This window comes from Pholis gunnellus, assembly GCF_910591455.1.
Source record: "Pholis gunnellus genome assembly, chromosome: 9".
In the NCBI taxonomy this organism is placed as follows: Eukaryota; Metazoa; Chordata; class Actinopteri; order Perciformes; family Pholidae; genus Pholis; species Pholis gunnellus.
Genome location: NC_136535.1, coordinates 8,186,886 through 8,328,038, shown reverse-complemented (window position 1 = coordinate 8,328,038; position 141,153 = coordinate 8,186,886). Strand labels below are relative to the sequence as shown.

The 141,153-nt window shown below is 43.1% G+C and overlaps 13 protein-coding genes across 15 annotated transcripts in view; 10 read left to right on the top strand and 3 right to left on the bottom strand.

Moving 5' to 3' along the window:
• The window catches only part of nek3 (NIMA related kinase 3), a 5,298-nt gene extending 4,650 nt beyond the window's left edge, over window positions 1–648 (top strand). The window contains exon 13 of the mRNA XM_079166869.1: window positions 128–648. Coding sequence (XP_079022995.1) covers window positions 128–194 — 67 coding nt within the window. The 3' untranslated portion in view covers window positions 195–648. The remainder of the gene's footprint in view (window positions 1–127) is intronic.
• Window positions 649–10,606: 9,958 nt separating this feature from the next.
• lpar6a (lysophosphatidic acid receptor 6a) lies at window positions 10,607–13,113 on the bottom strand. The gene has a single exon (XM_079166794.1). It carries the CDS (start codon window positions 12,315–12,317, stop codon window positions 11,220–11,222), a length of 1,098 nt encoding a protein of 365 aa, XP_079022920.1. The 5' UTR covers window positions 12,318–13,113; the 3' UTR covers window positions 10,607–11,219.
• Window positions 13,114–19,423: 6,310 nt separating this feature from the next.
• rcbtb2 (regulator of chromosome condensation (RCC1) and BTB (POZ) domain containing protein 2) lies at window positions 19,424–34,188 on the bottom strand. The gene is made up of 12 exons (XM_079165596.1): window positions 34,008–34,188; window positions 32,863–32,997; window positions 31,743–31,893; window positions 31,257–31,423; window positions 31,000–31,158; window positions 30,439–30,546; window positions 30,207–30,349; window positions 29,694–29,884; window positions 29,085–29,211; window positions 21,220–21,359; window positions 20,993–21,123; window positions 19,424–20,848 (listed from the first exon to the last, which is right to left on the bottom strand). Exons 2-12 carry the CDS (start codon window positions 32,986–32,988, stop codon window positions 20,708–20,710), a joined length of 1,584 nt encoding a protein of 527 aa, XP_079021722.1. The 5' UTR covers window positions 32,989–32,997; window positions 34,008–34,188; the 3' UTR covers window positions 19,424–20,707.
• A 2,802-nt stretch (window positions 34,189–36,990) lies between these two features.
• Window positions 36,991–77,599, top strand: fndc3a (fibronectin type III domain containing 3A). Its single transcript, XM_079165957.1, has 26 exons — window positions 36,991–37,412; window positions 40,252–40,395; window positions 51,046–51,121; window positions 60,741–60,817; window positions 60,915–61,161; window positions 61,331–61,645; window positions 62,462–62,520; window positions 63,626–63,792; window positions 63,909–63,968; window positions 64,059–64,197; window positions 64,923–64,976; window positions 65,085–65,209; window positions 65,408–65,582; window positions 66,200–66,286; window positions 68,280–68,418; window positions 68,976–69,044; window positions 69,167–69,285; window positions 70,343–70,448; window positions 70,668–70,843; window positions 70,975–71,088; window positions 71,249–71,398; window positions 72,515–72,873; window positions 73,461–73,673; window positions 73,998–74,164; window positions 75,261–75,385; window positions 76,475–77,599. The coding sequence occupies exons 2-26, from the start codon at window positions 40,285–40,287 to the stop codon at window positions 76,796–76,798; spliced, it is 3,753 nt and encodes a 1,250-aa protein (XP_079022083.1). The 5' UTR covers window positions 36,991–37,412; window positions 40,252–40,284; the 3' UTR covers window positions 76,799–77,599.
• A 4,549-nt stretch (window positions 77,600–82,148) lies between these two features.
• mlnr (motilin receptor) lies at window positions 82,149–84,781 on the top strand (the record flags this gene model as incomplete). Its single annotated transcript, XM_079166771.1, has 2 exons — window positions 82,149–82,926; window positions 84,474–84,781. 2 exons carry the CDS (start codon window positions 82,149–82,151, stop codon window positions 84,779–84,781), a joined length of 1,086 nt encoding a protein of 361 aa, XP_079022897.1.
• Window positions 84,782–90,356: 5,575 nt separating this feature from the next.
• LOC306701454 (capZ-interacting protein) lies at window positions 90,357–105,145 on the top strand. Of its 3 annotated transcripts, none has more exons than XM_079166764.1 (6): window positions 90,357–90,501; window positions 100,684–100,767; window positions 100,912–100,980; window positions 101,510–101,578; window positions 102,238–102,453; window positions 103,064–105,145. In XM_079166764.1, the coding sequence occupies exons 1-6, from the start codon at window positions 90,496–90,498 to the stop codon at window positions 103,502–103,504; spliced, it is 885 nt and encodes a 294-aa protein (XP_079022890.1). In that variant the 5' UTR covers window positions 90,357–90,495; the 3' UTR covers window positions 103,505–105,145. The 3 variants fall into 3 exon arrangements, with proteins under 3 accessions (XP_079022890.1, XP_079022892.1, XP_079022891.1); XM_079166766.1 differs by lacking the exon at window positions 90,357–90,501 and adding an exon at window positions 97,112–97,849; XM_079166765.1 differs by lacking the exon at window positions 90,357–90,501 and adding an exon at window positions 97,920–98,034.
• A 490-nt stretch (window positions 105,146–105,635) lies between these two features.
• On the top strand, window positions 105,636–108,997 carry c15h3orf52 (chromosome 15 C3orf52 homolog). The gene is made up of 7 exons (XM_079166830.1): window positions 105,636–105,959; window positions 106,237–106,314; window positions 106,556–106,618; window positions 106,808–106,919; window positions 107,203–107,363; window positions 108,097–108,167; window positions 108,291–108,997. The coding sequence occupies exons 1-7, from the start codon at window positions 105,894–105,896 to the stop codon at window positions 108,484–108,486; spliced, it is 747 nt and encodes a 248-aa protein (XP_079022956.1). The 5' UTR covers window positions 105,636–105,893; the 3' UTR covers window positions 108,487–108,997.
• Window positions 108,998–112,418: 3,421 nt separating this feature from the next.
• guca1c (guanylate cyclase activator 1C) lies at window positions 112,419–114,838 on the top strand (the record flags this gene model as incomplete). Its single annotated transcript, XM_079165945.1, has 4 exons — window positions 112,419–112,610; window positions 113,122–113,271; window positions 113,754–113,841; window positions 114,001–114,838. The coding sequence occupies 4 exons, from the start codon at window positions 112,419–112,421 to the stop codon at window positions 114,135–114,137; spliced, it is 567 nt and encodes a 188-aa protein (XP_079022071.1). The 3' UTR covers window positions 114,138–114,838.
• Window positions 114,839–115,877: 1,039 nt separating this feature from the next.
• On the top strand, window positions 115,878–116,605 carry thrsp (thyroid hormone responsive). Its single transcript, XM_079166625.1, has one exon. It carries the CDS (start codon window positions 115,936–115,938, stop codon window positions 116,353–116,355), a length of 420 nt encoding a protein of 139 aa, XP_079022751.1. The 5' UTR covers window positions 115,878–115,935; the 3' UTR covers window positions 116,356–116,605.
• Window positions 116,606–116,657: 52 nt separating this feature from the next.
• Window positions 116,658–118,239, bottom strand: ndufc2 (NADH:ubiquinone oxidoreductase subunit C2). The gene is made up of 3 exons (XM_079166626.1): window positions 118,011–118,239; window positions 117,388–117,531; window positions 116,658–116,849 (listed from the first exon to the last, which is right to left on the bottom strand). Exons 1-3 carry the CDS (start codon window positions 118,147–118,149, stop codon window positions 116,800–116,802), a joined length of 333 nt encoding a protein of 110 aa, XP_079022752.1. The 5' UTR covers window positions 118,150–118,239; the 3' UTR covers window positions 116,658–116,799.
• Window positions 118,240–118,974: 735 nt separating this feature from the next.
• Window positions 118,975–122,872, top strand: rab30 (RAB30, member RAS oncogene family). Its single transcript, XM_079166508.1, has 5 exons — window positions 118,975–119,103; window positions 120,301–120,399; window positions 120,490–120,573; window positions 120,736–120,919; window positions 121,240–122,872. Exons 2-5 carry the CDS (start codon window positions 120,307–120,309, stop codon window positions 121,488–121,490), a joined length of 612 nt encoding a protein of 203 aa, XP_079022634.1. The 5' UTR covers window positions 118,975–119,103; window positions 120,301–120,306; the 3' UTR covers window positions 121,491–122,872.
• A 759-nt stretch (window positions 122,873–123,631) lies between these two features.
• prcp (prolylcarboxypeptidase (angiotensinase C)) lies at window positions 123,632–133,710 on the top strand. The gene is made up of 9 exons (XM_079166750.1): window positions 123,632–123,968; window positions 126,707–126,847; window positions 126,938–127,039; window positions 127,188–127,369; window positions 127,484–127,641; window positions 129,496–129,668; window positions 131,533–131,700; window positions 131,826–132,013; window positions 132,722–133,710. Exons 1-9 carry the CDS (start codon window positions 123,786–123,788, stop codon window positions 132,933–132,935), a joined length of 1,509 nt encoding a protein of 502 aa, XP_079022876.1. The 5' UTR covers window positions 123,632–123,785; the 3' UTR covers window positions 132,936–133,710.
• A 3,269-nt stretch (window positions 133,711–136,979) lies between these two features.
• On the top strand, window positions 136,980–138,210 carry fam181b (family with sequence similarity 181 member B; the record flags this gene model as incomplete). The annotated part of the gene is given in 5 exon segments (XM_079166655.1): window positions 136,980–137,011; window positions 137,013–137,083; window positions 137,086–137,168; window positions 137,172–137,174; window positions 137,176–138,210. Coding segments are annotated over 5 exon segments (1,224 nt in total).
• Between the last annotated feature and the right edge of the window lie 2,943 nt (window positions 138,211–141,153).

Sequence of the window (141,153 nt, the reverse complement as noted above, 5' to 3'; positions counted from 1 at the left end):
ATACATTACTCGCAATGACATTCACATTAAGTATGAATGTACAAAGAGAGGTTTGTATGAATCTCTGTTAACTGTTGAATGTACAATTTTTTTGTATGACCTCTAATATGTTCTTCTCGCTTCACAGAGACTTTGAGGAAGAATCTCCATGTGACTGGATGGATGAAGCTGAGAAAATGTTTTCAGAACACTAAAGCCTCATTTGTGCTGAGCCGACACAATCGCACGGTGTTTACATTCACTAAAGGCGCCAAATCATTTCACATCATGCACATGAGACCAGGTCTTGATCCGATAAATGAGGACCAAGTTTTATAGCATCTTTACATCCAAGTTTACAAAAAGCCAGTGAAGCTCAGACAGTAACGGTGAGACCGTAGTTTCTGCATATTGAACGTTCCAAGCTCTGCACTGATCTGTGTGAACCTGATCGCACTGCTGCAACAAAGCACTACAGTTTGAGTTGAACTTGTCGTAAAAACCTTTTTTTACATTAAAGATGTTTGAGATGTGTGTGTGTGTGTGTGTCTGCCTCCCATTTGATTTTGCACATCGAGCGCGTACTGGTCGAGTTACCAATGATAACATTCCCAGTAGATTGAGGCCGTCTGGAGGCTAATGTTTGCCTTTGTTTGAGAAGCAGGAAATCTTACTCCGAGCAGCTGGGTCTCCACGGGGTCACACCATTTTGAGCCCGCCCACACCTTCTGATGTCCATATCCCATGCAATGTGATAAGGACATGAAACATGACCAGTGACTGGTATTCTTTGTCTTTTACTCCTTGGCGAGACAATACAGGACTGTCTCAGAAAATTAGAATATTGTGATAAAGTTCTTTATTTTGTGTAATGCAATTAAAAGAACAAAAATGTCATGCATTCTGGATTCATTACAAATCAACTGAAATATTGCAAGCCTTTTATTCTTTTAATATTGCTGATTATGGCTTACAGCTTAAGAAAACTCAAATATCCTATCTCTAAATATTAGAATATCATGAAAAAGTATACTAGTAGGGTATTCAACTAATCACTTGAATCGTCTAATTAACTCGAAACACCTGCAAGGGTTTCCTGAGCCTTGAAAAACACTCAGCTTGGTTCAGTAAACTAAATCACACGTATGGGGATTATCACAATATTCTAATTTTCTGAGACAGTCCTGTAACAACCCCATACAATGGTGCAGACGCTGAGAGGTGACTGCTGGTCTATTTATGTACCACTAGGTGGAGTTGAAATCACTGATGTGAACCGTTTGTAGTGGGTGGGAGCGAGAAACGTCCTGCTTCTGGTTCAGATATAATGAAACCTTTGTTGAAATCCTTTTTAATATTAAGAATCAGATATAGTCAGATAAATGTGGGAGTGCTCATGTTGCTTGTATCTGCATTAAAGGGACTTCAGTTCTTAGTTATTGGAAGCATAAAGATATTTAATAAAAGGGAACAAGTAGAGCCTGTTCCTGTCTTTGTTTTGCCAAATTAGAAGCTCAATAATACGGAGTCGAAGCGGATAAGAGAGCTTAACCGCATGTTGGTAAAAACCCAAAACGAGCCTCGCCCATGACGGTTTGGGCTCAACAGGATACAGATACTACAGACATTTGAGTCAACGAAACCATAACGGTGCTGATTCACCATCAACAGTCGCACCAGGGATGGATTATCCCGCTGGCAAAATTGAGGCTGAGGCCTCCCATTGGCTGACAGGAGGACTCCGCGATACACATAATCTGCCCACGATGTGTTTTATTGAGGAAGCTCGGGGCCGCAGCTCGCCCCTTATCTTGAAGACACACTGAATCCCCCTCCAGGCCTCACACCCCAGCCCCCTGCTCTTTTTTATTTTTTATTCTGACTTTATTTCCCCTTGTACCTCCAAAGATGTCCATGTTTAGCAAGGATACAGATACAGTGGTGTACAACACCGCCATACTGTGTGTCCTGCAGATAGGAGGGTCTCCCATCAGTGTCCACCACAAACCGGCGTCTTCGTAGTTCAGCCCTCTAATGCAAACTGAGTCTGAGCTCCAATGGTGTAATAAGGATTGTGTTATTAAAGGCGGTTTATTGAACCTCAGTACTTTTTTAGACTGACATCTGGACTAGGCTTAAGTATTTAAAAGTGTCAGGTATTATAAATTGCTTCAAATGCTCTTATGTTTAGTTATTTATTCTTTGATCAGATAGTTTCTGATCAAAACAGGAACCTTTTCGATCTTTAAATTGTATTTTACTAAGCAGAAATATATCTTTATTAGACACTAATGCGTTGATCAATTTGGCATATTGTGTTGAATTACAAAACAAAGTTTAAACACGTTTATGTTCCTCAAAGGTTTTCAGTTACAAACTGTACTAATTACTTTATTATAGTATCATAATACTTTAGGCCTGAGAATAAATAACTTTTCTTTCTATGTGCTATATTTCAATTTCCTTATTGATTCTTCACTTTTTTTCCTCCCGTCTGTGTTATTCAGATTATTTAGATTTACATAATGCTCAGTCACAGCGTCTGCTGCGGGCCTTTTTTGTTTTTCTTTCTTTCTTTCTTTTTCTTTTTTGGACACCATTTTCATGCACAAAGTCATTAATAACAGCATCTCACACTATATTGCTGTTATATAATGATAATTAACATAATAAAACACCATCAAATCTCAGAAATGAACCCCTCTAACAAAGCCTCAACAAAAAAGAACCGTTATAACCAAAGATAGAATGTATTGCAGGACTATTGCATGTGAATTGTGCAGGTGTTCATGTTATTAAGTCCACCCTCTTCAATTATTGGGTATGGGGTGCTGCATGGAAGAAAAAAAAGGTCGTGACTGAAACATTTTCTGAGGTTGCACTTGGAGCCAAACAAGCTGTTGAACATGGGCTTCCTCTCGCAGGAAGGATGTGAAGTCGTGTCTGTTGTATCTCAATGGCTATAAACGGGTCAAAAAAGGAATTTCTCTTTGAATGAATTGCTCCTCTGTGCAGCACTCCTACACCGAGTGTTAACGGCAGGGCTGGGAGGTCAAAGTCCAATGAGTTTGATGATACAACTCACTGCACTGACAAGTGAACAACACCATCGTTTCACTTCTTCGGTGAGAAAACCTCTGCGAACTCGCCGCGGTGTTTTGGCTTTTGGGAGAAGTACACGCAAAACCCACAATGCCCTTGGTTTGTGAACATCGAGCGTCAGCTGAGCAGCTCACGAGTGAAAAAAAATCAGTGGAACTGAGGGCCCTGATAGCGCTTCCTCTCTCCCTCGGTCTGTTCAGCTTACCTTGAAGTGTTACTTTAAAACCGGCAACATCCTGTATTACAGTTTGTACTCCGATTGAATCTCTGGGCCCTGCTCAGACATCTAATCTGAAATGCTTCATTGATTTTCTTCCCGCCACATCCTGGTGACCCGATAGCGTACAATCAAGTAGCTTCCCCTCTTCTCAAATGATGCACAGGAGACCTTTCATTTCGCTTGTCTGCACATCTCCTCCTGTCATCGCATACGATGAAATATTGACGCTTGTTGTCTGCAATAATCTCTGTTCCCCTTCTGTCACGGTTCTGTTTTTGTGTCCTGCTTTCTGAACCCCCCCCCCCCCACACACACACACACACACAGTTTCACACAGGAAGAGTGCTGCAGATGCAAGATGACCCAGTGATCTCTGTCTGGCTACCGATGCTTAGAAAGGCATTTTCTACCAGATTCCTTTCTTATTTACAGCAAAATGAGGGAACATTTTGTCAGTATATTTGTATTTAGATGTTCAGCTACATTAGTTTCTGTACTGTATTTGAGTTTTTATTAGACACTTACAGACTCAGCGGTATCAACCTCCCCAGTGAGGGGAAACAATGAAACCTGCTACCGTGACTCACCCAGTAAGGAGAAGTGCTGTTTATTCTTCGCGGGGAGCAGCTCTTCCTGTTAATAACAAAGCACTTAGGCGCTGCAGTTGGAGGTCTCTTTGCAACTATAAATATGGGAGCTGTCATTGTTATGATTATTTCAAGCCCTCTGCAGTGACCCGCCATTGTCTCCTGCCAGCGTTTGCATGCTTCTGTATCAGACAATAGACGAGCAAGGGCTTTGCCGTGGAGCTCCACAATTCATCGGCCGCTCTGAGTAAAGAGGTCAGGAACAGTTAAATTTGGATCCCATGTGATGTGAGGTGGGACGGTGCGGGCTCCCCGCGGGTTATCGGGCCATTTGCAGTTTGAGGGGAGTTTGAGAGGCTGCTATTGTTTGTGTGCTCACACACGCCTTGGTGACTCCTGACGGGCTGGTCCGACTTCAGGCAGGGTCACAGGCTCTGCTGGCCTGTCCCTTTGCCATCCTTCCTTCGAGCCAATAATAGATCGATAGCAGTCTTTAAAAGACTTCAAATGTATCACAACTTTCTTCCCCCTTTTGTAGCTCCCACAGGCTGTTACTGTGTGACGTTGGCAGCAGCAAATCTTCATCACTTATCGTCTCGAGCTGAAAAGTTCCAGCCTACGAAGCACGGCCTAATCTTTTCTCTCTTTTTTTTCATGCCAGCGTAGAAATTGAATTTGAGCGCTTGCTCCCTTATCACTTCACCGATCTACACACTGACCTTAAGATGAATCTCATGTCACACACTGTCCGACCACATCTTGCATCATTTCCAGTGAAACTTCTCACATCCGCCTCTTTATTTCTGTTTATAGCCTGTGAGTACACACTCTGCATTTTGGTTTTGAAATTAGTCGGATTTGGCTGCACGCATTTGATGCACAACACTTTCACAGAGAGGCCTACAGCGTAGCTTTGCTCCTCCGTTTGAAAAAGAATAGCAGCAAAGTATTTGTCAAAATAAGCCAGCATGTTTGTCCATCAATGAGGTCGACACAGATTCATTCAAACTCCAAACAGCTTTGTATGCAACGCATGACAAAGAATGTTGCAGTGGTTCAGGCCCCGGCATGAATCAAATACTTCAGTATCGGTTCTGTGTAAAAGCACAGCATTTATCTCACTGATCTAAAACAGTGCAAACCCCACTGCACAAGTTCAAGCAGGAAAAAGTGACGAGTTGCGCGGTTAACGTCTTGATCAGTCACTGTGCCACTTGGACTTTCCAAATGCACATGACACTGTTTATATCACTGGAAAAGTTTCACACTTGCGATGAGAGTACATGGAGTGTACTGTGAAGGGAAACAATGTTTCAGACTTTCTCATGTGTTTTGTGGGGGGAGCCATCGGCTTCAACTAATTTCCGTGCGGCATGGAAAACATTTCACAGACTCTTGTGTCATCCATCCATCAACTCAGAACGTTAAAAATCATCTCACACTCCAGAGGATGGCTAGCAAAACACTTCATAGCAATAAAGCCTACCTGTGTTTTTTTTGCTAAATGCTCCCTTAATGGGGTGTAAATGGAAAACAAAGGAAACCAATATCAATATGTGATGATTAAATGACACATGCCGCTCTAGCTTGATGCTACCTCTGTGCAATTATCTTGGTCTTTAAGCATGTCGTCTCTAAGTTTGACCAGGAACCAGCGTGTCACAGCCGTGGCCTGTGCTGCTGCTTGTTTCCCTGTATCCTGTGTGTGGGCGTGGTCCTCCCGCCTCTCCTTCCTCCTCTGCTTATCATACTCACCTGTCTGCAATCAGCTATAATCAGCCCCCATTACCTCGACTATTGTTGCAGCTGCGCTCAGGCTTAGTACATTTAGTTGCACTTGCATTCGTGTACCTGTCCTAATTCTGGTGTGTTGCTGGTGCGTGCCTACTGTCTAACCTCATGCAACCTTAGCCTGCCCACATCACTCAACCTCAAAACTTCCACCACCTCTGTGTCAGTGCAGCGCATTTCGGTCCACCCTTGTCACGCCATAACCCAGCAATCTTCTTTCATGGGAGATAAATCCCAAATTTAAATAACGGTGCAAACCATAGAGCTGTGGCTTCCAGACAACAGCGGGTTTGAGAACACGAGGACGTCGCCTCATTGGGGGAATTAAAGAGTGATTTTCTGTGGTTAAAGGAGACAGAATTCTGCTGAGGAGGAGATGGGAAAGTATTGTGTGGTCTGTGGAAATTCCTCATGGGGAACATGCTGACCTCAAGGCTGACCTGTAAGCGTCAGCTTTTATGTGTGGTTGTGCTGCGGGGTGTGCTACGGTCATTTGTTTTTGAGCCTGCACTGTAGCATTAGCGGGGCGTGGGTTTCACTAATCCTGCCATGTGCTCAGTGGAGCCCCATGTGTAAAGCTTGATAGGTGGACTCCAGGCTTCATTACGTTCATTACATTTTCAGGCTTCATCACAAGTTGTGCTGATCGGCTCCTAACGTGGTGACTGTACAGTTGAGTTCAAACCTGAGGTATTTCTTTCACAATGTCAATAGTACGGTGAACATGCAGATAAGGTTTCAGCATTTCTCAGAGCTGAACAGAAAAGGCAGCAGCTAATAACAAGATAGTAACTTTTTCAAACATGTGACAGTGTGGCCTTTTAAATGAGTCCAAAACCATATAAACCTGTTAATGTGATACACTGAACTCTGAATCATAGATACGTTTTCACGCTGTTTGACAATATCGTTTTAAATGCAATTGAAGTTTCCTTGAATGCATTAATGTGATGTTACATGTATCACATTTTTACATTGTCTCAAAGCAAGTTTTACAACATTCGAGTGAGTTTTCTTGTACTGCGCTGTGACACGGGGGCATGTATGGGACATGTGGCTGCTGTTGGGTTTGACCCGGTGACCCTTTACCTTCTCTCATGAGGCTGTCAGTGGAACCAGTGGGCTGTCCTCTCTGGTTAGAAGCTGTGGCTGCTGGGGAGGATTAATGTGTCCACATTGGATGGCCAGACATTGTTCAAATCCACAGGAGTTCCCAGAGGAAGGACTCCCAGTTAAGGAGAGCCCAACCTGTCCCATCAAGCAGAACACACCTAATCATGACGGGTTTTTTTTTTCTTCTCTCCAACAGACTGTAATACTGTGTCCAGTCAGGCTGAAACACTCAGACCAAGACAAAAGGCAGAATATTATGTGTGCAGTTGGATCTTTAGATATCAGGGGTAGAGACAACCTTGTGATTCCAGGAAAATTAGAAATAAGTGCTACAGCCTGTGTCAGTGGGAATTTTCCCATCTGGACTCATGGGAAGGATTTCTTCAGAACTGTTAACACGTATTCCCATAAAGTCACAGATCAAGCTGGGACATGTAGGGAGAGTCACGTGGTATTATCTCGTAAGGCTAATGACAAAATCGGCCCTTTATTTGTTATCTCATCTTCTGTCAGATCTTTGCTTCTATACTGGTGTCACACATATGGCACAAACAGGCTCCTAATTCTTGCCTGAAGGTAAAGACTCATCCGGTCGATGGCTGGAAGAACAATGACGGGCTTTGTGCACATACACCCTTTGTGTGAAAAAGCAGTTCAAATGCCCACATTTCATTTCCTGTCTGCGTTGCTGAAATGCATATAGAGGCAAGCATTGGCTTTCCTGTTCGCTGCACTTTTTTTTTTGTCAACACCACGGCACCCAGATGAAGGGAGTGTTTCATCAACAGTCTGTCTGCTTTTTCTGATTCATTCCTAAGATGTTACGCGTCCAACCGCTGATCTGGTCAAACAACTCCTCCAGGGATTGATAAAGCCTGTTTATGGTCCGAGGCGACAGGGAGTTAAGGAGGATTACATATGGGACTGGTTGGTGCAGTTATTTAGCCTACCTCCCTCCTTGCGGACACTGAGCCCATTCCACCGCTGGTTATTAGCTCAGTGCTGCCTCAGATTTCAGAATGAGTGAGGCTGTTGTGCTAGCACAAGCACAACAACCCTTTTCTTTTTCTTTTTTTTTGTCAAACCACATCCTGATAAATGGGTATTTAATGCAATGTTCTGTCTCCCTCATTGTGTGTTTTTATTGCCTTCTTCTTTCCCATAAAGCAATCTGCCCCCCCCCTCACGCCCCAGAGGGTGACAAACTTTTTACAGTGCAATAATAATACCTGTTTACCCAAAAACCCACGTGGGACTGTAAATACCAGAGATGTGGAATGTGATTCCAATGTAATTGTGGGAAAATGTTGCACATCTCTAAATGGGCACTTGGCCGTATCAGGCTAATCACAGCTATTTCCTCTTAAATTCATCCTGTGAGCCATGCACCGGGAACACGGTGGATTAACCCTTTGTGGAGACCCATTCAGTGGGACAGGCGCTGCCCTTGTCATGTGATCCGGAGCTGTGGAGTGAATCTGAGGACGTAGACCTCACCCCGATCCCACGGCAGACCGAGAGAGGTCCCCGTTAATGCCCCAGCGGAGATGACTCCTGACACGAGTGCTCAACACACCAAGAGGATCTTCGCTCAGTTGGGACTGACAGAACTTCAAAGAAGCCATTAAGAGGTTCATTGGAGAGAACATGCCGGGTTCACCAACAGGGGGAAGAGAGAGACCTGGATGGAGGGAGACACTGACTGTGATGACCCTGCAGAAGACAAACGTTGTTTTTGTTTTCTATCAGTTACTAAAAACAAATCACTTTATCTATATAATGGACTCTTAAAGGCTGAACAATGCGAAAATCCTATTAAGTACACAATACCATTGTATGTCAACCCTTCTCTGTTAGAAGAATACATGTTTTATAGTTTATTTGCATCACTCGCACAATAACATTTCCCAGATCTGCGTGAGAAGAACGCTTGGATGCGCGCTCCCGTCTTAGAAATGACCAGAGCAACGCGGAACAGAGTGTACGTGATGACACGCAGTGTGGCGTCTGTGTTTTCTCTCCCTGCAGCCCGCTGTGAAGGAGAGGTCAGGCTGATTAGATAACTGTTGTGTATGCAGGGCAGCCTGCTGGGCTCATGTGAGGGGGGGGGGGGGGGGGGGGGGGGGGGGGGGGGGGGGGGTCCGATCCCTGATACAGAGAGCTTACACAACCACAAGACTGCAGGGTATACACAACTTCATGTCCTTGGCGTTTTAAGCAAAACTGTGAAGGGGGAACAATTAGGAAACGTCTAGCAGTTACATCAGTCAGCGTTTATGAGGAAGAGGCTGGTGTCTTTTCTGAGTAAATGCGGCTATAGTCAGTAAGAACTGTATGGACTTCCATTTAGTTTCGAAAACCATGGTATTTACAAATCTCAACTGCAGTTGTACTGCAATTTCCACTGGTTGTTCCTCTATCTCTGCCCTGACCTTTGGCCCAGATGACAACAGCCATGAACACCTTTGTGTTCAGATAACGGTCGTGTGTGCTTACTACCCATGGCCTGACTCATCCACGCAGAGTGATGAAACCAAAGCGTCCTCTTGAAATGAACACGCTCGAGTTCAAGATGCCCGGTGTAAGCACGTGGCCGAGTCGCGGCTACTCGCACGAAGATGGCCTCCAGTGCAGATGGAGCGCGAACCGCCTCCGAGTCAAATTGTGCTTGTTTGTTTTCATAACGGCCCGGGTCTTTGACCCCCGTCCTTGAGTCGCTCACATGGCTCCAGAACCAGAGTTATAGGTGGGGTGTGAATAAAGGGCCGCTGCCTGGCCTTCAGGCTATGTCAACAAAGCTAAAGTACCATGTTGCTTTCTTGCTCTTCACTCTCACACTGTGTTGACTCCTCACTGACGCCATATCACCACAAACAGGACAAATATCTCACACGTTCGTTTTTTTCTATCAAACTGCAAATAGAAATCTATTTCATTTAAATGTGACTTTTTTCATGAGGCTGTCAGCAACTATTTCTTTTAAACTATGCCGCATGACTGTTTGAATTTTAATTCCCTGTTGATAAAAAGACCAGCCTCTTCAGGGACGACAGTAAAAACAGCATGTCCTTGTGGAGGAGGAAAACAAAATGTCTCAGGAAGATAAAATGGAATTCCTATCGAGGTTAAGTTAAACATAAAAGAGACTGCACTGCTTTCACTCCTATCTAGTACCAAACCGATCCGCTCACTATGTTTAAGCAGACAACAGAATGGCACACAAGTCAATGCTGTTTTAGACCTGGTGGTTCTTACACCACACTCTCATACAAATGTGTTTAATGTTTGCCCGAAAATGTGAATAGTCTGCTTTTATTAGTTGCCATTAATAAAGACTTCCTCTCCTTCACCACTGATTACCACACAGGAAGCTGCCCCCCCCCCCCCCCCAGTGGGAGTCAGACTCACTTGCTCCATCCAACTTTCTACTTCCACTTATTTTCCAGCTCATTTGCATTCGGCACAAACATCAAAGAACCCGTTTGCTGTTGTGTGCTACATGCTACAATCCAGGGGCGCCCCAGTGGCAATGCCTCATAACTGGTAACTAGTGTGCACTAGGGCCCGTCATATTAGTGTGCACTGAGGCCCCTAACTACCGTACGCCACTGCTACAATCTTCACCTGACTTGTGCAAACGGTCATGAGGTTTAATGTTGTAAACAAACAGGTATTGTACCAACATGTCATTTTGGTCCATTATAGGTCCAAGTTCAACATTTAAAATCATTCCTATTCCAGCATCGAAAGATAGCATCTTCTTCATTCAAATGACAAAAAGGTTTCAGGGGCAATTGTTTGTTTTAAACAGTACATGACTTTTATTCATTACTGTGGCATGAGTGCAGTATGTGAAATTCTGTGTCAGTGCATTTAATGGTCAATAAAGACATAGGCGATAATGAAATGGTGCAAGAACAAAAAAGGCACTTCTTTGAATTATTTGTAATTCACAATTAAAAAAAAAAAAAGAAGCCCTGTACAATCAATATCTTGATATAACTTTGTGTTAATTTAATAGATGCTAATCTAAAGTTAGCACCACAACTTACCACAGAAATGTACAAATATACAGGCACGAGTAGCATTCAACATCAACATCATAACTGTCCTGCTGTTCAGGGATCACGTTCCCCTCAAGATCACATGCAGAGTAATTGTGCTTAACACAATTACAAAATACTCCATAGGAAAGGGAAATGAATGAGTAGTCATAAGCAATCCACAGATGCATGTAGCAATAATACTGCAGAGCCGAGGCTCTCAATGACAAGTCCAAACGTTTGCCCTGAGATGAAGATAATACCTCTTTTGGCAGGTGTTGCATAAAGCACTCCAAAAAACAAACAACCGTCCCATTATCTCAAGGAGGTTCATTTTTCACAAGGAAAGATGGATTATTCATGTTGTGTGTTGGAACCCCGCCATCACACTGACGACTCATTGTGGAAGACTTTAGCTTTCAGGTTCCTCAGGCTGCACTGCAGGTTGGAGCTTGTTGTTTCTGACTGCAGCGCCTCGGAGAACTTGACGTCATACGAACGGCTCACCTGAGACTTCCTCTTTATGGAGTTCTGGATGGTCTCCGAGGTGAAATAGTACACAATGGGATCAAAGCAGCAGTTGGACACAGCAATGCAGAGGGCTATCGGGTAGATCGTTCGCACCACCGACTCCACAAGGCAGCCTTTTAAAGTTTTAGTGCGGACCAAAGCGTAGAAAACCAAGTTCACATTGTAGGGGATGAAGCAGAAGCAAAAAATGAAGAGGTGCACAATTATCATGCGCAGGATCTTTGTTTTGTTCAGCTTCCCCCCACGATTGATAGTCTGGGGCTGGCGCAGAGTCTGCAGCACCATGATGGAGCAACACACGTTGAGTAGGAGCGGGATGAGAAAGCCCACTGTCTCTATGAATATCACCACCTTGGACAGGTGTGCTTTCCACTGCTTGGAGGAGAAGTTCTCGAAGCAGTAAGTGGCGTTAGTCTTGTTGTTTTCGCGTGAGGTGGCCTCCAGCATGAACCCTGTGGGGAGACTCCCGGAGAGCACCAACACCCACACGGCGACGCACACTATCTTGGCGTTGCGCTTGGTCCGGAGAGCCCTCGAGCGAAAAGGGTACACAATGGCTAGGAAGCGATCCACGCTGATGCAGGTGAGAAAGAGCATGCTGCCATACATGTTGGTGTAGAAGAGCGAGTTGGAGACCTTGCAGAGCGTGTTCCCGAAAGGCCAGTTCCCGTTGATGAAGTAGAAGATCCTCAGAGGCAGCGTGAAGACAAACAGCAGGTCAGACACGACCAGGTTCATCATGTAGGTCGTGGTCTCGTTCCGCAGCTTCAGGGAGCAGGTGAATATGTAAATGGACACAACATTGGTGATCAGTCCCACCACAAACACGATGCTGAAGACGGTGCTGTACAGCGGGTACTTGAACCCATCGTTCTTCTCACAGGTAGAGCTGTTTGCTAAGATGTTTTCAGCCTGGGTGAAGTTGTCGGGAGGGAGGGTGCTGTTGTACATTCTGAGAGACAAAGAGTGGCCGGACGAGGGGTGTCTGTTATGTAATCGCTATATAATGAAAGGGCTGCCCTGCACAATGAATTCACCATGAATGGAGAGTAAAGCAGGATACATTAAAAGACACTCTGTCATCTGATAATTCAGGCCATTGGTACAAAGGTTTCTTTCCAACACGACTGCCCCATGTTAGAGAGGACTGCTGCACATGGTCTGGATGTAGCTATCATGGGGGTTACCTCATATTGAAAAGACCCCCTTCCAGAGGACAGAGAGACTCAGGCAGGAGTGTCCTCCCCTCCCCCTGTCCTGTCTCCCGAGCGGGCTGCAGCCCACAAGTTGCAGACTGAGCTTCACTTACTCAGATGGATCAGTCACACAAAATGCGTCTCCTTTTCACTCAAGACGTCCTCAATAAGCACGAGCCGCTGAGTCCACAAAAGAAATGATGGTAAATCCACATTCAGGCCGCACAGAGCGAGATGTCCACATGGCAAAATCCTTTCTCTTTGTCAAAACTCAGTCCTGGGGGTTTTTTTGTGTCCTTTTCAGTTCCAAAGCAGCAAAGTTGTTGATAGCTTTCCACCTCTCTCACAAGGTCCTCACCACGAACCACCAGGCTCATTCAGAGGAGCTCTGGAGATTTGAGTGTGTCACAATGTAGAGTGTCTCACCGGTTCCCTCCTCTTTCTTCCTCTTTCTCTTGCTACCTGTCCCTCAGTAGGTCTACTTCTCCTTCCCCCGTATGTCTCTCTCACACTGACAGCCCCCAAAGCTCTTGCTCAGCACGCATCACACTCAGGCAGAGCTCTTCTTCTCCTTTGTGCCGGTATCACAGGCAGTTTTTGTACTTTGGAAGGGGGAGCAGCTGTGGTGAGCCCTCCCTCTGCCTCCCAACTAACTCCTCCTACTCCTTTGTCTGCTCTACAGTTGGGAGTAGGAATCAACCACCCCGCATGGTGAGGGAATTCATTGAAAGTTTACAACACATGCTCGTCATTTGCTGGAATACTGTCACTATAAACACATGTTGATACATCAATATATGTAAATTAAATAAATAGTTATAGAAATGTTTTTAACTATTCTTCCTTGAGCAGTGAGAGAGCAAAAGTTTAAAAAAAATTCAATATTAAATGTAATACCACCAATATTGAGCTTATTATTAAGCAATATTCTGTATCAAATAGAGTTTAAAAGTGTGCCTTTATAAGGCCAAGAAATGTTTAGACATTAAAGCAGAACAAGTGCTTCGAGCTGCATTGGAGTTGAAACATAACGTCACCATAATCATATAAAAAGACACAGCTCTGACTCTAAGCTGTGGTGTAATGAGTGACAATAAAAGGCCTCTTAATGTATTTATTCATGTTGATGTTCTTGTGTTTTTGTGACTTCTTAAACCCCGTACAAGCATCTGTGGTGGAATGTACATAAGTAAATTTACTCAAATACTACTTTATACTTCTCTACTTTTTCTTATACTTTATTACATTTATTTAGCATCTCTAATTACTAGTTACTTTGAAGACTACGTTATTATATCACCTATATTATTAAATTATTGCAATGATATGTCAATTAAAATGAGCTCCATCTCAACTAGCTGCATCATAAAATGCTGCTGACATATTTATGCATGAGTATTAAAAGTCCAATAATATGATAATATGATACTGTAGTAATAGAAAACTGCCAGGAGCCATTGTTTTGCATAACAAGTACATTTACTTCTGACGCTTTAAGTACATTTTACTGCTATTAACGTAACATCCTGAATGCAGGACTTGTAATAGAGTATTTCTATGTTGAGGTGTTGCTTCTTCTACTTAAATAAAGACTCTGAATACTTCTCCCACCACTGTAAAGCATGAGAGAAATGTAACAAAACAATAGAGACAATTTAATTCCTGGATTGCTGATTGATTTGTTTTTCCTCATAAGTTAAATAAAGACAGGAGGTCAAAAGTGCCTGAGAAGTTCACTAAAACCCTGTAATTGCAGGGGGTGAAGGCCTCCACAGGTCTGATGGGCGGAGCACCAGAATTGAACTGTCTCCTTGTTGCTTTCGACAGCCTGTGTGGGCAGCAGCTCTGCTAAAGAAGCACTGTTTTATTCTGCAAGGGACCTAGAAACAGAACAGAAAGCGTTCTCTATTCAGTGGTTTTTCAGCCGCCCATGTCGGCCCATGCCCACAGCTTTCTCTTCACATGCGTTGCGAAAAAAAAAGCATTCAAGTTGTCCTTTAGTAGAAACTCCCCACTTGGCAGGCAGTAAATACATTGAGGCCTTTGTTGCGAGTGAAGTAGCTTAGCAGGGAGGAATGTGAAGTTTATCAATAATTAGTCTCAGACAACTTGAAAGTGCTCTCAGCTTTGTGATAGGCAGCGCGGTGAGTGAATACTGTAAACTGTTTGAGTGTGTTTCTGGTGGGTGACTGTAACTGTGTTAAATGGGATGTATATTACCTACTGGGGGTTTTCCCGTCAGTAAACGAATGCGTGTCCTGCAGCTAAAACAAGTGCATCTCTAATAAATTCTGAGTAAAACCATGCAGACATGGGGGAACTTATCCAGCGGATTGTTATTGATGACAATAATATTTCCCCACTTGGAACTGATTCCAGTGATACAAACATATGTGCTCTAGTTGAGCAACATGACACTAATTCCACAGTAGTTCATTTTGACTTCACAGAGTTACCAATAATAGCCCAACAAATGAAGGGAAATCTTGCAGAGAATCAAAGAGACGGTGGGTGTTTTATGGCCACTGTGCCTCCCTTTGTCACTCCACCGCAAAATAAACACCATCAAGGCTAGAATGAAATGTTCAAGAAAAATAGAAAAACCTGTACTATTGTCTTTCGCTCGCAAAATAGTTCCATCCAGCACATAAAAACAAGCTCTTCACATGCGAGTGTGCGGTCGCTAAACAAAAACATGTGCCTGAAATCCCTTGACTGGTACATTTCTCACAATGCCAGGAAACTGTCTGGCACCTCCAAGGCCAAGACTGAAGGCTTTTAAAATAGAAAAGAAAAAAGGCACGAGTAAGACAGCAGGTGACAGAATAACTGTTGTGTAAAGATGATCAGAGACGGTCTTCAAACATCACAAATACTGTTAAAAGAATGCAACAAGAATGTGACTTCACACTAGAGGTTTGTTACTCAACATAGAATGAACCTTAATATTATACTTCTGAATCGATACACTCTTGAAACCCACGTTTTGAAACCTGTTTTAGAGACAGACTACACTTAGCTCACTGGTTTCTACTGAACAGGAGACCAATAGCTGGTTAAACGTGTCGTAGACCAGAACTGTAAGAAAAACATGTATTGTTTATGCTGCTGGTGTTAGTGAGGTTCAGAGGCGCTGGTAGGTGGATGTTGTTACCTCTGGACAGAGCCAGGCTAGCTGTTTCTCTCCGTTTCCAGTCTGTGCGCTAAGCTAAGCTAAGCTAAGCTAAGCTAAGCTAACTGGGTCGAAGCGGTAGCTTTACGGACGTGTGTAAGAGTAGAGTTAATCTTCTCATCGAACTCTCAGCTAGAAAGGGAATGACAGCACTTCCCAAAATGTTGAATTATTCATTCAAACAGGAATCAGTTACTTCACTTCACTTTAATGGCCACGCAACTGGAATTTGTTTTTGGCACAGCATGGAGAAAAAAAACACACCCAGTGTACCCTGTCAGTAAATAGTAATAACAATATTACTATTAGCCAAATAATATGAGGTTGTGTATCACAATATAAAATGTCATTACATTTGATGAAACATGAGGACTTGTTTTGGACTCTAAACCCCAAATAGGTTGGATTTGGGGCTCAACTTTGGGATTTAGGAGATTTAAGACTTGACACTCCCACGTGACTTTCAAAACAATGATTTAATCCCACCTCTTGGAGAAGATCTAAAATAACACACCCTGCAATGCGAAAAATGAGCAACCCAAATGAAAACTGCTGAACAAATGTCTCACTTGGCGAAAAAGACATTCTGGACCACGGACAGCTTCACTGCGACTCAAAGGGCTTTTGGGCTCATTCCCTCACGTTCACCTTGGAAACAGAGGCCGCACAAAAGTTGTGCTGGCGTTAACTAATGAACAAATGAAACGGACACAAACCAACAGAACTTGCAGTCCATACACCGCTGAGGCCAAGGAAGTGTTTCAGGACTGCCACATCTAGAATCATCATCAGGAATAAAAAATAAAAATGTGTTTTCACCAAAGATACGGAAAGCTTTAATGTCCAGAGAAGGCACAAAAGGGAAGATATGTTCCATCAGTGACGCTGTAACACCCTTCTTCGGATTTGAACACATTGAATAAAGCTTTTCATGATAGTGAGAATTCTAACTTTATCATCTTTATCAGTTACACCTACGATCACATTTTTTTGTCTTGACATTTGAAATATAAACACACAGAAGAAAAGTGTGTGCTGCTGGTGCTCTCCCACGCCGTCTTATCAAACTCAAGCTTTCGACCGTTTTGTAAAACAAATACTTCACCCTCCCCCACTGAAACCACTGACTGCATATACAGTAGTATAAAAGGCATTTTTACCACATGTCTTATCATCTTATCATCTTGGTGTCAACTTGTCTTCACAACTTTTATTTTTACTCAACAGTCGCTGTAGCGCCAAAGCCCCGACAACGACACCATCAACAGCACTAAACTAACTCATTTCAGGCTTTCAGGCTATATTTACAAGTCTATGAGTAGGTAAAGTGGTTTAGAAATCAGTAACTAGTGAGTTTGCATGCTGCGTAGCTTATTGTAAAGCATGACCTACAATATTTGTGCCTTAGATTCATTATGTAATGTTGCATGTAAGTAAATGGCATGTACCTTAGACAAAAAGTCTTTGAAGCTCTGCTTCACTTAAAACCAACATGAACGGGGTCGTGCGGTCTCCTGGCACCGCTGGCCCGAACACCATGTTTGGAATCTAAAGACCTCGGCTGTTGTTTCCATTTTCTGGATGAAGCTCGGCGTATTCGAGCAATTCTTCACCGGAAATAGCCATGCAGATGGTTTCATTCTCCTGCTATATGTACATGTTTTACTACATGATGTCATCCCGAGAGAGCGGACTGCGAGACCACTGATGTTAATGTTGTCTCGAGGGTAAAACAAGCCGTACTGCAGGCTTGAGTAGCAATGCAGAGAGGTATTTAGGAGGGGAAGACAAGCCAGTTGATGTTCGACTACAGATTTCACGGAAACTGTAGCAAGAGACTCAAAAAAAGAAACTGACACACTATTACAGCCAGAAACTAGATGCGGTGTTATCACGAGCAGTGAGTAGAGGAGCCAACCACACAGCAGACCCGAGCTGGCCCTGAGCGAGAGCAAAGTTACCAACATGTATGACCCAAAAGAGGTGCAACTCTCTTCTATCAAACCTACAACTTCCTGTCAACACAGAGGAGGATGCTTGACGTTGAGCCCGGACTGAACTAAGCAGAAGTTCTAGGTGATTCTTTATCTCTAATTATAGAAAATGTAGTTAGTGGTAAGCTTACTCATTGCAGTACAATTTTGAGGTAGTTAAGTACAGCCATTTTTTTGGTCACATCATACTTTTACTTCTACATTACAGAGGGAAATATTTTTTTCTCAACTACATTTTGTCTGGTGGCTTTCAGGTCTTTGCAGATTATTAAGACTTTACGTACATTATGTATGACCATTTTATAAAATATTACAAAATTAACTCTCGACCGGGAACATTTAAATGCTTCTTACACATCAATTCATGTGGCTCTGAATAGTTACATTTTGAATGCAGTCAAAGTCATTTTTCAATCAAGTAAGAGATCAGAACTACTTCTTATATGTTTTTTAGGAAAAACCAAAGTGCTTTATTGGGATCAAATTAATCCATAATTAATCGCATTTCTGTCACAGTGTCGGGGACGTTTGTTTGTGGCAGAGTGCCAGTTACCGTTGGCAGCTGAGAGCAGTTCCTCATTCTCTTGTAAAACCGTTTAGCTTACGTGTCAGCTACGTTGAGTCATTATCTGTGACAATGTACATGTGTTTAGTCTGAGGCGTTATCCATGTAACAACATATTAACTTGACTGACAGCCTAATTCTGCACTCTATACTGTTAAAACGCCCCTTTCCCTAAGAGACGTTATCCTCAAAGCCATGTGCACATCAAACTAACGTCATTTGTTTTGGGAGTAGCCATTAGCTGGAACTGAATCATCGTCCGTGAGCTGCTGATCTGGCTTTCATCACGATACTTCCAGACATGCTGTCTGTTAGGGCACAGCACACTAGGAAGCTTATAATGTTTTGTCGAGACCGTAAAAAATCAAAATTATTTGCCAGATTCTGAGAAAAAAATATATTCTAAAACTCCCAAATTCAATATGTACTACATATTGAATTGAATATTAGATTGCCACATCTTGTAAGGTGTCCCTGTGCTTCTGACCACGCCCTGAATCTTTCTGGCAGGTGTTTGAAATACTGGAAGAAGTCTGACTGGTTGATGAGACACAGGAGCTTCCTCTCGCAGGAACACTTCAGTAGTCACATCTCAATGTGCGAACAGTTTGTCGGATTCAGATTGTGCTACACATGCTCAAATCATTGTCACCGCTTCCTCTATGCCCGACGTAACGCTAGCAATTATGCAAGGTGTGCGTGGAGTAGGACATATTTTTTTAAACAGCTTGTGTTGCAAGCCTCATGCATTGCACTCACCGGACATTACTTAAGAGTTCAGGCAACTGCATTATGCAGATAAGAGATTAATTGATTTCCTTGGTAGAAGCATTTGGTAGCAGAGTGATGCAGGTGTGAAAACCTCAAACATGTACCTTTGGGCACTCCGCAGGCTTTGTAGCACAAACATGCAGCAGTATGAACAGATCTTCAAGTGAAACGCACTGCCCCCCGATGGCTTAGAGCTGCTACTGGTTACAGGGTTCTCCCAGTAATGCCGTTTGTAGCTAAAGAAACACATGTGGGCTAAATATTTACTTATTATACAGTATTTCACCACAGACAGACAACCAGTTACAGCAATAACGCATACATCAAAGTTCATAGTTACTCAATTTAATATATTTCAAATTACAAATGTTACCCTTTGTGTCGCTGTCAGCAGATTACATCATTTTCCATATTTAAATGAGAACACAGGCATTTGTTTTTAGTAATTATCAAAATGTTCCACAAAAACAAAATACAATAATTGGCTTGTTAAAAGTAGGAGTGTTTTGTTACATTTCTAGTTAGAATTATCTGGTGAATTATCTGGTGAATTATCTGGTGACTACATTTAAAGACCTTGTGGTCTTATATTTAACAGTCAGTTGGCGATTCCACCAAGCCGGCACTATTTAGTTCCCACAAGGTGCTACCGGGGGACTGACACACAGCAAGACTTGTAAAAAGATCCAGAATGTTGCTGCCAACATACAAACAATGATAAGAAAATTTAAAAAAAAACTCATTAAAACAACAAAACTTTTGTAAACATAGCAAATTGCAAATGAAACACAACTGTAAAATCAGCTGCACCTGCAGTGTGACATTGCCCACAGGCTACACAGTCGGTGTAACCGATTGCACCTTTCTATAGTCTGCTGACGGTGGCCAACTGTCGACAGCAAAACAGTGCAAATGTTAGTCGACATCAATCAATAACCGTAAGCTTGGATGGCAAAAGTTGAACACTTACAATATAAAACAAAATGGCAAAATTAATTTATGCAAGAGAACAGATGGTATCATTGACCAGATACAGGCTACAGCTGTTTAGAAAAAAAAAAAAAAAAAAGGGTCACAAGTTCTCAAAAAGAAGAACCGCTTGTGTTTTTCCTCATTAAATACTTCTCAATCCAGAATGTTGAAAAGCAGCACAACTTGAAGGGTCAATTCATGGCTACAGTGCGATATGCGCATCAATAATTTGTCCGAACACCTCAAACGCCAAACCCTTGTATTGCAATGAGTAGCGAGCAGCGTTTCCAGGCATTGTGTCTGAGCTGGCTGTGATGAGGTCGCCCTATCCGTCTGTTGATCAAACCAATCAGACATCTCCAGCTAGTAGCCCAGCCTATTGTCAGTGACACAAAGACCACTCGGCTCGTGACTGAGTGAGTGGGGACACCCAATATTTACGCCCCCGAGCAGCAACTGTGTTTGGGGTAGTTTTAGGGCAGCAACACACGGACGCATCAGTTAAGAGGGCGAAACCTAAAATCCATAATGCATCTCCAGTGTTAACGTCCCCAGCGACATTGAAGTGCTCATCAGCCCGGTGTTTACTTTGGTCTAGGGTCGACTCTCAGGGCCTCAGTGAACCGAGACCGCGTCGCGTCGAGTCCGTCGCTACGGGGGGGGCCCTCTAGTCAGTTCTTGAAGGCCCCGTAGCGACTGGCTTTGCTAATGAAGTTCTTGAGCAGGTCGTGGTCCATGTCCGCAAAGGCCTGGGTCTGCGTGACAGCCGTTAGGTGGTTGACGCAAAACTTGAAGCAGAACTCCTCCAGGTCCTAAAAAATGAAGAGGGCTGTCTGGTCAGTGCTGAGGAGTATAACTGACTAGCTACTTGAGAAGGCCCCCACCCACCCCCGCCCCCCACCCACCCCGCCCCGCCACCACGGTGTTTGACTGTGTGCCAGGGGCTATGAGCTTACCCGCGCCTCATACTTGACAGCGGCAGAGAGCAGAGTGATGGCGTTCTCTTCAGAAATGCCTCTCTTGATCGTTTCCTGGCACAGCCTCTTCAGCCGGGTCTCTCGGTAGTACGTGGCCAAGTCCAGCAAGCCTGCAGACGGGAGAGCAACACACAGGTGAGCGCGGTTAGGGACTTCTGCACAGACCTTTTAGTGTGTAAAGGACTGTGGTCCTTGTGCGGGCATACCAATAGCATCCTCTGGTGGCAGGTTGATGGTGTCCGTGTAGAGGTACTCCAGAAAGGCTCGGTACACCAGGTATGAGAACTGGTGGATTTCTATGGCATCCTCATCGGTTTCATTCAGCAGCGCACGGAAATGCTCACACCTGGAGAGGGAAGAAAAGGATCGGACTACTCCGGTGACATAAAAGATACCACACCAGGGATTTAGAGAGTAATGTGTTTTGTAATGAACGTGTGCTTAACAGCAGTTTGAATGACTGCCGCATGAATCACTATCACGCAGTAGAAATTCAAAAAACAATATCCTACTTTTCCCAGAACGCAAACCACGGTTTACACTAACCTGTTGCCAAAGTTAGAGCGTCATTGTGAGCTAACGCAGTGCAGTCTGCACTTGCAGCAAATTGCATTACCACCCAATGAAAATGAAATTTGCTGGAAAAAAAATAATGAGATTGGAGCTTTGCTGCGATCAGTCACACGACTCAAGCAAGAACGTCCTAGTTAACGTTCATACTGTATGGAAATAAATGGACTGACTATATGAATGAACTGCATATAAAGAAGAAACAATACCTGCAAAGATCCGAAACGCTACAGCCTCATTTTGGAAACATTCAGTAGGAACGTGAAGTATACGTGATTAGTAGATAAGGAAATAAAAGTGAATATTTCTCTATTTCGATTCGTGTTTGTAATCATCAGAGTTCGCGATTTGTCTGAATTTTATGTAAATCGTGTTTCCTCTTCCATACCATCATATCTGAATCGCACCACTACCCCAAGAGTTTAAAATAAGTATGTATAGGTAATATCCTGCAAATGTTACTGTAACATTGTCATGTTCGAGTAAAAAGGAAATATATTCATATATTCCGGTAATCTAACTTAAAATTCACTCTTAATGCATACTTCCTGCAGCAAAGCTGAGGCACTTTGGCAACAACTACAGCCCACAGTATTTTTCCTTCTAGCACTCTGCATTATAAATACTGATTACCATTTTCCCTTATTGCTAATCTCTACTGGCTGGAAATCTCTCCCCCCCCCCATCATCATCATTTCATCTCAGGACGCAGTTGAATAAACAACTGAATCTTCATTCTCGAAGTGCATCTCAAAAACGTGTCATTTGCACGTGATCTCGCTCGGTTTAGCGTGCAGCTGTGTGTGAGCGTGTGCACGAGGGGCGACGTCGCAGACAGTCTGGCTCCTTCCTACTGACGGTGCAAAAGAGCAAGTGACTGGAACGCAGAGGCTTTGTGTCCAAGTGTGGTTATAAAAAGACAAGCAGGAAACAATAGGTCCCGTGACATTGACAAGAAAGACGAGGAAACACTGTCTAACAGAGTTTAAACACAGGCAACGCAGCATTCACGCGGTATATGTTGAAGCCATTATCATAGGAAGGCCGGTGTGTTTGCTATCATGATGGCTGCACGATTAACAAATGATTTCTTTCTCTTGATTTTGGTTTCCGTAATTAACAAGCACATAATTCTCAACAACAAAGTGTATTTCTGTTCCTCTGAAAATCTCACTGTGGTGTACCAAGCACCTCTTTCACTCATGACCAAACACAACCTCCAAATGTGAAAAATAGACTCATGTGACCAATATGAAAGTCAGGACGGAGAAGCACGACGCTCTGGTGAGTAAGAAAGCAAAAATCAAGCAAAGAAGAAACGGAGTACAGTGGCCCAACATCAGAGAGGAAAACCTGGAGACAAAGGATGATTACGTGCATCCAAAAGTCATTCTTAATTTGTGAAAATAAGAACCACAACTAGAAAATGCATTTCCTGCTGAAAATGCGTTGGAATGCTGAAAGCTGAAATTAATTGCGAAAACATTGCTGAAAATAGATATCCAATGAAAAAAAAATTGCAAAAAGCTTAATAATTCAAAAGATTTAAAGATTACAAATGTGAAAAGTTCTATCAGCCCACTCCTGAAAGAGCTGAACATTTTGATAGTCGAACGGTTTCTGTAGCTTAAAAAAGGGAAAAGTCCTCTCAAAATCTCTAAGACCTGAATGACTGTATGAGAGAGAGTCACAGAAAACAGAGAGAGAGAGAGATAGACTGAGTGAATGAGTGTGAGAGAGTGAGAAAAAGACAGGCAGACAGACAGTTAGATGGACTGAGTGAGTGTGAGAGAGACAGGCAGGCAGGCAGACAGACAGATGGACTGAGTGAGTGGGAGAGAGAGACAGACAGACAGACAGAAAGGAGGTCTAACAATCCCTCCAAGTCGTGTGCATAGAGAGACAGACAGAGAGAGAGTGAGACACAGACAGACGGAGGGAGAGAGCGACAGACTGAGAGAGATAACCAGACAGAGAGAGACAGACAGACACTCTGATTTCTCTGGCAATCATTCTCATTTGGAGATTGTCCTATGTTTTAACATTTACAGCTAAAGTAACTATTGTCCTGCTCTGCCAGGTCTTTCCTCGTCTCGCCCACTTGTGTCATGGTGTGTGTACATCTCACTGGAATCAGGAGACTTGTCAGAATACCCATATTTGATTGGCTGAGCAGCATCACGCATATCTCCAAGTCGTGTGTGCGTGTGTGTCTGTGCCTCTGTATGTTTATAAACATCACTAATGAGCTCATAGAAACACCTGTGTGCTTGGGTGCACTGGTTGGTGATTGCAGCACCTGTGTGAGAGATTAGAGTGAACAGCGATTTTCAACAAAACTACCTGTCGAACACATTCCCTTTATACCAAAACCATGAGACTAATCAATAAAATATGGATACCGTGAGAAAGATAAGACTCTGCCGAACGCACTGATGTGTTATTTATGTTTGTGGTGTTAAAAATGTGAGCTCCAGCGCAATATACAAAACTGGTACCGTCTGCTTTCTTTGAGAAATGAGTGGTCAGATTTAACATTGAGCTCTATGGAGCAGAAAGTTGGTTTTTCCTCTCAATTAAGTGATTTTCTGCAAATGTGTAAATCTGTGGAATCCACAGTCACTTGTGTACGACAACGACACGATTAGCTACTTCAAGATCATTCAAATATATATGAAGAGTGAAAATTGTGGAGGCAAAGGCAAAAGACATTCCAACAATTAAGCCCGCAGGATTACAGTCAGTGTGCTTTGGCACAAAGGCAGTTCCACAAAGCCACAGTGAATTAATTGTTTGGAGCTGGTTGACATGAATTTGTGATAAGAATTATTTGATAAAAGACATATAATAATATGATAAAACATTATAGTAAGTCAGGCAGTGATTTTAATGTATTTATAATGACTAGATGAACTGAGTCAGTACAGTACTGTAGTCTACCTGATCCATTAGCCAGTGTGTATCATTACAGTAAAAAACAGCATCTTCTACAATGTTTATAATGATGATATGAATCATATTTATGATGATATGAATTAGTTTTATTAGTTTTTTGTTTCAGTGAGGGAGTGTTCAAGGCAGAACCGATAGCAGTTTAGCTAGCTTAAAAGAACTTATTTTAAGCTAGCTAAACGTTATCTTAGCTAGCTCAAAACATTAGCTTTAGCTAAACGTCTCGACGCTAAAACACAAAAAAACCACTCAAAGTGTTTAAATCTCACGTTTTCCATAGTGTCAGTTGTGTTTCTTCCTTCAGTCTCTGTGAGTCTGTAGTTGTTGATGTACCAAATCGTCTGTAGATGCGAAACTTTGCAACAAATCGTCAGGAGAAAGTTGAGAAAACACTGTTCTTGACCATCTGAGGCGTTGTTTATGTTTAAATTATCATCTTATATTAATGATGCACTGAGATGTAACCTAGCAATGATGGAATCTTTCACGTCCATTTTGTTTTCAGTCACATCTATATATAATTAATTGTTTGGAGCTGGTTGACATGAATTTGTGATAAGAATTATTTGATAAAAGACATATAATAATATGATAAAACATTATAGTAAGTCAGGCAGTGATTTTAATGTATTTATAATGACTAGATGAACTGAGTCAGTACAGTACTGTAGTCTACCTGATCCATTAGCCAGTGTGTATCATTACAGTAAAAAACAGCATCTTCTACAATGTTTATAATGATGATATTGTAAACACTGCTATATATTTGTAAACACTGCTATGTATTCGTAAACACATTTAGTGAAGCTTAAACCATATGCTATGTGCAGTAATCATAATATGTCTCTAAGTGTAAGTCACAGAGTGAGGCTGCAGTGATTCTCACCCACGCAGAGGCCCATCGTTAACTGACCAATAACAGAAACCAGGTACTCCCGGTCTTGCCACTGCTTGGTACAAAATAACAGTTTCAACAAAGAAGCAGTTAAGCGACCTTGGCCTCAGAACGCACTCTCAAACACACACACACACACACTGATCTGACTCATCGCTGGAGCGGCTATCCGGGTGCCGGTAGGGACGGACGTCCTGTACACCAATGAGGCTCTCAGAAAGTTTAAACCAAGAGCCGCCTCCAACAATAGTCAACCAATCACAAAAATGCCCTTAAGGACTATATAGTTTTGTGCCCCCCGTTGGGGAGCGCCTTTTTCTTTGCTGTCACAGATAGTTTTGATTTAGGTCCGAGCTCGTATTGATCTGCTGCGTCAGAATACTCCTGTTAAGAATAAATACTTTGTTTGATTTTAAGTCTATTGAGTTCAGTCTAGTCTGTGTCCTCTTTCACTAACAAATTTGGTAGCAGAGGTCGATGGTTTTGTAAATTTCGTGAGTAGATTAGTGAGACGACAACAGACTCCGGACTTCAGCTGAATCTCCAGACCGGAGGAGGCGCTGCCCTGCCCGCCGTCGAGCCATTCTTCTCACCTTACGGACCTGATCAAACAGCGCTGTACTCAATAAAAGGTAAGCAGGTGAGGAGAAGCGCAACAAACTTTTGAAGGATTTGAAAGTTGAAGAATTATTTGAAGTATTTGAAAATATTCTCCATAGAAACCCATTAAAAAAAAAAGTTGCAAAAAGCTTAATAATTCAAAAAGTTTAAAGATTAGAAATATGAAAAGTCATATCACTCCTCTCCTGAAAGAGCTGAACATTTTAACCTTTTGGGCCCTAAGCCTTTTTTAAGGCCTTTTCTCGAAAATTGTAACCCATACAAAAGAGACTACAATTCTGTAACTAGAAGGTCTATTTTAAAAATGTTTAAATATTGTGTATATGTTACTGGTTAATAGTAGCTGAACACAGCAAACAGGGAAAATTCCCAAGTTCGTCTGAAGAAAAAGCACTACTAAATTAATTGCAAAAACATTGTTGAAAATAGATATCTAATTCAAAAAAAATTGCAAAAAGCTTAATAATTCAAAAAGTTTAAAGATTACAAATTGCTGAAAATACAGACATGGGTGACTACCTGTCTGAAAAATGTTGTAGCCTGAAAGCATTTAAACTGCACTGCTGAAAACCCTTCTAGTTGAAATGTTTAACTATGGTGTCTGTAGCTGAAAGTATGAGAAAGAAGAAGGCTTTGAAAGTTGAAGAAGTTTAAGAGGATTTGAAGATTTTCTCCATAGATATCCAATTAAAAAAAGGTTGCAAAAAGCTGAATAATTCAAAGTTTAAAGCTTACAAATATGAAAAGTCACATCACTCCTCTCCTGAAAGAGCTGAACATTTTAATATTTGAATGGTTTCTGTGGCTTAAAAAATGTCAGCAGTAGCGATATTTGTTGTAGTAGTAGTAGAAGTTGTAGTTCTAGTAGAAGTATTATAAGTCGTAGAAGTATTAGCAGCATTAGAATAAGTGTGTGTGGGGGGGGTCCTCTAAAAGTATCCAAGACCTGAATGACTGAATGAGAGACACAGAGAGACAGAGAGAGAGAAGTGTATGTGCGCGTGAGTCTGTGTTTATCAACATTGCTGATTACCTTAATCACGAACACCTGTGTGCCAGCAGCCTGTTCATGGAGAACAGACAGGCAGACAGACAGTTAGATGGACTGAGTGAATGTGAGAGAGAGACAGACAGGCAGACAGACAGATGACTGAGTGAGTGTGAGAGAGAGACAGACAGACAGACAGTTAGATGGACTGAGTGAGTGTGAGAGAGAGACAGGCAGGCAGACAGACGGTTAGATGGACTGAGTGAGTGTGAGAGAGAGACAGGCAGGCAGACAGGCAGTTAGATGGACTCAGTGAGTGTGAGAGAGAGACAGGCAGGCAGACAGACAGTAATATGGACTGAGTGAGTGTGAGAGAGACAGACAGGCAGATGGACTGAGTGAGTGGGAGAAAGAGACAGACAGACAGGCAGACAGATAGGAGGTCTAACAATCCCTCCATGTCAGACAGACAGAGAGACAGTGAGACACAGACAGACGGAGGGAGAGAGTGACAGACAGAGATAACCAGACAGAGAGAGACAGACAGACACTCTGATCTCTCTGGCAATCATTCTCATTTGGAGATTGTCCTATGTTTTAACATTTACAGCTAAAGTAACTATTGTCCTGCTCTGCCAGGTCTTTCCTCGTCTCGCCCACTTGTGTCATGGTGTGTGTACATCTCACTGGAATCAGGAAACTTGTCAGAATACCCATATTTGATTGGCTGAGCAGCATCACGCATATCTCCAAGTCATGTGTGCGTGTGTGTCTCAGTGCCTCTGTATGTTTATAAACATCACTAACGAGCTCATAGAAACACCTGTGTGCTTGGGTGCACTGGTTGGTGATTGCAGCACCTGTGTGAGAGATTAGAGTGAACAGCGATTTTCAACAAAACTACCTGTCGAACATATGCCCCTTATACCAAAACCATGAGACTAATCAATAAAATATGGATACCGTGAGAAAGATAAGACTCTGCCGAACGCAATGATGTGTTTTTTATGTTTGTGGTCCTAAAAATGTGAGCTCCAGCGCAATATACAAAACTGGTACCGTCTGCTTTCTTTGAGAAATGAGTGGTCAGATTTAACATTGAGCTCTATGGAGCAGAACGTTGGTTTTTCCTCTCAATTAAGTGATTTTCTGCAAATGTGTAAATCTGTGGGATTCCACAGTCACTTGTGTACGACAACGACACGATTAGCTACTTCAAGATCATTAAAATATATATGAAGAGTGAAAATTGTGGAGGCAGAGGCAAAAGACAAATATTTTTTTCACAAGAATCTGGAGCTGCTCTTCACTCTAGCGGTGACATCATGCACTCTAAGCTGCGCAATACACACCCATTATAAAGGCAGAAAAGGACTGAAAAAATCATAAAAGTTAGAATGGGACAGTTCAAAAAGTATAAAAGATATCAAAAAGATTATAACATACAATAATAGCTAAATATTTTCTCAGTATTTTAAAGTTGAAATGGTGTCTGCAGCTCAAAGTATGAGGAAGAAGAAGGATTTGAAAGTTGAAGAATTATTTGAAATATTTGAAAATATTCTCCATAGAAATCCATTCAAAAAAAAGTTGCAAAAAGCTTAATAATTCAAAAAGTTTAAAGATTAGAAATATGAAAAGTCATAGCACCCCTCTGCTGAAAGAGCTGAACATTTTGGTAGTTGAACAGTTTCTGTAGCTTAAAAAATGAAGGAGCAGAAGCGTTTAAAAAAAACGGGGACGGAAGAAATAGTGGAATAAAGAAACAGGATAACAATAGTTGGAATGCTTGACAGCATTCCAACAATAAGAAGATATTGTGAAGTCTAAACTGAATTGTACACCTTACCAGACACAGATTAAATGGGAACTGTGTTGATTTGCTTTGCTGGACTTCTAAATGTATTTTTAAAAAGGAGGCAATGTTGCACTAAAAAAATATTATTAAAAAAGCAAAACAATTATATGAAGTTGCAAAAACTAAAAAGGTGCGAAAATAAGTTCACATTTTCACTTTGGACTTTGTGGGTCCTTGCTTTCTGTACCTGATTTTCAGCAGCGCTTTGTGAACATGGATACACTTCCCGTCAACCAAGAACTTGAGGTCGGAAATCTCTGGGCTGTCAAACTCCCTCTTCAGAGACTGGGCAACGGTCAGGTAGTCATCGCCATCTGGCAAAAAAACAATAAAAAGAAAAGTGAGTTCTTACTTTAGGAACGAGTAAATAGCTAAATGTTTCATGAGCCTATAGATACGACTCTCTCTGGCACACTTGCTCGAACAGGTGGCGGACAGAAACAGAAGATTTCAGTGGCTTTGTTAGTTGAGCAGATTTTTCATTGCCATTACAAAATGCAGTGTGAACAAAAAAAAGAAAGCTCTCAGAGTGAAATGTTCCTGCTCCTCAGTTTGAGCTGAGTTCAAAAGAAATCAGTCGGTAAACACATGTCTGTTTGATGCGCACAGGAAACAGACTTTCCTGTTTATTTCTTAAACCACTTCCAGGAATTTGTACCTATGAATTTGTACCTTTGAGTTCTTACCATTTGCCCACAGTATCGGGGGGGCAAATGGGACAATGTCAATTATTGAGGATGTTATAGGGAATCTTGGGCTCCGTTAAAAAACACCTATTTCCCCGTAACACTCTTACCTACTGAGAGGAGGTGCCACGTGACCGCTGGTGTGGCGAAGCAGGCGAACACGTCGTCCGTGCTGCTGAAGTGGGTGAGGTGGGGGCTGGCCACGGCCTGACCTCGACACTGACCCCACATCAGAACCTGCCCGCTCTGCGTCTTGGCAGCTGACGTGTGGCTGGTGTGACATGCAGCCACCTCCACCATTCTGGTGGCAATAAAAAACTGAATGTCAAACCTTAAAATACGACTAATGTACAGCCATGCAGGTTGTATGTGGAAACATGTCTCATAAAAGAGGCAAAGGAGGCATTCTATCCTAGGCAAATAGATTTCTACAATGGGCGCTACTTCTCCAATACTTCTCTAGAGTCAGACATCATGTCTTTTTTTTTACTCTATAATGTTAAACTATATGTGTCTTTGAGGCATTTAGCGGCTAAATCTCCGAGGATCTTGTCACGGGGCCCCTCAGTGACCTGTTGTTGTGACAGGGAGGTGTTAGTGCTAATTTTGGACAAGGTACTAACCTCTCCTTGTCAGTGTTTATTAGGGTGGGGAGAGCTTGGTTACTCTTGTTGCCTGTTCCCAACTGCCCATAGGAGTTGGCTCCCCAGGCGTAGACCATCCCTTCGTCTGTGAGTGCCAACGTGTGCGCATATCCACAGGCAACCTGTGCACGCAAGGGATTAAGCTGAATGTTAAGAGATGAATCATCAAAAACAGCAGATTTACGAGCTGCATCTCACCCTCGGCTCTTACCTGCACGACGTTGACACCTTGCAGAGCAGCGATCCTGCATGGGGTCTGCTGGTTCCCATTGTTGCCCAAACCAAGCTGTCCATTGCAATTGTAGCCCCAACCATAGATCTACACACACACACACACACACACACACACACAGGGGACACATTTAGACGACGCACACAGCTACATCGAGGCATTGGTTGTTTTCTGTATGTTTAGAGCTAATTGTTTTCTGCTTCTATTAGCTTTTACCTGCATATATTTTAAGTATTGTAAAAGTCTGACAGCTCACTTGCATTTTATCTAAATTTTGCTCTTTTAGGGCATACATTCTGAGCTGAACACGGTCTTCTTGGTGGACAAAAACATAACTTCTAATGAATCTGTATGTTTCTAAAAAAAAGTATATACATAAGAACATAAAATGATTAGCCATGCCGTCCTGTGTTCAGGTGTGTTCCACGTTTGCATTAGCCAACCCCCTTCAAAATAACAGGGAATATGCCAACCAATCAATCGACCTGCTGCTGGCTCTGACTCGCTTGCTGTTCATGCAGAGCGACGTAACCCCGTTACCTCTCCGTTGTCCAGTACAGCCATAGAGCAGAGCTGACCACAGGCTATGTTCACCACCACTTTGTTCTGCAGGCAGCTGCTAACCCGCCGCGGTGTCGGCTGGTTGGCCGTAGACCCTGAACCTACTTGGCCCGAGTTGTTGTAACCCCATGCGAACACCTGAAGGCAGAGAGAAACGCTCACCGTCACACCGAGGCACGCACAGATGATGAAGCAGAGAAGAAACTCGCGAGAGGACACAACCGGTGACAGGTTACCTCTCCATCAGTCGTGAGGGCAATAGTGTGGTGGGAGCCACAGGCCACCATCGTCACTCTCTTGCTGAGGAGGTTGGTGGACACCAGGGCAGGGGTCAGTCCGTGGTTGGTGGTGCCATTGCCCAGCTGGCTGTAGCCGTTATGGCCCCAAGCAAACACCTCTCCGTCTACAGAGCAGCAGGAAAACTTTCACTCATGTTGTCCCGATGGTTCATATTTAATCATTAGATGAGAAGCAGTCGACTTCACACGATTCAAAGACAGCAGGATAGAAAGTATTCAGGTTATTAGACTCTAATAATAAGCTAATATATTTAGCACCGTTGTGTTCTAATTGGGGGATTTTTGATAGTGTACTGGCAGCATTGACATAAAACCAGATTCTAGACATTTGCATGCATCGTCTTGTTGTTTGTGATGTCATACCCGTGCATCCTGAAGATACGTCCCCTCAGGGACAAACACAGGTTTTCTGGACTGGATTACCTGCAGTAGTGATAGCCACATGTGGTCCCGTTCCATAGCTTAGGGACACAATCTTCTTTCCACACAAGACATCAATCCGGCGCGGCTCTATTGTGCTTTGAAGGTCTCCGAGGCCTAAACAGCCGCTGCAGTTGGTGCCCAGAGCAAAGACCTGCAAAGACCAAAACGTCACTGATGAAATGGTACCAGTATAAATAAAACGACACATCCTGTTGTTTACTGATATATATATACGGACACCACAGCAAACACAAAATATTTGCTGATACTGGGAAGATGCTGAATAACATCAAAACTTTGTATTATATTTATGATTTGTAGTTAGGGAAGAGTTAAAAGTGTGACAAGTCATTTCACAGTAAATTAAATGTTCAAATCTTGAACATTTCACTTGAATTCTTAAATATGCAACTGGCCAGCAACTAATTATATTTTCACTATTGCTAATCCGTGTATTATGTTTTTGATCAATCGCCTCAGAAGTCTACAAAATGTCAGAAAGTTTGAAATGCAGAGATTTTGACTTTGTGTCAAGTGACTAACTAATTAATTAATTAATGGACTAATCATTTCAGTGCTATTCACACAGATAAAACTACACCTGCAAACAAAATGTAATCTTTTGTGAGATTCTGTTTTCAGAAATACTTCAGCATCTGCGTTCCCAGAGTGTTTGTATGCTATATAAAAAATAATATAAACTTAAGAACTAACTGAAATGTACCTCGCCATTTTAAGAAAACCCACCAAAATATAACGTTTTTATTCCGCCTCCAGTTACTGCTCCGAAAACACAATCTGCTTGGGCCACAGGGACAAACAAATGAGCACGGGTGGCAAGACGGGACACGGCCTTTACCTTTCCACAGGATAAAAATGGAGCTTGCTCGGGTATTAGGCCTGTAAGGCTAAAGATAGCCCCATTCTATCTGCTTATCTCTGTACCTGGAACTGCAAGCTGTATCAACCACAGAGAGCGAGGCCTGCAACACTTTTCATGTCCACTTCTAAAATCGGCAATATTCAAATCAATACTAGGAGAGGAGATTAGGTCTATCAGTAACACATCTTCACGTAAACAGGAGGATTACAGCACGCTGGCTTAAAGCCAAAGTGTTACCTCATCATTAACTGTGACATAGAGGGCTTCATTTGCAGCACTGCCAAAGACACAAGCCTGCCGAATAAGCCGTAGCTCCTCAGGAGGAAGGAGCGCAAACACGGGCCACTTCCCCACGTCCAGCATACTGCTCAGCTGTGAGGTGAAGAGAAAACACAGTTAGACAAATGTGAATACGAGGCATCCAGGGATTTTGATTACATCTTCAATGCACACACATTCCGAGTGCTGTTTTTTTTTTTTTTATATTGTACAGTTGTCAAAACTAGACTGTTTAATAAATATGCCAAACTGTGACTACTGTGTAAACTATGAATTAAGTATTGTCTGAAGGAAAAGCTGAGAGGAGGTTTTCCATGTCTCAAAAGTGCCCAACACAGACAGCAAGTGGGCACTCAGTCCAAGTTTGTAGACAGATTAAAGCATGTATGCCTGTTAACCGAGGTAACCTCATTAACAGTGTGTTTACGCTCGGGAGTGAAGTCCAGGTTTTGCCACCAGATCTACAGCCTAATGCAATACTTTCCAGTACAAAGGAAACCAAGTCAGATGTGAAGGATGCACTCTGCTTTTGAATTTACATCATCGATGTTCTCAGGGTGGTATGTATGCGATATGCGTATGTAATGGAGCTTATTTATCATCTTGACTCCAGGATTAATACATGCTCATAATAAAAAGACGGTGAATAACTTAACGGTAATATGATGGAGTAATTCTAAGCTGAATCACATGGGCCAAGTGCGCACAATTCCACTCTTTATAATAATTGAGAAACTTCAAAGTGAGCATTGTATATCTACGTCTCTCAATGATCAATAGCATAAAGTTGGACATGGCATGAACCCAGACCTCGTGAACACCACCCCTCCCAAAATGCAGTAAGCCTACACACGGCTTTTAGGAGATGTCCAACCACTTAAGATTAAGATACGCCAAAGAGGATGCACACAAACAACGCTGAAGTAACGGGGCATGTCTTCTTGCATCCTGGGTTTTCCAACTTAGAAAACCCATAAAAAAGTTGCTAATGTGCATCTAGCATTAGTGGTTACCCTGACTATCAAACTGCCCAACACAAAACTATGAAGCTAATTATCGTAAGGAGCGATGTTGCTACTGGGAACAGCTGACGTGAAGCTTACCTTGCTGTTGTCCTAGCTAGTGTTTCTCCCGCGGTGTCGTTTTCTAATCACTGAGCAGCGAAACATTGACAAGCTGTCCGACAACATACTGGCCAATCAAGTTGCAGGTGGAGTCATCTCGGCGGTCTGTTATGGATCTATCCTCACATCAGTTGTCACCTCGTTATAGTTTAGCTCTGATCGCTGCACCGCCGACTGACAAAAACACACCGCTGTACTTCCTGTAGTAAAATGGTGCGTTCACTGGAAGTCGGAGATGGGAGTTTCTGACGTTTGTTATGGGCAAAACATATCATAACCATCTATTGGATGAAAAAAGTGCGAAGCAAATATAACAAATGTCTTTTCTAATTAAAGCTCCAATACTTTATCAGTTTCATTTGAAAATCAAAAACGGGTGAAAACGAGGTATTCAATCCATAAAACAAAAATCAAAAAGTGCAAGTAAATAAAGTTATTGTATTATAATTTGTATTGTATTGGAGCAAATGGAAACCTTTTTAACCATGATTAAATAAAGATTTGATTTAGGGGATGAATAAATTAGAGACATTTTGTGTGGCTTTTATTTGTATAGACTTACCTTGATTTTAACATTATACAATACAAACCCTTACTAAACTATACTTTATTTAATTTGGAAAATGATCATCATTTAAACAATATTCACACTGTCCTCAGAGGCACCTGATGCAAATGGGTTCTTTCATTCACACTTTGACTATTTATCTTAATGTATCTGTGTAACTTCCCCCATGTGCATCCTCTTTTGCCTACTAAAGTCACTTTGCTTTGAATTAGTTTTACACAGAATGAGGATTTTTTTTAAATGATGTGGTTGTCTCGAAATCAGCTTAGTGAAAACAAACATGTCCAAATATGACACCTCTCCATGCAGGGCTGATGCTCATTACACAACAAATACAATGGACCGATGGATTAAAAATGGGACAGAAAGTGTAAAAGTTAACTTGAGGGTGGTGCCAGAGGAAAGGTCATGTCGTAACCCAAAAAGAGTTCAGTCTCTGTATGGTGGCCTTTATGGGACATCTTGGTCTCAGCTCTTTTGTCAGACTTGGCTCGACTTTCATCATTCTGAGCTGTACTTGGGCCAAGCTGTGCTCAGAATGTAATGCTTATGGCAGCATGGCAGTATGAATACATATACATTTAGCATGCAACATGTTAGCATGTGTGACATGTTAGCGTGCGTTAAACAACCCACCTCCAACACCCTGATCTCAATTCCATTTCTGTGATATACGTTTGTCACAGTGATGGCAAACATGCAGATGTTTTAGATCACAAATCAGATCTAAACACTTATGATCCAATTAGGCTAGACTTTTAGACTATTATCCCCCTGTATTCTTTCGTTACCAACAATCATAACCAATCGATGCATAGGAGATTCATTATTGTGCATTAAATAATAATTACATTTTAGTTATTGTAGTATTTTCACAACACACCTCTTCCTTCAGTGACATAGCATTTCAGTAACTCTATGGGCTGCAAAATGACTGCAAATGATCATAAGCCTCCTGTCTTAAATACTGTGTTAAAGAGGGAATTTAACAATATGAATATATGGGCTTAAAAAAATATGCAGAACTTAGCAGAATGTGGAACAATGTGTGTAGTGTGACTGAGTTATGACATTGAAATGATATCTGAGTCAAATGGTTTTTTTTCTGTATCCATTGTTCTTCACAGAAACAAAATACAGTATAGAGATATTTATGTTTAATGTTGTCATCGAGATAATTACTAGTCCACCTCTTATTTGACGATATAGAAACGGTACAAAACAATATAAAAACAAACAAACATGCTTTACTAGTTAATTGAAATGTAAAACTAACAATACATCACTTAAACTGTATGTAATATACTGCAACCAGCAGGTGGAGCCATGGATAGCATATCAATTCATGACTTATTGCACTTGTTTATGCCAAAGCTTTACAGACTAATGTCACGTGCTGGTATTTTATTTGAAGATAAATTCATAGCCATGTGTCGTGAGTATAAGTGTCTTATAAATGAACTGTGAGGTAATATTTCAAATAGTACTTCCATTTCCACGTGCACCTTTAGACACATAGTCTATATTACAGATAGTGTTTGCACATGTTTGTTTATTGGGTAAAATAAAAACACTTTATTGAAATATTTCATTTTGATGCCACTCACTTTACATTATACAGCTCCTTAATATGTTGTTTGGCTGTACCAAAGGTTGTGGTTTAACAATTGTTCTGCATATCTAAGTTGGAGTTGCATACCATGGAATGTAAAGGGCTGCACTCAACCAAGACATACTATGTGAAATTTACTTAAAAGTACGTACTGTGATACTGAGTTGTGATTGATTGATTGTGATGTTTCCTGTCAAACCTCAGTGTCAACTTCCTGGGACTTTGCGTCAATCGGGAGGTATAGTCATGGACATTTAAGCATCCATATGCAACCACAATTTATATCTTTCATATATAATGTCACACATGGGAGACATTATGACTTAATATAAGATAGATTGATGGATGGATAGATAGATCATCAAATATTGTTTCGTAATTAATGAAAAAAAATGCACAAAACATATTTCAAATTCATTTCTTTCCAGTTTACTTATTGGTACTTAAAGTGAATATATTTTCTGTGCAAGGAAACATGGTACAAAGATCACATTAACAGTGTAATGTGTTTCTGACTCGTTTGTTTCATGTTTATCTGCGAATGACTTGGTCAACAAACCGATCACGGACACGTCAACCTTTAGTTCCTCCATTAAAACCCTGAAAACGTAGACAGACAGATGACGTTTATTAATTAACTGTACGGTGTACTGACCACAACCACGACACAGGCTAAATTAAAACAGCGTGACAATATTATAAATGTTTCTCTTCGCTATCTTGGAATTCGTCATGAGTTGCTGTACCACACGCATGCGCACACAGAGCCCCGTAAGCGATGGTGAAATTCCTGACTTTTGTGCGAGGAGCAGGGTTGGATGGAAAGTTACCTCGATAAAACTGTCAACCAGGCTGACACTACCTATGCTTAGCACCATCACCGGTGCTCGCTAGTAACTTCGCGTTGTTTTAGGTGCAGTCGATGCGAGCGGCCGTCGTTGAAATTACGAGAAAAAGCAACATCTTCATCTTGCTAACTGTTAGCTTGGTAGCATTAGGTAGCTCACGCTAGCATGTCACATCTCGCCTTGTCTTGTGTTCATCTAGGTAGCTAGCGAGGTATCCGTCTCAGGTGTTGCAGAGAGGAGCTGATCATCGGAGCTCGCTGACGTGAAACATTTCCGGAAGAGCTGCAGAGGAATCATCGCTGTGCATCGGCGTGTCTGTGAAGACTGCTGCTGCTGCTGCTGTGCCGACTGACAGAGTGAGTAACTAGCTAGCTGACAATAACCAACATATGTTTCAGTCTATGGTGCATTTTATTCGAGGGACTCCAAGTAAAACTCTACGGTTATCGTTCGTGAATTAGCTAACTTCCGTGTTATGTTGCAGTTAGATAACGAGCAGCTAACGTTGTGACATAACGTTAAGCACACACACACCTGTAGCTAGAGTAAACACTTGTCTTGGCTGCGAGGTAGCTAACCTAACGGTGGGTAATTACACGTCAGCCATTGCAACAACAAAAGAAGAAGGAACATTACCTCTGAACATTGACTTTAATGTTACCAGTGCGACATGTTAAACATACTAGTTGATACAGCGTTACGTTGTAAGGAGGCAGAGATATAGGTTGAGCTTAGTGGGTCAAATACACGAGCAGCTGTTACACCATGTGAAGCTGTCCGCCATAGAGAAACATTTCTCCAGGTGTTTAAAGGTAAACCGAAGAGTTAGATAATTGGTTCAAACCTGAGTCAGTTTTAGTCGTTATTAGAAACTGATGTTATGCCACTTTTTCTACTTGACAACAAGGAATTAACATAAGTGCTGGCTGGACACACTGTGCTATTATTCTACCCATTCGGGGTGTTTTCCCCACCTCACCAAAACTGTAACTGAAAAACAGCTGTTGTGTCCTGGTTGACTCCTCCATTAGCCACAGTCAAATAGGATCTACAGTCAACAACAGATGTTGCCACAATTTCGATGCATAAGTAATGTTTATTGTGCTGGGATAGGAAAAGGCTGTTGCATATGCTTTAGTGAAAGGCAACCGCAATGGACCTTTAACACCAGTGTCGGCTGGTGTTTTTTTTTTTTTAATAGGAGGCTGTGGTGACCACCTGATTATTTATCAACTTTTATAGCCGCGTCTTATCCTAGAGAAGGGACAAGAGCAACGATTGGAAAGTACCTCCACTGTGTGTTGTTGGCACAGGTAACAAGGCGCCCATTCAGCCTCCACAGGTAACTCTTAATACTAAGAGTTACCTGATATCACCCACCCACCCTTATGAGATGATGCCATTTCTGGGTTAATTAACCCTCAAATCATATTTTCCAACGCGAGTATAAAGTGCCAATTTGGAGTTTCATGAAGTGTGTGAACTGTGTGTGATCAGGGATTCCCCTTTGTTGCTTCTTCTGTCACTAACCCCCTCGCTAGCTGTTGTGTGAGCGGTCTTGGCAAAAATGGTTTTCGACTTGCGCATGAATCAATGTGTTGGAGAGTAATGTGCCAAGTGATTGACTCAGAGGGCCTCGTGATATCACATGTCGGGCCTCCGCTGCTAGCAACGGTTCCCTCAAACCCATTATATTGACCATCACCGGGTGAATGGACTTTGTTGTTTAAGCTTAAGGATGGGAGGGGCTAAAGCTAACAGATAAGCCAGATCACCGGGAGGTTTAAGGGGCGCATGCGCTAGACCTTAATTAGGTTCAAGGACACATGTTACACTTCTCTCGTGCTGTTCTGTTGTTGTTTTTGAAAGAATTGCTGAGAGACAGAGTTCGTGTATTTGTTTTTCACAAGTGATCAGTTGGCGTGGCCCTTCTTTAGTCTCATGTCCTTGCAGTGTATTTAAAGGCTCTGTAGCTTCCCGAGGTCCTCTCACAGGGTTTGACTTGACATGAGCTTACGTTTTATCCCTCTTTGTTGATGTGCATTTGTTATATGCCTCCAGGGTAAGCTTTTGAATATTTGTGGTTGTTTATGTGAAGGATGTGAGCACACATTGGACCGCAGTATGTATTTATATGGCCTGAGAAACAATGTATTTTTTCAATAGAAGGGGTCAGCATGTTTCCATATGCAACAATGTCTTTAAAATAACAATTAAGTGGATCTAACTTTCTTAGAAAGGGAGACCTTTCCTGTAGATGTCAGGAAACCGGTGCAAATCAATAAACACTTTTTTAATTTCGCTGTGATTTAGTGTTGTTAGAACAGAAACTTAGTTTGCATCACATTAAGGAAAATTGAGAGACACAATTTCCATGTAAGTGGAGCATGCAGCAGAGGCAAGTACCAAATAGGATTAATAGACAACGTTGACTCCGAGTCATAAGGAAATGCATCTGATCAACCCTGTCTTTGGTTTGCAATTGCTTTAGTTTGGATGGAATATCTTTTTACAGTCAGCTGAACGGGGCTGCTGTGCCAAAATGCTGCCGGTGCGTGACTGGCAGTGGAGAACGGTGGATGTGCTTTGAAGTGAATTATCACGTGCTCCAAATTCTCACTCGCGGTTCAGCGAATCACAACGTCTTTATGGAGAACAGTGCATTTAGAGGTTATTTGTGTCCCATTGCCCAACAATTATTTACAAATAATATTTACTGTGTCTTTTTTTTATATTGTATATTGTCACTCTTTCATATTTTTTGCAATGTAAATAAAAACAGATTGTAACATCTTATCACTTTGTTGTAATCGGTACAAATATCCATCCTTTCATCCATCCATAAATGATCCTTCATTTTCATAACCTGCTTAAATCTTAAAGCCAGTAATAGCAAGCATGTTTCTGTTTTTAGTTGTATTATTAAACTTGTGAAACATAAATAAATCGCACTTCAGAATAAGCTTAGTTAATCATAATTTTAAGACGCGTATAGCGGTTCACAATTGTTGTGTAGTTCACGTTAAAGGCATTCACATCCCAACATTATACAGATAGGTGAGGAGGAGAGAGAAGCCACATCCTGTGGTCATTCTGGGTAATGTAGTTCTCAGCACTGGCCTAATGACGATGACACCACATCTCTTGGTGGTAGACTTTTGAGCATTTTCACTGATTGCATTGTCTTTGTTGCAGGAGTTCCTCTTCACTGGTGTGAATGAAGGAGACATGGCAGACCACACCTCACCTCTGGAGTCCGGCCAGCTTCTCAGCCCTGATCTCCCAATGCTGGCCTCACCACCGCCCCCAGCCATGGTCAATGGGGAGGGCCCCCAGCAGGTACACTCATGTCTCCCTGCTATTAGTCTCAGTCGCTGCATCATCAGTCTTTAAGCAATCTGCCTTGTAATTCCAGTTGAAGGGATTTGTTAGAAGCAGAGCCTCTGGCTTGTTTTCTCTATTGTTGGCCTTTTTATTGAACTGTTTTGTGTTCCTACGATATAAAAGAAAAAAAGCCATAATAGCTTGTGCTAGTTTTATGTGTGTTTGTCAGAGATATTTGAACAATTCAATGCATTACACTGGGCTGCTTTGCAAAACCATGAATATCGATGCATTACAATGCACTACATTCACGAACATAATCGGTGAAATTGGGAAATTTTAGCAGACCTGTGCACTTGAGCACGTTAACACTAGAGGCAGTGACCAGCGCAGCAGGGAAACTCTAAAGTGCTATTTGGCCTGATATGTAGTGCAGCGGAGGCTGGAGCCAGGGTTGTGTGTGGGTCAGGGGATAATGAATCCAAAGTCGCCTGCATGGAGAGTCGGTTAATATAATCACAGCAGAAAAATCAGATGCCGCTGTGTAAATTGGTTTAATTTGAATTAATTTGTTTATATTTAGCCTCAACTTATTCCAGCAATATTTTCAAAAATACTCTTTTGACTGTATCGGGCTGCTGCGAACTCCATCTGAACTATTGTTTCCGTCCAACTCACTTTGACAACGGCATACAACATGCACCTCGTGTGAAACCCGCATCTGTTTTTCCCAGATGCTAAACAAAACATGCACATTTGGGTAAGTATTGAAACGAGTACTGAAACAGCCCAAACGGACCCGCTGTCCTCTCTCAGCAGCATATTTCACAGGCAACAGGTGCTTGTTAGCCAGGAACCACAACTCTCTCGGTTTTGATGGCAGCCTCGTCTGTATGCAGGAAATGGGCTGATCGCCTCTCGTCAGTATCAGAGTGAGATTGAGTGGCCCTGACAAGCCCGGGCTATTTCCCTGTCATTTTTGACGGTCATCTGTTCAATTTGTTTTAGTTTCCATGACTTCTTTCTGGAGATGGGTGGTACCCAACAGTTCCATCTTTTCCGTCATTTCCTCAGGCTTATGCAGTTTGTCTAGATAAGACTCGCTAATATTAGCTCTGCCCCATAAACAGGCCTTTCCAGCCGCCTCGTCTTTTTCCTCATTGGAAAAAAATCCCCCTCGCCTGAATCTGGCTTTGTTCGCGCAGAGATCAGATTGAGCGGGTCGGGTTGTGATGGTGTTGTTCTCATGGAATTCAGTTACCTCACCACCTCCCGCAAAGGTTACCCGATTACCTGTGCTCATCCTCCGTCTGTGTTTACAGTCTTTCATTTTATTTTTCCGAGATAGAGGAAAACAGTTCCTACCTGGCTCACATCATTACCACCCTGTTGCCCGGACCAATTTGAGACGCTGCATGTTCATGATGGCTGAAATGTGCTACGAGGAGGAATAACAAGTATCAGATAACACAGAGCGGCTTCTGTGTCTGTCGAACGACAGCACGATGACTTTGTTTATGCACCAGAGGTATTAGTGTATACCTCTCTGACATATCAATACCCAGATACATGATATACAATCAGATGCTGAGACCATTCATTGATTTTATGTTTTTTTTGACCCCCAATATTATTAATGACAAAATAGCAATCTATAGCAAAGAATAATTTATTCCAAGTAGAGAGGACCCTGTGTCAAAACATGCCTCCTGCTGCACCAACGACAGCGAACAACGGGCAGCAATACGAGGCCAACGCTTTCGGGCAGCACCCGTTATGTCTGTACTTTTCGCTGAAATGCTGCCAGAGCTGGATATTATGGGCTGCGCTTCCATGGCCAGCGTCGTCCATCTGTAAGCCAGCATTTTCAGCACAGCTATACGGGTGCATGTCCTTGCACATATATTCCCTTATTACCTCCGTTTTTACCCTTTGACCGTGAGGAGCTGGCTGTGGGTGTGCAGTTGGCTAATGCTAGCATGGTTAGCTTGCCTTAGATGGACTTTCCCCTGCAGTTAACGCGTGTACCAATATATATTTTGAAAGTATTTTAATGGTCGTTTCATTTTTTTGGCATGGTTGTGAGAGTTTTTAGTACCTTGTGAAAGCTCATATGGCAGATAAGGCGATCACGTGACCCATTTTAGGGTGTCGTGACTACTGGGGATTATTATTATTATTATTCGATATCGGGCTTTTTAAGGAGCGCTGTTTGCGCCTCACTGCGAAATAAGACGGCGCTCATGTGTGTTGTGTGCGTGTCTGAGGAGGTGTGTAAATATCCTGACAGCTGCAGAGCGAGGCGCAGGAACCACTGGAGGGGTCTGGGGGCCCTGACGGAGCGAGGCAGGACGGCGGTGACAGTGAAGAGGATTCACAGCGATGGCTGGCCCCTCCCTCCTCTGACACCTCATTCTTTGTTCTTGGTTTCTTTCTTCCAGCCTCGGCTTCGGTAGTAACGCTCTGTTGGACCAATTATTGTGAGTCAGAGAGAGGAAGCTGTTGTCTTGGGGTCATTACCTGAGATGATTCCTTTTTAGAGATGACTTTGGCTACAGTATGATTCACTGCTTCCATCCATTTAGCCCCCCCCCCCCCCCATGTTGTTCCCGTTCTTGCCGTTTGGTTTGTAGCTATATTGGTAACGGATGAATCAGTCCGTTTCTGTCAATGTTTAAGCCCAGCTAATGGCTTATGTACTTAGCTGTTGTCTGTGCTGATGGCTATGTATATTTTCTTCCATTTTGTTCATTACCCTTTTTCATGAGGCCGTCCATTTAATGCGTTTGTGTTCTTTTGTGCTTGCGTTAATATTCAAAGTCTGTTTGAAGTAGAAATGGGTCATTGGCAGTTATTATCCAAAGTATAGTATCGGGGGGGGGGGGGGGGGGGGTTGTCACTCCTTGGTATGACTTTGTGCTGTGCAAACCCAGGAATCATCCAACATTTCTGAATATAAACTCAAGATTTTTCAGGACTTTATAGGGACAGCGTTGAAAGAAAAGTGTGGAGTAAATGTTTTTCAATTGGTTTGAATTCCCGTTCTATTCTAATGTTTGTCAAACGTAATCATGTCGTTTTGTAAATCTTCTAAAAACATGAGCTGAGATTTAAAATACAAAAAGAAGCTGTTTGCTCTGGTTGTGTGAGAGAGAACACTCGGCATTGAATAGTCACTACAAATTGAACAGGGAGCACACACAGCCGTGAGTGTGTGTGTGTGCGTGCGCGTGCGTGTGCGTGTGCGTGTGTGCGTGTGTGTGGTCTGCTCGTGGCTCCATGCCATGCGTGGGCTAATGTTACTGTGGGATAGTGAGACCTCACCCCCGACTCGGCCGTCTTTAGTGCTGGCCTCGTACTCTGTAGCCACACACAGGAGACGGGGCCTTGGACATGTTGCCTGAGGACTCAAGATGTTGTGACAAAGAACTAAAACACCAAAACAAACGCAGCCCGCTCTGCTTGTCTCCTGGTCCGCCACCGACTGGTCTGTGAAGATGGGGGCGGCCCACTGTTTGTCACCTATTGTGAGGAGGTGGACAGTGCGTGACTCAGTGTTTAGGACACTTTCCTCCCAAGCCAGTGAGAATAACCACAACAGTGTTACTGCACCAATACTGTGCTGCATATTTCATCATGCAAACCAATCGATGCTGATCTGAGCTCCACTCAATAAGCGTTCCAAGTACATGCACAGCATTGATCAAGATACGCACTGTACGCTTAAAGCAAACTCTAGTACAGTACAACTAATTATTTCTGTTCTATGTTGTATATGTTAAGGAAACAGGCATAACATTAGTCAAACAGGAGCAAAACAAGCAGAACGTTTTGTTAGCTTAAAATGGCAAATTATGTCATCGAATAATTAATAATAAAAAGTGACAAAATAAATGAGTAGTGGTGGTAAAGTGATTTTAATTGTACCTTTTTAGCGTAAGAACTGTGTTCACGTGTTTGTAACACCATCAATTGCTTTTTTTTGCACAAAAATGTACACATTTTTATTCTTCATATCAAATTCAAAAATTTGAAATCCAAATCTGGTCATCTGTATTTTACTGCTAACAATCTGGCTACATGGAGCAAGACAAACCTGGGAGGGAAGAACCCGTGGAAAAGAGTGAAACATACATTTATGGAGGAGCACATAAGGCTTTATCATTAAAAATGGCCACACGTGAAACTACCCTAACTTTTCCCCCAGAGCACGTTGACTGAGCAAACAAAGTGACCAAGCTAGAAAGGAGCAAGGAGGCTGACCTGGATCCCAAGGACAGCGCCGACATTAGTGTAAAGTACCTGAACTAGTCCTCTGGGAGGACTGCACTCGGTACAGCTCTTCACACGTCTGGAGCCAGATGAAAGGCTCTCCTGAGGAGAACAAGAGCGCGTGACTGCATGCCTGGAGTCTGCCGAAATTCATGTGAAATTTTGAGAGGGCAGGAGCCAAAAGATAATGTGGTCTGATTGAACAAAAAAAAAAAAAGAATAGTCGAGCTGTAGTGGAGAGCTCAGTGTCAGGACTGTAATAGCCTCTCACCTCCTTGGACCGGAGGGTTCTTTTTCAAGGAGAAGTTAAAGGGAGCAAACAGCACAGTGAAAAACACGCAAAGTCACTGTAGCATCCTTTCTTATTGGACAATGATCCGAACCCTGCAGCCAGATCAATACTGGAGTGGCTTCTGTTATTGATTTTATAATGAATCTCATTTAAAATGAGTTCAGTGATGTTGCGTCAAATTTAGAAAGAAGCAGAGACGTGACAAAGTCCAGACGTACCAAACTAATGAAGACGTGAAAACAATAACATGGCAGGTATTTCTTTTTTTCTTAGTACCAGACATCACATAATCAAACCTCATTTAAACAAATAATACTAAATACTAATCTTCACTTCATGTTAGGCCCATCAGGGTTCACATCCTACATTTGTCCGAGGACCAGAAGCAAATTGTATGCATAATTAGCCTTTTGTTCGTTATTTTCACTTATATACAAAATTGCTGTTATTTTTATTAACCTATATCAGTGTGAACATAACAAAAAAAAAAGTGAAATCCACAGTGATGGTTAGTAAATACTCTCAGCCAGGGAGGCAGTCTGCCCTTAGTCACCATTGATCAGTAGTGGTTGATGACATGGTTTAATACACATAAATATAGACCGACATAGGAATCAATATCGAAAAAATAGTGGAAAAACGATCGCAAATGTAAGGTATAAAACAGAAAGCTGAAAACACCGCGTGGCTCAGGTTTCAGATCATAAAGGTTGTCTATGTGCTTTGATAACATTTCCTCCCATAAATCCATAAAACACAATCTCTCCTCTGCGACTTAACATGGCTAAGAAGATACTACTTATGCTTACAAGGACTTATGCTGCAGATACTTCTTACTCGGACTTGCTGCAGCATGAACACCTCACAGGAAAGATTGTGTCTCCCCTACTTTCCAGTCATGCAACGTTTCCAGGGGATCTTGGAGGGTGGAGGATCATCCGATTGCCTCGACTTATCATTGCGCATGTAAGTGTACGCCATCAGCGGCAGGGAGACCGGAGTTTGGTTCCTGGCTTGTTCCGCCAATGGCAGGATTTTTCCCCCCCGTGTCATTTGGCTCCCGCTTCCTGTCCACCCAGCTGCTAGTTCACATCAGCGCACGGTAAACAATTAAGAGGAACAAATAGTGAGAAACCCGAGCTCTGAGTCACCGACGTCTGAGCAACGTCAGAGCTAACAGCCATGAAAAGCACAGAGCGGCCCTTTTTTTTCCTCCGGGGTAATAAAACACAGCAGTGGCCACCTCGATTGATCCGTACTCTTATTGCGTGAGCGTCATACATACGATCTTTACAACGGTGGGAACGAGATGCATTTCTTTTGGCGAGGGAGGGACATACTGTTCTCTGAATCTGTGGCAGTTTATTTCATTTTCTTTGTCCCTCTTCTTTTAATGCATGGTGTCTTTCACCCAGCGCTCTGTTAAATAGATCATCCCGGTTTGTGAATGTGAGCTGGAAACCATTTCACATCACAGTGCTTAGTCATCTGTGTGAAAAGTAACCTTTTGCAGTATCCAAGCACCTTCTTCTGAGTCTATGCACTTCCAAAATGAAGTCCTCGTACAGATTGTGACGGCGGCCACGCATCCAGTGACGCAGTGGTCCTACAGCAGTGGCGTGGCTCAGGGCAGAATGTATCTGACGGTAGCAGCACTATACTTTCAGCTTTTGTGACTTTATCAGAGCTGAGCCTTGGGAGATTTAAAAAGCTTGGTTTGGGATTAGTGCTGCAACGGATCATAAAACTCACGGTTCGGATCCGCACAAAAGAAAAAACACAGCAAATATAACTTTTAGAGATCACGTCTTATTGCCACCGATACTAATTGCTGCTCATTGCTGATCCATATTGATAGAAACAGATCCCTTTTGTTGTTTGATTATACAGCTGATATGTCCCAAAAAAATCATTGTAGTCGATGTAAACCATAACAAATTCTAAATGTTGTTCTTTTACTTTGTTATAGTAGTTACACCGCTATTACGATCAAAGTCCTTCAGTCCCGATAGCGATACCTGGGCGCTGGGCATCGCCCGGTATAAAGTACTGATCCAGTGTGTGATTAATTAGCTGTGTACGCCTTAATGTGTAAGGAAACATCAAACCTGACTTAAAGATAGCTTTCCTAACTTTATCAAACTAAATATAACCAATAAATACATAGATATGAATGTATTTTATTTATTGAAATAATGGCGTCCAATACCAGGTCGGCCAATTGTCACGATACCTGATCCAGCTATGCAATATGGATATCTGTCATCTGTAGTTCATGTATGGATAAAGGTAACTGATCAGAAGAGGAGCTTGACTAATCTAAACATGTATTAATCTTCTCCCTTTTTCCTCCACTTGCACACATTTGCGCTAAATATGTTGTAGACAAAGCTACACAAAGAGGTTGAGCCTCTGTTGACTGTCTGACATTGATGTAATATTAGCAGTCTAAGCATAAAATAATGAAAATACCTGAAAATACCTCTGTTTTGTAACACCAGCCGTATATACATGTGGGGATGGCAGCACGGAGCAAAAATGGTGCTTGCTGCAACTGGTTGCTTGACTTTGTGTTGCCAAGTTGAGCGCTTATTTTACCTATTCAGTTGCTGAGGATGCGTCTACAGTTCAATAAATAGAATCTCAGTAGAAGGCTCTGTTGTGGTAAATGTCACATTTGACTATAATGTTTATCTGGACAGAAAAGCTGCATGTCTAATTGCACGTTTGGTTTATTTAAACATGTATTTTAAATGTCTAGAAAACAAAAGGGGGCGTGATTATCATGGAGAAATGCATCCTTATTTCATCAGATTCTCAGCATTATGACCATAACAGATCTGTTGAATTCATCAATGCAAAGTCCAGCTCATTATTCCAGTGCTTTCTGAGCAGTCTTCTTCTTCAACATGGAACTGATTATTGCTGCTAGTGGCTATATCATTCTATTTCCTTAAATTCCAGCTTCTTTTTTTTTTCCCGGAGTGAAAAGAAGCGCATGTTTCTCCTGGTGGAGGATGGGCCATAGCCGTACTACCCCGTGCGCAGCAGTATCCCTGACGCAGAGTATCCGCCAACTTGGCACGCGCCGATCAAGTGACGAGCGCTGTCTCTTTAAGGAACGATCCGTTTTAGAATGAACGAGGACAGATGTTACAGAAGCACTGAATACTTTGCGAGCTCCCTTGTTTTATTTGACCGTCGGCGGTGCCGCTTTGTGATCTTTTTGAAGACGGCGGAGGACTCGAGGGTGCAATCGTCGCTGAACGCTGGCGCTCTGAAATTGAACTCCCACCACCTCGTCTCCTCCCACCATCGATCGGAGTATTAAGAGAGGGTGTATGGCATGTCGCTCTGTGAATGGGAGAGAGAGAGAGCCAGGGAGAGTATGAGGGGGAGGGAGAGCAGCGGGGGGAGGGAGTGGGACTGTAGCGTAGTCGTATATGTCAGCCTCAGAGGCTGCGTGGGTCGCTCGGCTCCCTCACGCCATTGTTGTTGTTGTGAAAAAAAAGGCAGAACAAAGGACTCCCCACGCTATGGAACCCCTATACCGGTGTTATGATCACGCCCTGATGGAATGCTATTTAAATGAAGCACATTAAGGAGCACAGCGGGCGGTAACGGAGCTGGCACACAGTCAGTGACAGAGAAGAGAACTGAGGGCATCATTCCTCTCACATTTGGTTCCGTTTCCTCGGGTTCATCCGCCTCCCTTTTCTCCCCCCCCCCCCCCCCCCCCAGAGAGTGGCCACTGCTGATAAGGTTTCAATCCCTCCTCTGAAGGTTTGGAAGCGGACATCGCCGTGGCTTATTTGTTGAGGGGGTTGCTGTGGATACTGGCTGGTAGGGAGGCTGCACCAGGAGCCCAGAGGCAGAGAGTGAACAAGCCGCCCTGCTGCAGAGAGAGCGAGCGAGCGAGCGCCGCTACGGAGCAGATGAGACCGAGCCACGCTAAGCAAACATGAGATTCACGCCACACTTTCTGTGAAGGCTGCATCCAGCGCAAGAGAGACCAAGCCCTCATCCGCCTACATAGCTGCTGCTGCACTCCTCCTCCTCCTCCTCCTCCTCCTCGCCTCTCACCGGCTTCTCCCTGGATTTCGTTGCAGGAGTTGATGGAAGTGGAGGGTGTAAAGGATCAGCCCAGCCAGATGTGTTAGCATCGCAGGTCATGTGATTTCTGATGAAGTGGTGGAGGGTCTGGTTAGACCCTAGAGCATCTTTGTTGTGTTCGTTTTTTTTTTTTTTTTTTTCTTTCTTTGACTGCGTGAATAGCGACGCCTGAATGAGAAAAAGCAATGCGGGCGACAGTAAGTAGCAGTCACATCTTCCAATGCAATGAATGTATCTGTGTTGATTTCAATGTTACTCACACTGCGAGGACTAACATTGGTCAAAGGGGAGGGATCGTCCAGGGAGGGGTGGACCGCACACACACACACCTGACTGTGAAGTGCTTAGACTTTGATTCAATTAACCCCCCCCCCCCCCCCCCCCCCCCCCCATCGCCATCTACACTTGCTGCTGACGCTGCCTGTGTGGGTGTGTGTGAACATACGAGCGTGTGTGTGTGTGTGTGGCAGTCAAAGGGCTCTTTCCGCTCTCCGCCGAGCACATGAATGGGAGCAGTGTCAGAGATGGAGGTGCTGATGGTTTCTGTGCTCGACGAGACCCGTAGCCAGAGCCCTCTGCCAGCCGAGTGTAGATTCTATGACGGCGACTTCCACAAGAGTGAGGTAACTCGCGCCCACACGCAGCGCCGGGCAACTGAAAACCCTTTAACTGCGTTAATTGAGTTAAGAGAATGACGAATCTCTGACCTGTTGGTGAACGGGAGAAAAATATGTTGTTTGTCTTTAGTTGTGTTGATGATTTCAGTTTTATTTGACGTTAGTCGGAAGAAGGCGACGTTGTCGGGGATGTTGGATGGTTTTGAAAAGTTAGTTCCTCGGACACAATGCAGCTGTTTGTCTGAGGCTGATTCTCTGGTGATGACAGAAGCAGCATGACTCAGTGTAGGGGAGCAGTGTGTACCTGACGCTTCCAGTAGTCATGTTGAACTCTACGAATAGGACGGAGATATGAACAGTTTACAGTTTGAGGTTTATAGTTGAGGCTCGAGTTGTTTTTGCCGTACATTACAGCGAGGTACAAGGAGGAGCATTTCAGTTAAAATCATGAATCCTTTGAAATATTAACCCAATCAATATGTTCAGAGATGGAGGATGATTGTTTGTTCTTTGGGGTTGAAATAAGAATCAGCTTCCTAGTTGTTGTTGTTTTTTTTTCTTCTGCTGGCAACATCGGTTGAGTGTTCCTGAGATTTACAGGTGGTTGTTGTTTTTATGTCATATTTACAGAAAGGTCTTGTCGATGATCATAAAAGTGAATGCATTGCATTAACACATACTTTGAAAGTCATCAAGTTAAACATTCAATCGTTTCATCTCATTGATTGACAAAATAAGCAGCCGTTTAATTCTATTGTGTTTTTGAAAGAGACCCAAACCATAATTTAACAATTTAAAATGTTTTTATCATGAATTATGATGAGCTGGTAATGTTTTTGTGCTTTCTTCTCTAGAGGCAAGGGTTGCATGCCAAACTGATACGTTTCTCTTTGTCCCCTTTTAGATTTTGTGGATGACTTTAATGAACTAATAACGAGTCTTCTAATATGCTTTTTGCGACCAAAAATAACCAAAATGCACACTTGATGTGAAATCGAAGCTGTATTCATTATACTGTGCTGCTTATGAGAAGAAATACCTCTCTATGGATGATATTTCTTCAAATCTGGCAGTGAAAACTGGTGAACATGAGCTTGTGTATTGATTGTGTGGTACATTCAACACACACAGTTGTCCAGGTATGGCAGTGATTATTGGTATACACTTTAGTCTCCCATGTATGTTCAGATGAATGAATGCTTTACTGTCATTGTAACAGCGAACACCGTTCAAGACTGTTGTTGAATGTTGCTGCTTTTATTCACACTGGAGGAAGGACTCCCACAAATGTTACACCATCTTGAGTGTAAAGTCGTCCATGTGTGGAAGTTTAACTTGGTCAAATGAAACGTTGCTTGTGTTTCTCCACAGGTAATCCTGGTGCAGGTAAACCCAGGTGAGGCCTTCACTATTCGACGAGAGGATGGTCAATTTCAGTGTATCACAGGTGAGACGGCTGTTCTGTTGTGATGTGGAAACCCTTCCACTGTCATTTTGAATTCAAATGCATGTCTGAAAACCCAGTGGTTGATTTCAAAATATAGATTTGTATCGTGTAATGCATGTGGATATACTATTTGGACCCATGTTCTTTCATGGACCCCTTTTGTGCAGGTAGAAAAAAAAGTAAATAAGTACTATATTATTTAGCCTTGAAGAAACAAAAACAGGTTTATGTAATGACGCATCTATGAGTCCATTTCTAAAGCTCAGCCATGCCTCAACATTTAAATATGGTTTGACTGTTTATTTTTATACAGTTAAGCCGTTAACGTATGGTTCAGATATGTATACATGAAAGATGAATACAATTATTTGATCAAAGTTTCATTCAAGTTATAGCGTCACCTTCTAAAACATGAAGACGCGCAACAATGTGCACGGGCTCATTGCGTTTCACAGCACGACTGCTCCAGCAGAGAGTGCTCAAGTGAGAGCGGACGACGCACTGAGGGCGAGTTTCAGGGCGTTGTGAGCGCAACACAAACGCCTTCTTGGCTACACTCTTCCCGGGGCTGCCTCCCATCAAATGTATGGCTGGTTTAAAAATGCTGAATACGCTGCTTTTACCTTGACATCTATGGAAAAAGGTAGATCACGATAATGTCAATCAAAAAGGTATTCACAAGTACAAAAACTTAAATAACTAATTTTGTTGTTTTCTTTAACTTAAATTAGTTTTGAATCTTTGATGTGGTCACCTGTAAAAATGTGAGATTATGTTTAAAGGTAACGGTTTTCATGAGCACTAACACAGGCTGTTAAAAACCAGAGATGCTTCGCTGTCCATATGTGTTTGGCTTATGAATAAAAACAAGTGATATTTTTCCCGCTGAAATTGCCTCGCCTGTAAGCGAGAGCTTAGAATCTCCGTGCCTGCTTGTGTAGGTAATTGTGTCGAATCAAGAGGCCCCAAAAAAATGAGGTTGGGAAAAGGCTCTTGCTGTTAAGAGCAAATTTCATGTCGGCACTTAAAATCACACTGACAAGTTATAATAGGCGTATAAGTATAATCTGATTAACTGAGCTGGATTTTAGCTTTCGCCTCTTTTATTTCCATGCAGCAATCACCTTCACCCGGAGTCATCCAGCTTTCTTTTTTTTTCAGTGTGCGCAGTGAAAAGGGGGAGGGGCTTGGCCAGGAAGCATTGACGTATCTTTTTTACAGGAATGTCAACAGTCATGTCTCACAGCTCATAGGCTGCTCAATGACATAGTCGCATCTTCTGGTTCCAGCCGATGCGATGGAAAGTATAGCTTGAAAGGGTCTGTTATTTATGTGCATCAATATGTTTTTATGAAATTAGATGTTTTTTAAGGAGACAGAGGATTGACATTACACTTGTTAGGTATGTTGTAACTGACCAAAAATGTGTTAAATAAAACATTCATCCTAATATGATAATTATAGGGCAATACGCACAAAATGCTTCCTGACATCTTCATTCTTTAGTTCAGTACACATGAATGCCCCCCCCCCCCCCATCAGCTTTGCTATCCGAATATAATTTGGCTCTTGATGGTGAAACGAGCTGCGCGCCGACATACTATCATAATGTAGAATAAGCACACGGTGTGATTACAGTGTGTTGGTAGAGGACTTGGGGCTGAAGGCCGTGTTTTGAGTAAGATGTGTTACACATTGGTCCTGATGGCAGTCATTTCCTTCTCCTCGATTGTTTGTGATTGCGCTGGCTTTGTGACAGCGACAATGAAGTCTGGCTCCAACACGTCGCTGACATTGTGAACAGAAGACAGCTGGAGTAGTAGGAGGTGGGGCCGTAATTGTAAATAATTATGATAAAACGGGAGATCTGAAAATGATTAGCTTTGTTTTGTTGTGCTCCGTGGACATCACTCCGTGTATTTCTGTGAGCTCCTGCCACTGTGTTTTTATTTTTATTTTTTCTTGTTAAATGTTCAATTTGATTTGATAAAGACAGATAAAGGATCTCGGTGTAATGAAGGTTTGTGAGTGAATAATTATCGCTGCCCTTTGTGACCGCAGTAGGCAGTCGCTCGACATTTCAGCATAAATATAATGACCCATGTATAGACTTGTGCTTATTATCCCTCTTGTCCGTAGCCTTTGACTATGCCTCGTGACGTACATGAATAACAATGAGACAATAGGCCTCGGGCATCCAGGTTTGGATGACAAAGGAGCAAAAGCAGTGATATGAAGCCATCATACGGTTTCCCAAAGCAGGGGCTCTTCCCTCTACTCCTGTCTGACCGAGCTCCCACACCGGGCCCTCCCATCATGAGCCCAGTAAACCTCCCTAATGGGGAGCGAGCATACATAGTCTCTCCATCAGAGGAGAAACAAAGGGAGAGAGGTGCCACATAGATCAGTGCGACTGCTACTAACTGGCCTGTCACAGGGTGCACTCATCTCTCAGTGACGTGAATAGAGGGATGACTCACCGCTTGCGGTGCAAGGAAGGAGGGAGGAAGAAGAAGAGTGTGTGTGTGTGCGTGCGGGCATGTATGCGTGTACGTGCGCGCGGGGTTGGTCGGTTTGTTGTGTGGTCACAAGAACAGATTATCACTTAAGTGTGTTGTGCATATGCATGCTTTCACCTTTTTACCCTAGTATGTACCGACAGAGACGGTGCGACACGGTTCCGGAGCCAGGAGAATCCGGTTTACACACATTCTTCAGGATTTGCTCCATCCCACACCCAATTTGTGTTTTCAATTATGTATTTTTAGCAGCTAGATGTGTGTAATTGCTTCGTGTTAATGCATGACAGCCTGCTCAATACAAACAGACAAATCTTATAAAATGCAGTGCCTGGAAGGCAGTTCCCTTTTTTTTTTTTGATGCGTGCCTCGGAGGAGGGGCAAGGGAGGCTAATTAGCGTGGCCATCTAGTCTCTTCCTGCTAGCTGTCGTCCTCGCCATACGGAGAGTTCTTTATGTGAGTGGACATGCCCCCCATGACCCCCAGCACTCCACGGGTCGTCTTCTCGTACATCTGAAGGCTGCATCACTGGCACCCAGCAATAGACCACCTGATCAGCTTGGTGACTGACGAGGCAAGTCAGCATCAGGACCACTGGGTTGATTAGATCCACCTCTTTATCTGACTCGGCCTGCCGATGATTCACATCACTGCGGATGATTCCGTCTCTGGTTGATGGCTGAAAGCAGCGTCTAGTTCCTCTCGGCTTATTGAGCCTGATAGAGATGTGCCTTCTCCCACAAAAGCCAAGACGGCCATTCTGGCATTTTGACAGCGAGCTGAAGAGTGTCTGTCTGTCGGTTAGTCTGTGCTTACACCTGGCTCAGTTTGTAGCCATTTTGCTGGTGTCCTCTTGCCTTTTCTCTCTTGTTAGATACCGGTTGGTCAGTCAACCCATCTGCCTACTTGTCCCTTATCTCTGATGCCATAGCTGTGAAACACCTCATCTCATTCCTGATGGTGCTGGTCTATTTTCTATCGGAGGGACTTGAGGCTGTCATGTCCTCTGTGCCTGAAACGGAGCAGCCACGATGTGCACTGTTGAACATTTGACACCGTGTGGTGGTGAGGGGGGTGAGGGTGTATCCATACTGTCAATGCACTGGTGTGGTCTGTCTCGACAGAATTTCCACTGAAATTGACTTTTAGGAAGCTCAACCCTTGCAATAGACGTTTTCCATGATGTGTTCTGTACAGCTTCAAGCATTGACTGTATAGAACAAGTGGACGTAGCCTCTGTTGTTTTGAAGCCTTGAGTTGGCTCACCAAAGACACCATCTTGGTTTTTGAAGTGACGACGGCTGAAGAAGACATGTTTAGGCGACCAAACCGGTTTCAATTAACTTTCATTTTCTGAAAACACACGGACAACGTCCTCGCAGGGACCTGTCAATCACAAGGTAGCCCCGCCCTTAAGCATACTCTGCTTGATGGTCTATTTTACTCTAAATGCACCATCATTTACTAAATGAACATCATGCTGCATTAAAGACTTGAAGCTAGAGATTGAGACCATGAACTCATGTTTACAATGTTTACTGAGGTAATAAATCAAGTGAGAAGTGGAGTCATTTTCTCATAGACTTCTATACAACCAGAGGAGTCGCCCCCTGCTGGTCAGTAGAAAGACTGCTAGTTTAAGGCACCTTCACAATGGCTTCACTTCTCAGCCTGGAGGATGCCGCCTGGCTGCAATACACATGCTCCATCTCCTATCTGTTCAAGATAAGTTAAATTGTTACGATTGAGTGAAAACAGTCCAAGTGGTATCATTAAATTGAATTACTACAGTTGGGGCCTGGTTATGATCGGAAATAAGTAGATTGTAGCTGTCACAGAGCGACGGGGAGACGCGATAATGTTTGAAATGGGTACAACACACATCTTCACACACTCTCTCTAGAACGACATTCGTAGAATTGCACTAGGATGTACAAATGAAAAAGTGCCACCAAAAAAAAATGACATCTCGAAGAGTGAAGTTCACACCCTGCTCTCATCCTCACCTCCACACAGCTGGACAATCACAACAGGAAGTGGATGTGAATGTTGGACTGTAGGTTTCAGAAAGGACACAGCCCACTCTAATCCCAACGTCAGAGAGGTTTGGGCGGTTGCTGTTCGATTGTCCGTCAGAATTCTCAATAGGCATAGTTTAATGACGAGAACAATGTAGACTGTGTTTTACAATAGGTGGGAATTAAGGAGTCAGTGTCCTCAGTAAGACATTTGTCATAAATGACCCCTTACCTGAGACACTCTGTAGCAGAAGGTATTTGCCACGTTGACTTGGGTAAATAATATGTCAGAAGGAGTTACATGAATGAAGCAAAATACACATCATATAAAAACTGCGTGGGCCGTATCCATTCAGATTGTTGTGGGGTGGTTGCATGTTTCCTCACACCCAACACCCTTTTTTAAACAAGGCTCATCACATATGGTTCACATAATTGGACCGCAAACACATTAGCCGCATTAGCACGTTATTTTTATACTCACTACCTCCCCCACCGAACTCCAAGTACGCGTACACAAACATGTGCGTAGAGACGCACACACAGACGAGGTTCATTCACAGCTTCTGCAGTGAGTAGAATGACTGAGCATGTGACTCATTCTCCCTTTTGCTGCGTTGATACGAAGGGAGGGGGGGGGGAGAAGGAGAAGAGGATGATAGAAGATGATGTGTTTGGTCAAAAACAGTAAATCAAGGGTGGGATGTCCAGGAGGAACGGGGCGATTCCTCTGTCCACTCGGCTGTGTTTGTTAAATGATCCACGTCACTGGGCTCGTGAGGTCAGCTTCTCGTCACAGGAGGAGACGGTGGTTTTCAGAGTGGAATCTTCATATCCTGAACGGAGCCAAATCATTCATTATTTAAAAAAAGATCCGGCCCCTGTGGTCATGGCTCATCTCTCTCTGGCTGAGAGCAGCAGCAGTGTGGTGTTTCTGTAACGAGCACAGGCATGAAGGTGACTGATTCCCTCCCCTCCTGTAAACGCCATTCATGCTGGTGGGTTTGTAAGAACCATGCGGATGCCTTTTTTTTTTTAAAATATCAGCAATTCAGACAAAGTTTACCAAATATTCGAATTCATTTGTTCCATTGTCTACTGTACAGCTTCCTCCCTCAGGCTGTGGTTTGCACACAGATCAACACAGAATGCCCTTTTCTTCCCTTTCCCACTTGCTCCTCTCCTCTGTGTGTCTGGGTTGACGGTGGTCTGACGCTAAAGGGCACGTTGTGGAGAAACAGCCCGGCCGAGGATGGAGCGTGTCCATCCCTGGCTTTGTAATCTGCTAATAGAACGGTACGGTTATTGCAAATTACCGCTCGCTTAATTGATGGAAGATCTTTCCTGCCTGCAAAGAATAATGGGCCGTGCCACGCAAAAAGAGAACCATTCGCCACGGTGTCATCACCAAGAACGAAGGTTAGGTCGCAATTAGTTCTTTTTTTTTTGCTTTACTGACGGTTCAATATTTAGCCTCTTTCCCGTGCTTGGCTGTAATTATTAACCTCTGCCAGTTAGTCGGCTTGCCTTCCCTCGCCTATCCTCTCTCCCTTTATTTGTGGATGGAGACAATTTATTAGCTCTAATTAATAATCAAGCCCGCTCCATCTTTATAGGCTTACAGTTCATCATGTTGCCATTGAGAGCTTATTGAGAGCTCCCGTGTGAAACCTCTCTGTCTCTCTACTTGTCTTTTCCGTCGAGCGTGCCCTTCTTGAATTTTCACATCTTTCTGTTAACCCAGCCAGCCTCTATCTCGCTTGTTGTCTCCTTTTTTGTTATTCACCGTATCTAATTGAGGGTTCATTTGCACACCCGATTAAATTCCTGACAGTTTGCTTGGCTTGTTGCCGTTATTTCCAAGTTTCCTCGGCTCCCAGTATGCCGAAGAAGACCGTTGCAGTGTCCCACTTGAATTTGTTTACGATCTCGATCCCTTTTCAGGAAACAGGTGGGTGCTCAAAGTGGCGTTACTGTTTACGTGTGTGTTGCCCTTTGGCAAGTCTCTCCCCTCAGCTTTTTCACCCAACCCGAACAAATGTCTCCCCGTCTCGACTCAGACACGCCACACCAGTCGATAATGTCGGCCCGCCCCGGGAGGCGTGGAGGTGATAGACGGGTTATGCGATGTTGACGGGAGACGATGGCGTTCCCAAAGTGTTGCCCAGCCTCCTGTTTACGCTGCCAGAACGGGCAGCTTGTTTGTGGCTATTCTTGGCTCAGTGGCCGCCTGCTGTTTTGTGTGGAGGAGGACTGATGTTTTTTTTTTTTTCCCCCATGGCCGCTTCCTCTGGAAGGCTGGCACTCCACGGCCACGTCGGCACAACCAATGCTCCAGTTGACTCAGGCGGAGGGAAGGGGGGGGGGGGGGATGAGGATGTGGCCTTTGCTATCTGATATCTGTCAGCACTCGTGCGTCAGCCTGATGTAAAAGAGTGGGTGCCTCCCCCCCTCTCCGCCTCCCTTTGCTCTCCTAGTCGGTACACACGAAGCATCTCGTTCTAAACGGACAGACAATCGCATATTGTATGCTAATGAGATGCATTAGATTTCCTGTTAGTCAGCAATTGCCGTAATCAGTCATCACCGAGGTGCACAGAGGCTCTTGGCGCAAGCAAGAGATCCTTTATTAGTCTTAAAAGTGAGTTGAGTGAACACTGCACACTTTGAACTCCCACTCAAATGATGTGGATCTGAAATCAATGAGGACTGAGCCGGTGTGAATGCCTTCATTCAGGCCGAGCTCTCCCAACGCTCCCTGGATTGTGATTTTTTTTTTTTTGTCCTTGTGTTCTTAGGCAGTGAGTCACTTCCCCACCCATCAGTCTGCTGCTTCAGTGTACTGAAAGGGGCTTCAAAGCCCGTTTGATACCAGTATAAGAGGCTGACCTGCTATCTGTCTTTTCCAATACAGTTTATAATGGGTAGACTAATGTAGTAGACTTTGAATTCTTTCTTTTTTTTCTGCAAACTGAAAGTGATAAATTGTGAGGCATTGGAGCGAAGAGAACAGTTAAAATAATCTTTAAAGATTATTATAATAAGGCTATTTTGTGTTTCTTAGACGATTTTCACATTATTAGAGTTTTGCAGTCTTTATGATAAAGTACTTAAATTAACTCAATTTCTTCTGTTTACTTCAGGTCAGCTCCGTCAACCTTATTCACACTTGACTAATGCCAACCACTGCACTGTGGATCTGGTAGCGTTCATCCACTGTACCATGTATTCCTTATTTGCTCAGTGCTCGGCAGCATTGGAGCATATAAGGAATGAGTGTAGTGTTAAAATCCAACCAGCTGTATTGCCTTGCAAGCATAGCGTGTCTCATTATCGAGCCTCGAGTGCAGCAGTAAACTCTGTACCCGAGTTGTTACGTGTTCAGGTGTAAACTCAGTTGTCAGTTTATTAGGTACACTTCGCTCAAACGAATGCAACCGCCCTACAGTAAGCTGTACGATCATTAGGAGGGGGACGTTTATCCAGCTGCTGAACGGTGCTACGTACCAACAGCACCACAAACTTCCGTCCTTATTCCAACACGCACTTGTTGTTGTTCTCCTCCGAGAGGTGGAGCCTGGACTTCAGCACCTGGGGAGGTGCTACGAGACGTTTTTAATGTGTCATTACAAAGCCAGCCTCTGTGGTCGTGGGCCCAGTATGGCTGCTCATTTAGAAGTAAGTGTCTTCTCTCTGCTCATGGCAGCTTCGTCAAAATGAAGAGACACTCTTCCTCAGGCGGGCTGCTGGGGGGTCAGTATGTGTCGTGGATCCCTTTTTGCTCTCTTGCATGACGTCTGGCGTCGGGGCCCCAGTGTTTACGTCTTAGGTCTGTAAGAAGAGAAATGTGCAAACTTAGCACAGAGGTCCCTCTCTCTCGCTCTCTCTCAGGCTTTCTGCTGAGCTGTCACTTCTCTGAGCTGAGCTAAGCCGCTGCACTGGCCCCTACAACAGAGCCATGCAGGGAACTTTGTTGTTTCTCAGCACTTTTATAAAGTGGCCTTCTTGCATTTGCCAGTATTAAAAATAAAAATGAAAGTCATTGAAAACACAGCTGGTTTAGAAGAGTGAATGGACTGTAGGGATTGTTCCCCTACAGACAAACCTGCCAAGTGTTATATACTAAAGGTGGCAAGCTGGGAGGAGTTATTATGGTTGTCGAGATATACAGAAATATAATATAAAGTCCATTTATTATCTGTGTAGAAGGTTTAAGGCAGTCGCAAGAAACGTACACATTTTGATTATAAAGTCAGAAGGGGGCCGTCTATAAAAACATTAAGAGAGAAGTCAACAAAGATGTATTGATTTATTCTGATTTGACAGTTCTGGTGCTTCCCCAGAGCCACTGAGGCTTCTGGGTACCTCAGTATTTAGAGTAAGCTGCAGTACTCAGCTGATGGTTTGTGAAATACTCAAAAGTGATGGCTTTAACATAAACCTATAGTAACAGTTTGTTATTCAGGCAGCTGCTATGTTGAGCCACATTTTCAACAAAACTCTCAAATGTTGGTGTGAGCTTCAACGTAGCTCTGTTTATGTTAACGCAACACATTTTTGGGCATAAACAAGTTGGTATTAGGGATGCAAGATGATATCTGCAAGTCATCTGTATCGGCAGAGAAAGGCCTGACAATGGAATATTGGCATCAGCCGGAGAAATGGACATTTCCACAGATATGACGGAGACTGAAATGTTACATAAACATACATTTGTTTACATGTAAGTTACCTTAGTTGAAGTAGTTGTGTTATGGCCAGTGATTTAGGGGCGTCATCACGATAACCGTAGACATGATATGTTTATTCCAATACAGGACAGACTTGAAAAAGAAATATGTGAGATTAACGGTATTGAAAATCGGCCAAAATGAGCTGGAAATATTGGATAACAGCAAAAATCCGATATAGTGCATCCCTATTTGTTATGAAGACATTTGTTAGTTGTGCCCAGGCTAGAGCTTGAATGATTCAGGTCAGACTGGGGTCTGCGCACCGCTGCTTTCAACACATCACTCACAGATGAAACAGCTGTTTGCCCTCGGGGAACGTGTTTGATCTCGCTCCTTCCTTCTTCACAGGTCCTGCTCAGGTTCCCATGATGTCTCCAAATGGTTCAGTGCCTCCAATCTATGTGCCTCCTGGATACGTTTCACAGGTATTTATTCTGAACTATTTCCAGCGCAGCGTTGCCGATTGGCATCTGGTCGACCTCGGAGCGGCTTTGATACCGTGTGTGTCTGTCTCCTCTTCAGATCATAGAAGAGAACGGAGTGCGGCGGGTTCTGGTTTTACCTCAGCAACCAGAGTTCCACCCAGGGGGCCACTCCCCTCTCCACCACCCTCCACCTCCGCCCCATGCCCATCTGCCTGCCTTCATCCCACACCCTGCCATGATGCCCCCGCCACCCCACCTGTACACGGGCATGGCGGGCGGCGTGGGCGACATGAGCTCCCAGTACATCTCCCAGTACCATCCAGCCCACATCTACACAGATCAGGGTGAGTTGGAGCGTTATATTAAGATGTTGTTTATTTGGAGTTTTTAACAATCAAGGCCTGAGTCAAACTGTTCAGTCCTTCAGACTCTTTATGCTGCCAGACAAGTCTTTATTGTGTTCCTGTCTGTGTCTTTACAAACTCACGAGTCTTGTCTTTTTTGCCCCTTCAGTCTCTACAGATTCTCACTCCCAACACGGACGCCCGCCGTTTGTTCACAGAGACGACAGAACTAGCAAAACGTACGAGCGTCTGCAGAAGAAACTGAAGGACCGTCAGGGTGGTAGTGGTGGTGGTGGTGGTGGAGGAGGGCAGGTGAAGGACAGCCCTCCCCCTTCGCCACAGAAGACCTGCAGCAGCCCCCCGTCAGTGGACATTCACAACGGCGTCGGAGGGAAGGGGCCGGAGGCGGAGCCCGGGCAGCTCAGCCACGCTGTGGCCGGCCCCGACAAGCAGACGGGCAGGGGCAAAAATGGAGAGTCAGGAGGTGAGGAGGTTAAAGTGTAGAGGTTTGTCCAGGTTCACAATATGACGCAAAGCACTCCCAGCGTTTTTGCGGATGCGAGCAGTGTGTTGTGTTTCGGCGCTGAGAATAGTGCCTCATTAGCCGCTGCAGCTGGTGGCAGTGAGGGATTAGCAACACGGCCAATGTTATTCTTGATTACGTGAACTCTGCTCATTAATCGTGGAGTTTAACACAGCTTTTGACAGTGGAGGGGAAAATAATTTCACCTCATGACCTCATGAAGGTTCAAGAAATGTAGGAACACGAGCAATCTACGACAAAATTGGAATAGGATGTTCAAAATCCTGCTGTTACTTTTGATCATTCCTGGAGAAGGGGGGAGGCTTTTGCATTCTATTAGAGGCGGGCGTACCATTTGTAACTAATTGGCAAGCTAGTTTGTGAACTTGGAAATTAGTATAACTGTGGCAGCAACCCTCTCAGGATTGTATCAATTATTCTAAAGATTTTGCAGAGCTTTGAATTTGAACGACTATCAATAAAGCCTTACATTTCATTTTGATTCATTCTAGATGCACTGAACTGTTCTCAGTGCTGGTTCAGCATGCAACACGTAGTTATATTTACATGCACTACTACACTGTCCAAGAAGCAACACGGACATGACAGAAATGTTACAAATAGCTAAATGGATATTACATTGCCCACAAAACCCAGCAGGAACAACTGCAGGCAGAGATTAAGTCAGTATTACTGGCACCTTATTTATCACATTCCTTCATTTCATAAAGACGGTGCTGTTCTTTAATCCATATTCACTTGTATTTCTCTTCTTAGAGCTGGATGAGGAAGCTCTGGCCCTGCAAGCATTATTGAGCACCATCAGTACCCCAGTGGTTCGTATTCACTCCTGATATCTTCCTTTTATTGTTTTTCTTTATCTCAGCAATACAATTTGGATGATGTTGTGTGACGCTATTAGTGCCGTGTTCACGAGAACCCGTAATGATGCGAATGCATTGCGTCATTAAACACTCTATTAACATCCATGATGGATTCTTGCTGACATCGTGCTAATGGAGTCAGACGTGCTGACTAGCATCCATGTGGGGATTTCTGTTCCCACATGTGCCACCAAACTACGATGCTAGCATCTGCTAAAAGCTCTGAGCTCTTTGCGAAACAGTTACTTGGCTCTCACATCTTCATGGTAGTGTGCTTACAGATGACGATCACGGTTACTTTTTGGCCGAGGGAAATAATCAGATGGAAATACACATGTATGCCAAAGTCCCCTTTGTCTTATTCTCTGAAATAACCAGTGGTATAATGATGCAGGGAAGCAATGAGGATAAATAAAGTTTTAACTACAAATAGGATTTCCTTGACCTCGTATAAGATGGGATTTGTCATACACTGTCGCTAAGGTCTGAACTCTTGGTAAAGGGAGCAAACCAAACCTATAGTAAAGATGATTGATAAGGTTAAGGGAGGATGGCTAAGGGAGGCTTTTGTCTTTGCTGCCAAACTGATTTTTTCTTCAAGGGCTAAGAATCAAACCGTGTGAAGTGAGGGAGTAAGGTGGGCCGAGGGGAGGAGATGGTACAGATGTGACCTGATTGACTTCTTCCACATATGAATCCCCCCCCTGCAGTGTAGCTTAGGCTATTTTTAAGCCGCCTCAGAACAGAATGAAAAATGTTAGGGTTGCACAACATGTCCTGCCAAGTGCTGAAAACCTTTCCCAAAGTGGTATCTGCTCGAATATTTTGATTCCCGTCTCTTTTCCGCGACCAAACAAAGTGATTTTGGTGTTGGTTTTGGAAACTTAAGTGATAACATTTCTTAGAAACTTGATACACAACACACGACCCCTCTTTGGACTCGGGTTTAGGGTAGTACAATTTAGAAAAGTGAGTTTATTTTGCCGTGGTTAGAGGGACAAAAGCTCTCTTTCCATGCCCAGGTTTGGTTTGATGCTTTTAAACCTTCACACGATAGGTATCAGACGTCCAGGCCAGAGGAGCAGTGGTGAGCTGGGTCGCGCCCACCAAGCCAGACAGTGAGAACGGAAGTGTGGAGGACGACCGGAGCCCCCCGGAGCCCCTCAGCTACGAGGTCTCCATCTCATTCAGCGGCAAAGATGGGAAGTACAACAGCATGTACTGGTGAGCGTGAATAGCGAGATGCTACGAGATTCAATACCAACTACTCTAACAACACTTTACATCGACAATTATTTGAAACAACACTAAAGAATGTTTTGTTTTTGTTTTTGACGCAGCGGGGAAGAACTAAGTGCTACTTTAGAAGACCTTCGACCAGCAACAGAGTATCATGTCAGGTAGGCGTAACATACCGCCTGCTTCTGTTTGAGCTACGGTGTTAACGCTCGGCGGAACATGCTGTAACCGCGTTCCTCGTCTTTCCTCAGGGTCCAGGCGATGTGTAACTGTTTACAGGGAAGCCCGTCGGAGGCTGTGAGCTTCACCACTTTAAACTGTGAGCCGGATCTGCCCAACGCTCCCAGGAAGGCCAGTGGGACCAAGAACACACTGGTACTCCAGTGGAAGGTAATCCCCCAGAAACCAACAGTGTTAGGGGCGGGTCCTTCACAATTGGCAGCCGTATCGACGTGACAGAAAGCAAGCAACAGATTAATGAAACATTTAGACCACGATCTCTTGTGTGCACAGTAATAATACCGAGTTGAACATTTTTTTTTCCTGCTAATTGGTAGCCAAAGCGCCTTTAATTGTGTTTTGTGTGTGTGTGATACCTGCCACACATGTACATACAGGGAAAAAGGTAGTTCAGAATCATTCTCCCCTTCTTCAACAGCCATCGCCGAGATCCCCATCAGTGCGTTTACCTTCTGTGGCTTCATTAAAGTTGCTCAATTGCTAGCAGTTAAAGGCAGTGGTTACGCAGATCCACCTCCCAGGTGTGAGCGTAAATGTGTGAGAGTTCAGCGAGGCTCTGCAAAAACAAATCGTGCATGCTCAGCAAACTTCACTGATTTAATTAAAACATAGAAGAGTGCGCACACCTGGATGCACATTATTTGTTATTAGCATGGCTGATAATGGCTTCTTCGTAATTAGCGGCAGTAATGACAAATGTTTAGCACAAGATTTTAAGTGAAGTGCGGTGTGACTCGAGCCATCCAAACGTTTGAGTTTAACTCCGCGTGCTCACATTTAAAGTCAAAGAAATAACTGGGTATTAGTGGTATGTGTGTTTTCTACATGTGTCTGATTGAGATGTAATAATCACTCAATGCATGGTTTGTCTACAGGCTCCATGCGACAACGGCTCCAAAATCCAAAACTACATTCTTCAATGGGATGAGGTAATTGTTTTGTCACGAAGGAAATGTTGATCACTGCACAGCACCCGTGTGTTTTATGTGCAACTAAGATTCCAAGTCACTTCTGATTGAAACTGTTGTTGTCTGAAGGGTAAGGGCACTGGGATCTATGAGCAGTGCTACTACGGCCCTCAGAAGCAGTACAGAGTGACCAAGCTTTCACCAGCTTCAAGATACTCCTTCCGCCTTGCAGCTAAAAATGACATGGGAGTAAGGTAGGCACTCCAGATCACGCTCGATTTTATTTCCTGGATGGCACCCTCCCTGTTGTCCATTTTTATGTTACTGTTTCCTCCATTCACTGTCTCCATCTGTGTGTGCATGTGTGTCTCTCACTCTGTCTCTCCTGTCCCTTTCTCCCATTCTCTCCCATCCTCTGTCTCTCTCTCTCTCTCTCTCTCTGCCCTCCCCAGCGAGTTCAGTGAAGTGGTGGACCTGTTCACCTCATGCAGTGTGCCATTGCCACCCTTCCCTCCAGAGCTGGAGATGGCGGGGGTGACCTGGCTGTGTATGAAGTGGCAGAGGCCCACTAGCTCTCCCAAGGAGGATGACATCTACTATATTTTGGAGATGGAGGAGGAAGGCTCGGTATGTCTCTCAGGCTCTTTTTTTTTTTTTTTTTTTAATAGAAAAATCTGAGATTGAGACGCACAAATGACACGGCAATATCTGCAACTGAATTGTTCCTGTCAAATATTCCACATTCCCCTTCTATGCAGTTGCACGGCCATCGCTTTTTTTAGGGGGCAGTATTGCCAAGTTTATCTCTTTGACTTAAGTCTATCTTCAGACAGCATGAAATATCTGCTATTGACAAAGTACATTTACAGTTTTCACATTCCTAGTCTAGTCTATAAATAACAGACATACTTTTTCCTGGTTGATGTGCATTCTTGTGTAGCTACTTGGTGTGTTCAGGCATTATTCATTTCAACCCAGCCGAAGAGGAAAAATCCAAACACTTGAAAAAGTGTTTGCTCTAAAAAGTTATGTGACATTTCTAGCTAGTTACTGTCACTTCTGTCTGCACCGCCTCAAGCAGCTAGCGGCAGACATAACGCCTGCCAGGGAAACCGTTCCCCTATCCCCTGTAGCCGTTTGTCTCCTGCAGACCGCTTTATTTACCGTGCAACAATGGTTGTCTTGTAAGTCATTGCTCACTTGGTTGTTTTCATTCTTCCCTCTGTCATTCGTCTCTGTCCCAGGGATATGGCTTCCAGCCGAGCTACGACGGCGACGAGCTCTCCTGCACCGTCAGGAATCTCCACAGGAGTACCAAGTACAAGTTCAGGGTAAGGGAGTCCTGTGATGTTTGCAGTCAAAGCCAGTGATTCGCGGGTTGCGTTTGAGCTGCGGTGGTGTGTGTGTGTGTGTGTGTGTGTGTGTGTGTGTGTGGTGGGGACAGGCTTCACGCAGGAGGGTGCTCGAGGCCCACAGTGGCCCTATGACTCATCTGTTTTTTTGCAGGATTTTGCCAGCAGGGGCGGTGGGCAACTGACAGCATAAACAGGAGTGCTCATCACATGCCTGGCCCCGATGAGAAAGCTAGTCGAGCAAAGCGTTTGAGCTAATGTGGCTTCGTGACCTGAGTTTATGGGCCGACAAGTGTCTTTCTCTCCATGTCACTGCGTTGCTCTCTTCTTCTCTCGCCCTCCCTTCATTTCCTCATCTCTCATTCTGACGTCCTCTACTAAATTATTGCTCTCCTGGAGGTTTGATTGTTTACTAAACAGCGTCCGTCACCTGTTACAGAGAGACCATTAGATGCTCCTGATAATAAGATGATTATTTGAACTCGAGTGAATAAAGTGTGCAGAGATGAATAGATAATCTACAGTATATTGAAGGCCTGTGTTATATCTAACTGCATGTGACTTTGGCTTTCAGTCATGGGATCCGTCCCAGGGACATTTGTAAAGGTGTTGAACGTCTTACAATTGGCTTTGTGAAGGCTGTGGAATGTGTGCAATCAGACTCTGTTACAATGAAGGGGCAAAAGCACAACACATCTCATTACATCATCAGTCTGTACTCTTAGAAATGTGAGTCTTAACACTGCCGGGGTTAGCAGTTCAGTCCTCAGTGAGGCCATTCGTGCTAAATACATAATACAGTCATAACACTCTTAAGGCACTTAGAATAAAAGTACTTTAAGGTTTGAACTCTGCCTGTGACGGGCAGCCCTGGCTGACACTGGCATATTCAGAGCACGTTTGGAAGTTGTTCATACTATAGGTTGTGATATGATTATGTAATATTTGTGTTATACATGTCTTAAGGGTTCACTGTGTAGGATCTGGAGGGATCTAATAGCAGAAATAGAATATAGTGTTTCTAACCGCGTTTTCGTTGGGTGTATAATCGGCTCAAACTAAGAATCGTTGTTCTTGTTAGATTACCGTGAGCACTTCATATCTACATAGGGAGCCTGTCCTCCTCACGGGGTCCTCCGTGTTGCACCACCATGTTTCTACAGTAGCTCAGAACAGACAAGCCAAACGCTGGCTCTAGAGAGGCCCGTGAAGGCCACCGTAGTTCTCTGACTCGCTTGGAAAGGTAGTGGTGAGCAGAAGGGCAATTCAGTTGGTTGTAATCTGCAACCTCTCCGCTAGATGGCACTAAATCCTGCACACTGTTTAAAGGATCAGGCTGATAACATCCTATAGTTTGTATAGGATGTTATGAAAAGCAGCCGTGAAAAGCAGCACCACAGAATGCCCCAACATGATACTGACGGAAAGGTATTGTGTTAGCCAAACAGACCACCATTCGCCTCAAATGATAGAAATGTCTATTAGTCACTATCGAGACTCCCTCCCTCCCTCATTTCCTATTATCCAGTTGCGCAGTGTGAGGGGCGGCTGGCTGCTGTGCAGGTTTGTCTTGGTACAGTAAGTGGATGAGCCGCACTCAGCAGGCTCACAGAGATTTCCGTATTATCGCAGATGTGCACTGAAAATGCAAATGGTAGTAAAGCTCATTGCTCCGTTTTTTGATTGCAGTGCTTGTGGTGTCTGGTGTCACTTTTGTTAAGTTTTATGGATAGATTTAAGGAGCCGAATGGCTTTGGATAATCTGGTATTTGTCTGTGGCCATTATCGTTGCAGGCAGGGAGCGTCGTACTGCCTCCATTACACTCCTCTGAGTCTAGTCAGGGCTTGTCATCAGGAAATGTAACGACCTTCATTCACTGCCCTCATCGACCGTCTATGCAAACAGTGGAACAATATTCCAACTGAGGAATAATACGACTCCTCACTGCCTGCTTTCCTGCCATTCCTCCAGGTGGCAGCATACAACTCTGAGGGGAAGAGTAACCCCAGCCAGGTGGTCGAGTTCATCACCAACCCCGACAGACCCAGCAGTCCCTGCAGGCCCGTCATCAGAGGAAAAGTCCTGCCCAACAGCTTCAAGATGGCCTGGGGTGAGTCTCTTTCCTGCCAATTATCTAAACGCATCTGTCTTACATGTAGTTTACAATTCCACTGTTCTCATTGAGCTCTGCCTGACTGTATATGTGAATCTGCTAGAGGCCGGTGACACCCCGAGTAGTCCGTACAGTAGATGACTGACAGTTCTCCCCTTCATTCAGACACCCGCATGAATCCGTCCTACACCTCACTGGACAAACGCATCGCTCGCTGCTACAGCTCCGAAAACATTGTCAAATTTCTCTCCGTTTCCACCAAAATGAGTTTCTGAAGAAATGTTTGAGGCTGAAAGAACCTCAGTGTTTGCAAGTCATCTACATTTACATGTCTTAGTTATAATACTTCATATTTCATTATGAGTTTGGGAAGCTTTAAGAGGCAGTGTGTTCCTCTATTATCTCCCCAAATGTCATAGTTTGTTGATTTGCTTCAGCACACATCTTAATGCAGTTAATTAATTCCAGCTTTCCAGACATAGCATGAGTGAAAACAGACGCTTGCTGGCAAGTGCAGTTTGATAATTTTTTGTTTTTTTCGTTTTGCAATTTAGAGCCCCCGAAAGATAATGGTGGAGCAGAAGTCACAAAGTATGTTGTGGAGCTGTCTGAGGGCTTAAGCGGTAAGTTGCAAGTGCTGATAATACAAAATGTTTAAATTGAAGGGAAACTTGTGTTTTGGACATTAAAAAGCATCAGTTAATTTGCCTAATTAAAGATGATTTGCAATGTGTTTGTGTTGCAGGCTTGTCATGGGAGCTGGTGTACTCGGGGCCTGCCGTGGAGCACGTGTGTGAAGGCTTGAAGCCCGGCTGCTCTTACCAGACGCGAGTTTACTGCATGAGCGAGGGGGGGCAGAGCCCGGTGAGTCATTCAGCATCAGCATCAGCACACGTGCACACACACACACACACACACACACACACACACACACACACACACACACACACACACACACACACACACACACACACACACACACACACACACACACACACACACACACACACACACACACACACACACACACACACACACAGCCGCACACACGGCCTTGTGTTTTGCCACAAGGAGTCTTAAGAGTTTGCTGATCAGTTACAATTTTATTTGCTCGCAGGTAGAAATAAATCCTGCACATGAATTCACCAAGATTATCCTCGAAATTAGAATCTGTGACACAGATTTTATTAGCGACGTATTTTGTTAACTTGACTGAAAAGGATCACTCCTTATACACAAACAATATGTAAACAGACACTCGGCTACTGCGGTCCACAACAACGTAGCTGTACAGTTTAATTTACACTGCTGGGATAGGCGGCCATGAATCTCACCACATCCCTCGGTTGATCTGATACATTTTACATGAATCATTCTAGATGGGCACTCTATTTCTGGTGAGTTTTAATAGGAAATTGTCATTCAGCCAGTGTCCTATGTTGGGAGATTACAAGACAAAGCCCGCTAATCGATTAACCCTCCCTGCATGTGTCAGAGGATGTTTTTCCTTAATTAGTTGAGTTCACAGACGCTCTTCATTAATTTCTTCATCAGCTGTTAGTGCATGCATTTATTCATGACGGGGCTTGTGAAGAACTGTGACTCATGGTGGCGAGATCCTGTCTGTTGGTGCAGCACAATGTGACATAACACTCACATGTTTGCCTTTTGTCACAGCAAAGTTGTGTCTGGGGGAGAAAAAAAATGAAGACCTATTTATTCTCTCGCCAGACAATCCATCTAACTTCATCCGGGGCTCTGCATGCCGGTGTTATTTAAACTCCGCATTAGCATTTCTCTCCGTTCTGGTCTGAAAATGACAATTTGTACCCACTGTGTTTTGATTGTGTTGGAGAGGAAGAGAGGAGTGAATTTGTTATTTGCGCTGGGTCTTAATTGGTGTGTTGTCTTCCCTTGCAAGCTGTCGGAGACCCTGCAGGTCCAGACTCCTGCGGTGCCCCCAGGGCCCTGCCAGCCCCCTCGGCTGGTGGGCAAGCCCAAAGCCAGGGAGGTGCAACTGCGCTGGGGTGAGTCATTCTTCTCCAACTCAGATCTGTGTGGGATGCATTCTAGCTGCTGTTGATGCATTTGTTTGTCGAGCAAACGACCTCAAAGCAGTGCGCTTTGATGATTATTTTGCCGTGTGTGTGTGTGTGTGTGTGTGTGTGTGTTGTATTATTCCTTCTTGGAAAACCCTTTTTTTTTTTTTTAAGTATATTGATTTTATAAACGCACACATTTCCTAGGTCCGCCTCATGTCGACGGAGGCAGCCCGGTGTCCTGCTACAGCGTAGAAGTGAGTGGGCCGCAGTCTGAGGAGAGCAGGGAGGTTCACCAGGGTCCAGAGCTGGACTGCTCTGTGGGAGGCTTAATGCCCGGCAAAACCTACAGCTTCCGGCTCAAGGCAGCGAACAAGGCCGGGGTGAGAAAGACTGTCAGCGCTGATCCATCAATAACAGGGGAATTGTCTTTTTCTGCTACATGCTTTCAACCCTCACTAAATCTGTCGATTACGATCTGTATTAAACTGTTTGTGTCGTTCTGTGTGGATAGTTTGGACCTCTGTCGGAGCGCTGTGAGGTTTCAACCGGCCCCGGGGCCCCTGAGCAGTGCAAGGCTCCTTCCACCACATGCAAATCCCCCAGCTGTGTTGTTGTGAGCTGGGAGGTAAGACTAGCTCCCCTCCCCCCCCCCCCCCCCCCTGAACACGCATGAATCATAATAACTCGTATATATCGGAAAAAAACTCTCATATAGCTGCATTATGATGAAACTGCGTCATCAAGTTAAGTGCTGGGCGCCATTCTCATCGGTGTTTGTCTTCCAGGCTCCGCCTTGCAACGGAGCTCCGGTGACCGAGTTTCGTCTGGAGTGGGGAGCTGCTGAGGGCAGCATGCAGGTGTGCTACAGTGGGCCGGGGCTCAGCCATGAAATGAAGGGGCTGCTGCCTGCAACCAACTACTTCTGCAGGATACAGGTGAGCACTAGTAAACACTGTATTTATTTTATAAAAGTCTTCATCTGTTCCCACTGTAAAAAAAAGACAATCAGAGCTCACTTTAAAAACCCTATTTGAGTGATGTCATTTTTGTAATAATTATTGTGAAGACTTCAGGGGGCTCCCAATAAAATGAAGACTTCACAATAATTGGATTACAACAAGTTATCTTGACTAGAGTTTGATGGATAAGAAAAGAAAAGATCGGTAAAACCGTTCATTGGCCTTCCAGGCTTTTGGTGAATGGTAATAGCCAGGTCAATAGAAGCCATTGTGGCTCAGTGGGGAAAGGTTTTCAGGTTTTGGAGATTCTTTCCTTGAGGTTTTAGTGATTTGGAGAACATTTGTGAACTTTTTGACGTAATGTTCTTCTCACATCAGTGCAAAGGGATGAGTCAGTTTGAATATATTAAGCAACTGCGTAGCAGACGATGATTACTTTTTTAGGATCAGCGGTATTGGTTGGCAGAGGTTTAATTCAGTGTGTCCCTGCCGGTCATGATTGGCTAACTAATGCTTGCTAAGAGCTGAATTATCACAGTTTATAATCTTAAATTACAGTTGGTTCACTTGTTACCTTATCATGATGATCGTGCAGCGAGTTAGACCGTGTCTGTATTCTGCTGTAGCGCTGAATGCATTTTTAGACTGTGGCCAATTGAGCCAGCGTTTTAGCAAAAAACAGAGACAGACTGGCCTTAAAACACCGGCTTTGTCCCTCGGGTGTGGTTCAGGCTGAAATTTCAGACCGTGCTGTACTCTTGCAGCCGCTTTTGTGCTCCAAAAAAGGAAGAAAGTGGAGACACTGGTTACTTATGGCTTATTATTCCCCCTACTGTTGGTCCACAGGACAGGCTGTACTTGTACCCAGACCACCCCTAAATATCACACTCTGGTCCAGCTATATAACCAGACTTAAACCTTATCACTTAATGGTTTTGCTAGAGAATAACAACAATACACTCGTTCGGACTTAGCAGTTCTGTTTACATTGGAATGCCACCTTGTGCTCAATCATGTGCATTACACGTGTCCTTCCTTGTCCCAAGCGAGACTTGACGTTGGCTTCATCAGCTGTCTCTCTTTTGTCTGCAGGCTGTGAATGTGGCCGGCGTGGGGCCCTTCAGCGAGGCGGTGTTGTGCCAGACGCCCTGCTCCGTGCCCGCAGGCGTCAGCAACATCTACGCGCTGAAGGAGTCCGCGCTGCGGAACTACGAGACCCCGGCAGACGACGCAGATGAAGACGAGGAAGATGAGGAGGACGGCGGTTCCCGGCCGCCACCGCCGCCTCTTTACTCCCCATCCACCTGCCTGGGCATTAGCTGGGACCCGCCGTGCGACCACGGCTCTGAGATCACTTCCTACCTGATCGACCTCGGCGAGCGCCAGCCCGTTGTTGTCGGTCCCGTCACCAAACACATCATCCAGCATCTGCAGCCCGACACCAGCTACAGGTCGGTGCTTCCTCATCACACTCACAGCGGTTACAAAATGTTGCTTTACGAATTGATTACACACACACACACACGCACACCACACACTGTTTTGCTTTGTACAAAAGGATACCAAAGGGGACAACCGGCGCAAAATGTGATCAGTTACCTTTGTAAATCCAGGTTATTCTGACAAGGGCTGACAGCTGGTTAGGACAAAAAAATATTTTTACAGGAAACTGAAGTTACGCAGCGTTAAATTAAATTAAATGTCCGCCGTGGATTAGAGTTTTAAGAAAGTCACCCACACGGGTTGTATTTAATACTAGTTTAGCTCCATGAGGTTTATGTTTTAAGCCCACTCAGAGGTGTGACAGTTATGCAGTGCAGTCGGGAGGCATGTTTTTTATTGTTGCAATAAACTAAAGGCTGAGAGTGAAATAAAGCGCTGACTCTCAGCTTTTATTCAGGATGAGTGTTGCCGAAACAACATGAAATGTGAGGCTGAACATCAATATAAAATCCACTTTATGCCACTTTGGCTGTCCCTGCAGTGTTTGTGCTCAGGTCATTTATGTCCTTGACCTCCTCTTTTGCTTCCTCCTCAGGATCCGAATCCAAGCCCTGAACAGCCTGGGAGCCGGCCCCTTTAGTCACACCTTCAAGCTGAAGACGAAGCCCCTGCCCCCACAGCCACCCCGCCTGGAGTGCACCGCCTTCAGCCACCAGACCCTCAGGCTCAAGTGGGGCGACGGCCCAGCCAAAGCCGCCACCTCAGACGCCCTCCAGTACCAGCTGCAGATGGGGGACAAGAGCGGCAGGTCAGTGGCCCATTAGTCAGGACGAGAGGAAGTGACCTGACGAGAGATAACTCGATAAGAGAGGAGGCCGGTGTTTGAGCGAAAGCTTCCGAGGACTGTACCGAGGAGGGGCGGGGCACGTAGAAAGTAATGCTCCAGACAGAGTGTCGTTACAGGGAGACGGGAACTGATGATGTGCAAACGAGACGAGTGACTCCTCAGTCAGGAAATATACAGAGTTATATTTCCTGACTGAGGAGTCACTCGTCTCGTTTGCTTTTTTGTCATGTTTTGCTCATTAAATCCTTTCTCCCTTTCTCTTTCTCCATGTTTCTGTCATTGCAGATTTCTATCCTTGTATAAAGGACCATGCCACACACACAAAGTCCAGAGGCTTAATGAGTCTACCTCTTACACGTTCCGCATCCAGGCCTTTAATGAGGCGGGCGAAGGGCCCTTCTCCAATGTTTACACATTCACCACCCCACGCTCTCCTCCGGCCCCTGTGAAAGGTACAGTGTCTGTCCTTTCTCTCTATCTCCCTCTCTATCTCCCCGGTGTAGATCAGCTCTTATTATCTTAACAAACACTCGCTGCTGACGTACAGACAGCCGGCGTGCTCCGCTTTTAACCTCAGTTGATCCGAGTTTGACTTGCATTTGATTAAGACCCGGCAGCCCGAGATTCACTTGTCGGCTGTCATCACGAGTCGTTTGTCACCGTGCTCCGGTCTCAACCAGCCTTTGCAGAGGCCTCCTTTTGATCCGACACATTGAAGTCAGTAATGAGGACGTGGGTTTTATTCTCAAAGCGGCATCTCTTTTGATTCAAGCAGTCGTATGGTGTTACTCAACAATGTTTGTCTCCCCACACAGTGAAGTGGAGTCTCCCACCATTAACCGTCTGAATTCGGAGTAACCGTCACAACGCCAAAAATCCCTGCCACTGTGTTTTGTCGTGATTGCCGCACCACGGGCTCTTCACTAGTTCAAACCAAACACTTACTGCTGCTGTTTTTGCTTCAAATGCCACCTACCTAAAGAAGAGCATGGCTCATAGTTATTATATGTCACCCTTTATTCTTCAGCTGAGCCAGTGCACATATCAAAAGTGAGTTCTCTTGTATTAAAGCAAAAGGTTTCTGTAGCAGCTGCACTTTGAGGAGAAGCTCTGATTTAAACCGAAAATTCACAGTTTGCCGTTTATTTCGTCTGCTCTTTAGTTTTTTTTGATATTAAGGAATTCAGCTTTAGCAAATGTGGTTTTGTTCTAAATTATAACCCTTTTTAGATTACACTGCATGAGACTATTTTTCCCTGAAGTTGTCTTTCACACATCACAGCGGCAGTAATGTGGCGCTGCCCTTCACATGCACCACGTATACAACTTCAAACTTTACAAGAGCTGTTGTCGGCAGATGGTGTCATTTATGGTGTCGACGTTATGACGCATGAAGTAAAGTACCTCCTATTCCTCGGCATTAGAAATCCTTTGTTGATCAGATGGATCTCTTGTTTTCGAGTGGTAGGTGTTGAGTTTACTGCACACGTCTCCCGTCTTCAGCACTACTTTTTTATCACATCTGCGCTCTCTTCCTCCATCCTCCAGTCCCTAAAGTGGAGCGTCTGGATGACAACTCCTGCGAAGTCGCATGGGAGGCCCTGCTGCCCATGAAGGGGGACCCCATCATTTACACCTTGCAGTGCATGATGGGAAACTCTGAGTTTAAACAGGTACTGATGTTGTCGTGTGAAGGTCTTGTTCTCCCCTCTTTGTATTTGATGTCCTTACCTGCGGCTTTCGTCACAATGGCCTTTTTATCCAGATAAGGATACAGATGGACCCGGGGCCTTAATGTCTTCACCGCGGCTTTGCGGCGGTCGGCATTAGTCACCGCTGGCTTTAAATTGCCCATTATGCAAAGGTCATTGATCCATGAGGTATCCCAGGTGTCCAGCCCCTGCCAGCACATTCATCCCTCTCATTGGCCTGCAGCCATGTTAACCTGGAGTAATGGCCACTGCAGGCTTATGATAATCTCACCACATCATACATGGCGATTGAATCAGGGAGTTTAAATATGTGGCTGCCATCCTGCATGACTTTGTTTCAATCCTTATTGTCAGTCCCGGTGGCCTCGACTCTGAAGGCCATGTATGAGAAATAATGATTCATTTTCTCCAGATGGGAGTTTGATTGAACTAAGCAGACTAGTGTAGTTAGGCTGCTGTATAAGGGACTTATATTTACTTCTGATAGTTTCAATTGGCTTTTTCTTTTTCTTTTTTACTACATTCCTTATTTATAACCAATATAACTAGGAATTTGTTTAATACAATTTGAGGCTTACTGTCTCAATGTAAAAGCAACCAAACAGGTTGTCTGTAGACGTGTGGGTGTGTCAGCTGGGTAAACAGCAAAGGCAGATGGCTTCCCCCTTCATCCACGGCGACAAACAACATAACTCTGAAAAAAAATCAGAAAATAGTCTAAGTGAGGGATGAATAACTGTTTTTTCCCACTATTATGCTCGCCACTTATATAGAGCTGCAAGGCAATCCATTAGGCAGAAGCAGTAAAATGGAAACCATTTTGTCAGCAAATTAAATTCAACAAACCTAATTCCTCCAATATTTGTCACCAGGTTCAGGAGTCCTCAAAGCAGCTTAATCATAGCATTCCCTCAGTGACATATTATCATAAACATCATGAATAAAGATGAGAAAGAGACCGATAATTCATCCATGATGAAATACAATTTAATTTTCTATCTCCGTTTTTGAAATCGCCCTTCTTCTTCTGCTCTTCCCTCCCGTCCGCAGGCCTACAAAGGCTCTGCCACATCTTTCCACGTCCACAACCTGCAGCCCAACAGCGACTACCGTTTCAGGGTGTGCGCCATCAGGCAGTGCCAGGACGCCCCTGAGCTGAGCGGGCCCTACAGCCCCACGGTGACCCTCTCTCCCCAGCGGAACGACGTGGCGGTGGGCGGCGGGGCGGCCACCTCGGGCTCCAGGGCCGGCACGGAGTCCAACCGAGCCAGGCGGAGCTTGACGGACGAGCAGTGCGCGTTCCTCCTCCTCATGGTTTTCGCCGTCATCGCCATCCTCATCGCTTTTGTCATCCAGTACTTTGTCATTAAATAAGCAGTTTGCACCACCCAGCTGCAGGGTTATAGCTTTATTCTTTCCCTCTCTTTATGTTGTTTTGTATTCTCCGTTTTGTACCTTTTTGTTTGTTTGTCTCCCCCCCCCCCCCCCTCCCGCTGTCGACAGAGTAATCGCGTTAGCTGCATCGGGGTGCAGAGGAAGGGTGGGCTGGTGAGTAACCGCTCAATAGCCGTTAGAAATTGAGGATGTAACACCTTATTTGGTACTCTGTGACTCCTCGTCATCCAGTCCCAGCTTTGTGGTATCTGTTGTTCAGTTCACATTTCTGTTTCAGCATCAGCTTCCCGCGCTAAAGAAAGAACAGGGAGATGGTTTATTTTGGGGAGAAGACTCATGTACTTGTTGATTACAGTATATATAGATATATATAGATATATAGATATATATATGTGTATAGAAATAGTCATTATTTATATTTCCTTTTATGTATCCAGTATGAAACCGTTTTTGATAGATGTGTTCCAAAAATAGTGTGTAGGTGAGTCTGTAGCCTATGTGCCGTTTGATCTTGGGACCTGGTGGGCCAGTGTTTGCACAGTGGGGGTGGGGGTCCAGATGTGTATACTGTATGCCACAGAGGTGCACGGCTGGGAGGGCTTCAGGGCTAGATGAAGGGTCTTAACCCCCGGCTGGAGTTTAAGGCTTCTAATGCGAGAAAAAAAAACGGGGAAAGAGAATCTTGTTCACACTATAGAGCGTTCATTTAGCACTTTCCAACCTTTTTGATGTTCAGAATGTTTAAGGATGCAAAAATGACTGGAGAAATGTTAGTATATTTTTGTACAGTGACGACACAAGGACCTGTAAGTTTGAAGGAAAAAAAAAAAGAAGACTCGGTATAAAGTTAGAAAACAAACAAAAACCAAACTCACAGCGAATTCTAATTATTTTTACTATCATATAGTTATACTGCTGCTTTACTCCGAAATATTGTTGTTCAGCACAAAAAATGTATGCTTACATGTCTGTTTTGTTTTGTTTTCCCCCAGTAATTGATTTTTGCACCTTAGTGAAAGAAAACCTCGACTGACTGCGTCTTGGTCTCGTGATGCATTTTATAGAACACACTTTGAGATTGTGCAACCCTACTCGTGTTTTGGGTGTTTTTAAAAGTTGTAGTACCACATAATGTGTCACTGAAACAGCTGATCTTCTCAGCAAAAACAAAAAAGAGGATAAAAAAAAAACAGAAAAAAGTAAGTACCAGTTGTTTCAGAGGCCTTAATTGGAGAGGAAAAAAATCTCGGGAGAATTTTCTTAATTTCTCTTAAGTTTTGATGGTTTTTTTTGTTGCTTTTTTTGTTTTAGTGTAAACTTTAAAATGTGTTTTATTTACTGTTCTTTTTTGCAACATTTATTTGATGTTAGTAAACGTACGTAATCGGGACAGAAATGGAAAGTAGTTCTATGTATTGTGATTTCTTTTTCTTTTTTTTTTCGTCAGGTCATACATGTGTGAAGTATATTTTTTTATAATATTGAAGTAATATAAGTTAATACTCTCCAGAGAAAATAATAAATCCCGAGTACTCATGAATCATGGAACGCAAATGGCAAATACAAAATGTGTTATATCATGTACTTCCTGTGAATCTAAATTTGCCTTTTCTCTGTGTGTTAAGTATTCGTGACAGATTTCTGACGCTGACTTTTCAGTGGTAATCTGGCTGTAGGGTCTAGTGTTGTCTGGTTTGGGGGGGCAGATAACTGCTGTTGCAACCGTCAAAATGAAATACAGGTACCTTGCAAAAAAAACGTCTTGGATAATTACATGATTTGGTCCTTCAGGCATTCTGCAAATGTCTTCTCCTTGTCATTTAAAGAAATCAAATTCCTATTTTTGATAGCGATTGCAACATGTGCCATTTTAACACCTCTCCATCCTGGGCTTCCTGCCTTTGGTTGGGGAGATTAACAAAATGCTACAAAATGAGTAAAATATGCACAAAAATAGAGACCATTTTTATGTAATTTGAATGTTTGCAGTTACCTCATACACCGTACATTCCAAAATGAAAATTTGTTATACTATACATACTACCAGACATATCACTTTAAAATGTTCGTTATGGGAAAATGTATAATCATAGATATGTATCTAAAGTGTATCTGTATAGCCATGATATCTACAAAGGATCCATGCACAATAAAAGATTTATAATTCTTAATCCTGTTTGAATATGTTTGTCTTTGGATTGCTCATCAAATATAACAGCCATGAAAATACTTGTTTTTGATTGGCTGGCAGGTAAAACCCCAAACGTGTTTCTGACCAACACTTTATTAATCAGTCTATATATCGATATCAATCAACAGAAAATAACGGTCAGATATTCTTATAATCCATTAATTGTTAAAGAAATGTATCAACCACAACCACTAAACATCCACTGGTTCCAGCTGTTGCTTTTCTTTGATTTCATGATTGTAAAAGGCATGTTTCTTTAATTTAGACCGTTGCTCGGACATATTAAAATGTTTTGATTTATAGACTTTAATCAAAAAATAATTAGATTATTTGACTATGAAAATACGTGTTACTCGCAGCCATCATTGACAACAGTGCTTGCCTCAGCTGCTGCTTGCTCAGACTCACTAACCTCTGGTGAAACACACACACCGACGAGAAACCAGAAGTAATCGCATCACCTCAGGTGGTAGGTGGTATTATTGCAGCCCCCGCACCATGGTGGGCTTCTGCCTTGTCCTTTTTATTTTTCATGTGCGGCATCATTACAAACCTCACATCTGACCAAGGAACAGAGCTGTCAATCTATTGTCTATATTTTAGTTTAACAGAGGGACGTGTATTACAAAAACCTTTACCAACCACGAATCTGAAGAGCTCCACATTACGGGCAGATTGTGCCAGTACATAGAGTTCAGACTTCAAGTAAACCAAAGGAAGGACCCTGTCAGATGCTGTCATTGTACAAAGATCATCTACATTGCTGGAATACCACCATTGTTGTTTCTGACATGATGATAAAAACAGGTGGTTGCAACAACATCCGCTTAAAGCCAATAGACAAAGCTCCCATCCATTTCTTCTCCTCCTGTCTGTCTCTCAAGACAACAACATCTGCGTCCAAAGCATTCAGGAGAATATGATCGACTACCAACCGAACATCAATATACAGAGGTGCTCTGGCTGTCTGGTCTCAATTTTGTTGTGACAAACCCTGTTAAATGGAAGCTTCTGGAGTAAGCTAGAAGAGTTCCTGTTCACTGCTCAAGCACACCTAAGTGGTGTGAGCAGGAGAGCAATGATTAATGAGGGTGAAAGCGGGCTTACTCGTCTCCGTCGCCAATTCTGTGTGCAACATTGGCTCTCGTTGAGAGGAGGACTGGAAAGCTATTTTTGAAAAGAAAGTGCAAACAAGCCTTCCCTGTCGCGTTGCTTTAACAGGAGTCAACAATGACAGAGGAGGGACATTCCTGCTGCCCCCTCTTGAGGTCCGAGTGGTGCATCCGGCTGTGGACCAGCTCAGTGTAAACACGCAAATACACCTCAATGTCAGTGTGACTCTTGCCACAAAGGTTCATTTAGATTTAATGGATATGGTGGCTCTGAACCAACAGAGCACACCGCTGGCCATCCAGCAGGTCTGCCGGGCTTTGGTGACTGTTTACTTGGACACAACAAGGAAAACCTGTAGATCAGGAACTGAAAAACAAACGTCCGTCCATGTTCATGACCTTTTACTTGCAGCACACTAGTTGGCGGTACTGGCCAGTTGTCATACTGACCCGCAGAGGTTAAAAGACTCCACTCCAAAACTTTAAATCAGACTGAAAACCTCAGAATTTGTGGATTAGTGGGATGTGAAGTCAAGAACACTGTGCACTGACTTGCTGGAGGTCACACTAAATTAAAGCTTGTATTCTAATATTGAAAACCAGAGTGTAAACCGGGACCAGGTGGAAGAACTCACACAACTTTTGACCTTTTAAGTCCCTGGTTACACCTCAAAATACTGACCAAACGTTATGTAAATTCTTAGAACGGCATTCCTCTTAACCAGCATTGTTGAAGTTAAGTTTATTATAACAAGCCTGATGGGTAACGTGAGAGTGAGGAGGAGGAGGAGGAGGAGGAGGAGATGAGCTGGTGGGTGTGTGTGTGGAGTGATGAAGCCAAGCAGACGGACAGTTTGGGCTGGTGTTCAATTAATCAAACACAGAACTTGTTTTTCAGTGACATCTTCCAGACAGCTTGGCAAACACCCTTGAATATCACTGATTTATGCATTAGTTAATACAGTTGTATCCCTTTTTTATATGTTTACTTCTTTTGTATTCATGCTCAGTCCAGATTAGTATGATCCTCAATCTGCATTTATTCTCCCGGAGGAGCAGAGCTGGTAATGTGGGGGGTGGGGGGTTCCCTCAAATCTTATTGCCTCCATCTTATGCCTTTTACCGTCATCTGTCCTGTCGTCATTTGATTAGGAAGATTACTTAGACACACACACGCACACGCACAGCAGACAACCTCCCTGTTGCTCCCCGACTCCTCAGGGTACTGTGGAGGAGGTGCTCCTTTCTTTGTCTTTCACCAGAGCTCGACTGGTTATTGAGCATCAGGGACCTGCTCTGCCACTTCATGAGATTCTCCTGCTGCTGCTGCTGCTGCTGCTCTCCATCGACACACAGCAACACGACAGAGACCAAAAAAAGTTCAAAGGTTTGAAGGATTCAGTTCAGTTTTAAAGGTAAAGTCACCAGCAATGATTTATTTCACACTGGGATGTTTTTTTTCTGCTTTTACGGTTGAATTGAAGAAGTCACACCAGTGATTTTGCCTTTTGACTACACACTGCTTTTACTTTATATTGAGTTGAATTTGTTGCTGTGTTTCACATTTTTTTAAATGTATTTTTCTAGGTATCCATTGATTTCCATTGATTTCTGTGTAGACAATTGAGATGTGTAAAATGAAATTGTGCATTTATCTTTCATTCTTGCGACATGCAAATGCAGGGCAATCATTTCAAATGCCCTTACAACATCACCTTGCAACAATCATGAAAAGAAATAATGCAGACTTTACGTTCACCGTGTGAATTAGCTATGTAAAGTAACAAGTTCCAAGATGCCGCAAACAGATGTTCACAATGTACATAATAGAAACCAACAGCTGCCTGGAATTAAAACGAATACTCTAAAATCTCCACAGCATGTAAGCAGAAATGTGAAGTCGACAGAATGTACAGTATAGAGGGATAGTTATATGTGTACCTGTGACGGTCTAATCTTTCTCTCCTCAGCTACTTGTTGAGTCCTGATTTCACACCTTGCTGTGCCAGCCCTCAGCGAGGAAGGCATGCCCTGGACCAGACCCCAGGTGGACCTTCGTGCTGCTGGAGCAGAGGCCATGGACCAGTACAACATAGACGACCACCACTACGAGGGCTCCCTGTTCCCCACCTCCACCCTCATCCCCGTCACGGTCATCTGCATCCTCATCTTCATCATCGGGGTGACGGGCAACACCATGACCATCCTCATCATCCAGCACTTCAAGGACATGAAGACCACCACCAACCTCTACCTGTCCAGCATGGCGGTGTCTGACCTCATCATCTTCCTCTGTCTGCCCTTTGACCTGTACCGCCTGTGGAAGTACGTGCCCTGGCTGTTCGGGGAGCCGGTGTGCCGCTTCTATCACTACATCTTTGAGGGCTGCACCTACGCCACCATCCTTCACATCACGGCCCTGAGCATCGAGCGCTACCTGGCCATCAGCTTCCCCCTCCGGAGCAAGGTGGTGGTGACCAGGCGCAGGGTCCAGTACATCATCTTCGCCCTGTGGGGTTTCGCCCTGGTGTCCGCAGCTCCCACACTCTTCCTGGTTGGGGTGGAGTACGACAATGACACACACCCAGACTACAATACACGGCAGTGCAAGCACACCAACTACGCCATCAGCTCGGGGCAGCTGCACATCATGCTGTGGGTGTCCACCACCTACTTCTTCTGCCCCATGCTCTGCCTCATCTTCCTCTACGGCTCCATCGGGTGCAAGTTGTGGAAAAGCAAAAACGACCTGCAGGGCGCTTTGGCCCGTGAAAGATCACACAGACAAACAGTCAAGATCCTGGGTGAGTGCAGACAGAGGTGTGTTTCTTTTATGCTTTCTGAAAGCTTTCTCTGCTTTCCATTGCCAGACAATTCAGATTGAGGAGCGACAGCAGATGAAACTCTCTTTGTAGGTAAAAAGCTTGAACCACAAATCCATCTGTTTACAAAATGATTCTGCCGCTCGTTGCTGCTGCCGAGGCAAAAAATGAAACAGGCTGACAGATTACTGTAGAATCTAGGGTTTCTTGTTTTCTGCACTGGCTCTATTGTGTGTGTGTTTGCCATCGCAAATTAAAATGTTGTTTTCATATATATCTAAAGCACTGATTTGTTCGACATTTAAAACCTAAAGCAGTTAAACCTGTCCTATCAAATCCAGCTTTTTTATTTTAATTTTGTCTGAAGCTAATCATGTCCTGCCACTGCGCATGCTGATTGGCTTCACTTGCAGCTCTGGCATATTGCACAGGAAACCCTGTTTTACAGTAAAGGACCGTGGCCAGGCCAATCTGTATTAACCAAATATTCAATCAAGATGCAGCCATTAGGATATTAATGCTGTTCATTAGCTGAGCACACGGTGCACAGAGCTCACATTGTCAGACTTGCTGTCATTTGTAACCACATTTGTTGAATCCCAAATTGGATTGTCATCAGAGCCCTCCATAAATCAACCATAATGGAAATTTACATGCTCCCACAATCCTGGGCTCCTTTTTAAATCTGCCGGTGTCACACATGTAAGGAGTGAGTCGATGATGAAAGACATCATCTGGATAGAACCGTGGCATCTGTTCACTGTGTGAGTAGGTCTTCAATTCATAGATAACTGGTTAATTCACAGATAATTAGGCTCATGTAGAGCCAGATACACTCCTCTTCTAATTACCGAATGGACATTTATTATCCTTGTAGAAATGACTGCCCCCATCGGACAAATTGATGGTCATTTTATCTGCGGGGGCTTCTTGATCAATACCAGTGACACAGTGATTAGCGCACCCAGCGCTGAGATTTCTGGCTTGAAGAAGCCAAATAAATCTTCTTTTTTTGACATGTTTCTCCTCAGTGGCATTTCTGCTACATATATATGCTGTAATCAGCTCGCTCACTTGTCTGAATCGTGATAATGTTTCTTCATCGTTGGGGCCAATTATAGGCCGCCGTCACTAAGGGAACGAGGCAGGTCGCGTAAGTGTGTTTGTGCGTGGGTTAAAGTTCTTTTGATGGTAATTACTGCCGGTCATTAATAAATGTCAGTGTTTCTTTATCAGTTTCTTTGAAGCAGGGTTCTGTTGAAAAAAACAAAAAAAAGTCTGAATCTAACAATATAAGAAACTGAAAAGATGCAGCTGTCAATTAAATCTAATCAAACTATTCCCACTCAGTCTTAATGAAGCAGATTGGCTGAGTGTTTATGAGAAATTTTAGAATTTCTGGTATCAATCTTCTCCTCTAACGCTCAGTAAGAACGGGGGGAAAAGTAAAATCATCATTTCCAAGCTATTCCTTAAATCCGCCTTTGAATGAAACTCCTCTCCCCCTCCTGACTTTGTTTCCCGCTCAGTGGTGGTGGTACTGGCCTTCATCATCTGCTGGCTGCCTTACCACATCGGCAGGAACCTCTTCGCCCAGGTGGACGACTACGACACGGCCATGCTGAGCCAGAACTTCAACATGGCCTCCATGGTGCTCTGCTACCTCAGCGCCTCCATCAACCCCGTCGTCTACAACCTCATGTCTCGGAAGTACAGGGCCGCAGCCAAACGCCTCTTCCTGCTGCACCAGCGGTCCAGACAGGCCCACCGCAGCCAGAGGCAGCTGTGCGTGACCGACCACATCTCCACCCTGAACGAAAGCCTCACTGGGGTCTGAGGAGCCTCGGCACACTCGCCATTAAGGGAGAGTTTGCAGGCTTCTCTAAAGTTCAAGGACTGCAGCTAAAGAGGAAACTTGATGAAGATGTGTAGAGGAGGAATGTTTGTTCCATTTTGTTTGTGTCTTTGAGGGGGGGAAGCAGGGCTGAGAGCTTCACTGCACTCTCAACGCAAATTCAGATTTACTATTTAATGGCGTTTTGTTCGAAGGGACCGGATGATGAATTTCAACCGTGTCGCATTTCATTTATTTCTGTGTTTGTGAGGAAAATAAGAATTCATTCACGTTGTCCTGTTTCAGTGTCACACGTCATGCAAACAAGCTATACATTGTGTGCCGCTGCATGTTTCTGCCTGCATGCTTTGGTGTCTGTGCGCTTGTCGAACATGTGCACTGTTTCACTTCACTATTACCATCAATCCACAGCGCTGATTACCAAGTCATCCCTCTTTGTGAACCACAGATGGCGTTTGCCACATTTAACACGATCATTTATGATGTTGTAAGATTGGATTTGTTTAATGTATGGTGTGTAGTTGTTATCATACGGTTTGTGTGTTGCTTCCATAAATCAAGAAAAACAAAACAAGTGAACCTATTAGCTGTGGTCCATTAGTTGTGCAGATCTGACTTTGGGTGTTCCGGTTTGTGTGTGTGTGTTTGCAGGGTTGTGTACCATCTCTCTCGTGAATAGATAGAACATAAAAGCACATTACTAAGAAAATGAGACAGTTGATGTCTGTGTGCGTGGTACAGAGGGCCAGCTGAGCCCTGAGGTTTTGGGGCCTGCATACGTGCCGGCCATCCTGTAATCTGACAGAGATATTATATTACCTGGGCTCTGAGTTAGATTAAGGCCGGCAACCAACGTCCCTGCATCACCATATTCAAAGTAATGGCCGCTCTAAGTGCATTTCAAAGAGGAAGAAAAGATATTAGTTTGTCAGCAGCAGCAGAGCTTCTTGCTTTTATTGCTTCCACTTGCATAATCTTGACACCGTTGTTCAATTCTCCTGCGACGTTGCGTTTTTTGGATGAGAAATTGTACACTTTTGCACCACGAGCACTCTGGCAAGAGAGGAAACGTCAAAGTTATCTATTTATAACCTGAACAACATCCCAAAATAAACTCAAGAGTTTTGCAGATTCTGTCTGCCATACAGCTCCTTCTTTAAAAAAGCATTGTCATGATTCTGCCCATGAATCATCAGGCCTTGGTTTGCACAAATACAAAGAGACAAAGTCGCTCTGGGCTGAATCATCCTCATCACACTTTCTTTTTTTCACTGAGCCATTCATCTCTGTCTGAAGCGCGGGTAAAAGCTTATATGCCACAGACCATCCTGCCATCAGCTGGGGAAAGTTCAGCGAGCGTCACGACTCCTCTGATGGTTATGTTCTTTACTGATGATGAAGAGAGTCTTCCAGAGCTGTCAACACCCCCCCTCCCCCCCTTCAGGCCCTCTCCACACCACCTCAAATCATTCTGCGTTAGAAACGTACAGTTTGGTTGTTTTGACTCAACTTTTCAGGTCGCGACTTCTCCTCCATCGGCGGACCCTCTAACACACTGCGCACTCCTCTTCCTCTCCTCTTTTGGATCTGTAACACTCAGACAGTGATTCATTTGAATAACAGAAATAATTCGATATAATGGATCACATGCGATAACATATTTCCTGAGAGAGGTAGAAAAATACTGTTCTTTCCAAACTGACAAGTAATCAAACAATTACTGCAATGATGTTATATTACTGCTGCTGTGTACCGTGTAATCATTGTCGCTCTCATCTCAAAAGTGTATCAGTCCTGAGGCCCGTTATTAAGCAACTGAGATGAAGGTTTATTTGTTTTTAATTCATGAACAAAACATATTTAAACTGATTTGCAAGCACAGAGTTTGGATGGCTGCGTCTCGGCTCATTTTAACATTCGGGAAGTTGTTTTATAATTGTTTCGGTATTATTAAAGAAATATACCAGTCGGAGCCGGCCCTGACCAATTTAGAGGACTATCGGTATGATTTTAACTAGTGCCCCTTATGTCGCATCCTATTCCACCACCAATCAGTGTTCACACACTCACACACACACTGCATAGCTTAATGTCTTTGAGATGCTGATCACACTTCAAATAAAAACTGTGTTTCTCTAAGTTATATTGTGTTCCCCAAACACCTGAATAATCTTCCCATAATTAATTAAAGGTTGGAGCTATTTAATAAATTAGCTAACATCACTATCATCCAAAGTCCGCCACCTCTTGTCGGCTCTACTACGTAGCACACTTACAACAAAAAGTGCATTTCTCAAGATTTTGTTGATATGGCTGCGATTCTGCGGAAAACCAACAAAAATGGATTTGCTTTTTGTAGCAATTTAAAATGATTGTATTGAAATAGTGTAAAAAATAAAAATAGTAAAAGTTATAAATTCGCACACCGATGGATGGATGACAGCGGCGTAGCCTTCAGAGATAAAGAACCTAATTTAATGATCAACCACAAACATGACATGGGGTTATGGGATGTACTGAATTGGCAGAAACTACATGGTTTCATACATATATAACATTGGTAATGCCATGCAACACTGCTTTGCAGTCTGTTTTTTTTTCATTTGCATTCATCTCCAAATTAAACTTGATGGTTTTCTGATACAGTTGCACATGCCATCATTTCAGTGTAATGGTCTTGTCCACCAGTAGGGGGAGCCAAAGCCTACTGCTGTCAGGGGAGACAAACTGTGTCTGTCCTATGCAGTGGAAATGAAAAATCACATCAATACCTAATATTTTCTGGGACTTTGATCAGTCAAACATTGCTTTTAAACGGCATCAACGTTGCTCTTTAAGTTTAAAGTCTCTGCCTTTCTCTTCTCCCTGTAAGAAATCTTTATCAGCTTCCCCTTTCAGCCCATTTCCACAAATTATGAGCCGCACATATTCACTTCCTGTTTGGCTCCCTGTGCCTGCTGGTCCATGTATGTGGCCTCAGGAAGCTGCACTAAAATGGAAGTTGTTTAGGAGAAGGGTCTGAACGACAACTCTTGCAGGGGCTCACTATCTTTCCTGCTGCTTTCATGTTCTCTTCATGGCCTCCGGTGCCATCGCTCTCTCTCTCTCTCCTCCTCGCCAAACCCAAATGTTTTCCCCATCCTGGTCCGATTGTGGCAAATGTTTGCTGTTAAAGCTGATAAAAGGAGAACCTACAGAATTTGGTGACCACCTCATTTAGACGAAAGGAGGTAATGTAACCTGTGCAAACATAGGAGCCTGAAATGGTTAATCCAGTCCACCCCTTTGGCAATCATGTCACTGCCACAAAGAGCACGGCGTGTGCCCAGTGCCACCTCACTTTCATTCTGCGCTCTTGTTGTCACAGCTGCAGGGACAGTAAGACAACAAACTCAAACGTGTCTTTGGCTTCTATAAACCATCAGGCTTTAACAGCAGTAACTATGATAATAAGCTTCATTTATAAAGCACTAATCACCTTGTCTTCTTAAGCTTTCAGTAAACAGTTTCCGTTGTGTAATGAACCATGTCACTCACAAAGCCATTGCTCTGATTCTTTCTGTAAATTAGCAGTAGAATGCTCTACACGTCGGAGGCTAATATATTCTGTGAAGTGTTTGTTCATGAACAGTGTTTGAAATTAGGCCTACTGAGAGACAAATGTAAACTCTTAAACAACAGAACCTGTTTGTTTGGGAGTTTTCAACCCTGTGAAACCAGATCACAACTTGCTTTTTGCTATTTGACAAGTAAACAAAAATATGTTAAATAAACAATTTGGGCTTGGGTGAGGATCAGAATGCATTTTTTCATGTGAGCAGAATCAGCGGCTAATTCACCAAACTTAAGGACAGTATCGTTGTTTCTCTCCATCACGACTTAGGACCGAGAGGTTGTAAAGAATATTATACAGCAGCAGGAGGAACGGTCACACCTGCAGCTGCGTGTCGTGTTGCTGGTGAGTTAGAAACCAATCCATTAGCTTAGATGGCTTCTCTACATTACCGCACCACCGCACCACCGCTTAAGTGACTGACTCGCCTTCCTCCTGGCTCCACGGAGGACAGCAGAGCTGCTCCCAGATATATATGTTGTCCTTCCATTGAAACTCAAAATGAGAATAATGAACTAAAAAGCAGCTATTAGTCATTTTCACATGCTTACCAGCTGTGAGTGTCCTGGACTGGCATCGCAGAGCAGAGAGAACATGCAGATTGCAGTACATTCAGAGGAGAACAGGCAACATTAGAAATGTGCAACAGTGAAGACTACATTTTGCAATGCATGATAAAGTTGTTACAGGTGGAGGTGAGACTTAAACAGGCATTTTAGACATGCAGATTTAGGCCTGGACCTAATAAGAACCCTGCAGCCATATGGTCCACACATGAAGTGCAATTCATAATCCAGCCTTCAGATACTTTTTCCTAAAAAAAAAAAAAAAAACTCCTTTATCTGCAGATCTATTGTCGAGACTGAGCGTCTGACCTTTGAACCCCTGATTTTCTGTTTGTAGTTGTTGAAGATTATATATTTGTAAGTTGGTATATTTTTCCAATTACATTTGAGAGAAACTATGATATTTTGGGAAGTTATGATGATACATAGAATATGAAAAAAAAACCCCATTAGGTGTCACAAGAGCCTATAGGAATAATAAAGATATATATATATTCTTTTATCAGGGTGAACGTACTGTGGCTGGAGGAACAGCTAAACAGCTTTAGGTTTCTTATTCACAGCTGTAGTGACGCCCCACCTCTGAGTCAAGACAGAGATAGACCGTTAAAATACTGCTTTCAAACTAAAGTATAAATATGGAGGGTAATTCTAGCTACCGGTGTCGTCCACATGTACTTTCCAAGTGAAGCTACATTTAAGGTTTGAAAGGATAAATAGACAAGACTGGTGCTACACTGCAATGTTGCTCATCTGGCCACATTTCAATCAATGATGTCACAGCAGGTGTTTTCCATCAGCTGGAAACATGGTGACTTAACTCATTTGGTTGTGGCCAGGAGTAAACACATACCTGCTTGAAGGTTTGGGCTCATAGAAAGCAGGCCTGCGGCTTGGATTGATTGGTACATTGATTAAAAAACAAAGTCGCCGCCCCATTTTTCATGCACTTCTGTCAGTGCGTTGAGCATTAAAGCTCCATGCGGCCACGAGTAAGGATACACGTCGACCTTTTGAGTGTATGCACTCTCACTTTATCCATCTAATGGTGAAATAATAGCAATTGATCATTTACACAGTTTGTAGATGCTCCATTATTATTATTGGATTGCACCAACGGTATAATTGGTATAAGTTTGCATCAGTCGGACCTACAAATCTCCCAAAAAATATATTTTCGTATGAAGGCACGGAGGTTCACCCTAATAATTCAGAGCAACACTTCCAGGTTTATTATATTTTATTTTGATAGTCTGTGGCAGAAGTAGTTTTCTTTTTACCCTGAACGTTTTGACAGCGCTGACGGAGCCAAATGCGCGTAAAAGTTGTCCACTCCTCCTCCTCGTCCATGAGGCTCATTTGGCTCCAGATATAAACACAGAGCTGCTCTCTGTCGGCGCTGCGCTCCTCAGTCTCCTCTCAACCAGCGGGCAGTCAGCTCCAACAGGCCGAAAAACAGCAACAACAACAACCAAAAAAAAAAGCAGGAGGGGACGATCTCTGGCAATTTCCCCAGGATGGAGGTAACTACTCTATGACTCTGAGCGCAGTTTTGTGTTCTAGCCTGTACTTTCAGGCCACTTGAGCAGATGTTTTTAACATTTAATGTGTTTTTTGTGCAGCCATGTGTGGTTGGAATCAAAACATGACATCATTGGAGCTCAGGGAGTATCTGTGTAGTATATGTAATGATATTTCTGAAGGGACTAGCGCCTGTCTGTGCAACCCTTTAACAAATAATACTGTTGTATTTTTGTCAGTATCTTACACCTATAAAGTACTATGCACATGTAGTTGTGTTGGCTACTCCTCACTATAAAAGTTCTTACTAATCTTTCCTGTGTTTACCTCTTAACGCATTATATGTGATACTATGTTGTATTTATGACCAACATTTTATGTTTTATGTGAAAAGATGACTGTACTTCTCCTTCCTGAGGGTGTAGTTGTTGTGTTATCATCACACACAAACGCGTCTCAACATAAACATGTATGTTTGAGCATCCGGCTGATGGGGTTTAAAAGTAGGTTCGTGGTAACGACTTCATACCAAGTAACCACAGGGAGAGTGGAGGGACCTGGAGCTGGCAGAGCATCTGTCATGAGCCAGTGTTTGTGCGCTGTGATGAATGTGTGAGGTAAATTTCCTTCTTCACTGTAAGTCTGCATTTAAGTCTGAACGAAGACAATTTCCCACCCATTGCACCCACAGCTGACGAGCTTACACTGCATTTTTAAAAAAGGTGTTCTTCTTCATGGAACTGGAGGCCTGTCCAAGTCCGTTTCTTCATGCAGGGTTTGTTCGCAGGTTTGAGATCTCCTCCCTGCAAAACAAGCTGTTCCCTCTGACTTCTAACATCTTTCTCAAGTGTTTAATGTCATGTGGCAAATAGGAAGAGAAACGCCCTTTTTTTTTTTTTTTTTTCCCCACCAGCATGTGACGGAGCACATTAGTAATCTGCCACAGAACTACTCTCTCATACTTGCACCGCCCAACGTTAGGACTCAGACATGCTTTAGGCAAGTTCAGCTTGGATCTAAAAACTTCTTCTTTCCCCTTTTGCCAAAATTGAGAGACAAGAAGTTGGACTGGGGAAAGATGAAAGAATGAGAACTATTAAGGTAGAAGGGGGCTTTTTTTAGGTCAACATTTTTTTTCTGATATAGTTACACTTTCTGTGAGATAACGCTGTTTTGAGAGAGGAAAAACAAACCTGCGCAAGCAGCAAGCTGAACACTGAGATGAAGAAAGCAGGTTCAACTATTATGGGTGACTCCAGCTTTTTCTAGAAGAAGCATCACAAACTCAGCAAATCTCACAAGCTCAGTTTTAATAGTAGTCTAGCAAGTGATTTAGTGGTTGCTGACAATGAGCAGCGGCTGCAACTGAATTCTTACTTGCCTCTTCTTATCTGATCTTGGTGAACTGCCTAACCAAGGCCCGGTTAGAAATGTAAACATTGCTCAGGGATTTCAGAGTTGATCTCTCACCTGGAATGTATTCAGAAACTTATTTCTGTTGACGGTTTGGGTATAATGTGAAATCCATGGTAGCCACCGGGATTTCAAAACTTGAAGTAAAAGCCGTGGACGGTCCACTGAGTCCTGTCCGGTTCAGGTGTTTGATGTCAGTGGTTTCCTGCAAAGTCACTTTGGTGTGCACTCACTGATGACACCCAAGCAATGCCAAATGAGTCTTGCAACATTCATGGGTAAAGTGAAATCTGTCAGCTGGTTGTGCAACGGCATGTTGAAGATAAAATTGATGTGACCGAATTGATTTCAGGGCCGGGCAACACATCCATATTACATTGATACGAGACTAGAGTGTTGTCTTTTCCTGCTTTTACAGAAAAGAGATGTATTTCTCTTTCTTACCAGACTGTTCTGTTATTTACCTTTTACTCACTAAGTCTACATCCCTGATGATTATTTTTCAAAAATCTCATTGCGTAAATATTTTGTAAAATGGTCAATCCTACAATATGGTCATAACATTGAGGTATTTGGGGCAAGCTGTCATAATATTTAATGTTCTCCATATCGCCCAGCTCTACCTGAAACTGAATCAGTTCTCCCAGATGTCAGTTGAATGGAAGCCATCATCTGCTGCAGCGTCGGTTTTGAGTTTAATAGGCTGGTATTAAGCTGTCCTCGACTAACTATCTTACGATTTTGACGACTACTCGATTAGTTGATTTAAATCGACAGACCTGTAAAACTGAGTTTCTCAACAAAGAATCACACAAAAGCACCACTGTGATCTTGTGTTTACTAGACTAAATTGACAAAAAAAAAAATCTTAGTCTACCAAACCCCTAAAACAAGCCTGTAACGTCATTTAAACTGCGTAGGCTTTGCTCTTTGATGACATCACCTCTTAGTCTACATTCTGCTGTGTGTTTCTAGCTTTAAATGCCTCTAGCAAGCCTTAAGGAGAGTGACACATGGACATTCTAAAATGTTGTGTTTCCTGTGTTGCAACGACAAACAATGAAAGTGGACAAACTGGACATTTTGTGCATTTGTGTGTGTTTGTGTGTTTGCTCATGCACCTGAGGCTTTACTGCGTGTGTGTGTCGGCTTGTGGGCTGGGGTAGTGGGGTGGATGGAGATTTTCCTTTGATGGAAAAACAACACCACTGCTAGAGGAGTGGATATTTGGGATTGCCTTGCCAACCATATGGTGTGCACATCTATTATGTAATCCATAGTAAAGTTAAGAGACCAATAACAGAAGAACTCGGTCTGTACCAGCCAGACGTTTGCTAATGAGTTCGTATTTTCCAGTACAGTATGTCATTTACTTACTTAGTGACACACTATTATTATTATGGACCAATAGTTCTATGCCGACTACTTAGTACTACAACTACTTCTAGAACCACAAAAAGGTTAAAAGCATCTGCTGGGTTTATGTAAGAACAGGATATTATCGTGACTTATGCAGCCTGAGGGGGGGGGGGGGGGGGGGGGGTGGGGTGGGGTGGGGTGTGTGTGTGTGTGTGTGTGTGTGTGTGTGTGTGTGTGTGTGTGTGTGTGTGTGTGTGTGTGTGTGTGTGTGTGTGTGTGTGTGTGTGTGTGTGTGTGTGTGTCAGGCCAGTATGAATGGTTCACTCTGTCATAAAACAGACACCTGACTGACTGTGAAGCTCAGTGGAATTTAAAGCATCGGCATCAGGGAAAGGCTACGAAACTTTACCACGCTCTCTACGCCAAGGTCTGGTTCTAGCTGGATCTGTGTTCAGAGGGCGTATAAAATGTATAGATGTAATCTGATTTTATTAGCTTACACAGTTCATTAAAGTCCTGCGATTAAAGCGCTTCAGAGCCATGATCATTAGTGATGATACAGTAGGACAAACCTTTAGCATGTCATGTGATTTTAAAAACTCAGATTCCGCTAATGCTTCCTGTTTTTTGTTTTTTTTCAACATCCTGCAAACCACATCGTCTTTCTCTGATATTGTCTTTCTAGCATGTTTTCTACCTTACATCCACTTATTTTAACTCGATCATCTTTTCTAACCAGCGCTTTACAATGACAAATATGTTATAGTTGCAAAATCAGTTGGAAAAGAGAAGCAAACGGCGGGAAGTGCAAAGTTTCTGCAGAATATTCATATTTTATCTTCACTGTTTCATAACACATTTAGTTTCCCCGGTGATAAACTTGAACTACATTTGTGCAGAATTAACTGTTGTTTCCATGTGAGCTAAGCTGCACTCAGCATGAAACTAACTTAAACCCACGCTAGGCGACAGTCATTTCTGTTGACTGCTTTGTATACTCTGGAGGCGATGACATATAGTACCATCTGAAACTTTTATAGCAGGCTCTTACAAACAGAAGATATATATTTGCTTTAAAAAAAGATAAGTAGCTCTCTGTCTTTGGAGATCGCAGTGTGCACAGACTTTCTGCATGAAGCATTTCAATTGTTTCCAGTAAATGTGTGATCGCCTGAAGTTAATCTCAAAATATCATATTGGTTGTGTTTGTATGTGTATAAATTTCACCATCTAGTTGTGTTGCCTGTATTTCACCTCCTCTTGCTGACTTCTCTTGTGGAAGCCTGGCTCATTGGAGCATATGTGCACCTTTACGACCAATCAAATGCTTCATAAAGCCTCAACATTCCATAGCTGCTTTTTATTGCAGAGCGGTTGTTGTTATTATCTTGTATATTGTTGCCCTCACGCTATCCATGATGCAGTGCGAGTCCTGCTACCCGAGATGAGGTTGTGTCAGACCCTGCTGCTCCAGTGTGTGGGGCGGAGAGATAGCCCGGGTGGGAACTACAGACGAGATAGCGAGGAGGACACTGTGATCTGTAAAAGGAAAAACACGCGCTGTTGAATCTCAGGGAAGTTATGTCATGGGATGGATACATGTAGACTGAGACAGAGAGGCAGCCTGAGTCGGGCTTTAAGCTGTCTCGGACATCTGCAGATTCTCAAACATGTTGAAATTAGTCAGTATCATGTCTACAAATGTGAGATTTGTGCAGATGGGATTTTAGAGCAGTGAGCCAGACAGAGGAAGTGGAAACTCCAGAAACAAACCAATATCCTCATGACTTTATAACTTACTTCCAAATCTCCCTGCAAAACAGTTAACCCGTACTGCCTGCACCTCCTCAACCACCCTCTTCTGTTTGGCATCTAGCCATGCTCTTTATTTCCTTTTTGGGGGAGAAAGGAGTGCAAACGCAGTAAGTGCTGCAAGCTGCTTGTACTTTGCAAGTGCCATTTATTTATTTTTTCAAACCAAAGTTTGGCATTTTGCGAAATATTGAGATTTGTAGGTTAGGGTTTTAGGCTGAGAAGGCAGGTGCACGCTGCAAGTTTGAGCATGAACATTAACTGCTGGCTGAAACCAAGACAACTCAATATCAGAAAAGCGACTCTAGAGACAAGTCCACAGCGTCAGTAGAGGGGCTTGGACCTGTGACCTGTGACCTTTGCATAGGAAAGCCAAACTAACCAGATCCTTTACTTCGAGTTACTATGGGGAACTTTTAACTGGTTATGAAACTGTATCAATGTAATACTGATGTGTCTATATGATGTACATAAGTTAACGGAACCATCAGGGAGAAGATTGTCACCACGCTGTTGTGGGCCCAGGTCGCATTGCTGGGCCCGCTGGAGGGAAGGGAGGCACGGGAGAGCCAGAACCAGGACTGAAAGGGCAGACTGTCGGACCCTGCTGCAGTAAAATAAGAGGATTTATAAAGGGACTCTGGCGCTTGCAAACACTACCACTTATGTCCTCAGGAACCGCCGAAATCAACACAAAATGAAGGTTCCTTGTTGTAGCTTTAAGTAAAAGTAGCAACATGTGTAAAAAATACACCATTGGGAGTCAAAGCCCTGGATTCAGAAATGTACTGCAATATGTAAACAAGTACCGAAAAATAAAACTACATGGAGAGAGGTCGCTTTCAGAGAGTTTATACGTATATTGCATCCTGTAAAGTAGCACTGTGCCAAGCCTGCCGTGGATGAATGGATGCCAAACCCTGTGGCGATGTATCTGTGCAGGACTTGCACAGCGTTGTAGTGGGGAAGGTGCAGGGCTTTACTGTATGAAGTCATCCCACGTCTGTTCTTTTCTGCCGCCCTCCACGACAACGATCTGATCCGCTGTCCAGATGTTTTTTTGTCTTTGTGATTGCTGGATCAGAGAGGATGAGAATACCAGAACACCATGTAGAATCCCCAACAGATGCTTGTATCACAGCTTTTTCTTGCTGAGCCCCAAACATTTTGAGCATGCACCGTCTACTGTGAGCTGTTTACATTTGTTATCTTTTCTTACTCCCCATTCACTCTCCGTAACCCCGCCTTCTCATTGCACAACAGTTCAGACTGTCTTAGGCAGGCTGCTGTGGTTATCACATTGAAATATCACGGTGCATTCCACGAGCAAGTCCGGCTCCGTCAACTGTTCTCATATCTTCATCATTTTGCCAGTCCTACTGCAGTTAAACAGCATCTCTCTAAAGCCTCTTGACTCATTTGTTGTTGCATTTGTCACACTTAAGAAAAATAAATATTTCCATCTTTGGAATTATAACTTTTGTCAGCAGCTTTCTGTTCCCCGGTCATCTGGATTTGTTTTTCCTCTCTCTGGATGCTTATTATTTTATTACATATTTGTTGCCCAACCCTACAGTACTACATGTGTCTGCAGCACCTCCCATTTCCTTTGAGGCAGAGGCAGCAATGTCTCGTAGATGAGGGTGTCCATTTGCCTCGTCCCTCTGATTGAGGGCCTTTCTAGTGTACTTCTACACACGCACGCGAAAACACACAAATTCAGTGCCAGCGAGGGCAGCGGAAAAGTGAGATATTCAAATGTGGTCTGATCCAAAAACGCATCATGTTTTCCTGGAAAGGCAGCGAGCGAGAAGGTGCCTTTCTGCTCTCTTACCACTTAACAAGTGCAGGCAGAAGGGAGCTGCTCACTACGGTGTTATTTTTTTTTACTCCTGGCAGAACATGCTGGCTTGTCAAAACAAAAGTCTGCAGACACAAACTGAAGCCATTACGCTGGGTGAAAGTGCCTGCTCAACAGCATGCGCTTGGGTGTGCTTTATTTATCTTCACTTTCGCAGATTTCCTCACCGCTGGTGAGTTTACGAGGATTATGCGTTCCGAGAGAAAGGGTTAAAGATCCTGAGCCAGACGTCGTCTTCATCAGCTCCACGGTGGATTACGTGGCCTGTTGCTCTCTGACCACCGCTGTTCTATCAAGCAGATATGTTTGGATTTAGAGAGGCTGCCATCATGTGCTTCTTCTGCCCTGCCTCTGGACACGGGCATAACAGGAGCGGACAAAAGCGGGCTTTGTGTGATCTGTTTGTCTCTGTGTTCTCGCTCCACATCTGCCGGTCATACACTTAACCTCGTGTCTCCCTCCGCAGCTTGGAAATGAACACGCTTGTTTTGGATTAACCTTTACTCGTAACCTTTTCTTTTCAGGTGTGGTCATGTGCATTGTCAGCCATATTGTAAATCAACCGTTTTGTTTTGTTTTGAGCACAAATGGCTAAAAACAGCTGATCACATCTTTTAAACTTCAGTAGGGCTTGGTGGTACGGTTATAGACAGCGTACCACATGAGATTTGTCCTCCATCCATTTAGTATTTCTCGCTGTATCAGCTCTTTAGACACTTCCTGTCGAATTTCTTGAACGCAGCATTATTTTGGTGACATTGGTGGGGAAGACGCATGCACTGCTTTCTGCCACAGTGTCCTCATACAGCGATTGGTATAAGATACCACCACCACCACCACCACCACAGGGTCACCAAAGTCGGCCACTCAGCAGTTTCGCTGCATTGCTCAGATGAACTTCAACGGTATTAATGTCTCCTGATTATTCAAAGTAAAAAGAATGTCCGAGAACAGTCCACTGAGTCTGTACTGTATGTGTAACTGTAAAGCCAACAACAGCCAAAGGATCTGCTTCCGAGTCCGAGTTCAGAAATAGCTTCTCTTTTTAGCGTCGACACAGGCGCGTTTTTGGAAAACTTTAATCACATGGGTAAGGCACTGCTTTGAGAACCTTTTCTTTTTTTCCTCTCGTAGTTCCTTGTTTAGACATGCTCAATTTCTCTGTATGCTGGATTACAGTATGTTTCAGATGTGGTCTAGCATATCCAGGGACGCTCTCTCTTAGGAGCTGAGGGGTTACAGAGCAGAGCTGTGATCCAGGCTGCCTGCACAGCTCTGGGGCTTTTTCCCAGGCCTGGAGGCCCAGAAATAGAGCTTGCCCTGCTCGCTCCTGCAGTGAACCAAAGTTTCCCACTCTTCTACAAAGCTTGGGGTCCCAGCTGAGTTAAACATGAGCAATACTGATAACCAGCCGAAGCCCTTGTATGGCTCATTGGGATAATGTGTCTCTTTTGTCATCTCAGGGAAACGGTTAGTGAAATGATTTGAGTTTAACTGAGAGAACAATATGCTCATTTTCAATTAAAAGACAAAGGAAAACAGGCTAATTATTACATTTGTTAAAATTTCTAAATGTTGTATGTATTATATATTTGGCATAATGCTGCTGACAATGTCTCTCTTTAAATCATAGATAAAAAGCTTGCAACAAACTCTATGCTAGACTGTAGTTCTGAAGTAACATTTGACATTTTGATGCTTGTAATACATCCTATAACATTTGCATCTATCACCTTTCTCTACTGTAAGCGTGGTCCGTGTATTTGAAGTCATGTTGGTAATTGCATTCAGACATTATTTTCTTTCCGTAAGTAGAAATACGTTTTCTCTCCAACTAGTTTTTTATATTCTATTAAATCATGTTTCTAGGAATAGAAGTAACTCAAAGTCAATATTGATTGTATGTTTGAGGGTGCTGGTAGACAGCCCTCCTGTGTGTCATTTAATTAAAGTTTCAAAAAAATCTGAAACCATGATTTTTTTTTGGGGGGTTTTCTTCGCCCAAAAACACCCGAGCAGCGTTTTAAACATCCTTTGCCTGCACTGTCCTGACTACAGTTTGCGCTCTGAAGGAGGCATTTGTTTTTGATGGACAGGAAAGAGTTAAACAATTGGAGGTTATAAAATAATAGTGCGGTGGGTGGGTGGTCCCCGGTGATTACTATTTATCACGGATGAGAAAGGAGAACTCAGGAAAAGGGTTGGGATGTGGATTAGGACGCAGAGCAGCGTCAACAGAGGCACTGCGGGGCTAGCTGATGCTGTAATAAGTTTTGGGTGGAGGGAGCAAGGTGGTGAGGTCATGTTGAGAACAAGGGGAAGAAGGAAAACAAAGCTGGTGATTAACATGTGGAATGTGTGTATCTGTGAAGTTTGTGCAATCCATGGGCTACGGCTCGAACTGTGCAGGGAGGGAAGGAACCGAGAGTTGCGCACACACCCAGGAAATGTGACCGAACTGGCAGCTGTGAGGAAAAGGCATGAAGCTTTTTAGTGGTCAATTAAAGTAGGATGGAAATGAGATGTGGCACCAAAGCCAGAAAGGGAAAGGGAGGAGCACCACAAGCCGTGACTGTACAATGCAAATCACAACATGGGCTATCTGCACAGTCCTGACGCATCTGGACACCAAGATGTCTGGACCCCATTCACAGTCCAAATACTTGGCACGAAAACAGCTAGAACCTGGAAAACAAGAGTTCTTTTGCACGTTACAGCCTGCAGCCGACGGCCGACTTATCACTTCGGCCACAGATATGTGGAGTGAGTCAATGGTCATGAAAGGGCAGCGCGGAGGAGGGAAGTTTTAGCAATCGGCCGGGGAATAGTGGGAGAGACAGAAAGTAAAGGGGCCGAGGAGTGATAAGAGTGTGAGGCTTCATAGACGGGTCCCTGCTGTCACAGGCGTGATGTTGAGCAGCTGTGGAGAGGGAGAGGGGCTCACTTCCTGTGTCCAAACCCACAAAATATACTCTTTAGCCAGAGAAGAGACGAGTTCCTTCCAAGGACAGCATTGAATCCAACACTCTGATGGCGTTTTGCATGTTCACCCTCTCTGCTGCCTTTGTCAACCCGTCTGCGTTTTCTCCTAGAAGAGGGAAGTGAGACTTTGTTCTTAGTCTGAGAAAATCTCCTTGTTCAGCTGCAAAATGGCTCTCTGCACATGACATGCTCACTTAAACGTGTTTTTTTATGACTGTACTTTAAGGAAACACAGCAGTGCTGGTGTTAATTCTGACATTTCTTACCAAAGTTAATAAATTCTGCATTTCATGGGTTTGAAAAATGGCTCAGTGCGTCATCTGCTGTTTTAAATCAGCCCTGAATCTTGCCAGACCCAATGCTGAAATGGAGTCGACCGCTCTCTACGTCATATTTATATTTAAGAAAAATAATGTTAACGCTGTCGAATCCGTCACTGAGCAACTCCTGTCAACACCCCGCCCCCCTCCTTTTTCTTTTTTTACACTTATGCAATGGTAGGACCTGGGGGTGAACTTGCACTTTAAGACAATGCATTGTTTCCATGTTTGTACCTGTCTTTGTTCTGCAAGTCAGTGCCCCAAAAGGCTTTGTTGGCATGCCATGCATATATTCTTAACCTTCAATAAAACTGGCATTTGTTTGAAAGATTTACACTTTACTCTCAACTCACGTGAGGCAGTACGTCATTTTAAAATGTAACAAACGACGTGTCAAAACATAAAGTGTTTGATTGAATGTCTTTCTTCTCCAATAGGATTCTCCATCCAAGCCATCTGTGGCTGAGCTGGCTGGAAGGTTCAAAGGTCACATTCTACCGATGCCCACCTCACATGACGAGGTGCTTCATTCATGTCTTATATCTTAAAGCATCCATGCAAAAATATACAAACAATAATCTTTGTTTAGTGGCCCTAGAACTCCAATAGAGTAGTTGGTGAATGCATATGGACCGCGAGAGATTACAGATCCTTTCTGTTTATAGTTGCCATTTCGAAGAAGACCCCCATGTTCCCTAAAGTTGCAGACGCAAAAAGATGATAATGAATCAGATGTAAGTCATTTTCTTACTTCACTTTTATGGTGCTACTAATGTGTTTTCTTCGAGAAAGTCTCCAGAAAACAGGCTTGGATTTGTTTACTGTGCAATTTCATTGCAACCTCACAATTTCACCACAGTAGAGAGAGAGAGTACTGTTGCCAAATGGACAATTTATCTGTTTCTTTCTTCTGCCCACACAGTGGGAAAGTGCTGCTGCTTTTTCTTCCAGTGAAATCAAAACAAAATTTGAAATGGGCCAACAAATCACACAAACCTATCCCATTATAGCAGTTGAAAGCACAACAGCGCAAAAATGTATACATCACAGGCATGAACAGCAAAATATAATAGTATTTATTTAATACTAATCCATATTCGTAGGTGCTTGTATGGCCCGGTATACTCTACAATGACAGTACACATTGTAAACAAAGTGGAAGTATCACACAAGATATTAGCTTTCAATGGTTTAAATGGGGGTTGTGATGATGTTGCGCATTTGTCTTTTCGTTAACTCTGGTCTGACTGTGTTCTCTTCCAGAAAACTATCGTCTCACCAAATCCCTTTAAGATGAAGATGAAGAACTCCGCCATCATTGAGAAACTCCAGGTAGATGCATCATTCAACATCTGAATATTTTGTGAGGGGAAAACAAATGCTAGCCTCACCAATGATGTGTTGTCACAGGATGTAATAGTCAGGAGCGTGCATCATCAGGAGATGTGAGGCATTACTGCCATCCACTGCTCAGTTGGCACTGGTGCCTGAGCTGTGAGCATGCTGAGAAAAAGGGGAAGGGCTTGTCCCTGATGCCACAATCGGCTCAGACTAATGAGCTAATGGGATCACGGGTCACTCATCCTCGTACAAACCCGCCACCATCGATCCATTAGTTAGCGATTCACACGGTGGGCAGCCATGGGACAAAAGGGCTGCCGCTTCTCCTTCTTCCTTTTCTCCCCAGTGCAGGTAGGATACTCTGCTCTAAACGTCAACAGTGGTTTAGGGTGCTAACTCCAGATTTGGTGTGCTTTAGGTCTTAGACTGAATATGACAGGTGTTGTTTGTGACACTTAAGGTGCAATTTCAGGCCGTGCTCCGAGCAGGCGAGTTTCCAAAGTAGGAGGCAGAGCCCTGCTCTTTTCCGAAAGTGCTGTTTTAAACACATTTAATGAAAGCCATTGTTTGACAATTGAGTTTTGTCAGGAACACAATGCACTAAGGAGATTACAGTGTCCAGGCTTCAGGATCTTCCTTTCCCACTGTAGGCCAATCTTGCCCTGTCACCCACTGCTCTGCTGCCTTCACCCAACAAGAGTCCCGAGGTGAAGCTCCAGCCAGCACCGTTGTCCCCGATCACACCCTGCAGCCCGCGGAGCCCCCTGAGCCCCACCCTGCGGCCCTCGCACCCGTCCAGTGAAGAGGAGGATGCCGTCAGCTTCGACAGCCCCCCTGAAGGCGCCCCGCTGCCGAGCATCAACAAGGTAAGCATATGGACACACGCAAAGCTTTGACAAATAGATCTAAGCTATTTATTCCATCTTCTTATAATGCAGTGGGACTAGTGTTGTGGTATTATTGTAGGTATGGTGTTGAAGAAGACCCTAGATCATGTTATTTTTATATTTTTCAGTAGTTAGTACTCGTGTTTCTCATGTTTGCATGTGGTTTTTGCTCAAGTTCTGAGTCACTAAATGACAAACATGAGCTACTGTCACATTGAGGCCCCTGAAATGATTCTCACGCTATATTCCTCGTCTGAGCTGTGACGTCACAGCCGGACACATGGTCCCTGTCCCCGCTGACGTGTTTCTCAGCGGGCGCTCTGCATCTTCTGTTTAAGCAGGCCTTGGATAAGCTGGAGCAAGATGCCCCTGTAGTGCATGAGTGCCACTGGAAGGGGGATTGAAGATGTAATCCCCTTAGCCTAGTTAGAGTCCCTATAGGTACCATTTTGTGCAGTGTTCGCACGCACATGCTAAGACGTGTACCGAAATAATTTGATGGTGCGAAAGAATTGACACTGCATATAGATTCTTTTACATTTTGTTAACAAACATGATCTAAATTCCCCGCTGGTTCTTATCCACACAGACTCGTGCACGGCTATCATTCAAAAGGCGCCCGCCCACGAGACAGCACAGGAGGTCAGCTGGAGACGGGAGTGATCTGTCCCCGTGTGAACTGTACAGACAAAAAGAAAATGGGGACACGGACCAGGTTTTCGAATACGAACAGCCGGCAAGTCTGAAAGAAGCTGAAGAGAAAGACAGGGACTGTGAAAAAACAGAGGATGGGGTAGCTGAGAGTGACCCAGATGACAGCGGAGATCCGGGGTCGGAGCAGGAAGCAGAACAAGCCCAGAACTTGGAGGCTTTGGAGGAGGAACAGCAGCCTTCAGAGCCTTGCCCTGCCGAGCAGATAGAGGGCCATGTTAAGACAAAGCAGCAGCAGGAGGAGGAGGAGGATGAGGATGAGGAGGAGGAGGAGGAGGAGGAGGAGGACATGCCCCTGGAGGAACCAAGGAGGAAATGACATGGTGTGAACTGTGAATGTTTACTTTAAGAAAAAAAAAAAGTATATATACATACATATTTTTACTGAATAATTTATTCAGTGCTTTGATTAAGAGAACTCTTTAAATACTCCTCAAGTTAATCTGTTTTAAATGTCTTGGTTCCTGCTCTTTTTGTTTAGTCCCTCTGTCGCCCTCTCCTGGCCGTCTACAGAACAGGTCCATACACACTGGAGAGTTAGGAGAAGCAGCTGTTCTCTGCACATGGAAACAAGCCTCAAAGTTGACTTGAAAAACTGTATCTGTTATCTGGAAATGTGTTTCATATTGTGTCAAGTCTGCACAGCCAGACTTCTGCTTTAATTTTTTTCTTGAGCAAATTGAAAGACATTATTGAGAGTGCAATTCCATGTCAGACGTATCTGACGTACGTCATTTACATTTTGGACTTTGGAAATACTGAATGCTGGGTTGACAAAAGGCAACTTATTATTAGACTTCATATATTTAGCAGATATATAACATTTTCTGACATCATTGGGTGTCGCTTTAGGTTGAAATTATGAACTTTGCTTATCTAGCTCTCGTGTGATGCATGTCGGCCTAATTCTCTGTTTGTTTGTTTTTATTTTGTACACTGCAAAATGTCTAAATCACAGTGCTACTGTGGAAGGGCTCGGATCCTCGGCAGTTATGCACAGAAATGTGAAGACAGTAAACAGCTTCCTTCTTCTTTCAGAAAAACTGTTGACATTGCATGTGTACGGTCAATGATTTGTGGGGTTGTAAGAATCATGATGAGTCAAACTGATTCTGGTGGGCCAGTCAGTAAATAAATGCTTAATGCTGAGTATCATCTCTTGAGATGACTGACTAACTAGACAGCCTTCAGTCAGGAGGTCCAACAATGTAGATTACAGTTGGAGATGGCGCTGCCAAAATACGGATTTGAAAGCCTGTGCACACCCAGGAAACGCTCACACAGGTGATTTAAATGACTTTCCCTGGATCGCCCCCTTCTCAGGGTTGTGTCTGTGTGCACAAACCGGTAGTTTGAAACTGAGCTTAATTAACAGCTCTCGTGCATCTGTTAAGTTAGGATGAATTATACTTTGATCATTGTTATTAGTACATGGAGGCACATGATTTTCAACCTGAGCAGAGGTCTAATCAGAACTGTGTGAAAAGCAAGAGAACATAAAACACATGACGTGATTTTAAAAGAATATTTATAAAATGTAATTACTTTGATATATCTACATATGATCTGCTCTTTTTTTTTGGACAAAATGTGCCTGGTTGTTTCTGGGGGCACTTTCAGCATGGTATGAACAGCTGGTGAAAAAAACAAACAAAACAATTGTTAACGTCTGTTGACCTCTACTGGTGATTGTTTAGAAATGCAGCAATTGCAATAAGGGTCAAATGTATCTATTCTTATTGTACTTTACCCAAAATGTGCAATTTAACTTGGATGTGTATCTCATGTCAAAAATGACCTTTGAGTTCTTTATCCACAAGCCTAAGTTTTATTTTGATGGCAAGTCTTTTAAAAAAAAAAGTGTTCTAGTGTAGCAGCAAGTGAGTGCAGGTGCACTATAAACATATAACCCTCACTGTGAAAGGGTTGTGACTTTCCTGTTTAATTGAATTGACAAGTATGGCCGATTTGTGTTTAGGCCTCTGTAATTACCCTAATATATTCAACATAATTGAGATATAATATAAAAAATATTAATATCATCAAAGGCATCTTGACTGAGGACTTGAATTTGACAAATTCGAAAGAGGAACACAACATTCTCCAACAGGTATGTTGACTCTTCATACGTCAGCTTTTATTTGGTTAGACAAATAATCATAACGTCATCGAAGCATTTACCTGGGAAGGAAACACTTGATCATACCGCGTGCATATTTCAAATACATACAGGCAAAGTTACCTACGGTACGAATGAGTGTGTTGACACTCCGTTTCCATTATATTTCCTTCATAACGTGTCCAAACAAAGGCTGGTGGTGAATCGTAGTGCGGTCCCTAAATTCCCAGGAACGCCGGATGCGTGTCATGTCGTCCCGTAACTGTCAACGTTTCCTCCCACCAACGTTTCTTCTCTTGACAACGCCTTCCGACGTCAGCGGGACCGAAACTTGAAGGAACTCACCTGGCTGCGAAAGAACGAGCAGAAGAAGCACAAACGAATGGCTTCGTCTGGGGAAAGGAACACATAATACATTTAGACAATGTAAACTCGCGACCTGTTGTTTGTCGAGGAGATTTGCACCGCACCTGTGACGTTTACTGTCCCGCGGTTTCATTATTTAAAGTTATAGCTTAATAGGCTCTTCCGGGTTGGGACTTTAACCAGGATTACACAACTCCTATTTGGGAGTTGGAAGCAAGCCAGCATGGCCATTGAGCTGCAGGCCATCAAGGAGAATGGGAACGATGCAACATATTCTCCTAATGAACGGGTGAGTTAATAATGGGGTAAACGAGAGAGTTTGTGTTTAGCCTGACTGATTATAATAAGAGTCATAATAATAGTAGTAGTGGTGGTAGTAATAGTAGTGGTATTAGTAATATCTTAGAATAAAAAAATGTGATAATACCACTTCTTTATGTATTGTTACTTTTATTTACTGTGAGGAAACTTATCTTTAGTGGCATCATCATCTTGCACAAAAATAAATCCCATTGTGGTGTTTTATCATTTCATAGCGTTATTTCCCATTAATTGGCTGCTCCTAGGTGGCAGCAGGTAGTGGAGATGGTGGGGCCTCCGGGATCCCTGATGCAACAGAGAAAGACGGGTTGCTCTTTGGACAGGTGAGCTCCCATCAAAGCATGTGCTCCTTTGTTCAGATACATATATTCAGTTTATCATGCATTTTCCATTTCTGTGTAAAAGACACAAAAGATAGCAGCACTCATTTCTGTGGCAACAACTCAGTCACTCATTCTCAGCACTTCTGGATGTGAACGAATCAACACACTGTCCCCTAAATGACTTATTCCATTTCTAGTAAAGGGAGGGAAGTAGCAAATGTCTGGTGTGTCTTTTTGTCAGCCTGCCAGTAATAACGGGGAGACGGTGCCCTCTGACCATACAACGGAAGCTCACAGGACTCAGGTATGCAGACTTTTAGTAGAAATAAGTGTTGTGTTTCTGGGGCTTTTCCTTCCTCACCGGGAGTAAAGGAAGAGTAACTTTTCCTTTATCATGCCTCATGTGATAATTCATTGAGTTATTTTCCCATCCAACCAAATATCTATTTATGGTAACAAATTTAAACCCACATGATTTTCATCATACTTTTAGATGAACTCCGTGTGCGGGATAAGCAGAGAGAGGGTCAGACTATTGCTGATCATCATCTGTATCATTGTCCTCATCTGTACTGTGATTGGGATTTCGCTGGCCATGTGCGCAGGTAAGGTTGCATGATGTGTGTTAGATGATGCTGCGTTTATTAAAGAATACCAGCATAATCAAAGTTAAGGTCAGGTTTCAAAGTTTGTTAAAGTACTTTGAGCTTTACTAAGGCAATTTATCATAGTAGTGTGTTACAAGGTTATGGCCAGCTGAAGGCCAAAGTGTGAGTTATTTTGAAATGCTCGTGCAAGGACACATCAACATTTTCAGAAGTATAAAACAATTCAAAGCTGATGATAACATTATGTGCTGATGCTTTGACCGATCTCCTCTTTGAGCAGTGTTCCATGTGGACAGGGATGACTACTTTGACAGCTCGTTGTTTAACGTTCCTCGGTCTTTCAATGGGAGCTTCCAACTGCCCAATCGGGTCTTCACAGAGGAACTTGTCACGCTCTCATCCAATGAAAGCCAAGCACTCGCTGCTGACCTTCAAGAAAAGGTTTGTATCGATTATGAGCCGTATTTCAAATAATGTGCTGAATAAATATAAATGAATTGATTGTGTTCGTAACTCGGTGTATAGGAACATACGTGCGAACTTTGGAATACGCTGAGAAACATTATTCCTTTATTTTGCTAATGCGTCAGTTAATTGATGGTAATAGTAGAAGGGAATAGTTATGCTACTAAGGCAAGGTACGGACATTTTATTTACATTAAATAGCACATTCATTACAAGTAATAATCAATATGCTTTACATTAACATACATGAACAAGTAATGTACAGAAGGATATGATGAATAGCATAAGATAGTGCAACAAAAAATATTTGAAAAAGATGTAAAGGTGTATTTCCTTCCAATGCCGATTCATTACAACTTTTACTCAGAGTTACTCTGGGTTTAACTTTAACCCTGTAATCACATTTATATAATATAAGTTTATTTGGATTTGTTTTAAATGAGAGAGCTGCATAGCCGACTTCATCCACACCTCACAATGACAGCTGTGTAGTATATAAATGTAACTTCTATCACTTCCAAGTAAGAAACACCTTCTAAACTGAGACAGTTTGTCCACAAGCTTCGCATTACAAAACCCTGCTCATACTGGTATATACCAGTATACCTGCTGGTACTGAAAGGCCTCCGAAGTGAAAGTAGTTCAGTATCGGCCTAAAAGGTTACGCTCTAATTGTTTGCCTCTGCATGCGGGTTCCCGCCCCACCCAGCTGGATGACCTCTACAAATCCTCCCCTGCCCTGGGCCGATACTTCTTTGAAGCTGAGATACAGGCGTTCAGGTGAACAAACATTACACTCGCACGCAGTGTTTATGAACTGCATTTATTTTCACCTCTGCTACGCGATTTAGCCTTTCTGTGGTTTGTAAAGATGTGTGAACTTCTGTTTTACTCTCCCCACAGGAACGGGTCGGTCATCGCTGACTACCAGCTGACGTTTGTCATGCCTGAAGAGCAGCAGGATCAGCTGAGGAACTTCACCCTGAGCAGGGAGATGGTGTACGGCGTGTTCAGACAGTTCCTGTACGACCAGGAGGCAGATGAGTCGGGGCAGATGTACATTGCTCCAGTTTCCCTCAACATGTTTTTAAGACTCTAGGAAAACTGGTATATCTCGCTTTCTTTCTCACTGAAGTGAGACACTCCTACAGCGAGGGGGGTTTGTTTGTGTCAGACTCCTGTGTGATTCTCCCATGGGTCTGCAGAAATGTTGCATTGTGATGCATCTTTACCACAGGAAGCCACGCGGCCGCAGTCGCACAAAAGCCACAGGTCATATGTCTGATCTCATTGTGCTCTCTGTTTAAAAGGCTTTTAAGATTCAAGATTCTTATCTCAATCAAACAGTGCATGACCTCTCGGGACTGAAAATAGACATCTATTGTCTAACTCGGTGGTTTCACTCACCACAGAATCAAAAGAAAACACGTTTTATCTATCGAGTGTATGAAATACATTTTTCCATATTGCATTGGAGACTTTATTACTGTGCTTTGTTTAACTGCAACTGTAAATGTCAGTGTTGTAATTATTTATATTCATTCCCTGGCTATCATGTATGACCATTTGTACAAAACCTGTGCCTGAAATACATTTTTTTTATATTTGCATATCTGTGCCATTATTTCCCGTCATCAGACATTATTTGCTAACCAAAACTGTGGAAGGCTCTTAAAACATTTGCCTACAGAGCAACAAACACTGCGGAGAACTGCACATGGAAATTAGCCTGCTGCTGCGATCATTTTGGAAGTAGCGGCTATGCATGCTAATAATAACTGGCTGTATTTGAAATGATCGTTGCAGTTGAAAAGTAGAGGGAGTGCATGTCAAACATGAGGATTTCCTTTTTTTCTTTTTTTTTGGTCTCTGGTTTTTGCATTTAATAACACCGGTGACATATCACATGTACACTACAGAGCTGTGTGTCAGTGTGTGAGATCGCAGTCGGTTTCTTGGCAGTAATCATGTCAACATGTCAGTCTTCTAATAAGATTACAGCTGTCGTTAATGTTTGTGGCGAAGTATCTGGTCACAAACATTCGTCACATGCGCTACAGGGTTATTATAGGCCTCCCCTCAGCTGGTTGTGCTCCGTACAAGACTTCATGGAAAGAGCTTAAGTTTGAGTCATTTTTATGGTAAGAACTCACCTGGTAAAGAATAATAAAATGTATTTAATTTATTTATTTCTAAAATACAGAATATTTCTACAGATACATTAATTGTCAGAGCTGAAAGTTATTACAGTCATTCAGTTACAGTATAACTAATCAGAGTCAGTTCATCTTTTTCTACAATGGACTCAATAAAATAAGATATATCTAGATATGGTGTAAACAAGTATAACATTGACATATAATTGATATTTGAAGATACATTTTGGAGTTTTGAATAGCAATACATTATTATTCAGACAGCACTGCACATAAAAAAGATCTAACCCCACAGAGAACCAGCTGAGTTGTATTGAGGACCTAATACTTGCTATTCAGAAAAAGCACAATTAGAATTTGAAAATATTATTGTGTATGACATAAATTCCTAATAGTGTTGTATCCAGAATGAGCAACTGAGCATGTTGTGACCCTGGGCCACCTTTTCCTGAAGGGGAGATGTATTTACACGTGCAGTCCTGGCTGCATGACAATCACATGCTGGTCAAAAGATCGAGTTTAAACAGCAGTGCATCAGTGGACTCCAAGAGATTTCGACAGCTTATTACTGTACATAAAACCAGATCATGCCACCTGAAACCTTCAAATAGTGCAAATATTGGGATAAACCTGCACATTTCTGTTAAGATTAGATTCATTGATTTTAAGTGGACAACCTGAATTGACCTAAGCCGCTTGCAGGTATTCAGAGTTCTGTTAAAGTAAACACTTTTCTTTATCTGTTGGCAGCAGTGAGCGATCATGTGCCAAGGCACAGGGCAGCAGCATGCATCCTGGTTGTGTGTAGCTGCCTGTGCCGCCTGTAGTCACTGGAGGTCCGTCTCCCAATCGTATTATGAGAATTGTTAATCGTCTAAAGCCAGATTAACTATAATAAGCCTGTGAGCTTCGATAGCCTCTCCACTGCCTCTCCTTAATCGAACTCATGATCGTCTGAGGGTGGTGCAACGTCACTAGATCAGCCACGAGTCACCAGTACTGGTCAAACATGTATTCATCCATTCTGGATGTGTGTGCAGAGTTGTTAAATATTCTATTGACTCAAAGTCTGTGACAGATCATATCTATTCTATAAAAATGAATAAAGCAGATTTTCATCATACGGCTTGAGTTACTTATTACTTCTTTGATAACCTTAATCATGTTGTTATTTTAGGGTCAGTGGCAAAGATGCCTTTTTTTTTTTTCTTGTCACTGAGAGAAAAGAAAAGGCAAGGCAAGTCCATTTTATCTTTATAGAACATTTAATTGCACTCAATGTGCTTTACATCAAAGTGCATACAGCAACAAAGTATATTAAAGTTAAAGCTGGATGGTTCCTCATCCCTCGTGCACATCGGCAGTGCTGGCAGGCTTCCAACAGCTTCCCATTAAAATGTCCCGCCTCGCTACATCGATGCCGTTCCACGAAAACCCCAACACTTTGCCTCCTTACACATCGTAAAATAAAAATCAACACACAAAATCCAAAATGGCTAACTTCCTGTCGGGCGAAAAAACTTTGTGAACATCAAAGGAATTTTATATATACGTTTCGGGGTGCTATGGAGCCCACTGGCCACAGCCGAGTCCGATCAATAGAAGTTTGCAATTTTTGCCAGTTCTGAAGCCAATCCAATTTGTTTTGCATTTTTGAGCATTCTAAGCCCCTCAAAAAATGCAGTTGTGCAGCGGAAAAATTATTATAATCGCTACAAATATAATAGGTTCCTCGCAATTTCAAAGCCAGGGACTGTTTTAGTGCTTGATAAGATACCAAGAGCAACAACAAGGCACCCTCCCCCCCCCCCCCCCCCCACACACACACACAGACACCAGCTCTGGATGACCTTGGAGGTCAATGAGAAGGTAAACAATGAGGTCATTTTTAATGCATTTTTCTGCGTCTAAACAAACATTTTCAGCAACCGTGGTGACTTTTTTGGTCACTACAGTCATTATTAATCATTATTGAGCTATCAGAATTAAAACCCTATTGCTTCCTTCACTTTGGATGCTGCTTTTGTTCATTTTATCTTTAGAAATAGGGCAACAAAAGACCCTAGAAAGGACAGGCCTCTAATGCAAATAAGCAAACAAATTAAAATTTCTAATGATTATCTTTTGGGGAAAAAAAGCACATCTGTATAGATGTTTCTCCTTCTATGTAAAATACCCAGTATGACCATATCAATCATTGAGTATAAATAACTTTATGTAAAGTTTTGTAGCTCAGAAATAGCATCTGGTCTGTTTATGTATGTAAAGAGGATGAGTTGGGAGGATGAAATCCCTCGGTTAATTCCCTGAGGAATCCCAGAGGTGTGAGACCACCCTTGAGAGAGGACCTTCAGAGTATTTATTTGCATGCATTACGACATGTGGCTATGCAGGCGAGAATGCAAAATAACAGAATGACAATACCTCACTAAATGGCAATGTAAAGCTGCAAAAATGAAAAAGAAAAAGAAAAAGAAAATTCATATATAAAAGATAGAAAAAAAGAAATTAAATGAAACGTTGTCCCACAGCTCCATGTCTGAAGTCTTCATTTCCACTCAACCCTGTGTTTCTCTGAAAGCTTCCCTTATTACACATAAGAGTCCAACCTCCTTGGATATTTGTAACTAAGCCCACTTCAGTCATATAACATGCAATGTCCTAAGGTTCTAGGAAGACGACTGCATTTATCCCATTAAAGGGTTAGCTCTGCTTTGGCTGAGGCAAGACTTAAAGATTAAGGTGGTCGTTGCGTGGGATTTCAGCCCGACCTCAGTGCTGCCGGGGCTCTGTAGGAACACTGTCCTCTCGCGCCTCGACATCACCTCTAGCTTTCTGCAGGGTTGTGGTCCGAATCGAAACCTCTTGAGGAATAATGGGCGCCAACCACAGCCTTGATGATATCTTGGAGGAGGATATGCACCACTGGTACAGCAAATTCATGAAGGAGTCTCCTTCGGGACTCATAACGCTCTTTGAGCTCAAAACAATTCTCCAAATGACCGGTATGACAGAGGAGGCCAGCAGCTATGTGGACCAGATCTTCCTCACCTTTGACATGGATGGGGTAAGGAAACACCTGCAGCAGATCTCTTCTTCCCTGTTCAGGAAAAAATGGATTGTGGGACACCCATTAAAGTTCGGTCAGCCCGGTAACAATTTGCCAACTGACGAGACAGTGGCTTGGGCAAATCCTGATCCACAAAGTAATACTTTTATCAGGAATTCTATGCAGTGGGAAATGAGAGGCTCCCTGTATTCGCTTGAATAGTTTAACGTGAACAGCGTGACATTTTAAAGGGAATGTTCAGAGAGTGCAGAGGCCTCTGGATCTTCTCTATTTTGTGGTTCTTTCACAAAGCTTAGGACGAAAGGTCAAAAATCATAATCGTACACAAAATGCTGTGTCTGTTAATATAGTTTCATCAGAATTGCATTAGCCCCATAGCCTTTGCATAGAATCATAAAACGCCAAGTGATAACAAAATCCTAATTGAAATCCATTTTCATGTTGATTTGGTAGCAGGTGGATTCAAAGTCCTTCCCCCTAACTATATCTTTCATGTGTCCATTTGCAGGATGGCTACATAGACTTCGTGGAATACATTGCAGCAATAAGTTTGTTGCTGAAAGGAGAAATTAACCAGAAACTAAAGTGGTACTTTAAGCTCTTTGATCAAGATGGAAATGGGAAAATTGACAAAGATGAACTGGAGACCATATTCAAGGTACAGTATATTTTCTCTGAATATTCCAGAATTAGAGTGTTGCAGATCTAAGGCACTGAGCAGCTCAAAGTTTCCTGAATCGCAAAGCATCAGAAGCTCTGCTCTGACAGAGGAGAAACGGGCCATGAACTAGACATGACACATAATCCAGGTGGGCTTCTTATCTTTCTAAATGTGGCCATGCCTACAACCTAATTCAGTCACATACAGTAATCACCCTACATAACAACTTTTCACCTTTCACCTTTCTATTAATACACACACATCATGTAATGCCATGGTCGTAGTACCAGTCGTCGTTTCAGAATCAGTAGTATGTGTGAAAGATCCATTATCCAGTTGGATTATCATTAGTTTACCTTATTACTCACTTATTAAGTGCATTCAGCAGCTGTTTGAAGAAAGGCAGTGTTTTGTTTGAATAATAGACCTTTGCAAGAGTCCATTTAACCAAGAGTTAACTGTGTAAACTCTTCTATCAGGCCATTCAAGATATCACCAGAAGTTACGATGTGCCTCCAGAAGACATTGTGACTCTTGTGTATGAGAAGATTGATGTCCACGGAGAAGGTAAGGGACATTTTACTGTCAAGCCAGGACATACGTATTGATTGTTAAAAATGTATTATCAGTGTTCGTGGTTAGAAGTAACTTACATGTGATAATTTTAAAATAATAATCCCCTAATGTTTGTAATGCGTTGACGCCCTTGCTATCTTTCCTCCTCAGGTGAGCTGACACTGGAGGAGTTCATCAGTGGAGCCAGGGATCATCCCGACATCACGGATATGCTCGTCAAGATGATGGATCTTACCAACGTTCTGGAAATCATTCTCAGAGGTCAACAGAATAACGCCGTAAACTGAATCCGTGATCGGCGAGCTGGACTGCGTGGAGAACTGAGATTGTGTTTGGAGGATTTTCAGAATGCAGCAGTGTGAAGGAAATGTTGAATGTGCTTGATTGGCGAGGAGCATGAACTGACTGAGCAGTCCCACGCAGACAGGATCGCTCTGTACATCGCACCCAAGGGAGGCGGAGAATTTTGTCCTTTTCCCTCTGCTTGTGCTCTCACACTTTTTGGACGATGGCCCTTCAGTTCTGTGAAGTTTAAAAACATTTTAACAGGGGATGTGTTTGGAGAGTCTCAGTGACGGGTTTCAGGTTCCCATCATGGTTCCAGTAGACGCTGCAAAGCACGGTGAATGACTTTGACTTACTTTATTAAGACACTGAACCATTGTATGGGACTCTTGGTTTGCAGAACTCTCAGCCACAAGAAGACAGCTGAAAAACTCTTTGTGAGTTTCTGCCATCTATGACATAATTACAGCATATGGGTGTTTACATGTTAACACTGTTTAAAGTTCAAATCTAAAACACTCACTTGTTCTTTTTTTTGTGTTATTGCTCAAGATCTGCATGAGAACTACACTGTTGCTCATTTGAAAACGGGATGGTAGCTGAATATCAATGTCATAACTGAATGTACAAATATTTGACATGCAATGTAATGTTTTACTGTATTTTACAATAATTAAGGTTACAATGTTGCCTTAAAAATCAATACGTTTTTGAAAAATAAAAAAACACGTACTTTTCTTCTTTCTTTAAAAGTGTGCAGGACACAGATACAGGGTTGGGAGTCAAACTCATATTACAGGCACCTTCTGTGTCTCATTGAGGCTTTATAGCTGAGTTGATATATTTTATTAATATATCAACTTATGGTTCAAAGAGATGAAAAGCATGCTTCTGCTAAGAAGACCAGACTGTTGAAAGAATACAGGGTTTTGTCATGAAGGTGGTCTATCTATTCTGGCCAAATCCATCACTCTTCCCAGCTCATTATTAGTTGAATTCAATGTGCAAACTTCCTGCATGTCACTGCATGGACATACTGTATATTTAGAGTCCTACCTGAATCCAAGAGCAACTATCACACTCTAAAAGTGATTAGCTGTGTCTTTTTATGTGACACAAACTGGTATTTTGTGTTCAGGGTGGTGCTTGGCTCCTCTTCTGAACTAGTCTGCCAAGGCCCAGCCGGTCTGCAGAGCTTTCAATTCCATTTGTGCAGAAAATCCCAGAGCTCTTCTCACACATGAAAGAACCGTATTATCCAATTTAGTTTGGAGGGGAACCAGACCTAGAAACAAATGTTTTTACCCAGGCCCACCTGGGCCCCTTTCTTCATTATTATGAATATATTAGAGCCATTATAAAGCAATATTATCTGCAAACAGACGGTTAACAGTACGGTTCTATTTGTTTAGTCGAAATGTGTCCTCCCTCAGCTCATATTTAATCTTAGATTAATGAATACAAACCCATGTTACCACTTCATACCGAGGCCATTCAAACATTATGGTCTGCACGGTTAATGATTTGACAGGGGTACATTTTAGTACACACTGGTCAGACATTATTATGACCTCGGAGATATTGCAGGTTGTGTAAAACAAATAAAGATAAGAGTTTGACTCCACAAAGCACTCAAAGCAAACTCAGATCCCGAAATGCATCGGGTGATGCAATTACATAACCGCACTGATCAACCCACCTATGCTCGTCGTATAAATTCCCCAGCATCTGCTCTCGGGGCTTTGCGCTGCACACTGCTTCCACAGTACGAGGAGCAGCCGACCACATCCAACTGGAACCATGCAGTCTGCCGATGCCAAATTCAACAAGAACAGCCTGCTCTTGGCTCTGAGAAGGTACAGCTCAGCCGTTAGTGACATGGAGCAGACCGTTCTCCTGCCGAGCCTGCTGCGAGATGTGCCCACCGACGAGGCGTGGGACTGTGAAGCTACAGAGGAGTCCTGCAGAGACCTGTATAGCAACTATCTGATGCTCAAGGCCATAAGAAACACGGCGGAGAGCAGCCTGGTTCTCCTGGACGACCACAAGGCCAAGAGCAACGCAGCGCTCGACAAGACCCTGGAGCCTCTCCTGGACACGGATCCTGAAACTCTCATCCGCTTCCACCTGAGGGGACTGTTTTCTGTGATGAGCGACCTCACCAAGAAGACTCAGAACCTCACTGTGAAATATATGGACATCATTGGAGTGGCAAATTAGAAAGCGTGTAAGATACGTGGACTTCAAGCAAAACTAATGGTGTTTGTAAAAGCGCTGTTTATGTAGCAAAGTCACCTGAACATGTCAAATGTCAGAAGTGTTTACATTCTGTGACCCAATGCTTCTATGGAACGAACGTGCACTGTCAATAATGATCAATTCTATCTCCTCGCAACTGTAATAGTCCCTTGGAAATGATGGCTAGGAGATATGTCAAAATGTTGATTGATTAAATGATCATGAGACAAGAGATCAGTGTTCTACTCTTATGTTCAAACACACAAACGCATCATGCTTATCGTTGAATTCAGGTATTTCTTTTTATTTACATAACTACTCTTCTCACAACAAATGACAGATTTTCACAAAAAAACACCACTCAAGACCGATGTTCGCCTACAAGTGTTTCCCCGCTCCCTCTTCCACCTCACCAGCCGCCGACACTTAGCGCACAGGATGGAAAGGCTCGACGATCTCTGCAAAGGTCTTTTTTTCTGGGGAGACAGAAGGAACGGAGAGAAAGCCCTTGGTTACACACATACATGGGCCACCAAGTTCTAAAATTCTATCTAAAGTCTTGCAAATGTGGTATTGTTCTTCAAACACTAAATAAACTGGGCACAAACTACACAGCTTGGGGCTTCATACCCTCATATTGACCACGTTTTAAAATCCTAGTCTGTTGTCAGCATACTGTTAATGATGGTAATATATATATAATAAATGTGCAATAGAACAACAAACCATGAAGGAAAAAGGTAAATAAAAATATGCCCGAATAAGCAAATGTATCCATACAGAGCACTACATGCTTCTACTGATAAATGTACAGATAAGCCCTCTGACCTATCGTTTCCCCTGTTTAATGAAAGTCCACCTGACAACTATCATGCCACAAATATTCATCAAATAACATCCCTCCCATGTGTTGTATAATAACTAAATATCAAGAGACGTGCTGGAACATTAACCCTGAAGACAGCTGTAGCGTTGGGTTCTTGTGTTAGACTAAAGCACTGATAGTTCACTAACCCTTTGCTGCAAATTCCTCTGGGTGGAGTCTGATGTACTCGTTCATATCTCGATCAAGTTTGGCGAAAGTGTAATTCTCATATTTTGTGACGTGGTAGCCGATGAACCAACCAATGGTTGCCATTAGGAATTGTCGGTGAACACCTAAAAAAGGCAAACAGGAGAGATGATATGATTGCATTTCAAGCACACAATGTGACAATGCTATAATATGAACTTTGCACTGAAAACACAAATACAAGCTTTCATTGTGCTTATGTGGAACCTCAAGCTTGCACCTCATCATTTCCAAACTAAGGTACAAGTCACCTGGTACTGACATTAAGTCAAATTAAGTAAAATAAGTAGACTATATCAGCTCGAATATACAGTTTGGGTCTTTAAAAGGGAAGCTCTGAAATGTGATCATCATAAAACCATTTGAGACCAGAGGTACACTTTCAGCACCATAATAAAGGTGTCATAACAATTTACTGCTCCTTTATCAAACACCAGGTGACAAGTCGACATTCTGTTGTGCACCAGTTATTTGTAATGATTAGTATAACACGTTGCATTCGCTTGAGAGGAAAGCTAAACACAGACACGATGAAGTGTGAAAGACAGCTAACAAACATGCTAACCTGATTTCATCGGTGGCCTGTGGTTGATGGCATTATGGAGCATCGCGGTGCACCAGCCGACGCCCGCGAGCCACACCGAGTTCCTATTGGCGACGGACGGAGGAGGGAGAGACTTCCCGAGGTCCGGAACGAACCCCATGCTAACAAATTCAGATGTTCAAGTGACCTCCCAGCGTTTACTTTTCGGCTATCACCTCTCGTAGGAAGTCAAGGGCACGCTGCGCAACCAAATAGGACGTCCGGGCACAACAAACGAGAGCCGCTTCAGTTCCGCCTGTTCTGTTTCCTAGCAACCAACGCCAGAAGACTTTACATTTAGCAATGAGGGGATTACTTTTCGATAACATTACTGTGATTGGATTGTCTTATAAAATACACCCACATAATACTCTTACCCACATGCGTTAAGATGGATATTTACATGAAACGAGCAGCTGACTGGACCACTAACGTTACTAACGCTAGCTTATGTTGTAAACGTTAGTTAGCTTAGCTAGTAACAGTTAACAGTAACGTTACTGTAGCCGTACCAACACTAGTATTACCAGCAGGCTGTCCTAACATTCACGATAACGTACAAAAGCTGCAAAACACCGGAAACCAGAGTGCACTACTTGAATAATCCCCATTTTATAAAAGCGTTGCATCGTGTCTGTGTGTGTTTAACGTGTGTATCTTTGTATCTTTGTGGTCTAGCTGACAAGTCCTATAACAAGTTATGAGCCGGAGCACCCTGCAGAGTTTATCCACAGCTGACAAAACGTTACATAATAAAATAGTGTTTTCTCTATGAGATGCAGTGGAGTAAAAGCATGAGATTTAACAGCGCATGGATACTTAAGCTACAGATCCACAGAATAGCGCTGACGTGCAGTAATAGAGTAGATGTACTGAGTTACTTTGCATGCGAGCTGATGACATCATTGAGTGCAGCCCTCCTCCTCCTCCTCCTCCTCACACAGACCGCTGCTGAGCTGCTGAGGATACACAGCCAGAGGAACGATGCCCTGCCCAGCAGCGGCTTTGCCTGTTTGATGTGGTGACCTATGCATACCAAGTAGTGATAAGTCCGGGGATCTCCCCGTGTTTTTTGGTAAGTGAAAACTCTTTCCAGACTCCATTCTCAGGGCTCACTTTGGATTCTTCTCTCCTGCATCTGCAGACTAGTGCCAAAAACGGCTAGAGTCACACGGTATGGCTGCTTGTTGCTAGCTTCGCCCTAATGGCTATCAGCTCAGACTGAACATGAAGCATTATTAGGAACAAGTGTAACGTCAGCTGAGCTCGAGTGCGTGCAAAATGCTACAATGTTACTTTGTTTTACAAAACGAGGTGAAACGACGAAGGAGGAAATGCGACACAGGGAGCGATCTATGTGCAAAAGCGGTATCAGTTTAACGAAACCCTAAAATATGGTTTATTGTATCCAGGTTGGCATGTAATGCATCACGTCGTCTTGCAAGCAACAGCTTGATTTCTGGGATTCTTTAATTTTTTCCTTTTAACAACGACACATTTAGTTTCCACGCACGCATAGGCCCGACCCTCCGTGCGGGTACCGTAGCCAATGTAACGCTACTGCAGAGCATTCTAAACATGTATATAATTGTCCCGGTTTACATGCATTTTAAACGGCGCCGTGTTGCGTGTTGACGACAGGAGACACGGAGATCCATTAGCTCAACATTTGTGCTCCGTAATGCGGATGATTCGCTCAAACGGTGTCTCGAGCCTCCGTGGCTCCATTATCCACCCAAAGTGGTGCACGGCCCCCCAAAAAACTGCGCTAAGCAGAACTACAATGTGCACACATCACATGCTGTTAAAATGGGAGGAAGACAGCAGGGAAGTAGGAAATAGGAACATTTTGTTTTTGTAACTATATACTGTTTTCAGAGTCAGCTCAGTGTTCGAGTCTTTCGTGATGGAGCATCGATTGTAAAATACAATTAAATAAAACATGTCGGCCTATTTCGTGTGACCAAAACATGAATACACATGTTGTGTGTGTGAGACTTGATGAACAGAGACTATTGATTTAATTAGAAAATGGACATTTCTTTGTATCATACAGTTGCCGGTGCTGTCGGTGTATTTGTGCTAAATGGGCTAGATCTGTATTGAAATTGACATTCTGTGGATATGACCCAAGGCATATTTAACACACATTATTTAGGTGAGATGTCAGCTGTGATCCCCTGAGCATGCTGGCCTTTCCACCAGTTTCACAACAGTTTGGTGTTGACTGAATGTTAATGCATTTACTTTGTTCCTTTTTTATTTTTCACAGTTTAGCATGAGCATGGAAGATTATGACTACCTGTTCAAAATAGTTCTGATTGGAAACGCTGGAGTTGGGAAGACATGCCTTGTCCGGCGCTTCACTCAGGTTTGTATCAGTCTGAGCTTCTGTGTTTTGAAGTTATTGAATTACAGAGTATTAGAGTATCAGTCTTTATATTTCTGCTTTTGTTTTCAGGGCCTTTTCCCACCTGGACAAGGGGCTACCATCGGAGTAGATTTCATGATTAAAACCGTGGAAATCAAAGGGGAGAAGGTCAAGGTACACACAAATAAAATGAAAAAGTTATATATATATATATATATATATATATTTATAATATATATATATATATATATATATATATATATATAATCAGATGCCTTTTATGTTTTGTAATAAGTTGGATGAGAAGTTGCTCATTTCCAGTGTTGTGTTTTCCAGCTGCAGATATGGGACACAGCTGGACAGGAGAGGTTTCGCTCCATTACTCAGAGTTATTACCGTAGTGCCAACGCCCTCATTCTCACCTATGACATTACCTGTGAGGACTCCTTCAGGTGCCTTCCAGAGTGGCTGAGGGAGATTGAGCAGTATGCCAACAACCAGGTGGTGACTATATTAGTCGGTAAGAAGCTTGACTTTAATAACCGATGGACCTCTTTTTTTTTATCATCAGGCTCATTGTTCATTGTGAGAACACTGTGAATAATAGTGTGCGCTATATTTGCCTGCGAACTGGCCTGGTTTTCGGAGCCCACGTAAAATGTGAGCAGTTTTCTGAATAGATTTGCAAAAGACTAAGCCAGTCTTGTTAACATGCATGTGATTTAACCTTTATCCATCCCACACACTCATCCACACCCACCACTGATAAGAAAGACAACCAGCTTGCTGACTCTTACTTGATTTTGTGTATTGACGGATGAATGTCATGTTTCTTTTCAGGTAATAAAATAGATCTGTCAGAGAAGCGAGAGGTTCTCCGGCAGAGGGCGGAAGACTTCGCCGAGGCTCAGAGCATGCTGTATCTGGAGACCTCGGCCAAAGAGTCCGACAATGTCGAGAAACTTTTCCTCGACTTGGCCTGCGAACTCATTCGCGAGGCCAAGCAGAACAAGCTGGATAACAATGACACTGCCCCGATGCCCGGTGAGGGTAAAGCCATCAGTTACTTGACCTGCTGCAACCTCAATTAGGGAGAGCTCACACTTCTGGCCATTTAAACTCGGTAGCCATTGACTGTAGAGGGCAGATGGTCGAGCCTCGATGCCGCGGTCCCTCTAAGATGGCATAAAGCCACCTCTTAGTCCCGTCATTTCTAGTCCCATGCCTTTTTGAAACCGTACAAGGGAGTTAGTCGACTTTAGTTTGGCCTTCCAGGAACAAGCATTTTAGATGTTGCCAGTATTGAGAGCTCTGTCCTCAATGCAACGGGACGTAAAGTGTGTCTGCCCGATGCGTCCAGGAATCAGAGTAGGGCTCCATTTTGTCCTCTTCATAGTGAAATGGCAGAACTTTCCTGTTTGGGCTTTAGGATCCATTTTCATCCAACATCAGTATTCACCAGCAGTGTTACGTGAGTAAAAAGTTCTACCAGGTATTTTGTTACAGATTCCGCATAGCTGACAACAAGTGTCATGATCACCGGAGGTTATCAGTAAATGGTAACTTAATGTTTACATACAGTACATTTTTCAGATTACCAAGTCTGATCAAGTTGCGAAAAAAAGTTTTGCAAATTGACCCTAACATCGGTTGCACAATCAGTTATTCCGACTAAGTCTGTTGCTCTGAGCATTGCATACGACTTTATTAGCTTTCATAATCTCATTTCTGTGTAGTTATTTGCTCCCGTCATTACAAACTGTGAAGTATTTGTTCCCAATAGAAGATTTTTACTTGCTGCTAAAATATGTTTTTGTGTCAGATAACATAAACTCAAACACACATATAAATACTACATTGAAACAGTATTCTGTGACGCCATTATTATTCTTTTTTTGCATACTTGCAGTGCTTGCAATTAGTCGGTTGATATAGTATGAAGCAGTTGGGAAGGCCTCAGATATCGTCAGTCATCAGTAGAAAATTAACAGTTTAATCAATTAACTTTTATTTGACTGTCAGCGGTTATTTTTATCCATAGACGTGAATATTTCTGCCTTTGTTGTTGCTGCCTAGCCATGAATTTGTATCACTTCTTATTTGTTCGAAGGGGTATGTTCATGTAGTTTCGTATATATGACTTGTTGTACTTCATATGCTTTTATTGTGAAATTTCTTGATTGTCCAGCATGGTTTGCCATAATTTGTAGTGTCTAACTTTATCTTTCATATATTTGCAATAACTGTAATGTACTGTATTGCACAATGCCATATACTGCACACTTATTATTTGTATTGTAACATGTTGTTGTACAGACTTGTAGTACTTCTTGGCACTTTGCTTTTATACTTTTTATTTTCTGTAATCCCTTTGTACAACCGGCGAGCATTTTGTTTTGCCTTTTACCTTAGGTTTAACAGCAGTGACTTATTGTTAATCCCTTGCATCTTCTTGTCAACACAATATGGGAAATACAAAGGAAAACACTATTGGGCTGTTGTGCTTCTTTTCTTTTATGTACTAAATAATTCCTAAAAACTGTCCTTCCACCACTAGAGGGCAGCAAACACTCGTGATTTTAAATACACCCATCAACATCTACCATCAACATATAGCTAGGTAGACTGTACACACTTGCATTTACGCTAACTTGATACATTTAATATTACAGTTCTTCACAAAGGGCAGTGATTTAAATAAATACACAGGTCAGCTCCACCAAACATGTACCGCAGAGGAAAGACATTTTAATAAACATTTATCATACACGCAATATATATATAGTATTACAAATCATGTTAAATCGGTTGTTTAACCTGCTAACTGGTAAGTAAATAAACCAACTAGTTTAGTTGCTTACTTGACACTTGTTTTAACAGTTCCGGTAGGTACTTTCAAAATAAAAGCCCCAACACAAAAGGGATTTTTACCCACAAAGCAAATGCAACAAGGCACCGTTAGTGCGCAGCATCAATTTCCATTTTATCTCTGCTTAGCACTTGTATACCGTTTAAAGGCTTAGCATAAAACACGTGCACACATAGAACTTTAAACTCCCATCAACCCTTGCGAGATTTACAGTTGGAACCATCTGCTAACTGCTCGCTCTGCTAACTGACTGCTAGCCGGCTACAGTGAAATTCAAGTGGTTCAAACTGTTGGGAAGACGTTGAACTCTGAAGCCTCCTGTTCCTGTGCCCCCCCGCCCACCGTGTCGCTAAATATAGGTCACAAGCTGTCTGAACACACCTCGCTGGATTTGCTGACAGACGAGTTTCACTTCCTTTCTTTTGAGGGACAGGTCTCCTCTTGCCGGGGATCACGCGACCTCACTATCATGTGCTGAAGACCAGTCTGCTGTGAGCCGTGTTTGACAGTAGCAGCAATGAGGGCTGGAGTCGGGACGCAGGTATCGGACAGAGCTGCAGCTACCTGCCTCCTGGCGCTCTGTCTCGGCTGTTTACACGTGATCGCCCACAAGTCACCACAACTGTTCACCAGGCTCGGAGGCTCATCTTACTCCACCGAGCCCCCCATCAGCTATGAAACGCTTTATTTTGACCAGAAGGTGAGTTTGACGTTCATCTCTGTAGTTTATTTTAAACTCATTTGTTTTATGAAAAGTATGTATTTATTCAGGTTACTTCCTCCTTTACTTCTTTCTGTTTCACTTCACTTTTACATGTTTGCTCTGCACCCTATAAGAAATCATTCAAATGAGTAAATAGAACCCCCATATCTGGTCCCTTACAATAAATGAATACAGTAATTATGATCAGACTGGTGTTTTACTGTCAATATGATCTTTACAAAACCAAGAGCATTGAAAGCATCGTTTGCTGTTGGCTAATATCTGCATCACTTGCTCTTTCTAAACTTTCAATGCACTTACTCTGTATAAGTTCGTTCGTGTGTTCAGTCTGCAGACAATAGGTGTTTCCCTCGGGTTTCCTGTAGTGAAGGGAAAACCATCACAATTGGTTCTGTTCCTGCCAGCAGAACTGTAACTATCCCTGCTGGCTTCCTGCCTAAAAGGCTCTCCGGGGCCCAGTGAGTGTGAAACACTTTGCCTCAGAGATCTTCATTCAAGCCTTTGCATTTCCTATTTGCTGTTATACTTCATGGAGAATCAGATTGCATGTTGAGTTCATGCAGCGGTGCGTAACGCAGCGTGTCGTTCAGTGACTTGTGAACCTGACTCACACACACACAGTCACAAGACTGAGTCTACATGACTCTCCTGTTCCTGCAACCAGGGATGCTGTGAACGGTAAACTCAACTCACATTTAGAGACAGTCTGTGATCTGGCTGTGTTTACCTTTTGCGTAGATACTGAAAAGACAATCCAGCCCATAAGGAAGTACATAGATTTTGATTCAGTCACCTGGGGCTCTAGAAAAATAGTGGAAACTCTTTCCTGATGTTTTATCGACCGGACGGTTAGTCGATAAATCCCCCCAAAAAAGAATCGACTGATTAATCGAAAATGAAAACTGCCGTTAGCTGCAGTCCTAAGTATAATATTAACAAACTGCTGATGATGTGTATGCACAAGACACTATTTGGAGAAGGGGACAAAGCTCCACACCTGGTCCAGCCCACCACATCCTGTCCAATCAGACACGCTGACAAGAAGATAAAGACCATTTCCTCCCTTCTGTCGTCCTTTGTCTTTGTCTGATGTGCTTTCTTTGGCCAATCAACAACACATTACATGCTTCATCTCGACAAGTAAACCAAATCAAATCCCTGTAATCCACTTTTCAGTAGCAAGTCTGCTGTTTTTTTTTGCGTTTTTTTTTTTTTTGTTACAAAAAGAGTCATCAATCATGCTGCCTCTACACTCTCTGTGGGACGAGCTGCTGTGAGGGGAGCACCAAGTGATCTAGAAGAGGAAATCCTCCCGACTGCATTTTGCCTCCAGACAATGAATGGAAGTGTCCTTTTAGCATCCTCCCAATTAACTGTTGTAGTTTACTGGAGCTGGAGCTTTCCCTCATGTCTTCATTTGCGAGACTGTAACACGACAGGCAGGCTTTTTTCCCCCCTGTTGAATAGTCAAAAGTTCTGGTCCAGTTGATGTCCAGTATGTGAATTGAATTTTAATTGGAGCAAAGTGCTGGCTGCAGTAACCACATGGTGGCACTACTCATCAGGGTGTGGATCTGTTATGAAACCTGTCTGGTGGGTTTTGTGATGTGCATACTGAGTGGGGGGGCTTCATGTATTCAACCACTGTAGTCTGGCATTTAGTTAGTTATCATAGTTCAAAGGAATATTTCTGTTTGCGCTGCAACAGAATTTGTCTTTCAATAATTTAAGCGTTTCTCTCCCAAAAATCAGACCTGTACCATTTTAAAAACTCTGGTAGGAGTAAAAAATAACTAATAAGACAAAATGAAAACATGTTTTTTTTTAAATCTTTTCAATGGAAATGCAACAACTTAACTGTTTCTTACACTTAAAATTCTTACGTTACACTTTGGATGACCAGCACTACTGAGAGCGACTTAGCTGCCAAACTGCCGAACTTTTCCTTTTAACTGTCTCATGGTCCCCTCACACTTAAAAGCATTGCCAAGCGCTAAGGAGTCGAGGCTTGAATGAACACATTGAGGCCCCAGAATCTTTTTGGTGTCACTGGCTCATAAAATTGCTGCCTCCTTTGTGTCCACTGAGGAGGGAAGTGAGCGAGGAGGGAGGAGGGGGGAATGGGGGGGTGGGGGGGGGGGTGAAAACTAAACAAAAAAACATTTTGTGTTAAGTGTTGGTGCTGTTTCAAGGGGGTTGGACAACTCGACGGAACTCATGGGGCCGTCGTCTCTGTGAAGTTGTTGGTTTCGCTCTGCTTTTGTTTCATAAAGAATACAGGAAAATAAGTTGAAAGGGAAAGATACCCCGGAATCCCTGAGTTTGGATGAAAGGACATCTCGTGGCTCATCTAAAGTGGAACTAATGCGGCATCCCTTAAACTGGCTCCGACATATTTTAATACAAATTGGGGCTAATTACTCCAGAATCCAACCTCGGGACTGTCATTTCACAAGTTGGCACAGGGCCATGTGTCCACAGATCCCAACTCAGAGTAGTTAATGCATGCTGGACTGCATCCTCTAAAACGCTATGTGTACACTTTAACATCAGTAAATGATTGCCACGTTGGGTTTTCTGTCAACAAGTCTGACCGATGCACAAGAGACATTAACATTTTGACTTTTACGTTATAAACACGTTAATGTTTGTGATCAGCTTGCGTAGAGTGCATCTAAGATTATGCACCAATTTCACGTTTTTATGTGTCACAGATCGATCATTTCGGTTTCCTAGAGGACGGCACCTTCAAACAGAGATACCTCGTTGCCGACAAACACTGGCAGCAGCCCGGAGGACCCGTTCTGTTCTACACTGGCAACGAAGGCGACATCACCTGGTTCTGCAACAACACTGTGAATATCCCGCCTGTGACCTTTTTTGTATTTACACTGCGCATAATCCCCCCGCTCTTAATTCAGCGCCTGTCATTGTTTCCTCCGTAGGGCTTCATGTGGGAGATTGCGGAGGAGTTGGGCGCCATGCTGGTTTTTGCAGAACATCGTTACTATGGAGAGTCTCTGCCATTTGGACAAGACTCTTACAGTGTAAGTGAAGTGTGACACTTGGAGTACATCTAAGTCTGATTCAAATTTGATTAAATCTGGATGATTACATGTTTTTTCAATAAGAATATTTGTACGTTTATATATATATATATTGTTTTGAATGTCTTCTTTGGTCACCCGCTTGCAGGACAGCAAGCACCTGAACTACCTGACCTCGGAGCAAGCTCTGGCAGATTTTGCGGTGCTGGTTCAGAACCTGAAGAGCACTTTACCCGGAGCTCAGCACAGCCCTGTCATCGCCGTCGGAGGTTCCTATGGAGGGATGCTCGCCGCCTGGTTCAGGATGAAATACCCCAACATAGTTGTTGGGTAAGACATCAGTCTTCAGGGTCTGGGGGCCTTTAGGTTGGATTAACCCCCAAAGATGTGCAGCTTGTGTAATTTTGAGCAGTAAAAATGTTTTTGCTTCTTATGGTGTTTCAGAGCTCTGGCAGCGTCTGCGCCAATATGGCAGTTCACCGGTCTGGTGCCGTGTGGAGACTTCTACAAAATAGTCACACAGGACTTCGCTAGGAGCGGGAATAACTGTGACGCAAACATCAGAAAGTCTTGGAAGGCCATTAACAATGTGTCCTCCACTGGTAAGTTTTACAATCAAGATGGGTTGATTTAGCCTCTGTGTCATATTGTAGGGAATCTGACTCATTTTAATTATTCAGAATGATGAATGAACCACGTTTTATCTTATATATGAGGAAAGCCTCCTTGATTTTAAGAGTTTCTGCACGTTTGTCCATCGTCTACATTTGTGGGTTTGATTCATTGTCGGCTAAAGCCTGAAACCAGACAGCTGTTACTAAAACTTGTTATATAAAGTGGATATAAAGTCTAGAGCCTCTCCACAGCACAGAGAACAGATTGTTATGTGTGGATCCATAAAATTTACAACCTGCATAACTCAGACTACCTCAGTCCTTTAGTATTCAGCTCAGATCAGAATAAGAGAGTTTGTCCACAGGATCCCCTGGTACATTTTCCATTTTCACAATCCTAAACTGTAGGAATAAGATTCATTGCATTGTGTGGTACTTTTTATTACTATCACAACATTAAATAGTACACCAATAAAAAGTGAGATACCACTTTCTAATAAGGCGCCCTTTATAATACAGGCTTTATAAGCTGTAATTAATAGCTTGGTTTATTGTTATTAAATCATGTACTAATGCTTTATAGAACAGGTATAAGCTTTTAATACCAACAACCTTCATGTTGCCAGGTCAGAGAAAATCCCCCTCCAACTTAACAGTTAGCCATTAAATTCATTAAGAATGAAATAAATAACCTTAACTTTCTGATGAATTCCAATGAGCTACAAAGACAAAGACAGTGTCATGTTGGAGGACGATGGAGGACCACAACCTGGCAACCCAAAAGTTGTACCTTATAAATTCTTCATATAGGCTGTCTTATTAGAAAGTGGTACCAAGAATAATTAATCCACATGCTTTAAGTGATGTGTAATAGGGATGTAATCTGTTTGTGTGCGTAAAATATCACTCCACTCATAGGCCAAGCACCTACTGGAGCCAGGGCACTCAGAGGCTGCATTGAGATTTCACAGCAATATTATTAAAACGAGTACCATCACATAACAGTAAAAGTAAAACAAGTAGTACTGTCATCGCCTGGTGTTTGTCATAATAATAAATAATAGAATTAAACAGGGAAAACATCTGGGTGATGGTACTTTTGTAGCCCATCACTGTGACCCAGAAGCTTCAAATAGATGGATGATGGTTGTAAACTTGTGTGTTTGTTGGCTGTTTCCTGGTAGCATCTGTCCCAAAACCTTGAGATTCTGACGACTGCAACAGTTGTAAAAGATAATGAGAAAGAAGATGTGATATTTGGGCAACCAATCAGAGACTTTAGCATGAGAAGAAATTAACTGTTTGATTTAACTTTGACGGTTAAAGTATGAGGAATTAATTTTGGTGACAGATTCATAAAGAGCAGAAGGTTTGCGCCTCTTAAAGGAACAGTAATCTATTGGCAGACATGGAATGTAATAAGCATGTTTTCTGTGTATATCACCTTGAACCGCCCGCCATGTTTCTACAGCAGCCCAGAACGGACAAACAAAACACTGGCTCTTATAGGGCCGTTCACGTTTTTCGCGTCAGTCACCATAGAGATGTTTCGGTTGGTTACAATACGAACCGTACAAACCGACGTCTTCTGTGCATTTATTAAATGAGTATTTGCTACTTAACTTTGAGCACAACGATAAGATAATGGTTCTTTTATATGCATTTTGCAGCTAAATGTATCACGAGGTTCTGATATGGGAGTTGTGCTCGTTAAATACTAGAAAAAACAACCTTGTTTTTATCTTGGTTAAAACGACAACGTCATCGTCAAAGTTTGGTACCCGGCAGTAGACATAAATGCAGGCGTGACATTTAATCATTTTTTTGCTCTCTTCTGACAAGCGTCTGGTCTTCAGTGGCTGTCAGAAGAATTCAGTCTATGCGCCCCTCTGAAAAACGAGAACGACGCTGTCGGCTTCAAGAACTGGCTTCAGGAGACTTGGGTGAACCTGGCTATGGTGGACTACCCCTACGAAGCCAATTTTCTGCAGCCGCTTCCTCGCTGGCCGATCCAGGTACACAGATCCACGAGTAATATAAGATTTAAAAGAGAACTTGTGGATAAAAAAAAAAAAACGGATCCCAATAACATTCTAAACTCCAGTTCAACTTTAAATGTACTTACTGCCAAAGGTCTTCACTTTATTGCAACTTTAAGTTGTGTTGGCCTTCGGTTAAGCGCTTGACAGCCTGTCCTTGATTGAAGTGAGTGTGTTATTTAGCCGATTGTGTTACAAGTGTTTGTTGTGGTCTTCCAAGCTTTTGTTGACAACAGCTGTCAATTAACTTCATTAATATTCATAAGGATCTCGTTTCTTTTGGATTTTAAGTATTCTTTAGATGAGCAGCTACAAGTAAGCCACCGTTCTTTTCTTTCTCTCGTACCAATGGTCCTTTCATTTGCACACTCCGTCAGATCTCTGAGGTGTTCCTCTCGGGACGCTCGCATGGCACCACAGCAAGAGGACATTTGCCCAGAGCAGCACATGAAGGCCATTTAAAACAAAGGTTCACCCCTCTCCATTGAATGAGACTGTAACAAATACTTCACTAGACACTTGATGAGGAAAAAATAACGGTGTAACTTGCCAAAATTGTCACACAAAAAAAAGAAAATCATGTAATGAGGCAATTTTTTTTAAACTCTCCACATTACAAAACGTCCTTGGTTTTCATGTAAAAGAGCTTGTAGGACAGTATGGTGGCTGTTTTGGCTGCGGCTGATTGACTTGGATGCAGTGTATTCCACCAGTCACCCTGACATGTCACGTGCATAAACCAAGCTCTGCTATTGACCCCGGACTCTCTGTTCGGTGCTTCAACACCCCTCCCAGCGCCCCTTACAGCAGACTCGCACCAACACTTTTACCAGTGCGATACATTTTTTTTTTTTGTCTGCTTATTTGTTTATCGTTAAGACTCTGAACAGTTCCAGGAGCGTCACGTCAGTGGAAATAAACACTAAATGGCCATTATGAGTTTTTTGGCTCCTTGCCTTTAATGTATGCGACCCCTATGGGTGGTTTAAGCGGTTTAGGCAGTGGGTGCAAAGAGGAGCTTTTTTAATGACAAAGCTAATGTGATTATCTGAGTGAGTGTGAGAACGGGGTATTGAGGGCTTAGAGGAGGGAAATCTGTTGGCAGAGATGAATGTATAAGCCTAATCCTATCTGAAAAGTAAGAAGAAGATGCTTTGGAGCAATTGCAGTGTTTTTTTTTTTTTTCTTTTTTTTTTTCACGGTATAAATCTTTGGTTGGACATGTCTGTGGCCCTCCTCATCCATCGACCACCAACTCCTCCCCAGCCCGCAGACAAAAGCCTTAGTAACAGACTCCACACTAGCGCAGCTCCCCTCCAGCCTCAGGACAAGAAAGCCCAGTTTGTCTGCCTCACAAAGAGTGCAGAACAACAGCCGCAGCCAACTCTGCTGCTGCAACCATAACAACACACAGTGAAATTAAACAGAGGCTGAAACTCAAATATTTATCATCCACGCTATTAATTCTAAGGAAATCAACCGTGGTCAGACAAAATAGTATTTAGGAGAGCAACATTTAGATCATTGGCTATAAGTAAATGTGCACTTTTTCCTCCCCGTGCCAAGATTACAGCGATAAATTCAAGTTCATTCCAGGGAATTTCACATGCAAATTAGGCGCCACCACTTTTTATGTGGAAAAACACTTTATGGGCCACAAGAAAGCTCCGGTCTTGTAAACAACTCGGATATAAAATCATTAGATATTTGTATTTTTCTCTTTAATTCTATCTAAAAAGGAAGTGAATGAAGCTATCAGCAGCTCGCCTTAACTTTAATGTAATCACACACATTATTTTTTAAATGTTTTGCTTGTTCATGCGTTATATTTTTTTTCAAGGTGGTGTGCAAGTATCTGGCTTTCGATCCGGCTGTGTCGGACTACCAGCTGCTGCACGGCGTCTCCCAAGCGGCAAAGGTCTACTACAACTACACCGGAAGCTCCTCCTGCCTCAACACATCTCAGACGGCGACCGGCAGCCTCGGCCTCCTCGGCTGGTTTTACCAGGTGCCGTGACGCAGAGCTCGGGGATCAGTCTTGTCATGCAAAATAAATCGCAGCCCGCATGTGTCAGTGAGCAGCTTCACCTGTCACGATGAATACGTGTTCAATCCCTCATTCCCTTCCCCCAGGCCTGCACAGAGATGGTGATGCCCATGTGCACGGACGGCGTCCAGGACATGTTTGAACCGGAGGAGTGGAACTTCAAGGCCTTCTCTGACGAGTGCAACGCCATGTTCGGTGTCAGGCCGCGAGCCGACTGGGCAGGCACGGTCTACGGGGGGAAGGACATCGCCTCGCACAGCAACATCATCTTCAGGTAAGCGTGGCTTGTGAAAAAAAAAATGCCAGGGTTAGGCAGAAGGTTTTCTGGGTTTGTCTAGTGCAGTGAGAGACATTTAAAGTGCTGCTGTTGGCGGGCTTCTATTGCAGACAAATGCAGAGTACCCACAGGAGGTAGACAGAAGTATGTCAAAGTGTGGCTCAATCACAAACACCAAGGTGGGTCTTATGCGGTTGAATACCAATTAGCAGCTTTTGTCAAGCTTATGAAATGATCTGGCACTCAGTTTTCAAAACAGCTCAAATAAATTGTCATAACGTATCCCGAATATTAAAAGAGAGCAGCCCACATGGGAGGTTGACAGAGACTGACACACAACCTACGTGGACTCACGTTTGTAGCAGCGGTGGTTTAGTCAGTTACAATTAAAGTGTTTTATTATTTTGTGTCACAAATTTCATTGTGCTTTTTATTCCACTTCAATCTGTGTTAAAGCCTTATTTTGAATTGGGAAGTTCTGGTGTTAAAAGGTGATTTTTAAGTAAACTTACTATCTTATATTTACTCCTTGTGAAGTTGGCATAGCTAAAAGAATAATGAGGGATTTTACTCTATCCACTTCATACTTTTGTCCAAACAATTCTACAAAAAGTCACCAATGATGCTCCATGTAAATACCCTAAACGAACCCCCGTATATGCGGCACACGAGTGTCTGATCGCCGCCTCTGCTGTCGCATTTCAGTAACGGAGGACTCGACCCGTGGTCGTCCGGTGGAGTGACCTCCAACATAACAGCTTCCCTGGTTTCCCTTGTGATCCCCGACGGAGCCCATCACTTGGACCTCCGCTACAGCAATGACCTTGACCCACCTTCAGTCCGCGCAACCCGGGCGTTAGAGGTGATGTACTTTCGAGAGTGGATCAAGCTGGCTAAAAAGACACCTCAAACCTCTTAGTCCCTAAAAAGCAGCACAATGCCACCCGACCCAGTTTGCCTATAGCTTTAATTTACGTGACGGCATTTCACAAGGTGCTCGCTGCATCATTCTGCCAAAGTATATGCCTTTTTTTTTTATTAATGTTGTGGATAATCTTTTTCTTTACATTGAATGATGGCCTTTTTATTTAAATAATTGCAACACAACTCTTAATGTCATTAATCACGTGAGAATGTTTTTCTTTTTTAATCTTAAGTGTATGAGACTTCAATTTTCTTTGACCTAATGAGACGCACTCCATTTCTTTATGCCAAACTATACTTTTCCAAGGGCTTGGAGAGGCTCTCCATTATGAGCAATAAATGAGATGGAGTTGTCACTTTCTTTGTCAGTACGTTTAATCACATTATTGTCATCAAAAGACTGGATCATCCTAATTATGTTCTTTTATCGCTTGCCAAAAACTCATTTAAAGCCTCCAAACTTTGTCATTCAGTGGTACAATCAGGGATATGTTTAGTTATTACCATCTTTAATTTCATTTTTGTCTTTCAGTTTCATCGTTACACAACTTGACACCCCGTATTCTTGTTGTCAGTCTTGTCGATTAGCCATTGTTGTTACTCAGGTGTAGTTCTTCTTTCAAAGTAAGTGTTTAATCTGATTTTTGCTTTTTTAACACTTACGGAAGTCTCAGGAGAAAAGTTTGGCACCAAATGGAAAGAAAATCGAATAAAAATGTTTTTAATATCCTCTGCACAGTGTGTAATATTAAACTTGATTTGTTATTGTTCACAGTGCCTTCCTCACTCTTTAAGTTTTCTATTCACGTCGTACACCACCTTTACTTAATATGCTGTCTACCGGTGAAACGGATTAAAAAGCTACTGATGATATTGTCTTTTGATCATATTAGGATGTACCGTTACTCTGTCAAGCCAACTCTTTGTCATGTTGTAGAGCGGCCGGGGCTTTTAAGTTACTTCCACCTAGCAGGAACAATCGCATGTGGCTGAGATTTAATAAAAACCCAATCGGAGGAGGCCAATAAAGTCAGTGGTGGGAGATTATTGCAGCTCCGCCTGCTGACCTCTCCCCTGTGGACCAACCTGTGGGATTCCCCCTGGCACGCATTCATTCACTGGCTGCCATTATAGCTTTAAATTGCAGCACCAGGGCAGCTCATAGACCCGGGTTTGTTCCCCCCCTGCTAGTAATATTATTAATACAACTCCTGGGGTGCCAGAGAGGTTGAGGAGGGTTGATGGAAGGTTAAGAGTGAATCAGGAACCGGCAGGGACCAAGAAGCCTTTTGTAGTTCACCATGAAGCCGGGTTTTTTTCTATTTAAAAAAAAAAATCAAACTCAAAGACTCAAATGTCATGAAAATACTAAGACTGAAACACTTTGACTGCTAATGAAATCATGTCGTGTTGCTTTTTAATTTCCTTTTAAACTATTCTGGCCCAATTATTCCCCCCCCCCCCCCCCCTCCCCTCCTCCTTTTAAAGCAGAAGTTCCTGACATGACATGACTTTGTGAGGCAGATGGGGGAACATGTCCTGCGCTGGTATGTGGGTTGATTTTCTACCGGGAGACACAAAGCCTGGACATTTTGTCACAGGCTTGACTGGATTTCAGACACCCCAGTAGAAAGACACATAGCTAAACGTGGGGGAGGACGGGGTCCTCGCCGCTAAATGCCGTCCTTAAACTTTTTCTCAGGACTTTGAGAGGTCATTAATTTTGCCAGCCCTTTCTTAGTCTCTGACACTGGCCATCAATCAAAGGTGTTATTAGTATTCTCCCGACCCCAAACTCCGAGTATGTCCCTGCTCAGACAGGGACCACACACTAGTAGGAAGAGATTAAGCCCGTGTGTGTCACATCACGTTGGACCGAGCACCCCGCTCCAGAGGAGTAGGGTGCTGCTGAATAAGTACATTTCTCAGGCCCAGAGGGCGTGGTGGTAGTGTTTAACAATATCTCAACAATGTGGATCTGTGTACTTAACAATTTGGTTGTAGGGGAAACGGCTCAGCAGATTACTAATGATTTGCTCCAAATTCAAATTCCCCCAAAGCTCCAAACATAATGACTTTTCGAAAATTCAATCTATAGTTTGACCCTTGTGATTAGCGCTAAAACAAACGCTGGCCCGTTATAGGAATTTAAAAAATAACGTAACTATTAACCTCACACTTAGCGTCTCGAGAGTGGAAACAAGTCAAAAGCTCTCGGTTCTTGTATATATATATATTTTTTTTTCTAACTGCTCTGCCTCAGCCCAACCCCTCTCGCCCTCGCAGCCTTTATGCAACAATAGAAACTTGTTTCCGGGGTCTGTGCGTCAGGCTCTGTGATGTGAATGACCCACCAGCACAAAAGCCAAAGCCTCTTGACTGGGGGCGGGGGGGGGGGAGAAGAGGGGGATATAGCTGCCACGACTGTGATGATGTCACTTTGCCAAAAAACTGTGCTGCTAGCAAAGAGAGGGAGGCAGAATCACTTTGTCCAGGCGTTAAAAGCTCAGTTCTCCTCCACTGAATTCACGAGACGTTGTGGTGCGGCATCACTGCGGTGAACTAAGAGTTTAGAATTTACAAATATATGCTTGTAGTATAATGCCAGATGAAATGAACTGAAAATGCAAACTCCAGTTTGTTTTCTCGCTTTCATGGCCAGCTGTACAAACAGAAAGATATTATTTGTCTTGTAGCCATTTGTTGCTCGTAGATTTGAGTTTTTCTCCACTGCCGTCTCAGCTGCAGACTTGTGCTGGGCCACGGATAATTAGATCAGTGCTATCACTTTCACTGTCTCCCTTTCTCCCCAGGAATTAACATAAGAAAGAATTTTTTAACGGCCTCACTCCCTCGCTGCTTCAGACTTTTCTTTTCATCCCTCCGACTCTTAAATGAGTCACTGCCTCACCTCAACGTGCACTTTTGTGAGAGGAGGGATCGTCTTTCAATAATTCAGCTGCAGCGTCTCTTCACTTGAAGTGAGAATAATACATGAAGGCTTTAATGTGATCGGATTGAAACGAGTGCATTTTTCTGGTAAACAAATAGAAAATATGTGCTGAGTGTGACGGAAAGTTACACAGTTTTACTGCGTCGTTAAACTATGCCTGACAGTCCATACACTTAGAATTCGGTTGGAATTCCACTTAAATCGGGATGAGTGCTGGCAACATCACAATCTGGCTCTTGGACACATCCTCCGTTGTATTCACGGCTGGCCAAGAAACTTCCTGTAAATAAGTTATTGTTTACAACAGAAGTTTCATACCCAGGATTTCTTAGGGTCAACATTTCTTCTGGCACACTGATCCTGAACTGCACTTTATTCCCCTTTAATTTAACAGCTCCGGCAGCTTTTCTAGTTAAATCGACTGTTCATTATTGAGACCCATTTTACGAAGGGGCTGTGAGGTGCAATTTAATGAATCTCTGGCACAAAGCTCCCTTTCACTGCCGGGCGAAGAATAGAGGCTATTTAGACCCTGTAGGGCTTTATGTCAAAGGCAGCCCATAATAGTTGTCAGGCCAGGGCAGAAATTCCCACTGGCCTGGGAATGCACTAGAAATCAACTTTTGCCATGAGCAGATTAAGACACAAGCGAGCAGTTGGGAAGATTCTCCCAAACAGTGGCATCTGTTTGGGCACAGAGATTTTCCCACTGAAAAGAAGCCTTTCTCACTATATAGCCTCCATTTGATAGTTGGGTTTGTTTCAGTGCCTAAATGAACAGTAATTAGATTACAAGTTAACTTCTACTTAGTAATCCAGACAGGAAACACACAAGTAGGCGTGATAGTAGGTTAAAAAATGTTTAAAGGCAAGCAGGAATCTTATAAATAAGTTTTTTTTTTAATATAATTATATTTTCTTCTATAGCAAAAGTACCATTCTTTTCTCTGTTACAGTGATATCCTCCAGTTTTCTGCAAGCCTTTTTGGTTCAGCGCACACACAAACAGTTAAACTAGAGGGGGAGAGTTCTGACGGAGGCTATTGTCTTCAACTCTGCAGGGAATTTCAGACAAATCCCTCTTGGATGCAGGTGGTCAGGCACAAGCAAAGAGTTAAGTCCTGCGCTCTCTTTGCCCCTCCTCTTTGATGTTCTGACATCATTAGTCCAGCCCCCCGAAAGATCTCCTTGCTTCCCTCCGAGCCCTTCACTTCTACTCTGGAATGTTTACAGGAACTTCATGAGCAGCATCAGGACCGAGGGTTTGTAAGGGGGTAAAAAAAAGAAAAAGACATGCTCTGAAGAAACTTTTGGTTCTGGGAGCACAGCGGATGCCACAGGTGTAGCCGCTGGACTCAGCAGAGGAATGGCTGTTCAGACTGCAATCATGAACCCCCAGTTCATGAATTTCTGCTTCCCTGGCTCTGTGATGGAGTACGACATGGAGAAGAGTCTGGATGGGAGTCTCCTCTGTGAGGCGGAAAATGACGAGGACTACAGAGAGACCACCAGGGACTTGCTGAGCTTCATAGACTCGGCCTCCAGCAACATCAAGCTGGCTCTGGACAAGCCGGTGAAATCCAAGAGGAAAGTCAACCACCGGAAGTACCTGCAGAAGCAGATCAAAAGGTGCACGGGCATGATCACGCCAGGAAACGCAGCAGAGCCCCCAGTCAAAAGACAGGGTTCCCCCGTGGCTCAGCCCATGCAGAGCAAAACTCCGCCTAAACGCGATGGGGTCCAGGCCAGCTTACAGAGCAAGAGCTTGGCAGCCCTCTTCAGCCCTGTGAAGGATATAAGGGGGGAAAAAGCCAAGAAACCACCCCTGAGGCATCGCAATCTGCCCCCCTCTTTCTTCACCGAGCCGGCCAACTGCTCCAAAGTCAGCTCCACATCTGGGATGACGCTGAAGGACTTGGAGCGAGGCAACCCCGAGGCCGCAGAGTTCTTCGAGCTCTTGGGGCCTGATTACAGCAACATGGTCAGCGAACAGGACCTTTATCAAAGTGTCCGGGTGCAGCCGGAGATGGGAGGCCCGGATCCCTCTTCCTACGATGCTCAGCATTTAGTTGGTGGTCTCCTCTACTCGGAGCCCTGGACTAGCTGCTCAGGACCCTCTAAGAAAGTAGGCGAGAGCCTGCGTACGGGTCTGACCCAGCTTCCTGTCTACTGTCCCTCTGAGGCCGCTTCTGGGTCCATAGAGGACAACGCACTGTGCACTTTGGCCTTCCCGAACTTCTTCACGGACTGCTCCATACCTCAGACCACTTATGATTTAAGTGGTGGTTATAACAGAGCTAATTATTCATCTCTATGAGAAAGTGACAATTCTGTTCTTAGAAGTGCTGGCAAAAAGCAGATACAAATTGCTCTGACAAGTTTTAACACTAGCCTAAGAGAGTTGCATATTATTGTATCATATTTGTTTATCTGTTGCGGAAGTAATATCGCAACTGGATTTCAACCTTTTGTACCATTCCCCTCTCACCAACAACACAAATCGCGTCTTTCATAAGAAATATCCAAAGCTTTTTAAGTAACTGGATACCGTGTACTTTACAACATCTCAGTTTCATTTACTGCACTGCAAATGTTTCTCAATGTTTCATTATCTCAGGCAATTTCTGACGACACTCGGAATGAAAATACTGCCGATTCGGGCTAAGCTTCAGTTTTGTCAGCTGAGTATCTCTGTGTGTCTTATCAATCTGGGAATCTGTTAATGAAGACACTTTCTATTCTAACATGTTCACGTTTTTCAAAAAGACAAAATACAAGCTGCAGAAATAGGTGTTGGTTTAGTCCCTTTAAAGCCACTTGTTGCTAAGAAAAGGTGTTATCGGACTCGCATTCGACAAAACATGCTGAAACAATCGACCCCGTTGGTAACTGCTCTGTGGAGGGGAAAACACATTTTGCTCAAATGACTTTTACAACAATGTGTGATGCCATGTTTGTTTTCCAACATGTTCCAGCTCATAAATGAGCTGGCAGAGTGACCACTTGTATCCATTTGGTTGGAAAAGCCTTAAATGTATCTAGTCTACTGCAAGAGGACAAAATAAAGCTGGTCTTTATTACCGTGACGACAGTGTCTTGAGTTTGTGTTCATTGCTGATCGTGGATGTTGTGATTATCAGAATACAAGAGGGTACAAGGCGAGTGTCTCTAAAAATACATTTCTACAGTTCTGAACAGAGTTGGGACGTGTTAAGTGAAGTACAAAATATGGTAATATATAAATAGATAAACACAGGAACGCTGGGGGTCAGATCAGCTGAGCGTTTCACATCTCTAGAGTCTTTTTGCTGATGCTTCGTTGCCCTGATTTTGTTCTTACTTGTTAAATTCTATTTGTTTAGTTTTTTTTTAATCTGTTTTTGTTGTATTTATTTATTGAAGCACTTTGTAACCCTGTGTGTTCTTTGCAGATTAACTTTTACTTACTTACTATTTGATTGCAATGCGATACAACTGTCTTGTAATAAAACTGACAGAGTTGAGTCGACGCACAAAAACAAAACTAAATAGTTTTAAATAGTTTTTATTTCAGGGCTGACATATTGCACTGTATTACATCACAGAGGTGTTTTTAATTGCTCTAACCATAGAGTGTATTTAAATCAATATAACAATATACTCTAATATGTATACTCATATATGTTGCTTGTAAATACAATGCTGATAGCACACTGTTCAAACATTCTTCTGTGTCTGGTCCAATAAATCATAATTCCAGTCCCATTTGTTGAGACAGAATTAAAGATTTCAGAGCTGAATGATTCATTTTACATTTCTTCCGGAGCTGGCTGGTAAACACCCTGTGCGACATAAACACCTCAAAGTGTTGTGTGATTAGAATAATGAAAGTTCATGTAAATGTTAAACCCCTTCACGTCATTGCCCTCAATTAACTCCTCAACGTTTCCACAAACATGTCTTTATTCCCACTAATGAGCAAAGATGGAGGATTTATAACACTTGTTTCAATTAAATCCACAAACCACTCCACTGGTCCATTTGGCAGCTAAATGTCTGAATAGGGGGATTGTTGAGGATCCGTCAATTTCCTGTATTTTTGCATGAGGCTGGCTGGGGGTTTAAACTCCCACAGTATAACCTCCTCACAGGAAATCTCTCCCCGCACATTTGAATTCCATGACCCCACTAAAAATATGACCACCCTCTGCTGGCTGTTGAAGGTTACTAACTACACTGAACTACGACTACATCTGCATTTTGTGAGCCTGCAAACCTGAGTCTATTCTGTGTAAAAGCAGGGACAGCATCCTGGTTGTTTTAGACATTTATGAGACATTCAAACAAGAATGTTATTGGAGTCTTTTCTAACAACACATTTTCCTGTGATGTCCAGCTGTTTCAGCATTGGCCAGAAACTATAGAGGAGGGATGTCAAATCAAGGTCAACTCCTCAAACGCACCGTCTATAATTGATCTTATATTCAGTAATGTAACGTAACAATCTTAGCTCTTCAGATGACTAAACATGCACAATCTGGCTCGGCGCCACACATTTTTCACTCGTATTGCAGTGTTTCACACATTCACACTGACCAGCGGTCTGTACAGTTCATTACTTGGCAGCTCAGATGAAGTTTACCGGAGGTTAAGTGCCTTGGCTTGTTGTTGAAGAAGGCAAGTGCAATTTACAGTTTTCTTCTCCCAAGATTTATTGACCCGTAGCTCACTCCCTTTCTCAATTTTCAATCAAAAAACAATATAAAATGGCAGAGCTCCACAAATCTGTCCGTCAGTGCTGTATCCTCAGGCCTGCACGCAGCTGCTCGACAAAAGCACTAGGTGGCAGTAATGCTCCATTAAAAATCAATGTTCACCACTCCCAGTCAGGCAGAAAGGCTTGCATCTGATGTATGAGTTTATGTTTGAGATTGTAGCCCTGAGTGCCTTCTCAGATGTCTCTCCATAAAATGTGTCCGTCCTGAATTGTGTATGTTGGAGGGGAATGTATGCTTGTAAACTAGGATTTTTAATCTCTTTTTCAGAGTTGGTTTAAATGGATTTCCACTCACTGGTGTTAAGATGCTTACATGGTGTAAGCGTATTGTATGATGGTGTACATATTCATTGTAATATATGTTCTTACTTTTTTATTTTTTCTCTCACCTCCTGCCAGCTGGCTTTGTTTGCTGATTGGTCAACACTACCCTGTCATGAGCGGGATAAAATAATATCTGTCAATTTGCAATGCAGCAAACTATTCACACAGAAGGCGTATGGA

What these genes read in the sequence shown, in the direction of transcription:
- ndufc2 (XM_079166626.1), bottom strand. Translation starts at nt 118,149, where the DNA reads ATGGGGTTCGTTCCGGACCTCGGGAAGTCTCTCCCTCCTCCGTCCGTC. An exon ending in CAGGCCACCGATGAAATCAG is followed by an intron (nt 117,532 to 118,010) that starts GTTAGCATGTTT and finishes TGCCTTTTTTAG; the next exon opens with GTGTTCACCGACAATTCCTA. An exon ending in AGAGGAATTTGCAGCAAAGG is followed by an intron (nt 116,850 to 117,387) that starts GTTAGTGAACTA and finishes CTGTCTCCCCAG; the next exon opens with AAAAAAAGACCTTTGCAGAG.
- c15h3orf52 (XM_079166830.1), top strand. Translation starts at nt 105,894, where the DNA reads ATGGCCATTGAGCTGCAGGCCATCAAGGAGAATGGGAACGATGCAACA. An exon ending in CTGCTGACCTTCAAGAAAAG is followed by an intron (nt 107,364 to 108,096) that starts GTTTGTATCGAT and finishes CGCCCCACCCAG; the next exon opens with CTGGATGACCTCTACAAATC. An exon ending in GCTGAGATACAGGCGTTCAG is followed by an intron (nt 108,168 to 108,290) that starts GTGAACAAACAT and finishes CTCTCCCCACAG; the next exon opens with GAACGGGTCGGTCATCGCTG.
- thrsp (XM_079166625.1), top strand. Translation starts at nt 115,936, where the DNA reads ATGCAGTCTGCCGATGCCAAATTCAACAAGAACAGCCTGCTCTTGGCT.
- prcp (XM_079166750.1), top strand. Translation starts at nt 123,786, where the DNA reads ATGAGGGCTGGAGTCGGGACGCAGGTATCGGACAGAGCTGCAGCTACC. An exon ending in TTGGACAAGACTCTTACAGT is followed by an intron (nt 127,040 to 127,187) that starts GTAAGTGAAGTG and finishes ACCCGCTTGCAG; the next exon opens with GACAGCAAGCACCTGAACTA. An exon ending in TACCCCAACATAGTTGTTGG is followed by an intron (nt 127,370 to 127,483) that starts GTAAGACATCAG and finishes ATGGTGTTTCAG; the next exon opens with AGCTCTGGCAGCGTCTGCGC.
- fndc3a (XM_079165957.1), top strand. Translation starts at nt 40,285, where the DNA reads ATGGCAGACCACACCTCACCTCTGGAGTCCGGCCAGCTTCTCAGCCCT. An exon ending in GCACCATCAGTACCCCAGTG is followed by an intron (nt 62,521 to 63,625) that starts GTTCGTATTCAC and finishes TTCACACGATAG; the next exon opens with GTATCAGACGTCCAGGCCAG. An exon ending in AAGTACAACAGCATGTACTG is followed by an intron (nt 63,793 to 63,908) that starts GTGAGCGTGAAT and finishes TTTTTGACGCAG; the next exon opens with CGGGGAAGAACTAAGTGCTA.
- rab30 (XM_079166508.1), top strand. Translation starts at nt 120,307, where the DNA reads ATGAGCATGGAAGATTATGACTACCTGTTCAAAATAGTTCTGATTGGA. An exon ending in TTGTCCGGCGCTTCACTCAG is followed by an intron (nt 120,400 to 120,489) that starts GTTTGTATCAGT and finishes TTTTGTTTTCAG; the next exon opens with GGCCTTTTCCCACCTGGACA. An exon ending in GGTGGTGACTATATTAGTCG is followed by an intron (nt 120,920 to 121,239) that starts GTAAGAAGCTTG and finishes GTTTCTTTTCAG; the next exon opens with GTAATAAAATAGATCTGTCA.
- lpar6a (XM_079166794.1), bottom strand. Translation starts at nt 12,317, where the DNA reads ATGTACAACAGCACCCTCCCTCCCGACAACTTCACCCAGGCTGAAAAC.
- LOC306701454 (XM_079166764.1), top strand. An exon ending in TGCCCACCTCACATGACGAG is followed by an intron (nt 100,768 to 100,911) that starts GTGCTTCATTCA and finishes TTCTGTTTATAG; the next exon opens with TTGCCATTTCGAAGAAGACC. An exon ending in CCATCATTGAGAAACTCCAG is followed by an intron (nt 101,579 to 102,237) that starts GTAGATGCATCA and finishes TTCCCACTGTAG; the next exon opens with GCCAATCTTGCCCTGTCACC.
- rcbtb2 (XM_079165596.1), bottom strand. Translation starts at nt 32,988, where the DNA reads ATGCTGGACGTGGGGAAGTGGCCCGTGTTTGCGCTCCTTCCTCCTGAG. An exon ending in TGTGGCTATCACTACTGCAG is followed by an intron (nt 31,424 to 31,742) that starts GTAATCCAGTCC and finishes GCTGCTCTGTAG; the next exon opens with ACGGAGAGGTGTTTGCTTGG. An exon ending in CTGTCAAGTATGAGGCGCGG is followed by an intron (nt 20,849 to 20,992) that starts GTAAGCTCATAG and finishes TTCATTTTTTAG; the next exon opens with GACCTGGAGGAGTTCTGCTT.